At 49.6% G+C, this 143,249-nt stretch overlaps 2 protein-coding genes across 5 annotated transcripts; both read right to left on the minus strand.

Annotated features, from left to right (window-relative positions):
• Positions 1 to 33,661: 33,661 nt before the first annotated feature.
• Positions 33,662 to 41,481, minus strand: TM2D3 (TM2 domain containing 3). Of its 2 annotated transcripts, XM_040969373.1 has the most exons (6): positions 41,379 to 41,481; positions 41,057 to 41,134; positions 39,254 to 39,411; positions 36,955 to 37,129; positions 35,630 to 35,705; positions 33,662 to 34,350 (listed from the first exon to the last, which is right to left on the minus strand). In XM_040969373.1, exons 1-6 carry the CDS (start codon positions 41,467 to 41,469, stop codon positions 34,185 to 34,187), a joined length of 744 nt encoding a protein of 247 aa, XP_040825307.1. In that variant the 5' UTR covers positions 41,470 to 41,481; the 3' UTR covers positions 33,662 to 34,184. The 2 variants fall into 2 exon arrangements, with proteins under 2 accessions (XP_040825307.1, XP_040825308.1); XM_040969374.1 differs by lacking the exon at positions 41,057 to 41,134.
• Positions 41,482 to 46,827: 5,346 nt separating this feature from the next.
• TARS3 (threonyl-tRNA synthetase 3) lies at positions 46,828 to 86,132 on the minus strand. Of its 3 annotated transcripts, none has more exons than XM_040969509.1 (19): positions 85,839 to 86,132; positions 84,677 to 84,745; positions 84,141 to 84,316; positions 81,861 to 81,984; positions 79,439 to 79,560; positions 76,068 to 76,185; positions 74,663 to 74,727; positions 73,568 to 73,646; positions 72,758 to 72,904; positions 70,974 to 71,072; positions 67,356 to 67,522; positions 64,627 to 64,789; positions 60,477 to 60,614; positions 58,155 to 58,232; positions 57,970 to 58,070; positions 51,470 to 51,574; positions 49,237 to 49,309; positions 48,551 to 48,665; positions 46,828 to 47,465 (listed from the first exon to the last, which is right to left on the minus strand). In XM_040969509.1, exons 1-19 carry the CDS (start codon positions 86,121 to 86,123, stop codon positions 47,317 to 47,319), a joined length of 2,373 nt encoding a protein of 790 aa, XP_040825443.1. In that variant the 5' UTR covers positions 86,124 to 86,132; the 3' UTR covers positions 46,828 to 47,316. The 3 variants fall into 3 exon arrangements, 2 of the variants coding, with proteins under 2 accessions (XP_040825443.1, XP_040825441.1); XM_040969507.1 differs by having other exon boundaries at positions 85,821 to 86,132; XR_005882613.1 differs by lacking the exon at positions 49,237 to 49,309 and having other exon boundaries at positions 85,821 to 86,132.
• Between the last annotated feature and the right edge of the window lie 57,117 nt (positions 86,133 to 143,249).

Consider the following 143,249-nt stretch of genomic DNA (forward strand, 5'->3'; position numbering starts at 1 on the left):
AGGGGCTCAGGCTTGCCTAGAATCACCTGCTGGAAGCATCCTTGGGGAAGCTGGAGAGACGGTAGCCCTGGTGACACCTGCCACAGCCACTGCACAGCCCGCCCCTGCTGCGTCCTTGCTTGCATAGGTGCTGCCACATTTGCCACTGCCATTCACTCCTGGTATTGCATACACAACTTTGTGTCACAGCCTCCCCTTCCCAGGAGTGTGTATATGTGGTGTGTGTGACCATCAGGGAGAGTGAGAGAGGGCCCCATCTTGGAGACAAAGACAGGGTTGGGCTGGCTTTCTCTGTTCCAAGGGTGGGGCTTGGCTGCTCTTACTGAGTGCATGCGAATGACATGAAATCATGTCCTGGGGGAAACCCAAGGACATGAGAAGACCCCAAGCAGGCAAGGGAGCCGCGTCCCTACCTGATGGACAGCAGCAAGCCACTCATTTAAATGCAGTCAGTCTTGGGCCAGTGCCGAAAGCTGGGACTACCCTCGCTGCTCTGAGCTCTGTGAGGCTGAGAACTGCTGGCATGGCGGGCCAGTTTCTGGCTTCGCACTGGCTTCCAAGGCGGGACAGGGATGGAGGGTCGTGGAGTCATTCACTGTGTAGAAGAGAAATAGAGACCAGGCAGGAAGGATGAGCCTGGGATAAGCTGGGCAGGTTTGCCGAAGACCGAGCAACAAGAGGGCTGCTGAGCCCCTTCTGCTGCTGTCCAAAGAGACACAACCACAAGCCAGGGTCCACGCTGGTGGTCCAGAACTGCCCATGACACTGCCCAGTGTTAGAAAGATCCGTTTGTTTATTATGGATTGTTCACCTGGCAAGGATTAGAGCTGCAACTCTGTCCCTTTTTAAAGCCCCTCTGTGTTGCAAGCCGCATCTGTATGCACTGGCCACATGCTGTGCCTAAAATGGCGCCGGCCGGAGAAGCCACACCTTCGTGCGTGTCACGTAGCCTAGCGCATGCGCAGTGAGCTGCGGCGTGGCCGGCACGTGAACACTGGGGACTGACGAATCCAGTCGCCCAGGACCCTGCGTGATCATGACGCCGACCTATCATCGGCGGAGGCGGGGCCAGTCGGCACATAAGAGCAGAAAGACTGCCGGGGTCCGCCCCCTTCCTCTTCCTCATCTTTGTGCGCGCAATAAACTTTACCGCAGAAGGCTTCAATCGCGTCTGCCTCTTACTGCTGGGCGGTAAGACACGTGGGCGCGACAACTGGTGCCGGGAACCCGGGACCTGGAGGGGGCCTCCCGTTTCGAACGGGTGGAAGTCAGAACTGCGGCCAAAAGACAGGTAAGGAGCTCTGAGAGGGAGAACTTTCGGGTGACTAGGAGCATAAATCGGAGGTATAGGAACCACCGCTTCTGGTTATAGACATGGGCGCACGGTTCTCTCTGGTGAAATTTTTGCAGAGGGTTTATGCCCTCCGTAGGGGAGCGGTCAGAGAGAGTGACAAAGCCCTTCAGTCTGCCCAGGATAGTCTCTCAGAAACAGAGCGGGAGAGGAGAACGGTTTGAAGCAAAAAATAGAGGTGAAATTGAAAGCAGTATCTTCCTCATCAAGTTCGGAGACGTCCGACGCGGAGGAAGGGTACAAGCGGGATAGGCGGCATAGGCGCTTAGAACGCAAACCCGCAGGAGACAGAGGAGGATCAGAAAAGGAGAAGAAAGAGAATGGCGGTGCTACTGCGCCGGCCACGCTCGGCCCATGGCCTCAGGGCTCTGGAGCCATTTCACTAATGGCTCCTCCTGCTGTGATGCCATCTGCCCCGCAGGTAATCCAACACTGCTTGGAGGTATGGGCCGAGTGGGATAAACCTGAATGTATTAAGACTGATAATGGTCCCGCCTATACTTCAGCCAAATTTCGTGATTTTTGCATGAAGATGGGCGTCAAATTAGTGACTGGCATCCCTTATAATCCACAAGGTCAGGGGATAATCGAACGTGCTCATCGCTCTATTAAGGAATTGTTACAAAAACAAAAAACCACCTGGGAATCACTTGGCCTCGCCAGTCAGAGCCCTCGGGCCACTCTAGCCCTGGCTCTCTTCACTATCAATTTTTTACAGCTGGATGAGCAAGGCCTTAGTGCTGCAGATCGTCATTCCCTTAACACGGCGCAAGAGCAATCTTGGGTCAAGTGGAAGGATGTTCTGGAGTCCAAATGGAAGGGCCCAGACCCAGTTATTAGGCAGGCTCGAGGAGCCATTTGTGTGTTTCCACAGGACGCCCCAGTTCCGGTTTGGGTTCCAGCTCGATTGACTCGTTCGTGTCCATCACCGCCTTCTGACGTTTCTGCAACCGCTGGAGCGCTTGCACGAGGATCTGACTTGGGGAAGATTCATGCAACCCCGCAATCAGAAACTCCTCCTACAATCCCACAGGACAATGGTGCCCCGCCCAGTGCAAACACAGCTGATGGTGCAACTAATGGTCTGTATGGCGCTTGTGAGGACCGTGATTGCTGAGCCACGATGAGGAGTTTTGAGTGTTTTTCCACGACCCTTACCGGTCGCCCACTCAGCCCGAGTGTTTCCTTGATTTTTTCTTCTTTGGATTTGCCTTTTCTCCCTTATGATGATATTAAGGAGAATGTGAGTAATTTTTTATTCCCCCTACAAGACGCGCCTTGTTTTCAAGCATTTCCTGAGAATTTTAGTGTCAAGGTTTATGTGTTATTCCTTTTCAAAATGTTTCAATGGCTGCTAATCTTTCTTGCCAGCTTTCTTCTTATCTTTTAGGAAATTGGACGAGAGAATTTGATATTTTACAGTCGGAGTTGAGAATTGCCATTGTCCAGATTAATTCTACATGGGTGGATCCTGTTGTTGCTGAAACCCTGGCCACTTGGATTTGGAACATCACTTCCCATATTAAGGAATGGGTGGGAGTGGTTGTACTGATTCTGCTCTTGTGTGCAGGCTGTGCCTTATGCCTTTTTTGCCTGTGTCATCTGAGACACCGCGCTCAGCGAGATCGTGTGGTAATACATCAAGCCCTACTAGCCATGCAGTATGGTGACTCCCCCATGGTATGGTTGAGCATGCTTCTACGGGTTTAGTTAAGAGCATGGACATCATGGCTCCTGCACCTCAGGCCATTATGGCATTGCACTGAGTTCGAGCATGATGCACCCGACTAGCCCTTGCACCTCGCAGGACTTATCCATTGCACGCGAGAGGGTAGTCACTCTTATAACTGCCTTGTCGAGACATTGCTCTTTACAACCGCCGCGGTTGTAGCCCATGACGGGTAAGATAGACCCAGACAATTATCGGTCTAAGACAGGGACTACGTCAAGCTACGCAGCCTCCCTATGACGGATCGTGCACCTTGAGTCTACAACCTAAGACAGGCCCATACCAGCTTATTTTTTCTATTATGTAAGAAGGGGAGAGATGTTGCAAGCCGCATCTGTATGCACTGGCCACATGCTGTGCCTAAAATGGCGCCGGCCGGAGAAGCCACACCTTCGTGCGTGTCACGTAGCCTAGCGCATGCGCAGTGAGCTGCGGCGTGGCCGGCACGTGAACACTGGGGACTGACGAATCCAGTCGCCCAGGACCCTGCGTGATCATGACGCCGACCTATCATCGGCGGAGGCGGGGCCAGTCGGCACATAAGAGCAGAAAGACTGCCGGGGTCCGCCCCCTTCCTCTTCCTCATCTTTGTGCGCGCAATAAACTTTACCGCAGAAGGCTTCAATCGCGTCTGCCTCTTACTGCTGGGCGGTAAGACACGTGGGCGCGACACCTCTGAACTTTAAAAAAAAGTTCAAAATGACCAGCAGGTGGGAGACCCCCTGGCTCACGCAATAGGAACTTCCGGAGGGAGCGGCTGGCTTCTGGCAGAGGTTGGCAGCCTGTGGCCGAGCAGCGCCAATGAAGGCGATGACTGGCCTGGTGCAGGTGTTCCACCCCATTTCAAGAGTGGAGTTCTCTGACTGATGGGCTCTGAGCTACAAACTTCATAGCCAAAAGAGGGGAGAAGGGGTCATCTCCAGAGGTAGCTAGCCAAACAAAATGCATACATTCATCCAAGTCCTGCCTTGGTCTGTCACCCCAAAAAGGGAGGAGAGGACTCAGGCTGAGTATCCATCCTTGAGGGTGCAGAACTCTCCTCTCCCACCTATTTCTCCTCCATCTGAACTGCAGGCTCTGTGAAATCTACAGGGACAGATTAAAGCATAAAAGCCACAGGAACAAAATTGAAAATAAAATTTATGGCCCCTTTTCAAACCAATTTCCTGAAGTTGACCAAGGTGACCAACCAGATCTGGTCGCTCAACTGCAGGAGCGATTTCGCAGGCACGTGTAGTAAAGCACACACGTGTGAGGGAGTCTGTCATCGCCCAGCCCGCCCGGGGAGCAATGAAGAATGTCTCCAAGCTGGTGTTTGCAACTGAGAGGTAGGGCGTTCCAAAGCATAACCGGCTCATCTGGCCGCTGCTTCTACTCACCCTTTATTGGGTCTTCGGCCACGTCTGCAGGCTGCAGAGAAGTTCTGAGGAAGCCGGAGAACTCCTGTTGTCGGAGGTAGAGATGTAGGTGACAGAGAAAAATCCAGAGCCAGATGACCCATTCTGTCTCAGTGTAACTATTGTCATCGGGCTTGATGAGGCAGGGCCGCGGTCATGGCTGCCCACAAGACCTGGTAATGCCCAGGTGTGCGCGTGCGCACACACACACACACCATGGAGATGGAGACCCTCTCCAAGGCAGCCAAATGAAAGCCACCAGTAAGCCAAACCCATCAGCTGGCAGACTCAGAACATTCTAGGAGGCGGTAGCTGATTTTTCAGCATCGCAGGTCCCAGCGCTTCTCCATTCAACAGTTCTCCTTGCATCTTTGCTGACACAGTTGCAGCTGTGTCCGGGCAGCAAGGCATGAACCCGTGTCATGTCTATGAGTGAGGGTCGAGGTGAGCATGTGACCAGTCCCAACCACTGACACACAAGGATCCATTTGCTAGGCAGTGTGGGATCGTGTTTCTCTCCAATGGGAGGCTGAAAGGCCAACATTAAGCAGCCTCATCTGCTCAGCCTCCTGACAGCAGGTGTAGCAAGGATGAGGGCAGGTGCAGAGGAGATACCAGGATAAGCAGGAAGCCTGGCAGCTTTCATAAACCCCTCTCATGGGAACAAGCAGAGTGCTTCTAGAGGCAGTGCCCCGAGTGTCCCTTCCCGCTCTCATTGTCCCACCTCTCGAAGAGTGCACCCTTCACCCACAGTGGAGGCCATGCTTCCAACATGTAAACCCTTAGGAGGGAAACCACCGCCAAACTCCAGCGTGCTGCGTTCTGTGACTTGCTGCTTAAAGCACTCAACCACTACACTCACAGTTGCCACCTGAGCTGAGACACAGCTAGGATGAGATGCCAGGCCAGTGCCCATACTACTTACTTGGAACCCCAATTGTGAAAATTTTCCACAGCTGTTTAGAACATGCACCTCCAAGCATCCTTGGGTGCTTACACTGGGTCAATTTCCGCATCCCTCTAGATACAACAGGGAAAATTCTTAGTAAGTCGTTTTATTGTACTATTCTTTTTTTAAAGATTTTTTTTTTGTTATATTTGAAAGATAGAATTGCAGAGAGAAGCAAAAACAGGGGAGGGAGGAGGAGAAAGAGAGAATCTTCCATCTACTGGTTTACTCCCCAAGTGACCATGGCACCCGCACTAGGGCAGGCCAAGCCAGGAGCCAGGAGCAAGAACTCCTTCCAGATCTCCCAAGCAGCAGCAAAAAATCAAGCATTTGGGTCAGTTTTCTGCTGCTTTTCCAGGTGGATTAACAGTGAGCTGTATTGGGAACAGCTGGGACTTGAGTGCCCACAATGGATGCTTGCATCATCACAATGCCAACCCCTAAGTAATTTTCCTATTTCTTGATTTTAAATAATTAAATTTTAATTTCAGCATAATTATAGGTTCATCTGCAGTTGTAATACATAAAGAGATTAAATAAATACACAAAGATTATCACACACCCTTGCCCAGTTTCCCCCAGTGTGGCATCTTGCCAAACCGAAGCTCTACCAAGAAATTGACATGGATTCAAAACACTTCCAACTCCACAAGGATCCCTCCCGTTGTGCTTTCACAAACACACCTCCCCTTCTCATGCCCTCGCCTCTACCTTGAACTACTGCAAACTGCTCATCTATTGTATGTTCTCCATTTAAATACTTTGGTCATTTGAGAAATGCTATGTAAATGACCTGATGTAGTAGTTAACAATTTTTCCACTTAGCATAAATTTTCCTGAAAAACATCCCAGTTGTGACAAACATCAGACTTGGTTCTTTTTTCGGGCTGGAGGGGTAAGTTATATTCCATGATCTGGATTTACCATCAGTGCACTGAAGAACACCTGGATGATGTACAGGTGGGAGCTGTCATGAACAAGGCAGCAATGAGCAGCTGTGTACACGTCATCCAATGAGCCAGCAAGTCCTGGTTTCCCCAGAGCAGCATTCAGGAACTCATTTACTCAGTGGCCTGGCAGTAGCCTGTTGCAATTCTCAAGAAGCTGCCAAGTTCTCCAGGGTGGCTGGAGCATATCCCGTTCTTCCAGCAGCATGTTGGCATCTGGTGGCTCGGAATGCTTGCCAACGCTTGGTGTTGCCACTGGTTTTCCTGTTAGTCATCTGATAGGAATGTGGCCACATCTCCACGTGCTTCCAAGTCACTGTTGACTAATGGTGTTGACATCTTTTCAGCTGGTGGCTTGCCACAGCACAGCGTCCTGGTGAGCATCTGCTCGGGCCTGCTGCTCATTTTCTAATTAGGGTGTTTATTTTTTTACTGTCGATCTTCCAAAGTTCTTTATGTACTTTTGATACTAGTCTTTCATCACTTCTGTGGCTTGCAATATTTTCTCCCAGCCTGCAGCAATTTGCCTTTTTTTTAAAAAAAAAAAATCTTACCAGAGGGTTTTTTTTTTTAATAGAGCAAAGCCTCTAATTTTTTGTAGTCCAACTTATTATTTTTCCCTTTTATAGTTTGTGTTTCTGATATTAAGTCTGAGAACTCTTTGCTTAATTCCACCTCCCAAAGACTTTATCCTATGATTTTTCTCCCAAATTTTTGGGGTTTTTTTTTTGCTTTATAGTTTCTATTTGTACCTATAATCCATTTCATCTTATAGTTTTAAAAAAATATAAGCTGGAGGGTTAGGTCAAGATTGATTTTTTTTTCTGATTCCTGCTTTCTACGGCACCATTTCTAAAGTCATTATCCTTCTTGCATTGAGTTCTTTGTAATAAATTGGTTGGAAATGTTGGTGTTGGTCTCTTCCTGGGCGCTTTATTCTACACCATCGGACTGTATGCATGTCCACCAACACCATAGACACAGGTCACTGTTACTAAATAATGTCTTGAGATTGAGTAGGCCGATTCATTCCAATTTATCCTTCTTCAAATCATTTCAGCTCTTCTAATCACTTTTCCTTTCAACATAAACTAAAGGATATATATCTAAATCTTTCCATAGGAACTTCTCTATACCTGTCCAATTATATATTTTTAAGAATTTTCTGGGATTTTGCTAGAAATTGTACTGAAATGGTAAATTAATTTTGAGAGAATTGGTATCTTTCCTACATTGGGTCCTGCAGTTCATGAGCATGGCATGTCTCTCCTTTATTTGGGGGCATATCTAAATGCTGTCATCAGGGAGCACCCACAATTTTGTGAGTTTCACTTCCAGGAGACCCACCTTATTCTCAGTGTGAAAATGAGAGAATACTCCCCCAAATATCTGCATACTGAGCACCACACTTCTTAATAACATGTGGCCAATAAGGAAGTATCAAGAAGAATTTTAAGATATTTTGCACTAGCAAAAATTAAAATTCAAGTTATTAAAATTTGTAGAATATAGTGAAAGCAATGCTTAGAGGGGAAATGACAGCATTGAATGCAGAATGCTATAAATGAATATGAGAAGAGAAGATTTAAAAGCTATATTCTAAACTTTCACAATAGAAAGCTAGAAAAGGGAAAACAAATTAAATTCAAAGCAAAAATAAAACAATAACAAAAGTTAGAATAGAAAGCAAAGGAAATAAATGAAAAAAACAGAGAAAAAAAATCAACAAAATCAAAAGCTATTTCTTGGGAAAGATCAATAAAACTGATCAGTGTTTAACCAGGATAACAAAGAAAAACACAGAGAAGATATCAAATTACTAATATGGGCACCGGTTCTAATCCCAGCAGCCTGGGAAAGCAGTCAAGGACGGCCCAAAGCCTTGGGACCCTGCACCTGCGTGTGGGAGACCCGGAAGAGGCTCCTGGCTTCGGATCCGCATAGCATCAGCCGTTGCGCTCACTTGGGGAGTGAATCATCGGACGGAAGATCTTCCTCTCTGTCTCTCCTCTTCTATGTGTATCTGACTTTCCAATAAATAAATAAATCTTTAAAAATAAATAAATAAACAAAATCTTAAAAAAAAAAAGTGAAAGAGGAGGGGCTGTGTCGTGGCACAGTGTAAGTGGCAGTCTGAAAAGCTGGCATCTTCTATGGGTGTTGCCAGTTTGAGATTTGGATATCCACTTCCCACCCAGCTTTCTCCTAACACACTCAGAAAAGCAGCAGCAGGTGGCCAAAGTCCTGGGGTTCCCACACACTTGGGGGAGGTCCCGATGGAGTTCCAGGCCACTGGCTTTGGCCTGCCATAATCCCAGCTTCTGTGGCTATCTGCGGAGTGAACCAGCAGATGGAAGATTCTCTCTCTCTCTCTCTCTCTCTCTCTCTCTCTCCCCGCCTCACTCTGGAACTCTGCCTTTCAAAAAAATAAGCAAATACTTTTAAAAAGAGTGGAAGAGGGACCATCGCTAGGGGGCCTATGAACACGGAAAAGGTAATAAGGAAATATCACCAAAAACTGCTGTAAGGCCGCGCGGAGTGAGGACAGCCTTACCGACTCTCGAGAAAGTGAGTCTCCCCAATGATCAACGAAGGCGAGGCTTGATGCAAAAGCAGGAGGATTTATTCAGATGCCAGCGCGCTGGGACGGAGGCCAGTTCCTCACGCAGGAGGGTGGCACATCCGTACCAAGTTGCTACATCACCTGTCTTTTGTAGGCCAAAATCACTTACACAGCATTTTGAAAAATAGCTTACTAATAGGTACAAATAGAATCATAAAACAATAAAGTTAGGGGCTGTTTTTTCCTGACCATTACATCATAAGACTGCTGTTTCTTTTAGTTCTTTGTCACAATTTTCCTTGAGTTTGCTTCTTTTTCAGACCAAGTTTACTTTTCTCAGACCTTTGGAGCCTCCTCCAAGAAGTCAGGGACTTTTCGGCTCCTCACTGTTTTACCTTGATTCCTGCTGAGATACTTATCTCAGGGCCACTGTTGAATTTTGTATCCTGAATCCCAATTGAACCTAATCATTTACCAAAGACATCCTATTCAGCTATTCTCAGCAAGTAAGACAAGTAAAGTACAGAAGGCAAAGAAGCAAGTTAAATTTCTCTATTCTAAATCTTCCTTTTCTATGCTATGGCTACACATATGTTGATAAAATGGTTGGATAAAATGTTTCCTGAAAGACAATCTACTCGTACAAGGCAAAATATTATTAATAATGTCTTATCCACTGATGAAATTGAATTAATAGTTAAAAAGCCTCTGACCTGGAAATCACCAGGTCCATGCAATTAAATAGGGGAGTTCTACCAAGTTTTCAATCTCATAAAATAGCAACAGAGGAAGTTTTCTCCAACTCATTCCATGTGGCCAACAACACTCTCACACCAAAATGAGGACAGTTAACAAGAGGAAGGAAGCTTGTGGGCCGGAATCTCAGATAACCATAGATATTAAACATTCAATGAAACAACCCAACCACTTCAAAAGGAATTTTACATCGCATTGTGGTTTTTTTAAAACTCAGCAAAGTAGGAAAAGAGGGGGACTTTTTGAGCTGGATTAACAAAAAGGTCTGCTAAAAGCTCTACTGCTGATAGTGTACTTTAAGGTGACTGTCCAGATGTTTTTCATCCAAGGTCACAACAAGGCAAGGATGTCCCTAGCACAACCCTTATTTAACATACTTTCCCAAATCATAGATAACGCAGTAAGATTTTTCAAAGGAGATAAAATGTGTATGGATTGGTCAGAAAGACATACAATTCTGTTCACAGATGGCATGACTGTGAATGATGACATTGACAAAGAGGGCCCAGTGCGGTAGCCTGGTGGCTAAATCCTCAACTTGCATCTGCTGGGATCCCATATGGGCACTGGTTCATGTCCTGGCTGCTCCATTTCCCATCCAGCTGCCTGTCTATGACTCAGGAAAGCAGCAGAGGATGGTCCAAAGCCTTGGATCCTTCACCCATGTGAGAGATTCAGAAGACGCTCCTGGCTCCTGGCGTCAGATCAGCTTAGCTCCGATCGCTGCAGCCACTTGGGGAGTGAACCAGCAGATGGAACATCTTTCTGTCTCTCCTCTTTGTATAGCTGCCTTTTCAATAAAAAAAAAATTAAACCTTTTTTAAAAAAAAGAAATTGTCAAAGAATCAACAATAGTACTCCTGGAAATAATAAGCAAGATGACAGATTCAGATGTAAAATACAAACCATTCAGTTGTCTTCCACGCCAGCCATTGCCAATTGGAATGTAAAATTAGAAACATAAAACCACTCCCCCGGGGCAGGCCCGGAGCTGGTGGTTAACCTGCTGCTGAAGGTGCCACATACGGAGTGCCGGGTCAGTCCTCGCTCTGACAGCCTTGCTCTTGACAGCCGTGACGGTGATGGGCCCCTCACACGCAGACAGGAGCCTGGCTTGACCTTCCTGCTCCCGCCTTGGGTTTGACCTGATTCTGTCTCGTGCACATGTTTGGAGACATTCTGCTCTTCCACATCTCTTTCTCTGGCTTCCAAAATAAACACAGATTTTTTTAAAAAAAGATTATTGGGCCCAGTGCGGTGGCCTAGCAGCTAAAGTCCTCACCTTGAACGCACTGGGATCTCATATGGGTGCCAGTTCTAATCCCAGCAGCTCCACTTACCATCCAGCTCCCTGCTTGTGGCCTTGGAAAGCAGTCAAGGACAGCCCAAAGTCTTGGGACCCTGCACCCGTGTGGGAGACCTGGAGGAGGCTCCTGGCTCCTGACTTTGGATCAGCTCATCTCCAGCCGTTGTGGTTGCTTGGGGAGTACATTATCAGACAGATGATCTTCCTCTCTGTCTATCCTTCTCTCTGTATATCTGCCTTTGCAATAAAAATAATAAAAAGAAAAAAATCTTTTTTATCGCAAAGTCAGATATACAGAGAGGAAGATCTTCCGTCCAATAATTCACTCCCAACTGACCGCAACAGCTGGAGCTAAGCTGATCCAAAGCCAGGAGCCAGGAGCCTCCTCCGGGTCTTCCCGCGCGGGTGCGGGGTCCCAAGGCTTTGGGCTGTCCTCGACTACTTTCCCAGGCCACAAGCAGAGAGCTGGATGGGAATTGGAGCTGCTGGGATTAGAACTGGCACCCATATGGGATCCCAGTGCGTTCAAGGCAAAGACTTTAGCTGCTAGGCCACCGCGCTGGTCCCTAAACACGGATATTTTAAAAGCACTGCAACCTCTGTCACACCAGCAACATAAAAACCAAACAGCTGGGTATAAATCTAATCTAATATAAATAAGGTACATGTGAGGAAAACGACAGTTCTGGTGAAAGAAATGAAAAAAACTAAACCCACGAGGACAGGAAAGGTCGGCACTTCATTCCTTCTGACGATATCTATAAATTCCATGAAAATTGCAACAAGTGATTTTATGGAAATGGGCACACTGATTCTAAAACTGAAAAGTATCTGAATTCAAGATTTACTGTAGAAGTGTAACAGTCAGCTGGTGTGCTGCTGTTACAAGGTAAGGCCAATGGGTCAATGGGTGGAGCAGGTCACTCAAGGAGGACTCAGCTACTGATCAAAGATACTAGAAAAACATACCCTGCTTTTGCACTGAACATGCACAGACTTTTTTTTACATTATTCCCTGAACAACAGAGCCACTGTTCTCGCCGGGCAGGAGTTCCAATCCCCAGGAGGTGATCTAAAGACCACAGGTTTGTACGGCTGCACGCAAACACCGGGCCCTTTGTATCAGAGCCTTAAGCACCGGTGGGTGAGGGCGGGGTCCTGGATGACTGTACAGTAAGCTCATCTTTGTCCCCCAAGAAACAACAGAAGTAACAGAACCGTGCTTACACTAAACAGTGGTGTCTGGACACAGATGCTACACTGCTCACGGGCATCACCATCTAAAGGCATGCAGACCCAACAGGAAACGTCAAACCATAGAATTTCTAGAGTGTAAGAGAGGGTCAAATTCACGTGACTTGGGATGTGACTCTTGGGGAGAGAAAATATTGATCCAACAAATTGCCTTAAAATGAAGAACTTCTGCTGTAAGAGTGACACTGCTAAGGAAATGAAAAGATGAGCCATGAGCAGTGAGAAAAATATTTGCAAAACCTAACTGATCGAAGACTCGCACCCCAAATCCACAAGAAACTCTTGAAACTCCGCAATGGTATGAGAACAAACAACCCAATTGAAAAGCCTGCAAGGAATCCGAACGGATGCCTCACCAGAGAAGACCCACAGATGGCCAATATGCATATGAAAAGCTACTCCCCGTCATGTGTCATTGGGGAACTGCAAATTAAGACAACAGGGAAAGGCCAGGAGGCACTGGTGGGAATGGCCAGAGGCCAGAACACCAGCAGCTTCAAACACTGGCAAGGCTCAGAGACAGTGGGAACACACAAAGGTAGGACTTGAGAAGACGGACGCAGTTTCTTACCAAGCTAAGCACAGTCCCGCTGCAGAGAGCAACCCTGCCCTTTGGCGTTTATCCCGAGCAGTTGAAACATTTTGTCTGCACAAAAACCGGCGCAAGGAAATCTATAGTGATTTCAGTCATAATTGCCCAAATCTGTAGCCACTAAGAAGCAGGTGAGTGGGTAAGCAAACTACGCTGTAACTGTACCATGAGATCCATAGAGCTCTACCAATACATGAATTACCAAGCCTTGGGAAGACTCAGAGAAGCCTCAAGTGGGTGTTGGCCAATCTGAAAATGCTGAATGCCACCTAATTCCAACTACAACACATTGCAGAAAATCCAAAACTAAGTAAGTGTCCCAAAGAGGTTGCTGCCAGGGAGTTTTTAAAAAAGAGATGGGGTGCAAGGTGGAGCCCAGGATGGTTTGGGGTGGTGAACTGCTCTGTACCATGGCGGAAGGTGTCATTGTGTCCTTGACAAAGACCTTGCAGTGCACACTGAGCCCCACTCACTCTAGTGGCAGGGCGACCGCTGTGCAGGTTCCTGGCCAGTGACAACTGGAGTGGAGGAAAGCCTGTGGCAATGAGAGAGACCGCTTGCGCACTGCTTTCCATTCAACTTCACCTTGAACCTGAAACTGCTCTAAACAAGTAAACCCAGGCAGGCAGTGGGTGCAGCAGGTAAGCCACTGTTAGGGGTGTTTGTCCACAGCCCATGGGGGAGGGTCTGGTGTGAGTCCCGGCTCTGCTTCCAACTCCAGCTTCCTGCACATACGCATCCTGCGTCGGCCTGGGGAGGACAGCAGGTGATGTGGGAGAGCAGGACTGAAGCTCAGCCTCTTGGCTTCGGTCTGACCCGGCTCTGGCTGTTAAGGGCATTTGAGGAATGGACAAGCAAACAATGCCCTCCCCTTTCTCCCCTTTCCTCCCCTCCCCTCCCTTCCTCTCTTCCTCTCCTCTTCCTTTCCCTCCTGTCCCAAGGTACCTTCAAAAAGGCAAGACCCTCTTGGTCCCATCTGAGCCTCGCGCAGGCACCACAGCTTACAGGATGTGCAGGGACAATGGGTTTACATGTTAGCTGGCCTTGACCACACCCAGCTTCCACGAACATCGCCCCCTCAGATTGGCCATTGCACAAGAAAGCCTGGATGTCCTGAAGCCGTAACAGCTCGCACAGGACAGGAGCTGGGTCGAGATTTCTTCAAATGCAAGGTAATCCAAAACCTCCTGTGGCATTTTGCTGATGACATTTTGCTGAAGCTGAAAACAACTTTTCTAAACTATCCATAAGGTGGTATTATGGTAGCAGGTTAAGCTGCCACCTGCAGTGCTAGAATCCCATATGGATACCAATTTGAGTCCAATATAACTCCCCAAGCCTTCCTTGGGGCTCACCAGGCTGAGTTCCAAAGCTGGGCAGACCCACCAGACTGCGAGAATGAAGCGGATGGCAAAGCAAGATTGTAAGCATATCTGGAAGGCATTCCTGAAAAGCTCGCAGGTGTCCCTGGTGGCCAGTGTCCCCCAAATCTACCTCCTGAGCAGAGCCCGCTGGGTTCCAGGTACAGGCAGGTGAACAAGGCAGGGTCCCGACTTCCAGTGTTCCAGGGACGCAGGTCAGACAGGCAGATGCCCAGACACTCCCAGCAAGAACGTGTGGGTCTAGCGATGCGTGCACTGAAGACCACTGCCTTCTACTGAGTGCTAGGTGGCTCCTGGTGAGGAGCCCGGCCCAGGGCTGCCCCCACAGGCACCAGGCAGCCGACCTCCAGCTCGAGCAGGTGCTGTGGATGCTGTGATGGTCTCAAGGCCCCAGGTGCTGGTGAAGGTTCCATCTCTTTTCCAAAAGGGAAGGTACAATTAAAGCCCGATTATATTCTACATGTGCGGCTGCGTCAGTCCCCTCCTGCTCAGGCCACGGGGCAGAAAGGAAGGCTTGATTTCCCCAGGTCATAAATGTTCAGCTGGCTACATGATCAAAAACAGGAGGTCTCTGAGTGCTTGGGAAACACAGTCCATAAATGAGCTGGCAGCTGGCATCCCAAGTCTAGCCCGCCAGGCCTAGGTCAAGGTCCTCATCAGAAAAGGGCAATGTCATACATCTCAGGTGCTCTCCTCGCAGTCCTTTCCTAATCTCAAGGTGTCTTAAAGCGCACCTGTCAGTATTGTGTCAGCTAAGCAGGTGACAGATTGCTCTGGCATGGTTAGCTGCCCGGGGCACTCGCTGTTCTGTAGACAGGAAGTAAATGGCTGGTGACATCACCCACCAGACTCACCCCCTTTCATTGAGAAATGAATTGATATTTATTTATTTTTATCTTCTATTTTTCTGGGAATTTTTGAAGCCCCTTTCAATAAATAACCCCAGGGTCTGTGAGTTTGTGGAAAATTACGAAAATAACTGGTTTTAAAAAATTGGACAGATATACAGAGAGTAGGAGAAACAGAGAGGAAGATCTTCCATCTGTTGATTCAATCCCCAAGTGAACACAACAGCCTGAGCTGCACCAATCTGAAGCCAGGAGGCAGGAACTTCCTCCAGGTCTCCCAGGCGGGTACAGGGTCCCAAGGCTTTGGGCCATCCTCGACTGCTTTCCCAGACCACAAGCAGGGAGCTGGATGGGAAGTGGAGCTGCTGGGATATGATATGGCATCCAGAGGGGAATTGATATATGCAAGGCGAGGACTTCAGCTGCTAGGCTACTGCCCCGGGTCCACAACCGATCTTTTAATTCCATCGTTCATGAGCTTGCATGCACACATGCACACAGACACACAGACTTATACAGACACATACAAACAATACACACACACACACCTGCTGCCACTGCACAGACTCAAGTGCAAGCAGTGCTGCCCAGGAAGAGCATTCTGCCTTTCCCATCAGGGCTCCCAGCAGGTGCAATAGGAGCAGGTGAGGGCTGCACCAGGCCAGGAGGGAGGGTGACCCCAGTCTCAGGTACCCGCCATCCTTGGTGGTATCTCTGCTCTCGGCCCCTGCGCCTCCAGAAGACCCCGGAGGCAGAACCGCATCACCCTCGGCCGGTTTCTGTGTTACAATTGCTCAGCATAACAGGTATTCTGTGACTTTCGGGGGCAGTGAGGGAGGGATGAGAGGGGAAGAGGCAGGGCCCCCTTGCCTTCCACCCCCAGATCCCTGGGACACAGCGTGGCTCTCGGCTGCATGCCTGGCTTCCTGATCCCCCCAGGGCCGATCTTCAAAATGCTGCTGTGGGGCGTGAGAACGCACGGATGTCGTCAGGGGGCACTGCAAGGGTATGGTCCCTGGGTTAGCTACTTAGCTTCCTGCTCTGCATGTTTAGGGGGCAAACGAATGCCACCAAGGGAATCCCACTGGCCTCCTCGCCCACTGGCACCTGCACGCATGCCCTGTCCCAAGCAGCACAGATCCCAGCTGTGACTATAGCACTCATATGTGATATGGGAGCTGCAGGCAGCAGCTTTTCCTGCAGTGCCACAATGCCAGACCCATTCCTCCTGCTCTCATCACTTGTTTTGCACTGGGAGTCAGGAGGACGCCGCCATCCAAACAGTGCTTCACCGGGGCCAGCCTGTGTGACAGCAGCTCTTGCCGCATGCGCGTGGGTGCTGCCAACAGCGCCTACCTTCTGGGATGTGGGGGACAACACCCCCCACCAGGAGTCCCCCAGGCAGTCACCATGAAAGAAAGACATGGCTGTGGGCATCTGCCAGAGGGGGTAACCATGCTGCCCTGTCCACTGAGGGACTGGCAACGGCCTCACAAGTAGGGGAGGAAGAGGAAAGAGAGGCAGAGAGAAAGAGGAGGGAGGAAGAGAGGGAGGTGGAGATGAGTGATGTGAAGAGGAAGGGTACAGGGGTGCAGGGCTCGGGAAGTGAGAGTTGCAAGGGTGAGAGATTTCTAGGTGGAGGGGTGAGGTGGGAGGGCATGAATTCTGTTGGTCACAGAAATGCATGGGGAATGTGTAGGAGAAAGGCAGGCTGAGGACCAGGTCAGGTGCAGAGAGAGCGAGGTAGCTGTGTGAGTATGCAGGGGTGAGGCCTGCCCAGGTGAGGGGGGCAGGATGGAAGCTGGGAGATCCCAGGAGAGAAGAAGGATAAGGGCCAGAGGAATGAGGATGCAGCTCCCAAAATGCAGTTCCTATCACGAGTCTCCCAGTGCTTCCACACTGGCAGCAAGTTCAAGTTGGGGTAGTACGTAGTACTGGTTGAACAAACCATGCATCCCTCGTTCCCAGGCTGTGTGCCATCCCTTCTGTTGCTGCACAGACACCCGGGCAATGACTGGCTATCGTCCCCTGAATCCCCTTGTCACTGCAGCAGTGACAGTCCAGCTGGGAAGATGCTTTAGTATCTCCTGCACGTTTTCTGTGGCATGGACCTCATCTTGCAGGAGAAGGTTGGGGCCAAGAGGTCATGTGCAGGGCCATGCCATAGCTGCCTCCTGAGAACAGGTGCATGTGGCCTTAGCAGCAGCGGGGGGCCGGTGGGGGGAGCCACTCAGAGAACTCCCAGGAATAGCCACACAAGCAAGAAACAAGCAGATTTCTGCTCTGGTGATGGGCTATGGCTGGCTTCCCTGGGAGCCGCTCGGCTTGGGCAGCTCAGCCCTCATCCTCCCCTTAATGCCCTGAGCGGTCACAGCATAGCCCACACCATGCAAGACCTAAACACCATGGACATCAGAGCCCCGTTTAGAGCCTCACCTTCGGCCAGGGGCCATTTAATCGTTACCCTTTGGACCTTGTATTGCCTCCGCCAGGGCCCTCCAAACAGTGCTTCACCGGGGCCAGCTTGTGTGACAGCAGCTCTTGCCGCATGCACGTGGGTGCTGCCAACAGCACCTACCTTCTGTTTCCATTGTTCTAGAAATCCTTTTCCAGCTGCCTATTCTCCCACTTGGGCTGCTGCTGCAAGCCACCAACCCTGCGCCCACTAAGCCCCTGTGTGGACAGTTCTGGCCTTCCTTCCGCCCAGCTCTGACCCCTGTTGAGGCTGGATCTGCATGTGCCACCCTTTGTCAGAGTCCAGCTCCAGCCGAGTTCGGAACTCGAGAAGAGTGTGTGGAATAGGCATAGGGAAAATAAATGGACCACTACAATTTCAGCATCACAATGGACAATGCAAGAAAGCTGACCTCTTTATTTATACAGAAGCAGTCACAGACTCTGGCACAGACTTTTAATATCATGGTCAAGTGAGTGTTTCCAAGGATAGTTCTGCCAATTGTTTCCCCTTGAGGCAGGATATCAGCCGTCCTAACCCTGTGGTCAGGAAGTTCTCAATAGACGGCACATATCAATCAGCAGCATTCCTACCACAATCCTCATTCTACAACTTAGTCTTGAATCAGTTAAGGGAGGAAGTGCGACACAGAAGGAGGGACCCAAAGATCAAGGAAAGAGGGAAAGAATAGATTCCCACTACACCTGGGGACTTGACACCATTGATTAGTGTATGGTCAATGGGAGCAACATGAACAGCAAAAGGCCCTTATCAGCAACATCAACTTCCAAGATCACATTGATAGTAAAGACGAACTCTGCAGTGGCAGACAATGCCTAACTAGATTACAGAATTCTCAGCGGGGCTGTCCGGTGTCCACATAAAGGGAGGTGGAAATGCCTTCAGGTGGATGAAGAGACATCCACCAGGCCCTGCCATGCAGCGGGAAATTCCTTGCAGCCTTGCCTGCAAAGGAACAGTTCTCTTCACACCTTTGTGTCCTCCACACCCATCACACGGACCTCAGCAACCTTTGGAGTGGGGCCCTGTGGGGAGGAAGAACCCAGCACACAGAGGGCAGCATGGCGTGGCCCTGGAAGGCCCAGAAAGGGACCCCATGCCTGCCTAGCACCCTGGGGGCAAGCCACAGTGTGCTACGCCCAGTAAGGCTGAATGGGCAGAGTGTGGGGTGGGAGAGAGGCGTCCCCTGGAGAGGGATTGTTGAGCGTCCATTGTGGAATGCATGTGCCTTCAGCAGGGTGGCAGGCCAGAGGGCCAGGATGTGGGGTACACCTGCCCCAGCTCACACCCCACTCTGTCACTCCCAGGACAGGCAATTCAACTTATGCATCCTATGTTCATGGCTGGGACCACCTGACAAAAATCTGTATAGGGTGTTCAAGGGACAGAATAAAAGTCCTACCAAGAGATCATTAGTTACTTAAATTAATATGTTTACATTCTTTGGAAATTAGATATCCACAGTGTTAACAAGAATCCCCAACTCACTTCTTCGGTTTTTTGTTTTGTTTTTCATTTTTTATATGAAAGGCAGCAATAACAGAGACAGGGAGACAGACACACACATGCACAAACACGCACAGATCCGCCTTCCATTCACTGGCTCATTGCCCAAATGACTACAACAGTCAGGACTGGACCTGGCTGGAGCCAGGAGCCAGTTACTCCACCGTGGTCTCCCACACATGACTGGCAAGGACTCAAGTACTTGAACTGGCATCTGCAGCAGGAAGCCGGACTGGAAGCAGAGCAGCCAGGACTTGAAGCAGCCTCTCAGCTGCTATGGAATGCAGACATCCCAGCTTAACCCACTGCACAGCAATGCCTGCCCAGGGATCCAGAGGCTGAACTCATATGCACCGCGTGCGGCATAGCCATTTGGCATGTCCAGGGGCACACTGTGAAGCATGTGGCCATCTAATTGGTCCCCATTAGTCCCATGAAGTCTAACCTGGCTTGCCCGGTGTGTGTGTGTGTGTGTGTGTGTGTGTGTGTGTGTGTGTGTGTGTGTGTGTGTGATGATGTAGGGTAAGGTGACAGCCCCAATCGCGTGCCTGGGAAGCTGCCGGGTCTTTAGAAGCACAGACACATCTCTGACCTGCAGGGTTGACGCTTCCTATGGCTAGAGGGTTGATGAAAGGCTAGCTTCCTGTCATGCCATCTCCCTAACAACCCTGGCAGGAAAGAGTAAAATCTCATTTTTTTTCAGGGAATGAGAAGTACTCCTATAACCACTCAAATCAGCACTTTGCTGGAAACTTCTTTAAGCCTTCATCAGAGTACTCAAAGCACGATTTAATTTTCCTTAGGTGACTCCAGGTCCCTCCGTGGGGAGACAGGTCACGCCATGGAGCTAGGGATGAGAGTAGCTCCTCAGTCGCTTTGGCCACTTGGTCCCCACAGAGAAGGACTCTGGGTCACTCCTCTTGAGGTTACTCCCACGCACGGCCAAGTGGCCAAGGAGGACGCTGACATCATCAGCGGAGAAGCTCTGGCTTAGCAGACACAAAATCAATCGCATGGGGCTAGTTCGTAGAGGGACGCGCTGGGGCAGGGCAGCACCTGTGATCCAGTGTGGCAGCATCTCCAAGCTCTGGCTGACTTCATCTCCACATCCCCGCCCAAACCCCACCCAAATTCTGGAGTTACTGCTTGGCTCTTACCCTGTCCTGTTTTGAGGACTCCAGCTGGCAACCTGCTGATCACCCTGCTTGGAGCCCCTGCTCCCTTCCGCCAGCAGCCTTGCCAGTTGCACCTGTCAGCGGAGGGCACAGGGGTGTGCCAGCAGCAGGTGAGCCCTCCTCACCTGTGGAAACGCCAGTGTTAGCATGTGCTCTGTTTATGCAGCAGACTTCAAGAGTTGGAAATGACTTTGTCCCCAGCCCTTGATTCCTGCTTCGGGGTCTGTGGTGGCGAGGGGTGCTGCACGAGCCGGGCAGCTGGGCTGAATAAGCAGTGGGGCTTCGCCACATAGGAGCGAAGCCTGCATTGGCCTGTCTTCTGCGACCTGATAAAGAGAACATGCTCACCTAGTTTATGGCACAGGAGGCTCCAGGCTCAGCTCATGACAGATGGCAGCAAGTGGCAGTGAAGCGGAACCCCTATCATGTAACACCAGGACACAGCCTCCTATCTGTCACCTCTAACCTAACTCGTCCTTGTCTGCTCTTTATCAGAAGGAATTCACTGACTTCACAGTGACCCAGTTGACTGTATAAGGTTCTAATCGCTGCATTCAAGGAGTCATTTGCTTCTCCAAAACATAAGAACCCTTGTGGCTGGTGTTGTCCTAGGGGCGTTTGAGTAGGGGAAATTCAGGTCTGGGCAGAACATAACTGTTCATATTACCCCCCAAACCAACTGGAGCCCACCTGGCCATTGTGAATGACCAGCCAGGAACTTGGACGTGAGCTGATCATGCACCTCTCAGCCTGTTTCAATCTGTAAGAACCTGACCCCTAACTCCTCGGGGAGCCTGGGAGGAACTGCCCAGCCCCTTGCACCTGCTTCCTGTCACCACACTGATATCATCAATTAGCTTTCTGAGCAGATCGAGGTTAGGGGCTCTGCAGCAACACCAACTTACTTGGCAATAACAGGAGCTGGCATGGAGGGAGACAGAAAGCCGGAGAGCCACTCAGGGCTGGGCCTGGCCTGGTCCTCACCCCTCAGGGTGCCCCCAGTCAGAGCTGCTCCCCGAGGGCAGCGCCCCCATGACTTGACCAGCTGCTCTGGGCCCTCCGCTTCGCAGTCACTAGCCAGGGAGCCCAGCTTCCAACAGGTGAGCTCCTGGGGGACAAAGTCTGCCCAAACCAGAGCAAAACTCCAAAAAATGCCCACACAAGAGAGATCTCAGGATGTGTGAGGCTCATGAGCTTCCTGACAATTCCAGCCCCAGCCCTGAGTCCTCCCTCTGGCTGTGGTCTCAAGCAGTACCGAACTGATGTGCAATGCCCATCCAAATGGCTCCTGCATGTGACCCATGGAAATAAGTGACAGTAAAAAAAATATATTTTTTTCTTTAAAAAGCAGAGTTACAGAGAGAAGGAGAAAGGTCTTCCATCTGCTGATTCACTCCCCAAATGGCCTCAACAGCCAGAGCTGAGCGGATCCAAAGCCAGGAACCAGGAGACTTTTCCAGGTCTCCCACATGGGTGCAGGGTCTCAAGCCTTTGGGCCATCCTCTACTGCTTTCTCAGGCCACAAGCAGGGAAATGGATGGGAAGTGGGGCTGCCGGGACACAAATCGGCACCCATACGGGATGCTGGCACTGTAGGAAGAGGCTTAACCTTTACGCCACAGGGCCAGTCCTGTAACTGAATATTTTAAATCACTGAGCCTTGGGGTAATTTGTTACAGTCATGGAAATTGGAACATTAAGTAATCACCAAAACATTCTGTCATTATATGCACACTGCAGAACTAACTGGCCCAGATAAACAAATCCAACATAAAAGGAAAATAAAACACATTATAAGGACTCTTAGAATCCATAGGAGACACTATCCTAATTGGTTGCAGAGAGCTTCTACAAATTGAAAATAACTGAAGAATCTCCCAAGAATAGAGGGGAAAAAATTAGCCCTCTGATTATACGTTGGCTCTTAATATCTTTTTTTCAAGAGACAAATATTTAACTGTGACTCTCATTGATGATTTTGGTCACTAGGCTACAAAGTGTGATGAGAAGCAGACCATTCGAGATTTGAACCAGGGCTGGAAGAAACGGAAGGCTGGACTGACAGCAGGGTGGCACCAACGTGCCTGAGACGGCTCCCTAGACAATCAGAGGAGTTTGACATTTCCCGTTTGTTTCCATGGAGCATGTAGAACGCTGTGCAGGACAAGGAGACCCATCCACACTGTGCACCACAATGATCAACATATCTGGATCTTCCCCACACTGAGGGTGCTCCAGCGAGACAGCAGGTCTCTAGGGGCAGGAGGTGGCTCCATTGGTGAGGCAAAGGACAAGCATACACCACCTCCAGGTGTGGGACTATCAGCTACATGTTGGCAAGTCAGTAATGGCCGCCGACGGGGCTGGGGCACGGATCTGGGCTGATGAGTTAGCACAGACCGGGGAGAAGCTCCTGGCTCCTGGCTTTGGATCAGCTCAGCTCTGGCCGTTGTGGCTACTTGGGGAATGAACCAGCCAGATGGAAGATCTCTCCGTCTCTGTCTCTCCTTTTCTCTGTATATCTGCCATTCCAATTAAAAAAATAATAATAAATCTTTAACAAAAAGTTTTACAGTAATTTGCAGGTGTAAGTACCGATGAGTCCGTGCTGTTCTACTCAGAGCACTTGGTGGTTTTAACTGCAAGTTTTTACAAAGTGAACGAAAATGATGCAGAGAGGCAGCAGTCAACAGAAATCGCTGTGAGGATGTGCCACTGCACTGACCAGAGGTCACTCTGCGGGTAACTGACAGGTGTCTTCAGTGGGCACCAACACGGGGCGCACTCCACCAGCCACCTGAGAACAGTTCCGTAGGCACATGGGAGGAGTGAATGCAGCATTGGGAACACAGCGAGGTTGAAGTTTTCCCAACAGAAACAGAAAGTGCGGGCGGCATTAAGGTACATCTTGTATCACAGTGCCAGCTTTAGTCCAGGCTGCTCCACTTCCCATCCCGCCCCCTGCTGATGCTCCTGGGAAAGCAGGGAGGGTGACCCAAGTGCTTGGGCCTCTTGCACCTACCGGAGACCTGGATGGAGCCCCAGGTTCCTGAGTTTAGCCTGGCTCAGCCCCAGCTGTCGCAGCCATTTGGGGAGTGAACCAGAACTTCAATCTCTGTCTCTCCTCCTCTCTGTGACTATTTTTCTAATAATTAAAATGTTTAAATCTTTTTTAAAAATTGTAAGAAAAAGGGCCCGGCGCAGTGGCGCAGTGGTTAAGGTCCTCGCCTTGCACACCCGGGATCCCATATGGACGCCGGTTCTATCCCGGCAGCCCTGCTTCCCTTCCAGCTCCCTGCCTGTGGCCCTGGAAAGCAGTTGAGAACGGCCCAAGGCTTTGGGACCCTGCACCTGCATGGGAGACCCGGAAAAGGCTCCTGGCTTCGGATCGGCATAGTATCGGCCATTGCACTCACTTGGGGAGTGAATCATGGGACGGAAGATCTTCCTCTCTGTCTCTCCTCTCTGTATATCCACCTTTCCAATAAATAAATAATAAAAAACAAAAAACAAAACAAACAAAAAAATTGTAAGAAAAAAAGCAGCAAAATCAAGAGCTACAGTACTTCCCTGGGCAGTGCAATGTTCACAGAACTGGAGTGCCAGGGGAGGAAAGAGGGCAATAGGTGATTTGGAGCGGTAAAAGCCAAGATTTTTTCGAACGTATGGAAAAGCATCAAACCCCAAATCCAAGGACACCCAGACCCTAAAGCTAAAAGGAAGAAAACAGCCCCGCCACTGCTCACAGCAAGGAATGAAGATGCTGCCCAGCTGTGCGCAGTCACACTGCCCGGGGCTGCAGGGGAGGAGGAACGCTGGAGAGCAGAGGGAAGGCGCATCGCACGGGAGAGCGAAGCGAAGGCAGTGTCACACACGGACACTGGAGAAATAGCGCCCCAAACCCGGTACTCCACAACGGTGTCATTCAGGGGATGGAGATGCAGTGAAGGATTTCTGAGAGGGATCCGAGAAAGCGTGCTGCCTGCAGACCTGCTGCTAGGGGCACCCTGACAGCAGCAGAAAGTGGGGTGTCTGGGAGGAGGAGCAGCAGAGAGGGCCTGAGCAGCTCCCAGCAGGTGAGCACTCTGCCCTGGCCAGGGTCTGGCAGGATTCTCAGCTGCAACCTGCATCTTGACAGGGCTGTGCCCATGTCTGGATTAGGGGTCTTTCTCCAAGTTCATGTTCTTGTTCACAGTTCAGTTCCTTGCACTAACCCTGTCCCCTGACGGGTGGCCTGCTACTCATAGTTCCATCTAGACCTTCTGTGCCTTAAAGTGCTTGCCAGCACTGTGTGTGTATCAGTATGGTGTTAGTGGTCCAGTGGGCAGTGTAGCATCCACCCTGATCTACACCTGCACACTTCAGCAAGAGCAGTTTTCCAGAGAACAAATACAATTTAAGGTGCTTTACCACACAATAGCCAAAATGTTCAGGCTCTACTAACAATAATAATAAATCAGACAAGACATGATATCAAGCATCATGGCACTCACCACTTGAGTAAGATCTTCAGAAGGTACCGGTGCTGGAAGGACTTTGACAATGGAATCAGTGATGAGGGTTCCAATGCAGCAATTGTAAAACAGAGCACTCATGAGAATCGACTTGGTGGAATAAGGTAAGCACACGTTTACAGAGACAAAGAATCATGAGTGAGGGTGAAGCAGAGAGGGCACACTCTAACAGGAGGGCAGGCCAACAGCAGAGGGGCACCTGGGGACTAATGGACACGGGAAAGCAGTGGAGACAACGGTGTGGTGTGGCAATGACCAGACACTCCAGAGGCCATCAGCGAGCAGCCATCTGAACTCCACCGGTGGTCAGAGCTCCAGCAGCATCCAGGAGGGAGGGGAGTTGACTGGGAACTCGGGAGGTGAACTCAGACAAAGAACTGCCCGTCCTGCTGATTTGTTTGATTTGACCAGGAGCAGAGACAAAGCAGCAGATCCCAAACAGGCATGCAGGAACAGGGGGGATTTCACAACCCAGTCCTCTACCAGAACCACAAGGGGTGCCATTTTGTGCACAAAGGCAACAGTTGTGGGACAGGACTGCATATGCTCTAAGCTGGGAGCAAACTCATTTCTGGCTCAGTGCATTGCACTGACCTAGCAAACTAGAGGTTCCACCCAAGATAGGTCCAGGTAGCCCCCAGACTTATGGCCAGCATTTCCAGAACTCTACCAGTGGCACATTAGGTGCCATTTTGTTCAGTGTGGCAAAGGCTGTGTGATTAGAGGGGCAACAGTGAGCTGTGCATGTGCTGAGCTGGGAAACACTTGCTTCCAGCTCAGTGCATTGCACTGGTCCCACAGGGAAAATAAGACTGACTTTAACATCCTATGGGTCAAAATAGGTCCATGTGGCCTTCAAACCTAATGGCCAACAGGTTCCAGCAAGATCAGTATCACCAACAACTGAGCTATATAGGACACCTGGTCTTGGGACCTGCAGTTCCCAAGGTCTTGCGACCTGCTTTAACTGGAAGTGGGAGAAAGGTTGTACTGACAACGGTGCAGCCTCAGCATGGTATCACAGGAGGTGGAGAGTGGTGAGCCAAAAGCTGGGGCTACAGAGAGCATGGTGGAAATCAAACATAAGCACCCAGACCTGGAACTCGTTGGAGGGAGTGGCACAAGTGACTGCAAACAAAGAGCCATGTACCAACTGCAATAAATAAAATAGAACTGTAAATTGTGGGTGACAGAGCCTAGAAATCTGCCCCAAGAAGAATCTGCTAACCAGAAGTGCAATGACCAAGAGCAAAAGAAGAGAAAAAGGCACAATTAATATCGCTGAAGACTCCCCTGCAAAGGAGCAAAACCCTATGCCAACCTCAGAGTTCACTGAGGAAGACATTGAGAAAATGGGGGATACAGAATTCAAAACACTTGTTATAAAGCTTCTTATCAACAATGAGAAGCATGTAATACAGGAGTTCAAGAAATTCAAGGAACATGTCACACAGGAAATAGCAACACTGAAACAAAATCAAGTTGAATTATTATAAATGAAGAACACAATAGAGTATTAAAAATTCAGTGGAAAATCTCAATAATAGAATGAATGAAGCAGAAGAAAGAATCTCAGAATTGGAAGATTATTCTTGTCACCATGGGGAAACAATCAAAAAGCTGGAAGCAGAGCTGAAAAAAAGCATTAAAGAGTTAAAAGACGCTAGTAAAAGGCCAATATAAGAGTTACGGGAATTCCAGAAGATGCAGAAAGAGAAGTTGTGTTTAAGGTTGTATTCAGTGAAATAATAAAGACAAATTTCCCTAATCTAGAGAAGGAATTGGGAAACAACATCCAGGAGGGGCAGAGAACTCCCAACAGGACTGACCAAAAGTGATCTTCACCACAACACCTGATAATCAAGCTCTCTTCAGTCAAATATAAGGAAAAGATACTTAAATTTGCACATGAAAAAAAATCAATTGACATATAAAGGAATGGCAATCAGACTCAGAGCTGACACCTCACAGGAAACTCTACAGGCCAGAAGGGAACAGAGTTACATATTCCAGATTCTAAAAGTAAAATATTGTCAGCCGAGAATAACATACCCAGCAAAAAACTTGTCCTTTGTTTTTGAAAATGAAATAAAACTCTTCCGCGGTAAAGAAAAGCTGAAAGGATACACCTCTTCCAGATCTGCCCTACGGATGATACTTAAAGATGATAGAAAAAAGTAATAGCGCCCACCAAAACCAAAAGCTGATGTGAAGAACATTCCAGTAAAATAACAGAAGAATCAATCAAACAATGAACAACCCACTGCTAAAATGACAGGACCAAATTATCACTTCTTTATATTAACTCTGAATGTAAATGACTTAACACATCAAACAAATGTCATAGATTAGCAGACTGGGTAAAAAACAAAACCCATCTATTTGTTGCCTACAGGAGACACATCTCACCAACAAAGATCAGCAGAAGTTATATCTCACAGATTTTGATGTTTTTGTTTTTATTTTCACTTCTTCAAAATGCTTTTTTTTCTCATATTAAATTCTTCACTGACTCATAGGTCATATAGCAGCATCATTTTCTTCAAGAAGGCTCTTGATTTTCTTTTTCATTTCTTCAGCAACACATTAGTCATTCAGTATTATGTTGTTTAACTTCATGGCATTACAAATTTCTATTTTTTTCTTCCTGTTATTGATTTCTTCCTGTTTTCATTTAGTAGGCTTTTCATTTAAGAGGATATATAGTAGCTGTGTGATGGAGACTGTCATATCCAGATGTGAGGATACAATATAGTATGCATCCCTACTTCCAGCCCAAAGATGGACTCCCAATGAAACTGTTTACTCTATCTTGACAATAGGATGCTGGACTCTCTGCCATTGTCCATGCCCGCAGTGATGGACTTAGGACTGTTTGTGAAGATTTAAACTATTGTAATAACATAGGGGAAAGCAGTGTGTGGAGGAGGGGACTTGGGAAAGCGGTAAGAGATTTCGCTGCCTGTGGAACTGTATCATTAATAATAATAACAATGGAGAATTTTTAAAGTGCATGAAAATCACAAACAAAAAGCAATCATAAACATCCCTGAAAGAATAAGAAATGGCAAATCTCAGCAAATGAATGAAAGATATAAAACACTACTAGGAACAACTTATAACAAAAACTAGACAATTGAATTTTAAGTCATCACATAGGTCCATCGTGCAAGATTTAGTGAACTAGGGCCTGGCATGACGGCCTAATGGCTAAATCCTTACCTTGCAACCACTAGGATCCCCTATGAATGCCAGTTCATATCCCAGCTGCACCACTGCCCATACAGTTCCCTGTTGTGACCAGAGAAAGCAGTACAGGACGGCCCACCACCTTGGGATCCTGCAACCATGTGGGAGACCTGGAGGAGGCTCCTGGCTCCTGGCACCTGGCTTTGGCTCGGCTCTACTCTGGCCTTTGAGGCCCCTTGGGGAGTGAGCCAGCAGATGGATCTTTCTCTGCGTGTCTTCCTCTGTCTGCAAAACCTGATTTTACAATGAAAATTGAGAAATCTTAAATAAAAGAAAAAGATTTAATGAACTCTGATCAATGGAGATTTCCAATTTGAGCAAGAAGAAAATTTTATTTATTTATTTATTTATTTATATTTCACTCAAAAGTCAGAATTACAGAGAGAATTACAGCGAACCATCTGCTGGTCCACTCCCCAACCTGCTGCTATGGCCAGGGCTGGGGCTGGTCTGACACGTGTTACAATATGAAGGGACATTGCAGATGTTACAGCAAGGGGCACAGGAGGACAAACAGTACATGGCCTACTTCTGTGAGGTAACTAGAATGGTCAAATCGCTAGAGGCAGACACAGCATCGCAGCTGTAAGGATTTAAGGTAGGAATTATTGCTTCAGTCTCGGAAGACAAAACATTTCTGGAAACTGACAATGGTGACAGTCGTACAACACTATGAATGTGGTTAACGCCACTGAACTGTGTGCCTAAGAATGACCAACATGGTAAATGCTATGGACATTTTAACCCAACACAAATATCACAATCCTAGAAGTTATGACTAGCAAAAGATTTTCAAAATAAACAAAAACTTACAGAACTAAAAAGGCAAACACACAACACAAATCAGATTGGGAAGCTCTACATTCTCTCATTAGTTCCTCATAGAATAATTAGAATATTTGCAAGGTTGTAGAAAGCCTAAAATATACTTCCAACCAACTTAACCTGACATTTACAAAACATCACTTGGAGCTGTGAAAGCAGACAGAACTCTCATCCTAAGAGAGCATAACCACAATGCAGACCAGCGCTTTTGAAAGACTCGTAAGAATAAAAATTGTATTCTCTGACCATAATGAAATGCAACTACAAACTGATTATAAAAACAACTCTCCCATATATTTGTAAATAAAGTACAGTCTGGGACTTCACACAATGGCTCAGTGGCTAAACCCTCTGCTTGCAATTGCTGGGCGATGGTTCTAATCCCGGCTGCTCTGCTGCCCATCCAGCTCCCTGCCTGTGGCCTGGGAGAGCAATGGAGGATGGCGCAAAGCCTTGGGGTCCTGCACCTGCGTGGGAGACCCGGAAGAAGCTCCTGGTTTTGGATCACTTGGTTCTGGAAGCAGCGGATGGAAGGTCTGTCTCTGCTCTCTCTGTAAATCTGCCTTCCCAACAAAAAGAAATCAATCCTTTTTTTAAAAAATACATTCTAAACTAATTCTTGAATCATATAGGTAGTTACAAGTGGAACCTGTAACTAAAATAAATATTTGTAAAATATTTTACTTGTAAAATATTTGTAACTGTATACAACAGTTTGTGAAATTATTCGGGTTGGCGGAAAATCATAGCATCATTCATCCTAGATGAGAAATTGATCAGAGGATCAATCACCCAAGATTTTTATTGAGGAAACTGGGGGAGGGGAGGGAGTACTGCTTGTATCCTGCGAGGTTCTTTTTTAGGTTCTATATTTAGGGATTAAAATGAAAGCTTGGTCACTGGTGCTGTGGCTCAGTAGGTTGAGCTGTAGCCTGTGATTCCAGCATCCCACATGGGAGCTGGTCTGTGTCCCGGCGTTCCACTTCCAGTCCAGCTCCTGGGAATCCAGCGGCAGGGAAAGCAGCAGCAGGAGGCCCGAGTGCGTGGGCCCCTGTACCCTCAGGGCAGACCTGGAAGAAGCTGCAGCTTCCCACCCTGGTCACTGCAGCCCCTGCCTCCTCCTCTCCCTGTGTAACTCTGCCTTTCAAGTAAAGAAAATCTTTATTAAAAAAAAAAAGAAAAACAAAACGACAGCCTGGCTAGCAAAAGGCATTTCCCATTTTCTAGCCTGAATTCATACTTGGCACTACATTTCTTTTTTTTCTGTGAAAAATAAGTTATTGGAGCAGAAGCAACAAGCCAGGTTGGAAAGGGTCACCAGGACCACTGCGGTGAACGCAAGCCACATCTTCCTGGTTGATCCGTGGAACCGAGTCTGCTATTTCTGTGCACCAAACACGAGAGCTCCCCCAAAGAAGTTGTTTATTGCTACCTTTCCGAACTCCTAGGAGGACACTGGCCTCATAATGGAGGCTCAGTGACAGAGTGGGGACTTCCCTCCCGTTTCTTCAGTCACATCTTCAGAGGCGCGCTTCACTCCTGCTGGGCGCCTTTCCGTTCATGAGTTCCTTCATTCCCACTGCTGAATCCTTCTTAGAACAGCTAGAGATCCTGCATTTCTGTTTAGCATTGGTGTTGTCGCTTGTATCAGCACTTCATTTCCATGATGGAATACGATTCCATTACATGGATTCTTAGCATTACTCATTGGCCAGACATTTGGGTTGCTTGCTTATTTTTACTCTCAAACATGTTGCTACAAACAGCTTTTGGAATGCACATACACTCCGCTTTCTCTAGGTAGATGCCCAGGAGTGGGGTTGCTGAGTCAGCCACAGATCTGCACATTTACATTGGAGAACTGCAAGGTCGCTTTCCAAGGTGGCTTTCCAGTGCGCATGTGTACCTGCCCCATGTAAGGGCTCCAACTTCCCTACACCCTCTCAAACTTGCTGCCGTTTTATTATAACCCTGAGAGTCGGTATGAAGCATCGCTTTATTTCACTCCTATCTCATGTGGACAACTTCCTGGCCTCAAGGAAACGTTCTGGAAGTTTTGTGCTCAACATTCCGTCATGTGATAGCCGCATGAAGCGGGAAGTGCTCAGATAGCATTTTTGCTTCAGTATCTGGTCTACGAACTCTGACTTGAAAAAGTCCTGAACTAAGGTTTTCTTTCTTTCTTTTAAAAAAGATTTTTTTTCATTGGAAAGTCAGATTTACAGAGAGGACAGACAGAAAGATCTGGTGCCTGCCGGTTCACTCCCCAAGTGGCTGCAATGGCTGGAGCAGGGTCCATCCAAAGCCAGGAGCTTCTTCTGGGTCTCCCACATGGGTGCAGGGTCCCAAGGCTTTGCACCATCCTCCAGTGCTCTCCGAGGCCACAGGCAGGGAGCTGGACGGGAAGTGGAGCAGCTGTGAGGTTTTTCCTGCCCTGGATGGGGAGTGCCTTTCCTGCCCCAAGCGGGGGGTCACCTGGGACTTTTGACGGTCTTCTCTAGTTCCACTTGGGAACTCCGTGTGTTCATCTGGCTGCTCGGCAGCTCTTGTTAACCATCTCTTCCCAGCAGCCTTTGCAGCACCCCCAGCTGACACAGGGAAAAGACAGGACATCCTCCATCTTCCCGCCAACCTGCTTATCTGGTCAGTGGGGGTTCCTGCATCTCACCAGGGGCAGTCTCACACACCCGGGGCGTACATTTTTTTCTTCCCTAACTCATTTTTTGACATTTGGAGCATTCAGTTGCATCTTGTTTGCTGTTTGCTTTGCAGGAAGGAAATGCTGGTTTCTCTATGTCATTATTTGAAATGGTCTGTGTGATCCAGCTGCATTCCAACACTGCCCCACAGGTCTCCGCAGTGCCTTTCCTGGAGACTCCCCTTCATTCATTCACCATGTGAGTCCCACTCCATGCCAGGCGGGGCTCAGAGCTGCAGAACCCGAGCCCTGCCTGCAGGCCGCCTCTCACATTATGTGCCGACGTCTCAGGCAAAGCTGCCGCACTCTGCATAGAAACGAGGTGTTTATGGAAGACAAGTTCCAGACTCCACATCCAAGAATTCACACCCAATTCACTGAGGTTACAAAATCAAATTAGAAATCTACAGTGTAGCAGGAGGGCTGTGATTATGAAAACCTGCTAGAAGAGTGTATCTTAAATGTTCCTCCCAGAAAACAACGTGACCTATGCAGAATAAAATGTGTTCATCTGCTTGACTGTAGGAGCCATTTCACCATGTATGCAAAAAAAAAAAATCACATTACACTACACATGACAAAAAATACAATACATTCTAGTACCACTTCCCCAAGTGCTGCGGGGGCAAGCATGGGCCTGGTGACCAAGTTACCAGGGTCCACACCCCTCCCTGGAGTCCCTAGATTCAAAGGGGGTTCGGAGGTCACAAGTTCCTGCTAACGCATACTCCGGCAGGGAGCCTTCTGAGTAGCGGGCTCGCTGCCACCCACGCAGGTCGAGTTCTTGGCTCCTGGCTTTGGTCCAGCCCCGCAGATGGGAGTCCTATCTCTCTCTGCCCATCTTTCAAATAAGTCTCACAGCGTTTCTATCAAATATGGCCACGGAGAGAGCAGGAGGGAAGAGACTGATTCATGTTTCAATTCTCTGGATGCTGTGTGTGAAAAGGTCCATCAGATAACAGCTCATTTTCTACTCACTGCTTATGGGATAAAATCACTTGCAAATTCCATACCAAAAAAAAAAAAAATCCTGTTGCACCAAAAATAAGTGCAATCCTGGTGTATTTTTAAAAATTGAAATCAAGCTATGTGGCGGTAGAGGATATTTTTACATTTCAAATCGTCAAGCGTAAGAGCCCTGAAAAACCTCTTTTACAAGCACCATGGAGCACGGCCCTTCCTTGCTCGTCTGCAGAAATCTCAATATAATGCTACAGACATGTTTTCTCAAAGCCCATTTGTCTTTTCTCCCTGCAGCCACCAGCTCTGCCCGCTTCTGGAATTGCATGAACTCACCTGAAGCCTCCAGGACACTGCTGGCATGAACTCAGTCAGAGCCTGTGCATACAGCCCTCTCACAGAGCACACACCTTCCCACCACCTTCCCACCGCTGCAGTCACCAGGAGAGCGAACCAGCAGAGGGAAGAGCTCTCTGCCTCTCCTCCTCTTCCTTGAAAAAAAAAACTGCTCAGCCAATCCTGGTGGACAAGACAAAGCATGTGTTTACCCTAAAAGGAAAGGTTGTGCCAACCAGGGTGCCCCTTTCGGCTGCACTGCCTGTGCCCTGGAAGCATCTGCCAAGGTTAACTATGCGCCATCTACTGGCCTGCGCTGCAACCACAACTTGACTGAGCACAGAATCACAACCCATCAAGGGCCCTCATGGGCAAGTCATGACAGCGGCTACACTCCCCGAGGGGACCTGTGCGCTACGCAGCCTGCAGACCCAGCAGGTGTATGCAGGCAGGCCCAAAAGGCACTCAGCAGTTTCTCAATCTGACATGCTGGTCAGCACGTGCAGCTGACAATGCAGTACACAGTACACCCAGGCACCCAAGTCTGAAAGCTTAAGTTTTCCAATGTTTCAAAAACAACCAGGAATGATCCCATTTTGAATGAACAGCTGCTCTGCTTCCCAGTAAAGCAGGCTGCTCAGGCTGGAACAGCCTTTATCGTATGAAGCACATGGTTAGCACCGCCACCGTGGCAGTAACGCCTGCAACAGCCGAGAGGGACGCTGCCCACTGGGATGAAGCGCTGCCCACTGGGACGAAGCACTGCCCTGAGAAAGAGCATGTAACTTCTTAAAAGATGTAATGATTAGCAAAGACGACATCTTTGTACAGAAAACACAGGAAACCAGTTTAGAGTATTTCTTAAAATAGTAATTTTATTCATCTTTCAGCATTCTTGCAACCTTTTTAATAACAAGATCAGGCTATATGACACACCATTTCTGCAGTTCACAAAGTCACGTTCAAGCCCACACTGCATGGCTGTTACCCTAAGTGTACAGTACATGGCAGTTTGGAGGGGTCCCTTTGTGGGGATCACAGAATCCCCCTTTTTCCTGCAACCTCATCCCGGCGGGAGACAACAAGGGGTTAACGTAAACAACACAAACCCCAAAGTATAAACTAAGCGGGTGGTCGATCATGCAGAATTGGTTCTTCTGGTTTAAATAAGTGGATACTTTTTCACAGAAAAAAATGCACTTCAGGCAGATAAAAGCAAATTCCAGATTAGCATGGGTCGGCGTTTCATTTCACCTTTATTTTACCTTCATCAAGGCAAGCTAAGTACAGATGCTGTACATAAGAACGGACCCGCGCCCCTCCTGCCCCGCCGACTCCAGAGCGCGGCCCTGGGCGCGGCACACACTGCAGCTAGATGTAGAGCGAGCCGTCGGCGGGGCCCACGTAGCCCACTCCGATCAGCAGCACGTCGATGAGCGTCCATATGCCCAGGCCCCCGAAGCTGAAGAGCTTGCCGAGGCCCTCCCGCCACTGGCCCAGGTAGAAGCGATCTGCTCCAAAGCCGCCGAGGGTGATACTGCAACAGCAAGGTAACGAACACGTGACACGGGGGTCGCCACGGCCCAGACCACGCTCCTCCAAAGTCCAGAATTCCCATCAATGATTTTACAGTTCTTTCAAACGTCGATCTCTAACAATCAGGGCATAATATCACCACGAAAAACTTCAGATCCACGTAGAAGCAGAGAGCAGCTCCAACAGTGAGTCTGCCAAGGCCGGCCTATGGGAGCGCTAGCTGCCCTCCCCCACCCCAGGGTGCACCCAGCTCTCCGTGGCCTCAGGTGGTGAGTGTTTCAGAAGGAAATAGTGTGGGCACAGCTGCGGACTATGCCAACCTAAGGAATACTGTGTAACAAGTACAGGTAAAGCCGGGCGCTATAAACCACATGCAGAAGGAACTCCGTTATCTTGGTGATGGCAAGTTTTCCACAAATCTAACGGTCAGCACCACAGTAAGGGTTTTTAGAGGTCAGCTGTGGATGGACAGAGGCCAGCTGGCAAGCTCCCCCGCCCCAGGTCACTCCTGGCCGCGGAAGGAGGGGGCCCTGCCTGCCTCAGTGGTTCTCAACACGTGGAGGGTTCACTCCACCTGCCCGTGTCTAGAGATGCTCTCAGGGTCACAATCAGCAGTGGGGAACAGGCGACAGTGCCTGTGACAGCCAGCGAGTCACAGGCAGCAGCCGGAACTGGGGCTGCCTGACAGGACAACCCCACAATAAAGGGTGACTGCCCACACTGCCCGTGAAGAGGTCAGGAAGCTCAACGTGCCACCCCACAGGCCTCAGCCTGTCGGGCTCATCCCCGAAGACCCCAACTTCCCAGCTAACTGTGACCCGGACCCCACCTGCCCCAAACTTCTCAACCACCTGTACCGTTTAACACAAGCGTACCTTTATGGAGGAAGCATAACCCTGTGATCTCTGCAGGCTGAATTACAGCTTTTAATGTTTTTCTTACTTTGATTTATTCTAGTTTTCGACACTGAATGTGTATCCTTTTTTCCTAAGATGTTACTTAAAAATTGAATGCATTTATCATAAGCCGGTTTTAAAACTCTATGGTATGTCACATATTCCAGGTACACCGAGCACAGAAAACGATGACTGGTTTTGATCGCTAAAAAAGCCATCGTTCCATTAAACTCCAAGTGTTGGTCTGGTCCCCCAGATGCCTCTCCCAATGGCTGTGTCCTGGAGTCCATGCCCCAAGGGACAACTGTGGGAGTGAAGGAGGACACAGCCCGCCATCTAAGACCCTGCACTGAGACCCACCAGCTCGTTCCTCGGGAAGCTTACCTCAGAGCCAGAGCCGTGGACCACTTGTAGCCTCCAGTCCAATTGCAGTACAGCATTTTGGGAAATGTACGGTTCCCTTCAAGGAAAAAAAACCCACAGAGATAAAAACACTCCTAGGGTCACTCAACCAAGGACTTTGCAAGTTAGTTAAGTAACTGACTTGTACAGCAAATCAATTCCCCTAGCTGTAGCTAACGCTTAGCACAGTGATCAGCACGGAAAAGGGCCCTGCCCATCCAGGAGCACAGCCTGATGCCTCCATCAGCGAGGTGACAGCCAAGCCACGAGGGTGAGATGCCCCACCAGACAGCACGGCAGGGGAGCTTAGGAGAAGACACAGTGGTGCTGGGACAGGTCAGTCACCCCACAGGAACAATGAGCTGAGAGCAAAAACCAGCTCAGACACTCGGCAGACCCGAGGTCACCCGTGGAGGCACAGGGAACCCATGGCTGGCCATGTGGGAAGACCTGCAGTGCTGAAGTTCACCTCACCCCAAACCAACCTGGGCTCTATCTTGGGGGAAACGGAAGGGAATGAAACTGTCCTGGAGATGGAGACCTGCGAGTGTGTGTAGCAGCCAGGAGCTACTACGCCCAAGAAACGCCACAGCAGCTGCACCGCGAAACCCCGCCACGGAGCCAGCCCAGGAGATGGGAGAGCCAGACTTCGCTGCAGAAGAACCCCAACTGTACGCCGACAGGGAAAGCAAAGTACTGTAGCCACTACTAAAGACTTACTTCTTTGAAACTCAGAAGAGACATCCAGAGACCCACCCTCTGGACTCATTCCCCAAGTGGCTAGAACAGCCGTCACTGGGACAGCTAAACACAAGAAGCCAAGAGTCGGAACCCCACTGCTTCCCCAGGTGCTTAGCAAGGAGCTAGAGAAGTGGAGTGGTCAGGACTCAGGCTGGAGGCCACAGCAGGAGCCCAACCCACTACGCCCCAACACTGGCCCCTAGTATTCTGTTTTACTACATACAGAACAGAACTCTAGAAAAGCTTTCAAAAGGCAGAGGGATGATAAAAACAGTTCAATCACATGGTTATCTCGGAAAAGGCCAAAGAGGCAGTCGTCAAATGTTGCTGCAGCTCACCCGACTGAGATGCTGTGCCACAGGCTACGTCCTATACCCCACACACGCTCTCGTGATGAACAGTAAATTTAGAAAAAGTTCACTGAGCTTATGAGCAAGGCTAGGCACACCCAAAACTCCGCTGTTTCTAATTAAATTTTCATGTGTTTCTCGAATCTATGGCTCAAGTCCCTTGAGGAAAGGTATGGAGCACATTGCACGCCCCGCTCCCCCCAGGGGCTGACTCACCCAGGCAGTGGACATGGTCCCGCACCGTGCAGTTGGCGGTGTAGCGCTGCCGCGGACAGGACACCGCCATGCAGCTGGTGGAATTGGAGCATTCATAGTCTGTCTCGGGCAGCTGCCAGCAAAACCTGCAAGTCATGTTGATGACGAAGTTCTTCTGGGACCGCGAGTCCTGATCCTACACACCAGAGGACAGAGTCCGTCAGGCTGACACTTGTGCAATCACAAGGCACACAACTCTGGAAGCATCTAGACCAGGACCCCGCAGTCAGTGGCAGAGAGAAACAGGTTACCAAAACAACACACACGCACAGCACACGGACATGGCGTGAGTCTGTGACCAGCAGGTACCTGCTCAAGTATATGGCGCATAACTCAGCAAGACACAGCCACCTAGTGCCACATCAAAGTGCGAACGCCACTTCCGGGTGACGAGCTTATGGCATCACGCTCGACTAAACCCATCACAGTGCTTGCTGTCTGGCAGCAAGGGACTTGGTGCTCGAAGCCGATAATCACATGCGTGGACTGCCGACTGATGGTCAATAGCCAGAGTTTATTACGTTGGGCTCTTACAAGGGACACACAGGATAAGGGAGGAGGCATTGATGAGTTGACTTGAGATCATGGGAGTTCCCATAAGCCTGCCAATGGAACCCATCAACCACACCATTGCCTCCAGGTATCTCTCTGTTCCATGTATCCAATCCAGTGTCCTCCTACAGCTGGGTCTTTAAAGTCCCAGATAGCTGAAAAGGGCAGACAGCTCAGTCACTGAAGGTCACAGGCCCCGGGCCAGCCACTGCTTCCCACAACATCTCAGTGATTAGACACACCCAGTGTGGAGGCCCCAATCTCTCTGTGCCAGGGTTGCCCCCTCACTAGGCTGTCCCTGGGACACCCCAGGTGCCTGTACTGATGACAGCAGTAGCCCCAAGCTGCAGAGCCTGGCAGGAGGCGCTGACCCAGACCTACACCTCGGCCGCGGGCACAGGGGCTCAATGACAGCATTGGGTGGGGTCAGTGGACCTGGATCTGGCCGGACCCTGCAGCTAGGTGGTCCTCAGCAAACACACCACCTGTCCCTTACATGCGCTGCCAGAACTGGGACAAGACGGGCTCCTGGAAGCCACCCCAGCATTCATTGAATATCTGAGCATTCGTTCACATCTCGGGATATGAGTGATCCCTCCCAAGCTCCTCTCTGGTACAAACATTGCCACCCACTGCACACTAGCTCCTCTTCCAGCACAGAACCCAGCAGAGGGATCTGTGATGTCTGGGCACACCCACATCCAAGCCCTAAAGCCGCCTTCTCACCCACCCCAAACAACTAGATCAAAAGGCACAGGCACCACAATAGCCAGAACACTTGCGATGCGATACAGGAGGGAATGCAGAATATTAAAATGTATTCTATTTTGGAGTCTGGCACTTTGGTGTAGCATATTAAGCTACTGCCTGCAAGTCTGGGATCCCATGTGGGCACCGATTCAAGTCCAGGCTGTTGCACTTCTGATCCAGGTTCCTGCTAAAGCGCCCGGGAAGCAATAGTGGACAGCCCAAGCACATTGGCCCTGTGCCCACGTGGGAGACCCAGAAGCAGCTCCTGACCTGCCCAGCTCAGCACATCTGAGGAGTGAACCAGTGATGAAGATTTCTTCCCCACCCCCAATTGGTAAAAAACTAAATCTTGAAAAAATTTTTTATCTTTAACAAAGTAGTCATAAAATAGGGGGGGGAGAAGGGAGGCTGATGCTGTGGCTCAAGAGACTCAGACACCAGCACCCCATAAAGGCAGCAGTTTGTGGCCCAGCTGCTCCACTTCCCATCCAGCTCCACTGGCTTGTGGCCTGGGAAAGCAGCCGAGGATGGCACAAAGCCTTGGGACTCTGTACCCTCGTGGCAGACCTGGAAGAGGCTCAAGACTCCAAACTTGGGGAGTGAACCAACAGATGCAAGATCTTTCCCTCTGTAAAAATCTGCCTTTCCAATACATGTTAAAAACAAAACAAAAACAGGTGTAGGCACTGTGGCACAGCCAGTGACACCATCATCGGATGTCTATTTCACTCCCCATCCAGCTTCCACTAACTTACCAGGGGGCAGCAATGATGGCCAAGAATGTGGGATCCTGCCAGCCAGTCTTCCTAGCTGCTGACTTCAGCCGTGCCCAGCTCTGGCTGTGCTGGGCATTTGGGGAATGTGTCTCCTCTCTCCCCATGAAAGCCAAGGCTAAGCCACACTTGAGGCTGAGGCTTACAATGGATTTCTGCAGAACAAGCAAAGTGGCGGTACTTACGACACACGTCACAGAAGGCTTCACCGTACAGTCAAACGTGACGGGCTTGCCATAGACGCAGGAGAAGTTGGTCGCACAATCTATGCAGTCGGCAGGAAGTCTGCTGCACAAGCCGTTGCTTGGACACTTCATCACGTATGATGGGATTTCGGTGCTTTCTGTGAGAGGGAGAGGAGAGCTCACAGGGGCACAGGGCCATCATGGACACTGCACTGCCGGAACACAGGGCCATTACGGACACTGCACTGCCAGAACACAGGGCCAACACGGACACTGCACTGCCAGAACACAGGGGCAGGCGGCCATCATGGACACTGCACTGCCGGAACACAGGGGCATGGAGCAGGGATCCAAGATGTGGGCAGTGTGCAGCTGCGTGGCCACACTCCTGTCCCCCACAGGTACAAGAGGCTCTCATTGGCTGTCGCTGACTCACACACACTGTAGACAATGCTACGTACAGCTCAGGGGCTCAAAAATAACCACTGTCTTATAAGACAGAAAACAGATGCCGAGAGACGGTAACGCCAATGTTCATGAAAATTGCACACGAAGTCTGTGGCTCAAGTGGAGCCAGGCCTGAAGCTCTCCACGTCCAATCCAAGGGAGTTACAGGGAGGGAAGGAAAGGGGCGAGGAGTAGGGAGAGGGAGACAGAGAGCAAGTCCGGCATCTTCTTTCCCACTTCCCAAATGGCCATGTGGAAGCCAGGAGCTACAAGTCCCACCTGAGCCTCCTGTGTGGGTGCAGGGGCCCCATCTCTTGGGCCGCCCTCCACTGCTGTCCCAGGCCATAAGCAGCAAGCTAGACTGAAAGTGGAACAGGCGGGACCAGAACTGGTGCCCAAATGGGATGCCAGCAGCGAAGCAGCAGCTTAACCCGCGACACCACAGTGCCGGCCCCAATCCAAGGTGCGTCTCACCTGCACCCACTAACTCAGAAACGCAGCCACGGAGGTCCTTCAGACAGCCAGCTCTAGGAAGCACTGGGCCGCTGTCCCACAGGGGAACTATAACAGGCTGTATGTAAACTTTCACAGTTTCATTACCTCCAAGGTTCAAAGTGGCCTGTCTGCGAGCTGTTAACCTGCTTTTCTCCCAGCTAGCGCACCCAGGTGCCCAACATATACCCGCTAAGAGAGGCTCAGCATCGTAAGTATGCATGAGAAGAGGCACTGGAGGAAATCAAGAATTCGTCTTTTCTCTAGAAAATACCAAGCAATTTAAATTCAACGTAATTGTTGTTCACATTGTAAACATATCAGGACCAGTTTTATTTCATTGCAACAACAGAGATGAGCCCAGAATCAAAACATGTCCAGCTAAAACGCACCCCTGGGAAAGCTGGGTGTTAGGCGGCAGCTTTACCCAACACAGCACTTCCTTCCAGTGGTGCTATTCCAGGCGGCGGGAGTCAGACACTGCGCCCACAAAGGCGAGGCTACTTTGGGCAGCAGACAAACTTCACCCCTACCACCCCTGGGAGCAGAGGCCTGCAGGAACCAACAACCTGCTCCCCCTCCCCGTAACATGGCTTAGAGCCAGACTCCGGGTGCTTCTTCGCACTCGCACGGCCCTACCGGGAACCTAGACCATCCATGCTTAGCAAGAGGGTTCTGGAAGCCGTTGTCAGCACTGGCTACAGATGGAGCACACGAAGAAATGACACAAGGAGGGCGCGTCTGGGCACGGGAGCCATTGAACTGCGCAATGCAGCCGCAGCACCTACAGACGCGACCTCAGGGGCAGAGAGAGTGCCGACCCCATGCACCCCACTCACTCCACGCGTCCCACGCACACAGTACCTGCTGCCCCGGGGACGGTCGTGGCTGCACGCGTGGGGACTGCGTCCTTCACCGCCTGGGCCAGCGGCTGCGAATGCTCTAGAGGCAAGGAGACCGCAGTCAGACAGAACAGGTCCGGCGCGGGGGCCCCACCAGGTCACGAGTCCTCACGGCCCCGACGGCCGGTCCACTCGGGCTCCGCGGGCGGCCGGGGAACCAGGGGAGGCCCCAGGCCGGCGCTCCGGGCACCGAGCGGCGGGGCCCATGGGCGACCGAAGGCGCAGCACCCCGCCGCAGGCAGCCCTCCGGCCCGGCCCAGCGCGGACCCCGGCCTTGCACTCACCACCGCCACACTGAATGTAGAACTGAGAGAGGAGCAGCAGCAGGCGGCACAGACGGCCGAGGCCCCGCAGCCGCCTCTCCGCGGCCGCCATCCCGGCGCTGCGCACACACTTCCGCACTAGGAGCGTCGCCGAAGCGTGCGTCTTAAAGGCAGGCCCGGCGCGTGCGCCTGCGCGTAGGGATGCTGCAGGGCGGGCGCGCCTGCGCGGCAGGGCCGTCCGAGCGCCCCTCGTACTGGACCAAGGGTGACCCGCTGCGACACAAATCGTGGCTACTGTGCCAGGGCACCATCTCGTCTCCCACGGCTTGCAGAGGCCGTGCAGCGGCACCTGGACCCCGCGTCCACGGGAGGCCGTCCCTCACCTCCCACAGCCTGCAGAGACCCTGCAGGGGGCACCTGCACCCCGCTTCCACGGGAGGCCCACCCTCATCTCCCACAAACTGGGCCAGTGCTCTCTGCATGTGATTTCAGCCCCGTGTTCAGCTTCACCCTCCGCGTCCCTGAGAAGCTCAGACTTGAGGAGGTTTAAGAAATATAATTTCGTGGACCTGCTTTGAATCCTACCAAACTTAGCCAAAAAAATCTTTGGCGTGAGGAAAGTTTAATTCGGTTCTGAGCAATCATTTCCTTCACTTAAAATCTAAACTCTTGGGCCTGAGGGGATGGTTCAGCGCCTGAATCTTCCCATTGCAAGGACCAGGATCCCGTATGGGTGCTGGTTGGTATCCCGGCAGCTCCACTTCCCATCCAGCTCCCTGCTTGTGGCCTGGGAAAGCAGTCGAGGACAGCCCAAAGCCTTGAGGCCCTGCACCCATGTGGGAGACCCAGAAGAAGTTCCTGGCTCCTGCTTACAATTGGCTCAGCTCTGGCCATTGTAGCCACTTGAATGAACCAGTGAATGGAAGATTTTTTCTATCCTTCTCTGTAAATCTAGCTTTCCAATAAGTGAATAAATCTTAAAAAAAAAAAAAAAAAGGCTTCTGAATCTGTACCAACCCATGGAATGGCATCCCATCTAACAATCTAAGTGCTGCTGTAAGCCTGTAAGAGAAATGCTGGAGGTGTTGACACAGCTTACCTGCGAATTCGTCCTTCAACCATGACCTGCAACTGGTCACTTACAGTGTAAATAAATTCTGGAGTTCGACCTCAGGGCCTGGGTGCTGGGAGCTTCCAGCAGCCTATTGGCTTCTGGGAGTACCCAAGCCAGGTAGGACTCATGCTTGGGGCCCTGGCCAAAGCCACCACTGCCATGTGGTGAGTGAGTCCTGGGGTTTGGGTGGCCAGGTGGCCAATTGGCATGATGCTCCCCCAATTGGCCACCTGGCAGCAAGCTCTGGGGTCTTCAGGGTGCGGAATTGTTGGCTAGGTACGTCCATGAATGAGACCACTGTGCATGTTGGTGAGGAGTCAATCCTGAGGAACTCCCAATGACAGGGTCACCTTACTTGAAGGTAGGCGAGGGTACTGGGACCTGGTGGCTTGGAGGGGAGAGGCCGGATAATCTGTATGGACAGGACTGATACCCAAGTCAACATGTGAGTCCTGTATGGGACTTGTTACCACTGAACAATGCTGACCACCACACACCAGTCCATGCGAAAGCTAGGGCTGGAGGCCTGTCTAGCCTGCTAGATCCTAGTTCCTGACAGAATGACAGAACAGGGAATGGGTCACATTAGGCAGAACCATGACACTAATCAGCACACAAGAGAACCAAGTCCGCGAATAGATGTATGGGCCCAACTCTGGAAATACAAGTCCCGTTGGTTAGCTTGAGTTGGGGTGATGATGAGCTGAATTAGGTGTAACCATGGAACCTGCCATCACTGCGACAGCAGTCTGGGCAGGTCCAGGCTGCAGCACCTGCATGTGCATCCTAAAATAGGGTATGGGGTGGGCCAGGCTGCAATGTTCACCAGTTCGTACAAGGCCAAGATGGAAGGCCAGACTATGCCAGATACTGACCTAACACCCACTGGCATGTATGAGATTTGGGTCTGGGAGTGGGTCAAGTGGGGGAACTTGGAAGATTCCCTTAGTGGGTTATAACTATGACAATCACATAGACCAGGCCTGGGAGTTGGGCAAGCTGAGCAAAGTAGATCCAACTGTTGGCTAAAGTGTGGGTTGGTTATGGAAGGGGATGGACCAGGCAGGGCTGAGCAAACCTTAGCTCACCAGCAAGAACAGAAATCAGGCAGGAGCACAGGTCATGCTAAACTAGGCTCTTACACAGACTGGTCTGCATAAGCCAGGGATGCCAGGCTACAGCATCTAAGGCAAAGGCCAAGACAAGTGAGGGGCTATGCCAAGTTTGGTTGAGCAACTACTGGCACGTGCAAGATCTGTGGCTGGGAACAGACCTGGCTGGGGAGTTAAAGGGACACCCTGGCTGTGTTGGTGTTCCCACTGACGAGTGCGGGGGCCAGAGTGCGAGTTGCATTTTGGTCTGGATATGACTGCAGTGCCCCTTGGCACAAGTGTGGACAGGGGCTGGGTGCACTGAACTGGGCTAGACTCCAAAACCATCTAGTGCTCTGGAGAACCAATGTAGGTGTAGGACAGGTTAGAACAGGTCTCTGCCGCTACTGAGCCACGTGTGAGCTGTGTCTGGGTGTGGACCAGGCTTGGCTGGGCTGAAATATCCAACAGTACGAACTGGAATGGGTTGAAGGCAGGTCAGGAAAGGCCACTGTTACTGCCAGGACAGGAGGTGGACTAAGTAGGGCTGGCCTACGGACCCACCAATGTGTGTGAGATCTTGTACTGGGAGAGGTTCTGATGGAGGAGCTTGGGCAACTCCTCTGTTGGGACGCAGTCCCTGCAGCTGAGCATAAGAATCATGATAGGGAGCAGCCCAGACCAGGCCAGGAAATGGTACCCACTGGCATACATTTGGCACAGGTTGGGGCGAACCAGGCTGAACCAGTTCACATCACCCGCTGGCGAATCCAAGCACTGGAACAATGTGGGCCAGGCCAGATTGGGTTGCAACACATACCAGTACACATTAGGGCTGGGACTAGGTGCCAGCTGGACTGAGCTAAGCTGTAACCCCCACAAGCCTGAGCTGGAATTGGGGGTGGGCTGGGCTAAGACAGGCTATAGCACCTACTGGTAAATAATGAGACGAGGTGGGCCATCCAAGACTGGGCCGCAGTGCCCAACCAGCACACGTGAGACCAAGGGGGAGGAAGCAAAGCCAGTATGGGAGTTGCGAGGGGCTCCCCTGGTGGGCCACCATTCCCACTGGAGAGTGTGAGTTGGGATGGGGACAGACCAGAACAGGCAGTGTTACAACACCTGTGGACCTCATGTGAGTTGGATCAGGGAAAAGCCAGGCTGGGCTGACTTTCAACTGGTGCAAGCAAAAATTAGAGTGGGTGAGGGTTGGTGGGGCTTTGTCACAGCATCAGCTGGCAGACGCTGGCACAGAGGGTACTTCTATCAGGTTAAAGCTGCAGAATCACATGCATGATCCGGGAGTGGGACTGGCCCAGTAGGGAAATAGTGGGCACCTCCCTCTTGGTTTGCCACTCCCATTGGAGAGCATGAAAACCAGGACTAGGGCAGGCATGGCAGAACAAAAATGCACCCACCAGCATGTGTGTGGGCTGGATAGTGGAGGTGGTTGGGTTGAACTAGGTTTCAATGCTCACTGACATGTATGAGAGCTAAATGGGATGTGGGACAGACAGGAACAGTCTGCTGTAAATACTGGCAAGCAAAGGAACCAGGGTAGGGGGCAGGCCTGATGGGGGTCATGGGGAGTTGCTCCAACTAGGCTGCGGCTCCCACTGGTTTGCATGAGGGTTGAGTGTGTGGTGGGCAAAATCAGGCTGGACTGCGACACCCATTGGTTCCAGTGGAAGACTGGGCTGGAAAAAGAACTGACCCAACAATTGCAACCACCAGCATATGGATAAGCTGATTGGGGTGACGGACTGTGCCCAACCCTGTACTGGCAAGCACATACAAGAATCAGGTGGTCTGGGATCACCTCAGATTAAGTTTCTTTGGGATCCCTCCAACCGAACTGCTGATCTCAGAACCCCAATCATGAAGAGAAGTGCAGGTTCCATGGTCTCACCATGGAGTGCATATGTCAAAGCTGAGCTTCCTCAGTGGCTCAGAGCAGTGGACAGCATATCCAGGTGCACATGGAGGATATGGCAGTCCATTGGAACCTGCAGAGGACACCTATTACCACAAGAGAGGATGGAGGACAGAACAAATTGATCATGTGTTGGCAGTGAAAATCTGGGCAAACAGTGCTGGGGTCCGTGTGATGGGTGTGGAAGTCAGGAAGGTGTGAAGAGTATTGTTCTATTGCAGGCAGGGCCACAAGGAACTTCCCGCTGTGTGGCAGGGCCGGTCTCTACAACACCTGAATGCAGCTCCACCTCCCTTTGCATGGACACCGGACAACCCCATTGAGATTTCCGTAATCTATTTAGGCATTGCCTGCCTCTGCGGAGCTACTGTTAAATATCAATAGGAGCTTAGAAGCTGATGTTACCATTTTTTAGCCAAAAAGCTGTTATTGCTGTTACAGCTGCATCCTGTGGCAATTTGCTAATCAAGGGTGCTAACTCCCTCTTTGATCCTATGCTAATCAAGGGTGTTCTGTCTTCAGGTGTAGTGGAATCTATTCTTTCTCTCTTTCTTTGATCTTTTAGGTCCCTTCTGTGAAGTTCTTCCTTCCTTGACTGTCTCAAGACCAAGCTGTAGAATGAGAATTGTGGTAGGAATGTGTTACTGATTGATATGCACCATCTATTGAGAACTTTTTCCTAGCCAGGTGCCAGGTGCCAGGTGGATAACATCCTAGCCTTAGGTGAAACAAATGGCAGAGTTATCTTTAGAAACACCCACTTGACCATGACGTAAAAAGTCTGAGCCAGAGTTTGACTGATTTTGTATAAATAAAGCGGACAGCTTTTGTGCGTCGTCCATTATGATCATGAAGTCCTAGTGGTCCGTCTCTTTCTTTCCTCTTTGAGCCTCATCCACGCACCCTTCGCAAGTTCCGAACTCAGCTGGAGCTGGACTCCAGCAAAACAGAGACTCTATAAGGTGGACTATGTCAGCCAGTGGATTCTGGAGAGATTTCATCGTGCATGGAGTGCTGAGATTGGCAGCAATTCAGAACTGCTGAACTATCAAAACCACTTGAGCAATACCCTCGGAGCATGGCCCACATCGGGGACCCTGGGATGGATGGGAGGCTGGGTGGGGCTTCTCCCTTTATGTCCCTCTTTCTCTTTACTGCAGATACAGAAAAATAAATAAATAAATATGGAAATGGAATGGTCTTACCCACTTTCCTGTAGCCCTTGACTCTTTGTGCCCTAATCAACTATGTAAAGATTATTAAAATAATAACTTAAAAAAAAACAAGAAAGAAATTCCACAGTACTGATTTCCTTTGTTCAGAGCTCCTTGTCATTTATCGCAGTTAGCACTGGCTACTGCTTCTGTGGGTGCTTAAATAGATTAATGACTCAGTTATGGAGATAAGGTCTCAAGGCCACTTTCGTAATAAAATCATAAAAGTACCTGGAGACATGACACGGCTGGAATGTAAGATTTCTCCCCCAAATTCAAAAAACCCTTTGCAGGCTTTATTTAGTCTATTTTCAAAATCACAAAACTTAGCAACAACATTATCCTCATGTGCTAGTTCTGCTTCCTTCTGTGAATAATGTGCCTGCACTTAAGCCTTTCACATCAGTTGCTGGAACACTGCCCCAGTCTGCCCTCGGACTGTCATCCAGGCATGCCAGTGAGCGACAGGCTGATTGGCTGCTCTCTCCTGTCACCCACCCCAGCAGCCGGAGCAGAGGTCAAGGGCAGGCTACTAACGTGCTAACCGGTTAGCAAGACACATCTCGGGCCGAAACAAGTCTATGCAAAGCAAGCGCAAGCAGCATCTTCAGAACTCTTCCTCGGCATTCAGGACACGAGTTTCCTTAAGGTTCTTCAGTCTTTCAATGGCAGAGCTGACCGAAGTCTCTCCATGAATTTTGTTGTCTCTTGTTCGAATGTTGACAGCATTATTTGCTTTTTCCTTTTCTCCAACCACTATAGAAAAGGAAAAATAATTATTGTTTAAACCACCAATCTATTAAACAATAAGTCAACAGCCTTGAGTTTTTGTTCAGGTAGCTACAACTCTCCATGAGCATGGTGCTCCTGCTCGGACAGCAAGTTTCCCGAGGAGGGAAGGGTGTTTGAGTTGGCTGCTGTCCTCCAACAGAGGGCTCTGGGCTTGGCCCAAATGAAGCAGGGACTCCTAGACCCCGGCTCCAGCCTGAGTCCTAGTGTCTACCACACCCACTGCTAGCCAACGGGAAGCTTCGGGAGTGACAGTGAAAATCCCGTTCTCTCTAGTGGTCCACACTGTGTGATGGTGCAAGCATCAGGCATCATGTTTCTTGCTGTGTGAAGTAGGATAGAGCAGAAATTCACAGGACAGTGAAGCAGGAACCAGCAATGGGAGAAGGTTGGACACGGGTTATGTCCCCACTTGTTCTGATGGTTCAGCTGTTTATCAGGCATACGAGTCTGGGAACTTTCCAGCAGTTCCCTGGGAGCTAACCTGAGTTTTCCCTCACCAGACCAAGCCTGCCTGAAACACTGCAGCACTCCTGCAGAGGCCAGTACCACCAGCGGGACTGCCGGCCAGGCAGCCCTGTTCTCCGATTTGCCTGCAGACTTCCGCAGCTCACATATGCCACCCTACCATGCCTGTGGGCACGCGAGCATCCAGAATCATTTCGTAGGACAGAATTTGATTCTGCACCCAGATCATCCGTGAGCCTCGGGACGTTTCCCATCTGGATCATGTTCTCATCGATCATGTGAACTCTGGAATCTTCTCCCATCTGTGAAGTTAACCCTAAAGATTCCATTAAGCAGGAAGGTGAGGCAGGCGAGCTGAGGCCTGCCTCGTAACTGGTGTCGCTCCCCAATTGCTACAGGCACCTGGATGCCTGTCAGAGTGCAGCTCTCTGTCCAGGAAACAACAGGGCACCACGGACAGCACACCCTTCTGTGTGAACATGAAGCAGCCAAACCACGATCATCAGATTTTAACATATGCTCCACATTTTGAGGGGACTGAGGTGAGAAAACAACAGGGATTTGGATTTGCAAGCTTCAATTACCTAAAATAAAGTTATACTGAGCCAGCTGTGCATTTCGTATTTTCTTGTTCAGTGTGCAACTGTGATCTAAATCAACATCAGCCATGAACCCTTCTTCAAAAAACTCCTTACGCACCTAGGAGAAAAGGAGATGCTTTCAGTTTCAACATGCCAGCGAGATTCTGGGGGAAGCGTGTGTTCTCCGCCCATGCTCTGAACATCGCTGCGGTCTCTGTGACCCCAGAAAACAGCACACATAATGGCGCCCACTGCTGTGGCTGGCCTGCTGGACTGGCTTCCATGTCCCTCTGATCATGTGCTCACGGGCCAGCCTACTGACCAGCCCACCACTGTGTGGGAGAGCCCGGGCCTGCAGCCCTGGACACAGCTGCCCCGGAACCAGCCAGTGCCACTGCACCCAAGTCCTTGCTTGACAGAAACAGGGAGAACCCATGTTGCATTAAGCCGTCAGGTATATAATTAATAAGGATTTTTTTTTCTCCTAATAGAGCCACATGAAAAATAATGGTTTCTCAAAACACAAACACCTATAGGCACACAGATATAATTCATGCATTACTCCCAACTCTGTGACAGGTTGTTAGGAAACAATGTGTTCTGCAGAATCTTACAGCACAAATGACATTTCAAGGCCATGGCCTACACGGACCCCAACACCAGGCTATCACCTGTGTCTCTGACTGTACCTGAAGTGCATAGTTCTCACAAGTGGGCCCCACAGGGATGACCATGACCTGACGAGGAGACAGCCAGAAAGGCCTGAAAGATAAAACAGGCGTTCTCAACTTCACAATAATCAATTATGGGATTTAAAAATAACCAAAGATTTTTTTGAAAGACAAGGCTTTTAAGACTATAGTTTCAACAGAATGGTGCAGAAGTTAAAGTATGCAGAGTCAACAGCAGAGTAGACAAGGGGGCGATCTGGGATCCTGACAGAGGGAAGAACCGGGGTGGCAGATGGACAGATGGCAGAGGGGCAGGGCGTGCACTCCCCACAGGACCCAGAGAGAAGTCGACAGGTTCACACACAGTCTGGTACATGAATGCTGACGGCAGCTTCGTGTCTAACAGCGGCTGTGGTGTGAAAAGCAGCTGGCTCCCCAGTGTATGCCCTGCCTGGTGGTGCTAGCAGGGAAGACACTGCATCCGGTTACAGTGAGCCAGCAGAAGTCTTGAGGTCACTGGGGGCGTATCCTCCCTTGGAAGGGGCTTGGCCAGGCTGGACCTCCTGGCCTGCCAGGAGATCACTTCTCCCAACAAGCTCCACCACTGTCAACGCTGGCCTTGCCAGGGGCCGAATCCAGAGCGCTGACCAAGCCAAAATGAACCACCTTCATAAACAGCTAGTCTCAGGTAGTCACTGCAATACAAAGCTTTAAACACCCCAAATGTCCTTCAACAGGTGATGGTCAAATTGTGGATTCAGTAACATCAGTAATAAAAAGTAACCAACTGCTGATATGTAATGAAACAACAGAACCCCCCATTGAGTAAAAACAGCAGTTTCCAAAGGTCGAAGAACATGGTATGATTCCACTTGTGTGCACTCTTGAAATGAGAAACTCACGGAGATGGATAAGAGGCTTCACAGTTGCCGGATGGATGGACAGGAGCGGGCTAGGGCATGCAGGGGTGGGAACTGCCCTGTGAGTGGCCGGTGGTGGCTGTGTGATCCACTGATGTGATAAAATCTTACAGAGCATGTGCTAACACTCAAGTGCAGGTGAGCTGACTCTGAACACGGCAGGTGGAGCCCGTCAAGGCCTGCTTCTGGCTGTGATACTGCAAACAGCTTCACAAGAAGCTGTCAGTGGACAAGCTGGGTCATGGTCATGTTCAGACCCCTTTGTGGTGCTGCTTACAATTACATGCAAAGTCAATCTCACAACAAAAAGCTGCTTTAAAAAGGTGTGTGTGCAGTGCTTGATGGGGGCATGCTTCCAGGCTCCTGCTGCATCAGGACTCAAGGACAAGACAGCAATGCAGCAGAAGGCCCAGGTGGCACCTGAGGAACACCCAGACTTATCTACTCTTAAATAAAGAGTATATACAGAACCCACAACAATACATCTGACAGCAGTATTAATACATCTGTTAAAACTGAGACTCTATAACATGAGGGGAGGTGCTTCCTTTTGGCCCTGGCCTCATCCACTATCGCTAGACTTACTCTTCCAGAAGAGCCACGTTTCAACACTTTCTGCCTTCCAATCCTGGAAGACCCTCACCCCAAATGTGGCAAGCTTGGATTATGGGGTGACACGGAGGAAGTGCACCGATCACTACTGAAACGGTGAGGGCCCAGCCCCGTCTACACCGTTACCCACACAGCCCTCTGAACCTGTCGTGTTTTCCAATCTAACTGCTGTGAAGACTCTGGTCTTGTGGTTGAAGCAGTAGGCAGAGCCCAGCAACAGTGCGACCCCACACCTCTGACCACTTCCTTCCAGGCAGAAAGGACCCCAAAAGGCAGGATTCTGCAGGCTCCTGGGTGGGGCCGTGCCCCAGGCCATCCCCTCCAGGTAACAGCCATTTCTGGGGCAGGTCGGGTCTACCCGCTTTGCTTCTCATTGCACTGCCACAGTCCATGACACGGTTGAGGGGCTGACAACAGGGCAGGGGCATGCCCCAGCGCAGCAGTGTGTCCCGTGCTTTCCAGATGGGCACGGGATCCCTGGGGGCTAGAAGCCGGTGAAAGCCCTCAGTCCTACCGAGTTCCTTGAAAGGCAGATGGTGCAGTTTATGCCGCTCTGCTTTCTTGTTTTCTGATCTGGAAAACCGAAGAATTCTTTATTTGCTATTTGGATACTTGCGGTATCTAAAGCAGGAGCCCTCCACCTTTCCTTGCCCACTGCACACTGATGGACACACCCTTTAGGAACGGAGAGCCCGGGCTGCCCTCGCCCCGACACTCACCATTTCCCGCCGTAGTTTTCGCAGAGAATGGCGACCATTCTCTCCACGGAGCCCAGGATGGCGCGATGAATGATGACAGGTCTCTTCTTGTCATCTCCATCCTTACTGGAGAAAGAATCAATGCTGTGAGCACTTCACTGGCACGAGGCAATGCATTCATCCTCTCACTGCATTAACCTGCAGGCTCCAGGTCTGTGTTTTGGGTACCCCTCCATCAACACTTTTACTGTCCTATTTTCTCAAAAATACTGATTTGTTCATTTTCTCCTTCCAAGATATTTATTAAAATGACAACATGGAAAACATCCAAAACAAGAATCCTACATGGAGCTCCCATTCCGCCCGCTTCACACAGCATCAACCCAGAGCCAATGTGATGAACCCAAAAGCGCCCCCTACTGTTCCCACTGGGAACCCTGTTTGGCACAAGCTGCTCGCATTTGTTCTGGATGTTGCCGGATCACAATCCTCGTTACATTCCTTACATTTAAGGGTGCCCTCCCCCATCTGGAAAAACTAAAACAAACAAATATCTGCTAACTGCAATGAGGTGAGCTACTTCGAAGTCTCCATGCATGTATTTAGGAAAGACAAATTTCATTTTATTGCAACGAATGCAGTATGTGGCAGACAATTCTTAGGAGAAATCCCTATCTAAAAACGGTGCCGCTCCAGGTGCCAGCACACGTGACTCACATACCCTGAACACACACAGAGCCACATGGCAACCTGCTTCCAACGAGCTGTAGCTGGATGTCAGCCCCGCCCGTCACCTCTGCTAAGGGCCGTTACAGACCAACGGCAGGCACATCCTTGGATTTGAGCCCACTGGAAGCTCTGGGCAGTGGTGGGGTACCCAGTCCTTGGCAAACACAGAAGACTCATTCACCCATCCCACAAACTCTAACACCATCACAGAAAATTCCTGAACATTGCTTGGTTTTGAGTAGGGAACGTAAGGGAAGCAGGATGAGCTTCGTGGACCCCTGGGTCTACAGAAATTTCTGTTCCATCGTGTATTTAATCAGGCATTCCCTTACAAAGAGAACTGAGCTTCTGTGCTGACCAGACATTATAATCAACGTCAAGTTCCCCCAAAACATTCTCAGCAAATCTGATTACAACGGGAATATCTTCACCACAGTTTCTGCCAAGAGTGTGGTGTGAATCTTCACTCAAATCACCCCCCGCTCGTGGCTGCTGACAAGCCTCATGGTTGTACAAGTTTTATACAAACTTGTATGTTTGTGTTTCTTCTTTACTCCTAATGTGTATTTCGTTGTTGTTTCTGAAAGATTTTTTACCATCCATTTCCTACATTATTAATTAAATGAAAGCAAACTGATTTTTGTATTTCTATCTTTATTCCATTTTTTTCTCTATTTGGGTATTAGATATTCCAAGTATTTTAACACCTACACACGATAAATATTTTATCTCTTTCAAGTATTTGCACTCCTAGAATATGACTTTCAGCGAGCACAGTGGGCTCATTTGCCCTTCGAGTTCTGTGACAGAGCCCTGTCATTTCCCGATCATGTAAGTCCTGTGGCAAGGAGAGCTCTCCGTCACGACCCTGAGCCCTTCCACAGTCGACTGTAATGACGACACACACCTGCACGTGCAACCTCCCCTACTTAGGAAGGGTAGAGAGGAAGCAGGACACACCGAGACAGGGCTCTCCCAGCTGCTGGTTCATTCCCCAAACGCCTGCGACAGCCGGTGCTGGGCCAGCCGGTCCTGTCTCGGGCACGGGTGCTGGGGATCCAAGCAGCTGCTCGCTCCCTGGCCGCCTCCCAGGCTGCACGAAGTCAGCGGAAGTGCGGAGTGGAGCTGGGACTCAAACCCATGTACTCCAACATGCAGTGTGGGCACCGAACTCCCAGTACAAACACAGGGCTCCCTCACTTTCTTGGAAGAGAGCTTACTGGGTATGGTGACGGCCTTGACGCCTGGTCTGGCTCCTGGAACGGCGCTGTAACAGGCTCTGCCCTGGCTCTCCCTGAATGAGGCACACCCCACGCCCATGCATGGGGCAGCTGCCCGATGAGGACCTGGCAAACACCAGGCTGACCAGACGACCAGGACCTGAGGCCCACGGCACCAGCAGAGGACTTGGGTGGCTTTTATCTTCCAGCTCCTGTGGTCCGTACTCAAAGGTGGCTCCCACTCAGGAAGGGCACCCCAGGCACAGACAGGGCAAATGGTTCATGGCAACCCTTATTTCCTGGCCAAGGAATCAGGGAGATAACATTCTCTTCTCAGTTCTCACACCCCTCTCATGGCAGAAAATAGACAGGTCTCTAAAATACTGACAAAGATGGTACACCCAGAGGGGTTGTGATCCCCAGGACACGGGGTTTGTCTGGTCTCTGAGCCACAGTGGGTAGTCCTGGAAAGAACCTAGTGCAGCAAGGAAATCAAGTGCCAGAGATGCCTGTGAGACCCCAGGAAAATCAACAGGTGCAGGGAGCTGCAGACAGGCATCCTGCAACGGGCACTCACAGGGCCTCCCTGCTGACCTGCACACCTGTGACCACTGCACTTGGGTAACTGACCACGGGGTGGCGCACACACAGCTGCCCATTAGGATAAATACCTTGAAGACTGATCCCTCCTGGGAACCACAGCCCACAGAAAGTGGAACAGGGCCCGGTGTGGTGGCCTAGCAGCTAAAGTCCTCACCTTCAATGTGCCAGGATCCCATATGGACGCCAGTTCTAATCCTGGCAGCCCCACTTCCCATCTAGCTCTTTGCTTGTAGCCTGGGAAAGCAGTCGAGGATGGCCCAAGGCCTTGGGACCCTGCACCCGTGTGGGAGACCCAGAAGCTCCTGGCTTTGGATCAGCTTAGCTCCAGCTGTTGCACTCACTTGGGGAGTGAACCATTGGACGAAGATCTTCCTCTCTGTCTCTCTTCCTATCTGCATATCTGACTTTCTAATAAACATAAAAATAGGGTTCGGTGAGGTAGCCTAGTGGCTAAAGTCCTCGCCTTAAATGTGCCAGGATCCCATATGGGCACCAGCTCTAGCCTCAGCAGCCCAACTTCTCATCCAGTTTCCTGCTTGTGGTCCGAGAAAGCAGTCGAGGATGGCCCAAGGCCTTAGGACCCTGCACCCGTGTGGGAGACCTGGAGAAAGTTTCTGGCTTCTGGCTTCAGATCAGCGCAGCTTCAGCCACTGCAGCCACTTGGGGAGTGAATCATTGGAAAGAAGACCTTCCTCTCTGTTTCTCCTCCTCTGTGAATATCTGACTTGCCAATAAAAATAAATAATTTGTTTTAAAGATTTATTTTTATTACAAAGTCAGATATACAGAGAGGAGGAGAGACAGAGAGGAAGATCTTCCATCCGATGATTCACTCTGTGACCACAACCGCTGGTACTGTGCAGATCCAAAGCTGGGAACCAGGAACCTCCTCCAGATCTCCTACACGGGTGCAGGGTCCCAAGGCTTTGGGCCATCCTCGACTGCTTTACCAGGCCACAAGCAGGGAGCTGGATGGGAAGTGGAGCTGCCGGGATTAGAACCAGTGCCCATATGGGATTCCGGAGCGTTCAAGGCGAGGATTTTAGCCGCTAGGCCACAGTGCCGGGCCCAAAATAAATACATCTTAAAAAAAAAAAAAAAAAAGATCTGGGGCCCAACGCGATAGTGTAGCAGTTAAGGTCCTCACCTTGAACGCCCGGGATCCCATATGGGCGCTGGTTCTAATCCCGGCGGCCCTGCTACCCATCCAGCTCCCTGCCTGTGGCCTGGGAAAGCAGTTGAGGACGGCCCAACGCTTTGGGACCCTGCACCCACGTGGGAGACCCAGAGGAGGCTCCTGGCTTCGGATTGGCTCAGCGCCAACCGTTTTGCGGCCGCTTGGGGAGTGAACCATCGAGAAGATCTTCCTCTCTGTGTCTCCTCTCTGTATATCCGCCTTTCTAATACAAAATAAATAAATCTTTAAAAAATAGATCTTTTAAAAACATGAATAAAAAATTTTTTTTAAAGTGGGATGAAATTCGGACTTTGAACTAATCAGATTATATCTAGAAATAAACTTAATGAGAAATACAAAACTCTTAAGTTTACATGGAAAGTACCCATAAAACTTTATGAAAAGCCATAACAAATAGTGAGAGCAGTAACAATAATACACCATGGCAATGAGCTTCATCCCAGCCACGCGAGGCTGGTTTAACATTCAAATTAATACAACCCACTATATGAGCATGCTAAAGAAGAAAATCAATCATATCAACTAATACTGAGAAAGAACTGAACAAAACTCTCAAAAAACAGAAATACAGGGGGAACTTCTCCAACTGGATAAGGAGCATCCAGACAAGACCTTCAGCTAACACCACAGTTAACGGCAGCGAGGGTAAGGCACGGTGAGCCTGTCCCTCGCTTCCCATCGTCAGCACAGCACCGAGGGCCAGCCACCTGCACGGCGCTCCAGGCGGCAATCAACGGCAGAGAGAACGGAAACGAGGAGGCGAACTGCCCCCAGCTGTCGACGGTGGGACTGTCACAGGGAGCTCTCCCCAAATCAGAGAGCTTCTCTAGAGCACAATGAGAACACGGAGACAAAACCAAGAGCACAAGACCACCCAGGCACTCCCAAAGCAGGCACCACCAGCACAGCTGCCTGGCTCACGGGGTACCTCCAGGACAGCTGCCTGGCTCACGGGGTACCACCAGCACAGCTGCTTGGCTCATGGGGTACTTCCAGCACAGCTGCTTGGCTCACAGGGTACCTCCAGGACGTCTTCATGTACACCCAGGCAAACTGAGGGGCATCCCAAAGCCCATGGGCTACGATTTTCAATGTAGCAATCAAATCTACCCAAATTTCTCTCTAGATTTCATCCAATCTCAATCAAAATTCTCACCATTATTTTTGGATATCTACTCAAAACAAAAGTTACAAACAACTGTGACAAATACAAAGGGATTCACACTGCCTAACTTGAAGACTCCCTGTACAGCTATAACGACCAACACAGTATGGGACTGGTCAAAGCAGTTACGGATCAGAACTGAAAATCTGGAAGCAGACTCACACAACTGCATCAGATTGCAACAAGGGCACAGCACTCTGGCACATCAGGCAAAGCTGGCATCCCATATGGTGCCATTCACATCCTGGCTGCTCCACTTCAGATCCAGCTCCCTGCTAATGCTCCTGGGAAAGCAACGGAAAATGGTCCAAGCGCTTGGGCCCCTGTACCCATGCGGGAGAGCCAGAGAGGCCCGAGGCATTGACCTGGCCCAGCCCAGGCTGCTGGAAGCACTTCAGGAGTGCATCAGTAGATGCAAGATCTCTGTCTCCTTCTCTGTCTATAACTATGCCTTTAGAATAAATATATAAATCTTTTTCAAAAAGGACACACAAAACTAGTGGTGTAGTACTGCATGTCTACAGAAGGGCTCGATGAACCCGGCCCAAGGCTCTGGCATTCCTGGAGTCCTCATGTAGGAGCGTGCTGGGCAGTTCCTTACCAAGCAAGCACACCAACACGACCACTCCCAGGGATTTACAAAACGCAAACTCCACTCACATAAACATTTGCACACTGATGTTCACAGCAGCTTTACTGACCATCACTACACCTTGCAAACAACCCAGCCGCCCTTCAACACAACAGCACACCGCTCGGCCACTCACAGGGACAGATGACGGAGACACACAGAACACGGTGGGTCTTAGGGTACCACACCACATCAAAGCAGCCAGTGTGATCCCAGAAGAGACAAAACGATGACACTGAGGAGATTAACGGATGCCAGGAGTCAGAGGAAGAAACAGGGTGTGACTGCAAAGCAGCAGCTCAAGGGAGTGGAGCTGAAGGGGCTTAATCCTCATTGTGGAGGTGCACACGTCAGAACTCACACACACACACAGAGTGCCACGCTACTGTATGTTAAAGACGTCTTATAACCAAAGTCCCTGGTATGCAGGTCATCACCGCCTCTCCCTGCTGGGTTCTCAGGCAGGTACAGCATCCTCGAGACACAGCCGCAGGCCAGCTCCCTGAAAGGAGGTCCCCATGCTGCCAGGGAAGGCCACGGCCTGGCCACTGTCCCGGGGAATGCTGCTGGCGTGGCCGATCGCATGGGACCCTGTCCTCCCCTCCCCGACCTGACCATGTCCGCAGAAAACCCAAGCCGATCCCCAACTCGATCACAAACAGGTTACACAAAAACAGTGTGGGAAATGGGATGAAAAGATAATTTTCATGCAAAAAAAGCTAATGTGATACTTCTTATAATATGCATTTTCCATAGTTTTTGAAGACCCCTAATATGCATGAGTTCCAAAATTTCTGTACCTAAACGGCTTTTAATTTCTCCATGAATCTTATGATATTCTCTTACGTTACTGAACACACAGTGATAAAGTAGGACCCAACTGCTAACAGTTCGGTGTTTCTAACATCCAAATGTAAAGTAATTTGGGCATTAGACTGTATTATTTATCTGTATTATTTATATTCAATAACTCACCTGACATATGTAAGATTAAATCTGATTGGCAGTTGAAAATCCAGCTGGATGGTCGCACACTGATGGTATCTGCCAATTGCATCCTTGATTTTTATATCAATCTGTAAATGAAACAATGCTTGCTTAGGGACAGTTTCCATTTTTATGTAAATTATATCCATTTTCAAAGCAAATAGTCCACTTACTTTGGGGCCATAAAATGCTCCATCTCCTGGGTTTATTTTCCATGGTTTTCCAAATTCCATCAAGCTATTCTGCAGTTGCTATTGTTTTAGAAAGAAAAGAACATTAATAACTTCTGCATCTTTGTATATTTTACCTTTCTGTACTATAACTCGCAAGAGTGAACTAAACAGAATGTAACTGAGCTACTGTACGTCCTCATCCCACTCTGTTCAACTCAGCAGGCATTCAGAGTGTCTTCTACATTCAGCAAAGCCCGCTGAACAGACAACAGAGACTACGGAGACACCTGCAACAACAAACACGTACACGAGTCGAGGCAGAAATAATGTCCAGTGACTTCCAGGCCAGCGTTCAGGGACGGGATGCCAGGCCCTCCTTCCAAGGCCCCACTGCCCTACACACCGCCCAGCTTCCACTTCCTGCTGCGGGTCGAGAGCCTGGTTCTCACAGGTGGGGCCTTGACTGGGCTTCCTCTGCCAACCGTCCCCTCTCCTGTGCTGTCCTGTACTTCCGTTGGGATGACTATGGCAGCTCACAAGGGCTACACACTTTCATGGGGTGGGATCAGGGGACCTCGTTCCGGAGCACTCAGCTGAGCCCAAGGACAGGAAGCTGGCACAAAGGACAACGGTGTCCACACAGACGCCCCACACTCAAGGAGCAGTCTCCTGGCCATCCTGCGGATGCAGCTCTCTGAGGTGCACAGGGGTCAGCACCTGGGGCCTGGGCTGGCTGGCCCTGGAAGGGTGACACCTCATGGGGCTGTACAGGACTTTCCCCAGAGTGGACTCATGGAGCTGGAGCATGCTTGCCCCATCCCAGTGAGCTCAGCCTTGAGACGGAGTTCATTCCAGAGGTGTAGGTCTCCAGGGGCAGCTTTCTGCCCCCTTCAGACCAGACAGGGGAAGAACAGGCCCTGCTTCTGCAGGTCACTGGGGACCTGAAGCTTCTGCCAGGGACGTCTCAAAACAGGCCACAGCCTCCCTCCTTGACTCGCAGGTCAGTGGTCACTACTGTCTGAGAAACGGCCCTGAATAGAAGCAGGTCCATCCTTTAGGGCAGCAGTTCCGTCCTCAGTGAGCTGGCGCCTGGCTGCTGCGCTGTTGCAGCTGTGTCCGATTACCCGGTGCACATGCAGTGAGCTGTCCCGCTTCCTCTCTCCATGCCAGGCCCAGCCACCTTAGCGGCCCTCACCTAGCCAGTCCCAACTGAACACAACGATGGCGTACATGTGTGATGTCCTCCATGCAGTGGACAGCGAAGAAAAATCTAGGACAGAAGTGGAGCCATGGGCAGGAACAGGCCCTGTTTAGATCCCAACCCTAAATGGCTCTGGGCAGCCTGTGCAGGCCGTTGCAACCTCTTATAAACATGTAACAGCCGCCGATCATAGAGCACATCATGGGCCTGACACTATTAATGTAGCTCTTCTCAGAGTCTTACACCTGTGAGGACCAGAGGCCGAGCAGGACTAACGGCAGGGCGGGCAGCCTGGCCCTATCACCATTCTCTTCTCTACCCAGGGCTGAACAGGAGATATACGACCATCCAGCTCACACTGAGCACAGGGAAAGCAGCAGTGTGACATGCACCTTCCTCTCAAGTGCTCAAAGTGTCAAGAGGCGCTGAGTGGGAGGGAGGTCCTCGGAGGGCAGCCCTGGGGGGATGGGCCAGCGAGGGGACTCACATGCCAGGGGTGGGTGTGCCAGCCTGTGCCTTTAGAATGCATAACCCTGGGACTTCACAAGTCAGGCCAACATGATGCCACTGCCATGGATCTAAAGTATCTGCAGACACCAGGAGTTGGAGTTCTTTCTAAAGTCTCAGGTTGGTTAACAGTGCTTGATAGGAATTTGTGACGTGTGAAAGCAGTGTGAAGGATTCTTACTCCCATCAGTACGAATCACACTGGAAAGCCACATTCCAGCAGCACTCATGTGATCACTTCCAACGTCAGGCTCCCTATGACAGGCCTTGTCTTGCATCAGCTGGGATCCCTTATGGGCTCTGGTTCGTGTCCTGGCTGCTCCACTTACTTCCCATCCAGCTCCCTGCTTGTGGCCTGAGAAAGCAGTCAAGGACGGCCCAAAGCCTTGGGACCCTGCACTGCCATGCGAGGCCCGCAGGAAGCTCCTGGCTTTGGATTGGCTCAGCTTCGGCCACTGCAGCTACTTGGGGAGTGAACCAGTGCAAGGAAGATCCTTCTGTCTCTCCTCCTCTGTAAATCTGACTTTTCAAGAAAAATAAATCTTTCTTTAAAAATCCCCATGACGAGGCTGGGGAAGTGCAGCATGAGAGTCGAGTGCTGCGTCTGTCCTCACCTTCTCCGCTTCGGCCCACACTGAGGCTTCTCCCAGGAAGCTGTCAGGCCGTGTGGACAGGTTCAACTGGAAGGTGAAGCCGAACGTTGAGTAAACACACTGCAAAAACTGCAAGCATCCTTTGATCTCTCCTTCAATCTGAAATTAGAGCCAATGAGAGACTTAAAGGCGACACCAGGTTAAATTCATCATTGCATTCTACAGATAAAACACGTTTACACACTCAGAGACCAGACTGTTTTTCAGAGGTTCCCTCAGAGACTGCTGTGTCGGCTGCCGTGACTCACACCTTCCTGGGCACCCTGGCATGCACAGCTGCCCGAGGCTCGTGGCCAGTACAGCGGGGGCACAGAGCAGCATTGCCCATGGACAATGCTGTGCCGTGTGCACAGACGAACGGGGTACTTGTGGAGAGGAAGGGGAAAGGCCCAGGGGCCAGAGGGAGGAGGTCAGGAAGCTGAGGAGACGCAGAGGCCTGGGAAAGCCAGGACATGAAATAGCGCTAAGGACTGAGGGCCACGGCCAGCCAAGGAAGGGGACGAACATGACCCAGTCAGTTCGTCCCCAGCAAGGCTGGCAAGGCCTGGTGGGAGGCTGCGGGAGAGACTGAACCGAGAGCAGGCCCAACCCGCAACCACAAAGATCCCCCGACTTCTCCGCAAGCTGAACGTGTTAAGGTTTTCCAACTAGGTATGAGCTGCATCGTACATCCTTTTTATATGGTGTAAGGAGGCAGGTATCACCATTGCCTATGTACCTAATAAACACCAGTTACGCATGTAACTGGCTTCAGTAGAGCCCTGGACTCTACTCTGCCCTACGGGCCTTTGGTCTTGGTAGCAATCTCACTCTGCTGTTACAGCGTTTCTCAAACCAAGCAGTTATGACGTCATTGCTGTGATTTCTCCTTTTCATCTTTTCTAGTTAAGCTTGATTTCCACATTTTCAGAATCAGCTTGACAATTTCTACAAACAAGTCTGATGGAGTGCTGCTTGGGCTTGCACCGACCCCACAGCTCACTTTGGGGAGTTCAGTCCTGTAGCCCAAGAACAAGGTTTAATTCCTGCATCACTCAGACCTTCACTTAGCATGTAGTTTCCACCGTACAGGTCACCCACACAGGGCAGTTGGAGCCCAGTAAAGCACAGCTGACTCTGGCACTTAAACAACATGCACTTATTTCTGCTCGATCTGGGGGCGGGGAAGGCCAAGCTCGCAGTCCTGTCTGATTCAGCTTCCTGGCGAGGGCCCTCCGTGCAACCTCAAGCAGCTGCCTGCCGACCACCCTCGGGCGGCAGAGCAAGCACGGGGAAGGAGCAAGCTGGGTGTGTCTCTATGTCCAGGGGCCCAGCTGCATGACCCCATTCACCAAGGCCTCAACATCGGGGAGATGGCTTCAGCATGTGAATGTGGGGGAACAATCAGACCACAGCCCCACGTTGATGAGATGCACACCCAAGTTCTCATAGCACTGTTACACGATTATGTTTCACTTTCAATTTCCAATGGCTCATTGCTAGGAGACTGACATACCATTAGTTTTGCATACTGGTATTTCATATAACACATTTTTCTAAACTCACTAGTTCTAATAACATTTTTGTAGTTTCCATTTCTACAAAGCTGGCGATGTCATCTGTAACACAACTTCAGACCTGCCCTACTTCATCACACGTCTAAGTAGTGAGACTCTCCCATACAATTAAGAACAGAGGGCCCGGCAGCGTGGCCTAGCGGCTAAAGTCTGCACCTTGCACGTGCCAGGATCCCATATGGGCGCCGGTTCTAATCCTGGCTGCTCCACTTCCCATCCAGCTCCCTGCTTGTGGCCTGGGAAAGCAGTCGAGGATGGCTCAAAGCCTTGGGACCCTGAACCCATGTGGGAGACCCAGAGGAAGAAGTTCCTGGCTCCTTGGCTTCGGATCAGTGCAGCATCAGCCATTGCGCTCACTTAGGGAGTGAACCATCAGACGGAAGATCTTCCTCTCTGTCTCTCCTCCTCTCTGTATATCTAACTTTCCAATAAATAAATAAATCTTTAAAAAAAACAAGCAATTAAGAACAGAAATAACGAGATCTCTCCCTTGCTCCTGGCCTTAGGACAGAGCAGGCTGAGCAGGTGTCCCACAGGTGCTTTTTATTAAGTTGACAAAGTTCTCTCTAAGTTTCTTAGAGTTTTGTGAGAAAGATACTAAATGTCGCCCAATGCTTTCTCAACAATCTACTGAAATGAGTGGACTTTTGACTTTTCGGTTTACTAAACGGTGAATTGTCGTGATTTATTCTCTAACGTTAAACACATCTTTCCTTCCTGGGATACAGCCTGCCTGGTAAAGAGGCATTCGTGTGTTTTAAGTATTATTGAACATTGCTTGCTAACACTGTGGTTGGAATTTCGTTCTGACTTTATCTTACGGTGGTCTCTGCAGCCTTTTCTTCCTGGAATAGCTTTGTCCTTCTTGATAGCAGGGAATGCTAGCTGGTGAGGATTTCCTCAACTTCCTGGAAGTCTGTGGAACTCCATTTTCCTTAATCCAAGCAGAATTCAGAGAAGCCATGGGGTCTGCACTTTCTCTGCAAGGCTTTGAGCCACCAACTGAGTTCTGTGACACAAGCCCCAGCTTACCTACGTCCTCCGCAGTCGAGCTGCGCGCTCTGTGTTTTTCAACAATTTTTCCCCTTCACCTTCGCGATCTCAGGTTCACTGGCACGAAGCCGTTCATGATGCCGCTTTACTACTTCCTTACCATCTGCTGTCTGTAGTGACGGCATCGCTCACTTCCGGCACTCTAGACTTACACCCTTTGTTTCTCCTTAAGCCTAAATTAACACATCTATTTCAAAGAACAACATTCAAACAACAATTTTCAAAGAACAATTTTCATTTTCTAAATTTTTTTTCTATTTCAATAAACTCTACTGTTACGATTTCCTTTGGCTTACACTTGTAATTCTCTCTTCTAGTTCCCTAAGCAGGAACTGAGATGGTTTAATTGAAACCTTTCTTTTTTCCTAGCAGGTATTTGGTTCTATAAACATTCCATCTAAATGCCATGTTGATGGTATCCCACAACCTTGGATACTTCATTTTTATTCATTGTATAATATTTCTAATTTCCCTTTAGATTTCTTCATTGATCCATTAAAGTTTTATTTACGAGCCCAGCACAATAGCCTAGTGGATAAAACCCCCCAACCTGCACATGCTGGGGTCCCATATGGGCACCAGTTTTAGTTCTGGTGGCCCCGTTCCCAGCCAGCTCCCTGCTTGTGGCCTGGGAAAGCAATCAAGGATGGCCCAAAGTGTTGGGACCCTGCACCTGCATGGGACACCTGAAGGAAGCTCCTTTGTCCTGGCTTCAGATTGGCTCAGCTCTGGCTGTCCTGGCTATTTGGGAAGTGAACCAGCAGATGGAAGATCTTCTCTAGCACTCTAAAAATCTGTTTTTCAAATTAAAATAATTTTTTTTTTTAAAAAAAGAGATGTATTTATTGATTTGAAAGGCAGAAATTTCTTGTGTGGCCACAACCACTAAAAATGTGCCAGGCTGAAACTGGGAGCCTGGGACCACATCCGGTTTCTTACCTGGGTACAGGGGAAGCCTGGGACCACATCCAGTCTCCCACCTGGGTGCAGGGAGAGCCTGGGACCACATCCAGTCTCCCACCTGGGTGCAGGGGCCATGCCCTGAGACCAGCTTCCACTATCTCCCAGGCACACTGGTAGGGAGCGGGACTGAACTGGGCTAACTGGGACTCACCCTGCTGCTCACATGGGATACTGGCACTGCAGGTGGTAGCTTAACCTGCACCACCATGAGGCCAGCTCCCAGCAACAGGGACTCTCTGCATGACAATCTTTATCTGAACGGAGAAGAGAACTCTAAGTTCTAGACAACACTGAACAGAAGACACCTAATCCCTTGAAATAGTCCACTGAACGGAGTTAAACTAACAAAATAGAGGCAGCCAAGGAAAAAAATAACAGCTCCCCTGCCAGGAGATGAAGGCATCAGACTCACAGATTGTCAGATGATTTGCCCCTCAGACCTGAGACCACGTGGCTCATCCCACAGCAGCTCTAAAGCGCCACGCGCAGCCGGGTGGCACGAGGCCCCGTGGTTGCGCTTCGCCCGCGCTGCTGTTCACCTGTTCCAGCGTGCAGAAGATGTGAGCGTCATCCTGCTGGAAACGCCTCACACGGGTCAGCCCACTCAGCGTCCCCGACAGCTCGTTTCTGTGAAGAACTCCAAAATCAGCAAACCTAAGAGGCATCTCCCTCCAGGACCGTGGACGGTGGGCAAACATCAGACTAGAAAAGAGGAAGTAACACAGGTATTACGTAGCAGAGAGCGCTGCTCCAAGTATGAAAACATCACAGCCTGCACATGGTTACTGGCTCCGTGTGATGAAATTCAACCCCGTGGGGAGGGATTAAGAGAGTGGAACTTAATCCAACTATCATGCTTATAAGCAGGGCCTAGGGAAGGTGATTAGGATCAGATCCTGTCCTTAGGCCGGGCACCTGTGGCTTTAAGAGGCAGAGGCCCCAGACACACACAGGCATGCTCCCGGTCTCTGGCCACAGGGTACACCATGCTGTCTTCTGACTACGGAACAGACAGCCACGTGAACATCCCAGAACCATGAGCTGAAGGAACCTCTTTTCTAAGTGCAAGTGCCTGGGGCATTTTATTATGGTGAGGAAAACAGATTGCCTAGAGATTTATAAACCCCTTATTCTGGTTCCTCACCACCAGGTTAAACCTGCTCCATGAATTGTTGAGCTCACTAGAACCTGAAAAGCTCTGGCTTCTCGGGCTTCCAGAGTGCTATTCCCTGACAGCTGCTCAAGGAAGCGCTCTTGCCACCGACTGCTCTGCAAAGCTCCTCCTGCAGGGAGGCCCTGGCCATGCCCAGCCTGGACACGCCCGTCACAGCACCTGTGTCCCTCCTCTCTTTTTTTTAATAACCGATGGCATGAATAGTCCCAGCCTGCCCCTGCCCATGAGCTGCACTATGCCATGGACTGTGTCTCAACACCGCTATGCTCCAGCCTCAAGCTCAGGAGGCACTCCCCTCTGTGCTCCTGGTTAAGACTGCACTTGTGCAGAGTGCTCCTGGCTCTCGCCCCGTCACCACCACTCCTGGTTCTCACCCCATCAGCACCAAGCCCTGTCGTCCTGTGTCCTGTAAGGCCCGAGGACATAAAACTGCATTCTCTACTTCAGCAAGCTTTCCTTGCAGTTAAAATCATAGGCTACGACTTTAAATGGCGCCTAACAGAAATGTTGGCTGGGAACCTGTTAACACGGCTTGGGCTCCAACTGTCTACACAGGAAGATTATTTGCCTGTTGGTTTTCACAACGTTAAAGCTGTATGTACAGCATCTTAAAGTCGAAATTCCCTAAATGTTACTAAGAAGGACAAAGAGCTTTGTTCATTGTTCAGAGACTCAGTATTTAGTCTCTCGCAGCAGTTTACTGGATACGCTGCGTGCTGATGAATTAAGACTAGAACGGCTGGGACATCTATGTATGTGCAGAACTTTATCTATTCACTTCCAGTTGTAAAATGTACTGGTCTTCCAAGGTTTGCATGCCAACACTGTAATAATTATACTCTTTACCAGGCAGTCCTTCGGTTCACATAACACTAAGAGGAGGGGCCCACTGACCACCTTGTGACGTGATGCTAAGAGGCATCTCGGAGATGATGGATTGTGGGAGGAAATGCATCCTCAAATCAATGGAACCCCGTGACCCACTGATTATGACCTTACTGATCTCACTATAATCAACCCGAACGGTATTTAAGAACTGAATGTTCTGCAAATATGCACATCTGAAGCATATTACTGTTCGGAAGACAGATATTATAAGAAAATTGATACATAAAACTATCCTCTAAATAGCACAGAAAAAGTTTCCAGTTAAACATCCCAGGTCTGCCAAAGATCAAACATGTTTTAAAGAATAAAATCCCAGCGCAGTAGCCTAGCGGCTAAAGTCCTCGCCTTACAGGCACCGGGATCCCACATGGGCACCAGTTCATGTCCTGGCTGCTCCACTTCCCATCCAGCTCCCTGCTTGTGGCCTGGGAAAGCTGTTGAGGATGGCCCAAAGCCTTGGGACCCCGCACCCGTGTGGGAGACCCAGAAGAAGCTCCTGGTCTCTGGCTTTAGATCAGCTCAGCTCTGGCTGTTGCAGCCACTTGGGGAGTGAATCAGCTGATGGGAGATCTTTCTCTGTCTCTCCTTCTCTCTGTAAATCTGACTTCCCAGAAAAAAGAAATAAATCTTAAAAAAAAAGTACACATCTTTTCCAGAGTGAAATAAATTGGTAACAGTGATTGGCAAGCCCCACTTCAGATTAAAGAATCCTCCTCCCTGAAAAAAGCAAAATCATAATAGGACTTCCAAAACCTCATGAAAAATGTAATTATGTTAAAAAAATTAAGAGATTTTTCTTTTAAAGTTAGGCACTAAAATGTACTCTTAAAAAAAAAAAAAAGGTTTATTGTCAGCTTCATTAAAGGCACAGTGACAGAAAGCTCTCCAGGGCCAGCACGGGCCAGGCTGAAGCCATTCCAGTGTCCCAGGTGGCTGGCAGGATGGAACTCCTGGGCCACCATTCAAGGGTCCCAGGACTCATTAGCAGGAAACCACTGGGAGTAGGGCAGCTGGGACTTGCACCCACAATACAGCATGTGGGCATCCTAACTGGCAGACTTAACTTGCTGTGCCACAATACCCACCCCTAAACTTCTCTTGCAATCCATTTTCCCATTAACTCTGGAGCTCACTTACATTAAACCTAGTTATGATGAACACGCTACAGGCTGCTAGGCGAAGCCCTGTTTCTTCTGGAGCACTCACCAGTGTCCTGGGCAGTTCATGGGCTTCAGGGAAAAGCTGTCCTTCTCGACCTCGAAGGTGAACATGTTCTCATGGTAATACTGCCAGTGGCCCGAGGTCTCCCAGAGCCGGCTGTTGTACATGTTGGGGGAGAGCACTTCGGCGAAGTCCCGCTTGTGGTACTCCTCCTTGAAGACAAAGGCCTTCACAGTAAGCCCTGCTGCACACGTCCTGGCCGCGGGCAGAGCAACCACAGTAACGCTGGGGGCGACTAGTCTAACCCTGAGGTAACGCCCTGCATCCACTCAGGTGTCCACTTTCGGGGAGGTGGGTCCCGCGGTCTCAGACACGCTCAGGGTGTTGTCAGCACAGAGCCGCTGCATGCTCTGCAACGCCATGCCGCACACAAGGACCTAACCCTGTGAAAGTCAGCAACTGAAATGCAACACATGGAGAAGTGTGTTGTGCTCCAACTTCTCAAACCTTACATCCTACATAAACAGGAGGGTGTCCTTCCTACGACCTAAGAGGCCATTTTCTCACCAAGTAAGCCTCAATGTCACGCCGTATTTATAGTCTTAGTTTCCAAGTTGAAACCTAAACTTTGAGGCATGGTGCCACTACCATCTACAAAAGCCATGAGCCAGTGTCTCCCCTGCCTCCGTGAGCAGCTTCCCTGAGGCCCCGGGGATGACAAAACTCAAGTTTTTTCAGAGATAGTTCTTATTTTGTTTATATTTCCCTCCTTTTTTCTTCTTCAGTTTTCTGATACTGATCTTTGCCCACTGTTTCTTAGACGTTAACATGTTAAGTCAGTTAATGGGCATCTGGCACAAATCTGCACTTCAGAAAAGTTAAAAAGAAAAATGATTCCCAAGGATTAAAAAAAAAAAAAAAACAACCAAGCCCCACAAGCTCACGCCTCTATGCTCTCGTGCAGGGCGTGGCTTCACAGGCGACAGCGGACAGCCTGCGTCGGGACAGCCTGGGTCACGGACAGCCTGGGTCGGGACAGCCTGGGTCAGGACAGCCTGGGTCGTGGACAGCCTGGGTCACGGACAGCCTGGGTCACGGACAGCCTGGGTCGGGACAGCCTGGGTCGTGGACAGCCTGGGTCGTGGACAGCCTGGGTCACGGACAGCCTGGGTCAGGACAGCCTGGGTCACAGCCAGCCTGGGTCAGGACAGCCTGGGTCACGGACAGCCTCGGTCGTGGACAGCCTGGGTCAGGACAGCCTGGGTCACGGACAGCCTGGGTCACGGACAGCCTGGGTCGTGGACAGCCTGGGTCAGGACAGCCTGGGTCGTGGACAGCCTGGGTCACGGACGGTCTGGGTCACGGACAGCCTGGGTCACGGACAGCCTGGGTCGTGGACAGCCTGGGTCGGGACAGCCTGGGTTGTGGACAGCCTGGGTCACGGACAGCCTGGGTCACGGACAGCCTGGGTCGGGACAGCCTGGGTTGTGGACAGCCTGGGTTGTGGACAGCCTGGGTCACGGACAGCCTGGGTCGCGGACAGCCTGGGTCACGGACAGCCTGGGTCACAGCCAGCCTGGGTCGGGACAGCCTGGGTCACGGACAGCCTGGGTCGGGACAGCCTGGGTCAGGACAGCCTGGGTCGTGGACAGCCTGGGTCACGGACAGCCTGGGTCACGGACAGCCTGGGTCGGGACAGCCTGGGTCGGGACAGCCTGGGTCGTGGACAGCCTGGGTCAGGACAGCCTGGGTCGTGGACAGCCTGGGTCACGGACGGTCTGGGTCGCAGACAGCCTGGGTCACGGACAGCCTGGGTTGTGGACAGCCTGGGTCAGGACAGCCTGGGTCACGGACAGCCTGGGTCACGGACAGCCTGGGTCACGGACAGCCTGGGTCGGGACAGCCTGGGTTGTGGACAGCCTGGGTTGTGGACAGCCTGGGTCACGGACAGCCTGGGTCACGGACAGCCTGGGTCGGGACAGCCTGGGTTGGGACAGCCTGGGTCGGGACAGCCTGGGTCACGGACAGCCTGGGTCATGGACAGCCTGGGTCGCGGACAGCCTGGAGGCCCATCTCCTTGCTCTGTCTATAGCAGAACTACAGGACATTAGGAATGACTGTATTTTGAGGAGTTATGTTAGAGGGTGCTAGCAAAGCCCTGTGTGTGCATCTTTCACAGATGGCTCTCCAAGCCGACGCAGGCAACGCTGCTCAGTGGCTCTGAATGCACTCTGAACACAGCATTTAGGAACGGATGTTTTGTTGAGGTATTCAGAAATCACTTCAAACCTCCCCTGCCTCCCCCAGGGAGCAATGCCTCCCCCAGAGCTCACAGCTCAAGTCCTAACCCCAGGTGAGTTTTAGGAGGTTGGCAGTGGGCAGGTACAGCCCCCATGCAGGGGACAGTGCTCTCACATGAAGAGGATACATACAAGTTAGCACTCCACCACCTGGAAGAGGGTCCTCCCAGCACCCACCATCCCCAAGACCCAGAGCTCCGTCTGCAACTTGCAGAACAGTCCTGTGGTTCCCAAGCCACCCAGAGACTAGCGCTTACTACAGTGGCCCTTGGGAGTGCAGTGGCAACAACTGCTACATTTCTCTATCAAACATACACATATCGATGTGTGCTGCCTCAGCTCTGCACTGTAACACACACACACACACACACACGGGAGAGAGACGAAGCCAGATGGTTCAAGGTTACCAACTGCTGACTCCAGATACAGGGACTGTGGATGCTAACTGGCCGGTGACTTCTCTGCAGATTTGAACTTTTTGTAAGAAAAAGATGGAAGGAAGGTACTGACGGCCACCTTCCTTCTCTGGAGAGTGATGGAAACCAAGCCATGGGAGAGAAACTTCTCGCCCTGAGGCTGAGGAGTGTGTGGCTGTCTAGGCCCCCAAGAAAGCCTGAACCCCACCTGGACTCCAGGACAGCCCTGGCCCTGCAGGCAGAGTGCAGGGAGCTGCACCTAGTGACCGCTCCCCTTGAGAACTCCTAACCACTCCTTACCATCAGCTTCACAAGAAGACAACCATTTCTCATTACAAAAGCTGCAGCGACTCACAGGAGCAGCCCTTCTGCAAGCCGCACGCACAGAGCAGTAGACACTTTACAGAACTAGTGCTCCAGGAAGACGGAGAGAAGAGCAAGGCAGGCTGCACTTCAGAATGCGGGAGGGGGGTGAGGGAGTGTCAGTGACACCGGAGCCTGGCAGGGCTGTGGCTACGCTGGGCGGGCTCCTGCTCAACCCTGACTTTGCAGGTGTGGACCGTGGGGCCTGGCAGGGCTGCAGCTACGCTGGGGTGGTTTCCCAGCTCAACCCTGACTTTGCAGGTGTGGATTTGCAACCTTCTGCTCTTAAGGCATGGGGTCTGTCCTTCCAGTTTGTAGTTTCTCATTGAAAGTTTCAAGGCCATTTTGACCCCTAGTCCTACATTCACAGCTTGCTCGCTCTCTGGAAACTTGCAGGTACGCAAGGGAATGAGTGTTTTATTGGAGACTTCCTCTGTAACCCCTGCTGCCCAGGAGGACGGAACCCAAGTCTCCTGGGACTGGGGGAACCCGAGGGTAAGGAGGGCGAGGGAAATCCCTGACCAGTTTGTTAAGAGGGAAAACACAAACACGGGCTTGAGCAGGCATGTCACAAATGAACTTACGCGTAGGAAGTCCATGAGCGTGTTGTAGATGAAGGCCCCTCTGGGAAGGAAGAAACAGCTCCCAGGGCTGAGCTCGTGGAAGAAGAAAAGCTCCTGCTCCTGCGGTAAAAGAGTTGCTTTTCAAGCTCATCTGTTTTTGCTTCATATTTACTACGTACACACAAGTTATGCTAGAACATGACACATCATAATCAGACACAATGTCCTTTATTTGAAAGGCAGATTTACAGAGAGAAGGGGTAGAGACAGAAAGATCACCCGTGCGCTGGTCCACTCCCCAGATGGCTGCAACAGCCAAATCTGGGCCGGTCCAAAGCCAGGAGCTTCTTCCAGGTGTCCCATGTGGGTGTTGGGGTGCAAGGACTTGAGTCATCCTCTGCTGCTTTCCAGGCCATAAGCAGGGAGCTGGATCCTGTGTGGGACTAGAACCAGTGTCCGTACGGGATGTCAGTGCTGCAGGGCTATGATTACCCTGCTGAACCCAGCACTGGCCTCCATCCCTCCTCCTAACAGCAGGCATGCCACCTCCCTCAACACCTACCTGCTCCTAACTACCTGTAATAGGACGCCTGAGACCACAGCTTGCACTGCTGCTCTGAGCCTGGAGCTCAGCATCTACGACACCTTCGGTATTTTCTGGTTCCCATTCTTGGTTCGCATGGAACAAGGATGCTGTGAGCAGTCAGGAAAGACCCAGGACGTTCCCTGCAGTGTGGGTTGAAAGTGCGGTCCTGACTCGCACGCTTGCTATGTCCTGAGAACCACCCAGGCTGGCACCAGCACTGACACTTGTACTCATGCTAGCCCTGCAAGGACAGCCAGCAAGACACACATGGGCACGGGCCTTTGCAAGGCAATGCTCACACCTGCCACAGTTCCTAAGTGGCAGAGCTGAGTAAACCCAGGTCCACCTGCTTCTCAGTCTCCCTGCACACTGCTTTGCCGCTCCAACGCCCAGGCTGCTTTCAAAAACCAACCCTTACACCATGACAGGAAGACAGCAACAAGCAAAGAGGCAGGTACTTGGTGCAGTAGTTAAACTGCTGTTCAGGGTACCCACATCAGAGTGCCCGCTTAGACTTCTGGCCACTCCACTTCTCCAACTTCCTGCTACTGTATATACCCTGGGGACAACAAGGACTTGGGGAGGGGGGTCCTTGTCCCCCTACAGGGATGGAGTTACTGGTTCCTGGCTTCAGTTTAGCCTAATCCTGGCTATGTGGGGAGTGAACCAATGAATCAAAAACATCTTTGTGTCTATTTCTCTGTCTGCCTCTGCATAATGAAAATAAGAAAGCCTTTAGTAAAGAAGTGAGTGAAGTGGGGGCCCAGCTCAATGGCTCAGTGGCTAAATCCTTGCCTTACAACCGCTGGGATCCCAAATGGGTACAGGTTCTTGTCCCAGTTGCTTTTCTTCCAGCTCCCTGCTTGTGGCCTAGGAAAGCAGTTGAGGATGGTCCAAAGCCTTGATACCCGGCATCCGTGTGAGAGAAACAGAAGCAGCTCCTGGTAGCTCACCTCTGGCAGTTGCAGCCACTTGGGGAGTGAAGTAGCAGATGGAAACCTACCTTTTCAATTACAATAAACAAATCGTAAAAGAAAAAGTAAAGAAGGAAAGGAAGAAAGAGAGAGAGAGAGCAAGAGCTGAAGGGTACAAGTTTTAAAAGCTAATAAAAGCGATACGAGAGAAAAAGGTTAAGATGCTGGGATGTTGGCATGCAGAGCTCAGCAGCAGACATGAGAGCCAGCCCCAGGCACACTGCCGCAGTGAGCAGCACACACACCTTCCCGATCTTCCTGTGGTCTCGGCTCCTGGCTTCCTCCTGCAGCTGCTCCCACGTTTGCAGCATCTTGCCGTCGGGGAAGGAGATCCCATAGATCCTCTGCAGAGTTTCCATCGAAGGGTTGCCCTCCCAGTACGTTGAAGAATTCTAAGTGCCACACGAGATTTGGGTCAGCACACCAAGCGCTTGGCTCTCAGCCAGCACGCACGTGCACCTCTGTCACCATCGCAGCTCAATCAGGAAGGCGTCTTGTGGGGCCAGGGACACCCACATCCTGGCTCTAAGCAAACCTTCCCAGCCCAGGTCAGACCACTGCTCAGCATCTTGCACAAGTCAGTGGTAGACTCCAGAAGGAGAGGGAGAGAAAGGGCCATGGAGATGGAGTAGCACTGTGCCCACTTGGCAGTGAGCAAGGGGGCAGGAGGTGCAGGTACTTCGTGGTTGGCGCAGCCTTGCACTGCAACTGTCAGAAAACCACGCCCGGCAAGGCCAGGCCTGTGTTGACGCCCAGAGCCAGCGGCTCCCAGAGCCACACCCCCACACATCCTCTTCCTCCCTCCTGGAGCACGCCTTTCTCACACACAGGTCAGGCGGCCAAAAACAACAACAGTATATAGGGAAAGAAACGCATTTTAACCCTTGCAATAAGGTTAAATGATGGTACTTAAAATTCACAAATGCATTATTTTCAAATTGGGAAGAATTTCAAGTCATCATAATGCTCAGGTTATACAAGACATGACCCAAGAGTCTTATTTTCTAGTTTACTTAAGTTTGCTATGTAGATAAATAAAACAAATTAAGCCTCACCTTGAAAAGTTTCATGGCTTTAATCTTCCCAGTGTGTCTCACATGGGGCCCTTTACAAAGGTCAATGAGCGACCCGCACCTGTAAGGAAACCCGGACACTTTACGATAAACCACATTCTCACGCTGTCAGAGGCGGCTTGTGCTGGTTCGTATGACTTGGGGCACTTCTCAGGGACACGGAGTGAGGCTGTCTCCCAACCTCAGACCCTCCCCTGCTCCCCTCTGCTCAGACCCAAAAGCCCCGGAACACCCTTAGGCTGTTTCCTCCCACTGCTGTGAAACCAGACAAGTCTGTGCTCCCCTGCAGGAGCTGGCAGCGCCGAGCCCATCTGACACTCCCTCGCACATGGACTCCATGTTTAAAAGGGGAGGGCTGTGTGTGTGTACACTTCATGTTTAACAGGTGTGTGTGTGTGTGTGTGTGTGTGCGCGCATGCGCGTGCCCTTTCAGCCTCACGATGAAGTCAGGAACTACTTCTCAGTTTACTAAAATGCAGCAAGCACTGACCTGCAACGTGAATTCTAAGATGAAACTACAATTAAAGCTTCCAAGGCTTCTGCAGGGTGTTCACACACACAAAGAATGAGCAAGAATCCCACATGTAGCAAGCACACCTTTCTTGCTAAGTTTGGGCTCTTCATTCTGTGCGTGAGCAAGCCCAGCTACAGCCTCGGGTGTTTCGACCTGTGGGGAGGACTGTCCCCTTCCGTGCCATGGTGAGTTATCCTGCACATTTGGGTGGGGCGCTGTGGAGAGGGCCGTGTAAGGCAGACCCACAGCCACGAGGAGCGGCCGCCGCCTGAGCAACAGGGGTGCAGTGCATGGAGCAGAAGATTCACTCCCTCTCGGCTCCTGTAAAGGCAGTCATTGCGTGGCCACGGTGTCACCCACACCCACACAGTGCCCACCAGAGTCGATCCCAGAAATAAAGCTCCTGTCGGTGCTGAAGACAGCCCTTTCCCCAGGGTGGTGACTCTGCACTCCTCCCGGTGGCGTGCTGGCCACAGGACGTCACCCAGAGACTGCCCAGCATAAACCCAGCCCTGCCGCTGCCCTCACCCCGCCAGGAAGCAGTGCTCAGCTCATGCACAGACCTGTAAACCGTGGTAGTTGGAGTGTCAACCTTCTCATTCAGAATGCGGCATTTAAATTTATTGTACTACAAAACAAAACAAAACTTGCACGTTACCATCAAACTGGACGAGTGAATACGATGCTCCTTTTCTCATGACATGGTGCAAGAGAGCGTGTGCTGTGTACTCAGGAGCTGAGCCACAGGCCACTCGGACGGCTGCCCTTCCAGCCACCTGCCAGAGTCCCAGCTGCTCCACTTTCGATCCAGCTCTCTGTTAATGTGCCTGACAAAGCAGCAGCAAATGGTCCAAGTGGTTGGGTCCCTGAACCCAGATGAAGGCTTCTGGCTTTGGCCTGGCCCAGCCCCAGCCACTGTCACCATTTTGAGAGTGAGCCAGTGAATGAAAGACCTCTAACTCTGCCTTTCAAATGAATACATAAATACATTCTCTAAAACAAAAGGATTTTTTTTTTTTCTGGAATGAGGTGTGCTGGCTGTCAAGGCATGGGGTGAGAAAATAAGAACATAAAATAGTTTAAGAGGCTGCCTGAGACACCTGCCTCCCAGGAGCCCAACTGGACTTTCCCACGTGTGTAGCAGGGGCCCAAACACTTGGGTCATCTTTTTCTTTTTCTTAAGGTTTATTTAATTTTCTTGGAAAGGTAGATTGACAAACAGAATGGGAGATAAAAAATAAAGATTGACCAGAGCTGAGCCAATCCCAAGCCAGGGGCCAGGCGCCTCCTCCGGGCCTTCCATGCGGGTGCAGGGTGCCGAGGCTTTGGGCTGTCCTCTGTTTTCTCAGGCCACAAGCAGGGGTCGGATGGGAAGTGGACACCTGACTGGTGATGTTGGGCTTCACAGGGTTTAGGGGTTCTCTCTGGGAAGAGAAAAAGCCCTGGAGATGGCAGTGGGTATGTTCAGAAGCCATTGCACTACACACATCACAATGACAAATCTTATGTTTTACCACACAGAAAATTAAATAGCAATGATTTCCAAAACATAAACTATGTAGTTCCAGCCTACAAAAGTAATAAAACTATGCTTAATGATTTACAAAATAAAGCCAGGAATACATGAACATATTGATCATAACAACATAAAAAGCAAGCTAATTTTTTAACATACAATATTCTTGGCTAAAATAAAAACAGAAAATTCCAAAGAAAATACACCAGAATTTTATATGGGATCACACATTGCTGAATTGTGTTCAGCTGTGAACTGACCAGGGTTGCACACACACGAGAGCAGTACCTGGCCCTTGATCAACTCCTGCTGGCCTTACACGTGCTGGGCATCAGAGAAAGGAAGCACCATCATGGACACGGTGTGGCCAGCACCCTCACAAGAGACTCCAGCAAGTCAGTGCTGTGGGGTCAGAGGGACTATCTGTCACCCCGATGGTTTCTTCAACTTACCTTAAACATGTCCAGGAGCACGTCCTTGCTGACTTCCAGTCTTTCAAAAGGCTGCCTCTCTTTGATGATTTCTTTACACATGTCCTCCAGGGCCGGCAGATCCGAGCTGGACACCGCTCTGGAAAGGAGAGCCCTGACCCTCAGCCTGGGCCGCACAGAGCCCTGGCACACTCTGTGCTCCAGCAGCTGACACACTTCCTACATTCAGTGGGGTATTTCACTGGGCTAGGACGGCACAAAGTCAAACATTCCAATATTCCCTTGCTGCCCGAGGGCAGGACAAGGCCTTGGCCCATGCCAACCGGGACATCCAGCTCTCTGCTGAAGCTGCTAGGAGACACCTGTGGAAGACCCAAGTGTCTCTGAGGACCCTGTCTCCCGTGACCTTCCTTGTCCTCAACACACCTGGACTCTGCAGGCAGCAGCAGGTGAGTACCCACCACGTCCTGGCCCTCCCTGGCTGCGGGCTGGGAGCAGGGTCAGTGAGAAGTACGGTGGCATCCTGCCCCTCCTGTAGCCAGAAGCTGGTCCTCACAAGGCTGGCTGACCTCAGATTGGCCAGGCCCACTGAGTCCAAAAACATTCTCCACACATTCACAATTACGCCCACGATCCTCAGGGCTTGCTCCTTCCCCACGCTGGCCACTGCTTCAATGTCCCCTTTGCTGCCTTACCCTTCCTTGGCCACCTGCTGGGAGGTGGCTGTTTGTCACTGCCTGCTATCACTGATCTGTCCGTTAGAACCCTGAGGACAGGCCATCTATCTGTCCACTGTCCCATCACCCGCACCAGGCAGAGACAGCACTTCAGCAGACAGCCACAGTGGGAACCAAAGCTGGACTGCTACTGGGATAAAGAGCACGTACTGGAACGTCCAAGTTCCACACACAGGGTTTCTAAGGCCCTGGTCTCCAGAGCAGTGAGACCTGCTGGTATGCTGATGACCTGTGGCTCGGGGCCCCTGAGAGCCTGGGGGAGGGGCACTAGTACCACACGTGGCAGCAAGATGGAAACTTTCAGCCCTCATCCTGAACCCCAACCTCTGCAGAATGGGGAGCGGCTGGGGCTCAACAACACAGGCTAATGACTTCACCTACTGTTCCTACACAACAAAACCACCGTTAAAACTTCCTAGGCAACAGGGCCCAGAAGCCAGCTCCAGCTCAGGGACATGCCCTGGTGCTGGGAGCGTGGCACAGCTGGAGGCAAACAGCAGCCCTTTTCCCATGCCGCTCACCACACCTGTCCAGGTGGCTGCCCATCTCCCCTCTTACATCCTCTATGACCAACCAACAGGTGGAACTCCACTGAGCTCTGTGGGCCATTCTAAAAAACTGCTGAATCCAAGATGGGTGGTGTGGGTGATCTGTGGGGGTCTGGACAGGCGCCTGGCATCTGGAGGCAGCCTCTTGAAACCACACCCTGTGTGCAGTCTGTGTTAACTGTTCTGTGGAGAACAGAACTGAATTTCGGGAACCTAGGGGGCATACAGAGTTAGAGAATCTACTATTGATGTAGGGAAAAGAAAAAATCCACACTTGGGTCAGAAGCATTCTAGACTGGGCCTGGCACTGCAGCACAGTAGGTGAAGTCCCTGCCCATGATGCCAGCATCCCACATGGACACAGGTTAAGGGCCATCCCAGCTCTTTGCTGATAGCCTGAAACAAACAGAAGACTCAACTGCACCCACACATCTGGATGAAGCTCCTGGTGCCAGCCTTGTCTGGCGCTGGCCAGGGCAGCCACCTGGGAGTGAACCAGTGGATGGGAATCTTTCTTTGTAACTACGATTTTTAAATAAATATTTTTCTAAAAAAAGAAGTGCTGCAGACAAAAACGCTGCGCAGCTGTGAGTGCGACAGTTCGGACAGGACAAATCCATTCATAGGACACTTGGGCAGGGAGCTGCAATGCAGGAGTGGCAGCGACACAAAGGTGAGCTATGTATGAGCCAACACACAAGAGAGCAGGAGGGACAGGCGGGGAAGCTAAAGTCTGAAGCGGCAGGCGTGCGCAGAGCAGCACTGGCAGGCAGAGGCTCATGGGGTCCTGAGGTTTCAGCCTGTGGAGCTGGGGCCACAGGAAGTACAAGGCAGGGTGCACAAAGGCTGAGCCTCTGCAGGCTTCCCTGCCTGGCATCCCTCAGGGCAAGAACTCTGCCAAGGGCACCTTCACCCTCAACCGCCATGCAGAACTGAGCTAGTTCCCCTTGGGAGACACCCCGAGAGTCTGTGCTAGGTTCCGTGAACAGCGTACCACCTTCTGGGGAGAAGAAAACTGCCTGAGAAGTGATCCTGGAATCCAAACTCATCCAGGGGCACACCAGGTAAAAGAATGCCACTTCCCACCGAGCTCTGCTAACGGTCTGGGAAAGCAGTGAAGGATGACCCACGTCCTGCATCTACATGGGAGACTCAGAAGAAGCTCCTGGCTTCAGACAGGCTCATTCCTGACCACGGCAGCTGCTTGGGAGTGAACCAGCAGACAGAAACTAACTAGCTGGCTGGCTCGCTCACTCCTTTCTCTGTAACTGCCTTTCAAATAAATAAATCTTTTTGAAAAGAAACAATTTTTTAAAAATGAGTGACTAAAAACAATTTTTGCAGTTGCACTCCATGGTTAGACCATGGAACCTGTACTTCTCTTCATGGTTGGGGTTCTGAGATCAGCAGTTCAGTTGGAGGGATCCCCAAAGAAACTTCGTCTGAGGTGATTCCAGACCTGATTCTTGTGTGTGCCAACACAGGGTTGGCACAGTCCGTCACCCCATTGGAGTGCAAGTGTCAAAGCTGAGCCTCCATAGAGGCTCAGACACAGCAGTGGACAGCATATCCAGGTGCACATGGAGGATATGGCAGTCCATCAGAACCTGCAGAGGACACTTGATACTACAACAGAGGATGGAAGACAGAACAAATTAATCAGCTACCCCAGCCGTGTTGGCAGTAAAAATCTGGGCAAATGGAGACTCTAAGGTGGACTATGTCAGCCAGTGGATTCTGGAGAGATTTCATCGTGCATGGAGTGCTGAGATTGGCAGCAATTCAGAACTGTTGAACTATCAAAACCACTTGGGCAATACCCTCGAAGCATGGCCCACATCGGGGACCCTGGGATGGATGGGAGGCTGGGTGGGGCTTCTCCCTTTATGTGCCTCTTTACCCCAGATAAAGAAAAAAATATGTGGAAACAATGGTCTTACCCACTTTCCTGTAGCCCTTGACTCTTTGTGCCCTAATCAACTATGTAAAGATTATCAAAATTAAATAATTTTTAAAAATTTTAACTATATAGTGATTAAGTTAATATGTAACCATCACAAAAACAATCATGAACACACGCATTCATGAGTCAGCTTCGTGGAGCTACCTGTCTTCAATGAACATGTCGTAGTAAAATCCGTCTTCGACAGGGGGCCCGTAGCACAGGTGGCCTCCATAGTACAGCTCCATGGCCTCTCCCAGCACATGAGCACTGGAGTGCCAGTATACCTGCATGGCAGAGGACAGGTCGGCCGTCAGCTATCACACTGTGTCATGGAACATAGAAGGTAAGTGCTGTGAGAGGACAAGGGGCAGTGTTAGTCCACGGGGCAACATGGATTTAAGTGGACAACCTTCTGAGCCCTTCCTGCAGCTCCAGGGCTTCCTGCTTCACTAGAGTGCAGCCACAGCTCAGCTCCCTCATCATCTCCAGCCACGGGCACTGAGCCCAGAGTGTGAGACCTGCCACCTGGGACACCAGGAGAGCTGCTGCCCAGAGTGGGCAGACAGCAGAGGGGTGCCAGACCCCACGGCCCTTCCTGTTAGCCCAGCAGCAACATCCGAGCTGGAAGCCAGGAACTGCAGGTGGTACTGATATCAGATTTTTACATCTCCATCACAGAAAAAGGGGTTGCCAGGGAACCCCTGCTGCACCTGAGGCAGTGTGCACCTGGTTACTAATTCTACATGCTCAGGAAGTACTTTTGGTTTGAATTCCTGAAGAAGCGTCATCTTAGGGCCTGGCATGATGGCCTGGTGGCTAATTCCTGCACATGCCGGAATCCCATATGGGTTCTGGTTTGTGTCCTGACTTCTCCACTTCCCATCCAGCTCCCTGCCTGTGGCCTTGGAGAGCAGTGGAGGACGGCCCACTAAGTCTTGAGATCCTGCACCCCCACAGGATGCCCAGAAGACGCTCCTGGCTTAAGATTGGCTCAGCTCTGGCCGTTGTGGCCGCTTGGGGAGTGAATCTTTCTGTGTCTCCTCTCTATAAATCTGCCCTTCCAATAAAAATGTCTTAAAAAAAAAGGAGTTGCAATAGAAATCCACATTAACCAAGCACATAGAAAAACAGGAAGGTACTTCAAAAAGTTAAGGACAAATGGAATTACAAGATTAACTTTATTTGGGTACAAAACCATTTTGTAATCCGTGCATAGTTATTTTTCAAAGTACCTGTTTTCTGCAAGCTTTCTGAGGTATCCTTGTTTGGGGCAAGATAACCAAATCCTCTGCCACCTGCACTCTTTATCCACAAGACCACAGTCCCCATTACCAAGCCACCTGCAGACTCATTCGGAGCAGAGGCAGCTAGCCGACTCTGGGCACACAGACCCAAGGGCTGGCCCTGCAGGGAGACACCGCACCTAGGAGGCAGCTGGCCGCCAATGACCACCCAGAGCTCCTCAGGGCCACAGCTCACAGCTTGGTATTTCTAAGCAGACACTGCCGCGTGCTGGAGGTGTGAGGGTGAACAGCGCCCTCCTGTGGGGAGAGGCGGTGAGAAGGCTACCAGACTTGAGCATCAGGAGGTGAAGGTGGGGGGCGCAGTGAGTTCTGCAGTGAAGACCCCCACCCCCAGACAGCCAAGGAAGACCGTCATGGCTCACACGTGGGCAAAGGTTACGGCTAAGGAAGGGCCAAAGACCACGCAGATTATGGGAGGAGGCCAAGTCTGTTCCAAATACTACAGGACACATTCAAAGATTCCATTTCCGTCTACAAAGTATTTCACAGCAAGCAGGTGGTCCCTTGGGTGGAGCAGCGGTCTGCGTGAGACCCACGTGGAAGGTGTGGCCAGCTGGCTCACCCACACACCAGCAGCCGTGGCTTGGGAGGGGGCAGACAGCCAGGGCAGCACACGGAGGTGGGCACAACAAGAGTGACGCACTGGGGTTAACAACGCGTCTCGGGACAGGCCTGAAGGCTCCTGGTCCTTGTGTTGACAGGCAGAGCAGTCCCCGGGAACTTAGGCAGCCCAGGCGGAGGGCATTCAGCATCGCCCTTCAAACCTGGCTTATTCACACTGCTCCAGTACTCGGTGGTTCTACCACCAGTATTTTCAACAGAAACTGTAAAGGGCAGGGCAGACACTTGGCTCGCATCTAAGAGGCCAGCAGATCCCTCACTCCCAGTCCCTGCTCCCCGCTGACGTGGCCCTGGGTGGCAGCAGCGAAGCCTGAGGCCGCCAGCCTCATAGGGGACTTGCTTTCAGCTCCTGGGGAACGCGCGAGTGGGAGTTTACTACTCTCTTAATGCCTCTCATAGTTTTTAATTTCAGAAATTAATAAGCATTTAAGTTTAAATGTCTATTTAAAAGCATTTCAAATACACCATCAACTCAAAAGCTAAACTCTAAAAAACAGTTTTAAGACATGATAAACAGATTATCTAAACACACGGATGGATTTTTGTGTGCATTCCTCCCAAGTGTGCACTCCATGTTTATCAGGCGCTGCGATTCCAATTCTAAGTCTCAGAAGGCCCCATACACCCTGTGTCCCCCCACCCCGCAGCTTCGAACTCACGGCCCGCGCCTCCTCGCTGTCGAAGGTGAGCAGCTCCAGGGAGCAGTCCTCCAGCAGGGGGCGCTCCAGGTCCCACAGCTCCCCGTTCACCTTGGCCACCACTGCGCTCTCCGCCAGCTCCGGGCTAGGGAAGACAAAAGCACTTCCAGGGTTTTCAAAGCAGATTTACAGCACAAATATAAACCCAGAGGACACTTAGAACTGTCTATAGCATTCATCTTTACTGTAAACACTTGGAAAACAAATAAGGCATAAATAAAAAATAAGTCACATGCACACCTTTGTATCCAGCCCGCTCCCGCCCATGCTTTTACACACCCACAGACTGTGCGCATGGCCTGCTCGCTCTCCACTGCGGCCCACGCACGTCCAAGGCAGCCTACACCACACCAAGGCCACCCTCACGTTCACACTGCACAGACATCACACGTCGCTGTCTTCCCATCCCCCCGGAACAGGGCCAGGAGGTGGCTCTGCTGGGGCAAGGGCACACCTGACACCTGCTGTAATTATTAAGGAAGTATCTACCAGCTACTTTTACTTTTTAAAAGGTATTTCCTTTGCCTATTTGTATGAAGATGTTAGCTGTTTTATTCTTACTGTGGTTTCATGGTCTTTAAAAGATATTTATCTCAAAGAGTTACAGAGAAAGGGAGAGCCGGAAGCAGACAGGGAAAGAGGGAGGAGAAAAGGGGAGGGAGATTGGGGGAGGGCGAGAGGGGGAGGGAGCAATCTTCCACCTGCTGGTTCACTCCTGCGATGGCCCCCCAGCCAGGCGGGCCAAGGCCAGGAGCCAGGGCTTCTCTGAGACCCCCACGCGGGTACAGGGGCCAAGCACTTGGCACACCAGCTGGATCAGACAGAGCAGCTGTGACATGAACAGGTGCTCACACTGGAGGCTGGCGCTGCCAGTAGCAGCTTGACCCGGTGCCCCACACATGCCAACCCCTGGTTAACCTGAAACTCAACAAGGGATCTGCATTCTCCCCAAGACACAGATGTTGCTAAGAAGTTGCTGAAGCGCCACAGCAGAACCGAGACTACTAGGCATTTTATTTATTCGTTTTATTTTGACAATGATCACGCTACAGTCCTGATCCATTTGGGCATGGAATTACTTTTCGGGGGAAGAGCTGGTTTGGAGGGACCCGGCTTCCACTCCTAGACCTGGCACAGTCTGCCTGTGGGAGGGCAGGGCACCAAGGCTGAAGGAAGCTGGACCCGTGACAGAGGCACCGAGCATGCCAACCAGCAGCCTGGACTGTCGCTTCTAGACCCCGACCGGAGGCTCTGAGCTCTCAGATGTACCCCGCTGTCTGCAGGCGTGCCCGTGGTGTAGTCACCTGCTGAGCGGGTCTGGGGCATCGGAAGCCCAGAGGCCTCCTGGCCCCACGGCCAGCTGACTGGTCCGGCACACTGGAGGACAGGCCTCCAGACCTGGTTTCCTAACAAGTTTCCGGGTGGGGCTGACCCTGCTGACCTGGGGACTGCACTTGAAGAAACACTGACTTAACAAGCAACGCACAACCTGTTTCTCCAGGAGAAAACAGGGACTGATTTTGCCTTGACATCTGTCTCCCAGCACAGCAGCACCTCTGGGAGACACCAGAACAGGTGGGGGGGCCGGAGGGCGCCCCGTGGGCAGGACTACACTGAGCAGCCAGGACTGGCCTGCGGATCTCAACCGCTGCCCGCCTTCCAAGGTAGAGAGTTCACCCAGATGGGAATTCTGTGCCTCAGCATCCACTCCGTTCTGCCGAACGCGCAAACACGCCTTCACAGACACCTCATCTCCAGAAGGCTCACAGCACATCATGCATGTGCTTTCACTCACGGGGCACCTGTGGCCTGGCACCAAGGATGCCAGTCCAGGGAGGCCCCTGGTAGGGCTCGCAGTCAGCACCCGCCCCCACATGGGGGGATCTGAATCCCGTTCCTGGCTCCTGCTGCAGCCGGCATGCCTGGGAGGGAACCAGCAGAGGGAAGCCCGCTCTCCCCGCCTCTCACAGTGTGACTTTCAGGCTGATGGGTACGGCCTGATGGAGTAAGTCAGCACAGAGTGACCCACCAGGGCTCACAGACCCTTCTACACGCCTCACACGGATTTGAAATTCAGATTTCGGCTTTCTAAAGACAAGAGCCTGTGTTCTGACATTCAAGTGGCCCTGTCAGCAGACAGACAATAAAAACAGATTCTCAGTAACGTCTTCAGCTACCGCCAAAGACCCCGAGGAAACGGTGCCCCAGGCGCTGGCGCAGCGACTCAGCTCCGAGGCTTACCTCATTCCAGCAGCCACCTCATACGGCGTTGTCTGCCCAGCGTGCCCTGGCACCGTGCTCCCACCAGCCACTCTCACGGTGATCCCACGGCCCTCCTCCTGCTGCCCCAGCGTGTCCTCCTGCAGCCGTGTGAAGAGCTTCAGGCGTTCTTGTATGTAGCGTGGCTGAGGGGTCCCCTGGAGCATGAGAACACCACGAGGTCAGCGCCCACGGCCTGCCCACGCACCCACGCTGCTTCGGCCCCCTCCCGTGCCCGCCTTCTCAGCACACCCAGGTCCCGCTCTGTCCCTCCTACTCAGCTCCAGCCAACTCCACTCCACCGACCAAAATCCTACTAATGTGGGCTCCACCATGGACATGGCCCCCACCAGGGATGTGGGCATGGACGTGGCCCCACGGTGGACGTGAGCTCCACTGTGGACACGCCCCCCCCATGGACGTGGCCCCCACCGTGGACGTGGGCCCCACTGTGGCATCGAACCCTGCGTGTCCTGCCCAGGGTAGCAGTTCACAGGGTTCCCCCAGCAGCGACTCACCTGGCGGTCAGGCCCACTGCCCCTCGTGTCCTTCTCATCGCTGTCTTTTCCTTGGCTCTGACTGGGAGGCTGAGAGAGACAACGAAGTGCTCACTGGGAAGGCCGGGGAGGGTGGCCTGGGCCGGGGCCCTTCCCCCCATGTGGGAGACCCGGATGAAGCGCCTGGCTCCCACTAACGTGGCTGGCTCTGTGGCCATCTGGATGGGAGAGCACTGTCCCCTCCTCCATAACTACTTTTCAAAGTCAGTCATAAAAGGCCACGTGAAACCCAGTTCCTTCTCACCCCATGCGACAGACTCCATCAGGCCCCAAAGGCCATCTGCACGCGCGTTCACGGTTGTCAACTCCTTCCTCAACTCCATGGGGGAGCAGCACAGGGGTACCCCCAGACCCAGAGAGGCTCGGGATTCAGCCATCACCCCACCAGGGAGCATTATAATGATGAGTCTGTCCAGCGAGCCTGCCTCGTTTTAGCTAACCACCACCAAGGCTGGCCTAGCCTCCGTGGACATGTCGTGCTGTGCCAGGGACTGGCATGCTGCGATGGGGTGAGGAAACAGGGACAGGGCACACGACCCTGCTTTTCTGGGTTAAAGACACGGACCTCATCCCAACACAGCCCACCTCTCAAACCACCAGTCCCCAACAGCCCTGAACCAGTCATCACAGGAGACGGAAGGGTCCTGCACGCAGACAGACGGTCTCCTAACAGCCAGCAGGGCTCTGCCCCCAGCAACGGAACACGCTGCTCATTGTTTTGTTACTGAAAACCACCGAAATATCTGTGGTAGACAATTTCACACCCATCAGGCAAGCGCCACTGAGGGCCGCAGGAGTCACGGGGACCAAGGGTGCAGGGGCCCAGGAGGTGAGGGGCCCAGGAGGTGAGGGGCTCAGGGGTTCCCGGGGGTGAGGAGTCCAGGGACAAGGGGTGCAGGGGCCCATGAGGTGAGGGGGTCCCGGGACGAGGGATGCAGGGACCCAGGAGGTGAGGAGCTCAGGGGTCCCGGAGTGAGGGGTCCAGGGACGAAGGGTGCAGGGGCTCCGGATCCAGGGACTCCAAGGACGAGGGGTGCAGGGGCTCCGGGGTGAGGGGTGCAGGGTCCCACAAGTTAGGGGTGCAAGGCCCGCCTGCCCCCGTTACCTGCACGCCGGCCCCGGCCGTCAGCGCCGCACTCTGCTCGGCCTGGCGCCTCTGCACCTCGGCGAGGCTCAGCCGCAGGCGGTACGCCTGCTGCCGCAGCTGGTAGTTCTCGGCCCGCAGCTGCGCCACCTCCCGCGACAGGTTCGGCCTGCCGGTCACGCAGCGCTCGGGCGCGCTCAGCGGCGCGGTCCTGATGCGCCGGACCTCCCCCCACAGCCAGCGGAGGTCGTCCTCCTGTCGCTCCAGGCGCAGAGTCAAGGCCTCCACGGCCCGGGCCTCCGCCTCCAGGGCCTCTGCCGCCATGGCACCCGCCTCCCTCAGACACCGCGGCCGCCGCCCGTCGTGAGAGTCGCAGCGGCGCGGAGCTCGGTGACCCTGCGGGGCCGCGGGGCTGGGCGGGGCCACGGGGCTGGGCGGGGCCGCGGGGCTGGGCGGGGCCACGGGCTGTGCACGCTTCGGGACAGGGCTATGGAGGTGGGCGGGACCTCTGGGTTGGGTGGGACCGAGATTGGGCACGCTGCGGGACGAGGCACGGGAATGGGTGTGGCCACTTCGGGGCGGAACCCAGCGGATGGGCGGGTCCAAAGCCGGACACGCTGCAGTAAGTACACGGGGATGGGCGGGGCAGGCTTTGGGGCGTGACCGTGGGGGTGGGAGGGACCAAGACTGGGCACGCTGTAATGAGTTCCATGGGGATGGGTGGGGCCGAGGCTGGGCACGCCGAGGGACGGAGACACGGGACTGGGCAGTGTCATTTGGTGGGCGGGGCCAAGGCTAGGCACGCTACGGAGAGCGCCCCGGGGTGGGCGGGGCCATGGGCTGTGGTCGTGGGGTGGCCGGTGTAGCCGAAGCTGGAGTGGTACAGGTGAGGGCCCGTGGGGTTGGGGCAGAGCACAGAGGGGTGAGCCGAATGGCAGCCTAGTGAGTAGGCTGGGCCGTTGGCAGGGCCTTAGGCTGCGGCGAGGCTGGCTGCAGGGGTGTGGCCACGAAGGGCAAGGCGACCTGCAGGATGAAGGCGTCCAGGTGGGGGCCCTGAACCGGCTCCACTTGCCTCAGAAGCTTGCCCGGAAGCCGGTGGCATCGATGTTAATCTTTGTATAGCTGAAGAAATGGAGGCACATTCCCCAAATGAACCATCTTTTCCAAAAGGGACAGACACGTCTCCTGCCCTGATTCACTCCCCCAAATGCCCACAGCAGCCCTGGCTCAGCCAGGCTGAAGAACTCGGTCCGAGTCACTCACGTGGATGGCAGAGACCCAAGAGCTGGTGCCAGCACTGCTAAAATCCCAGGGTGTGGATTGATTATCAGGAACAGCTGCAGGGCTGGAATTCAGAGGAGCCCTCTGGTGTGGGATGCCGGCACCCCAGGCAGGTGACCCTACAGCTCTGATGGTCCTTGAAGGGCATGTGGCAGAGAACGCTGTCTGGAAGCTGTGACAGGTGCATCCCAACCCGATCTTTTAGGATCAGTGAGAAGAGCGTGCCACACTAGGGCTCTCATTGTCGAAGGGAGATAGCAACACGGAATGCGGGGAGGCAGATGGGGGGGAGCGGCATCAACTCCTAAGGAATTAACAGATTGGGAGCTGCGCTTTTATGTCTGCATAGTGTCCGGGTGCGTGTCTCCTAGTCCTGCTGCTGATAAAGCCAGGAAGCCGACCCGGGGTCAGCGAGGACACTGAGCATGAGGCTCTTCTAACTTCCTACCTCCTGCGAGAAGAGGCCAGAGCACCTCGTGTGTTGGAGATGGAGCACGTGTGCCCCACAGCGTGACCGCAGCATGGCTCTAGGACCCAGGGACTGGCTTGAAGGGCACCCCTTGGCCCAGGCAGAACCACTCAAGTCAGCAAACGCAAACCATTAAAAAAAAAAAGATGAGAATGTGTAAGTCATATGCCAGCGTACCACCCTGAATTCCTAAGTATACCAAGGGTGAGTTAAACAACATAGGAGCAAGAGCTGAGGCAGACACTGGCAAAGGACGGGGTCCGTGTCGAGTTAGAAAACCACCCAGTGGGTGGGCTTCCTGCCTCCACGTGGGACATTGTGGAGGTGGTGGGAACATCCCTACTGCAGAACCCATTCCTGCCACACACGGGGAACAAACAGTAAGTGAGGAATGTATTTTCAATGCGGACAGAGGAAGCAAGGAGCTGTGTTCTTAAAGACCGTTGACACCCGAAGAACAAGACCTGCTCCAGAGTTCCTGTTTAAAGCGTGGCACTGACGGCCAGGAGGGTTCCGTGCTGTGCAGAACCCGGGGCGGCCCAGATGAGGTGAACTTTCCAGAAAGGACTTTACGAGATGGGTGGCATCATGGACCAAGGGGGCGCGTGAATGTAAGTTAGGAGAATGCGTCCTTTTGTCATGATGTACACAGTTCAGGTACAAAGGATTCTGGAGAAGGCGCGTGGAAGAAGAGAGAATGCATGTCCAGCAGAGGGTGAAAGGTCAGCTTCAAAGGTCAGCACCTCCAACATCTGTCGGTGTGTAATCCCCCGGCGAGGTTTGCACATGTTTCTACTGCAAAGGGTGAAGTGCCTTACCCAGATGCCCGAGCCCCTGACCCACACCTGCTCCATGGCACCCCTCACACTAGTTCATGGGGGCTCTCCGAGGCTCCTGTGCACCCCACTCCTTCCTGCCTCTGGGATTTGACATCTCCGGAGTCTTCCTGTTACTACCCTCCCCTCTGTGCATTCGACTTCCTGTCATTGGGGAGGTTTTCACTTCCACAGCTCCCTGTTTGAGGGAAGGGGCTCTGTCCCATGGCTCTCTCTCATTTGTTTCAGCTGCATTACAATTATTTGCACATTTGACTTTCTTTTCCTACCACCCAGGGAGGCTGGATGAGCCTTCTTCCTCACGATGACTTTGTGCTGTGCACACCACCTTGGCACGCAGTGGGCATGCAGACAGGCAGAAGGGCAGGAGCTGCTGGAGGCTGGGGAGAAAGCAAGGCCCCGAGGTCTTTAGGGGCAGTGACTGTGCTCTAAAGGGCCACTGTCACGGCACAATTCTGCTGGGTTTTGACGCGACAGAGGACCAGGGGGTAAGTGCCTAAAATATAGCCTCTTGTTTAATTTTAGGAAATAGGGTCTTCGTATGGACACGCTGCCACGAGATGGCGCTGCTTCCCGGCGTGGAGGCGGCCGCGCGCAGCAGGGCGGCAGGAAGTGCTGGCGGGAATGGTGCAAGGCCCGCCCTGCGTCTGTGCTTCCCACACGCAGTTAAGGCTTTTCTTCAGGCCAACAGGGCACAGGTGCGTCAGGAGGCAGGCGCGGCCCGCTCGAGGCGCTCAGAACGGGGGTGGGTGGGCGCAGGGGCTGCTCCTGGTGGTCCTGCACCCGATGGGCCTGGGCCAGGGTGTGAAGGCAGGATGGGAGCGGTGAGGGCCCGCTCGAGGCGAAGGCAGGGCATCGGTTGGTTTGCACAGCGTTCTCAGGCCAGGTTCTGGAACTGGCTGACTGTCCGTCCTTCCTTGGTGAGACCAGGCCCTGGGCCCCTGAAGTGGCAGCCTCGTGGTCAGGGGCAGATGGTGACAGGAGGCTGCTGTCAAGGTCACACGCTTGGCCAGGCAGACTCTTGTGGTCGCCACACTCAAGGTCCCACCACTCAAGGCAGTTGATCTGGGCAGGAAATCTTGCATCCAGACTCTCATGAGAGCATCTCATGTCTTTCATAACCAGAGCAGGACTGTTAGGACAACCGTGTCTCTTTCCGCCAATCCCCTAACTGGAAAAAGAAACACTTGAACTCTGTTAGTTCCTGAGGTGACTACCCGCGCCCCATTAATACTAAAAATAGAATTCCTCCCTGTTGGTTCCCTCCCCCACCCCCTCGACTGCCAGAAATGGGCCTGAGCAGTCCGAAACTCAATCCAGTCTCCCTGAGAGTCAAGAACCCGGGCGCCTAGGATGACACACAGCTGAGAGCCAGGAACCCGGGCACCTGGGATGACGCAGAGCTGAGAGTCAGGAACCCGGGCACCTGGGATGACGCAGAGCTGAGAGCCTTGAGCCCGGGCGCCTAGGATGACGTAGAGCTGAGAATCATGAACCCTGGGCTCCTGGGATGACGTTCAGAGAGCTAACTGGCTGTGAGAGGGACTCCACTCTGTAACCCGACTTGTGTGCATGCGCAGAGAAACCAGAGAAAGGAGCACATTTGAGAACCTGTGGCCAGCAGGCCCTGGCAAGGGGACAGAAGTGGGGAGTGTCCCGAGGTGACACCAGGGACTGCGAGCTTCCGAGCAGGTATAAACAAGAGGCCTGGCTAGGAACAATCGTATTATATCTGGCCAATCTGCTATGAAGCATCATTAATGGCAGTGCCCCCTCCCCCGCCCCCGGGGAAGCCATAATCCCGCCTTCTAATCTGGTTTCACTAAGGCCAGGCTCGGAGGAGAGGGGTCAGTTGATGGGATTGCATTATTTAACTAAATAGTCAATCATCGCAGTGTTTTCATTGTTTCCAACCAAAGAAGGAACGAAGGGCCCATACAATGGGGGCCGTGGGCCGTTGGCGAAACCAGACATCTCTGACCCCAACTCCTTTGCTTTCCCTCGGCCAGTTTTACCACGGCACCCTGTAACCCCAAACTTGCAGTGGAGGGGGGTTCAGGGAGAGACTGCGTTTCTGATCCCATTTCTTGCCTTGGGACGAGACTGCGGGTCAGTGACCACTGTCTACTCAAAATATTGGGAATCGTTGCTTAGCTGTGTGTGTGTGTGTGTGTGTGTGTGGTTTCGGGGCAGGTGGTGGGAAGGGACTGGGAGTCCCAGGAAATGAGTGTTTGGGGGATGAAAGGAAGATTTTCAGTTGCACAAAGATGGATCGACTGCATCTGTTACCTGCCTGGTGAAGTTTTTGACTGTGAGGGGTTAACTGGCACAGGGCAATCCTCCTGAGCCGCCAGCCAGCGAGGAGGGAGGGCCCCCTGGCCTGTAGTCATCCAGGACGGGCTGCGTGTTTGCGTCTGGGGCTTCCCTGGAGGCCGGCAGGGCGGCCGTTCCCAGGATGTGTGAGCGGGGTGGCCAGTCTTGGTTTTATGCCGGTGAGACAAGGGCACGCAGCGAGAAGGCGGCGAGGAGCGCCTGGCTCTCGGAGGTCCGGGAGAGCTACAGAGAGCAGCTCCTGACTCAGGGCTTGGACGTGAGCCGGGTGCTCCCGTGCCTGGTGTATGACGGCGTGTTCTCCCTCAAGGAGTGCCGGGAGGTCCTCGCTCAGGACTGCGAGGCCACCCGAGCCGAGCTGTTTCTCCTGATGCTTTTCTCCAAAGGCCCGCACGCCTTCTGCGCCTTCTGCTCCCACCTGGAGGAGCTCTGCCCTTACCTGCTCACCTGCTTTTTCCTCTACTACCAAGGTAAGCACGGCCGGGAGCTTGTGGTGGTCAGAAGCGCAGGTATGCCAGGTGAGGGTGTCGGTGCAGTCCCGCCTTCTCACGCGAACATCAAGTGATCTGAATCTCGGGCTGTGGAGGTGCCTGTCTGTGCGGTCAGACAGGCTCCACCTTGACCTGTGCAGAGAGCTGTGCCGTCCTGGTGGGGATTTAAAGTGTAAAGCATTAAGGCAATGAAGACTAAGGACGCTGGGCTTTGGCTCTGTGCATGGAGGCAGGAAGATGACCCTGGCTCCCGACGGCATCGGAGTTGCCATGGAGCCAGCAGTCTGTCTCCCAGAGGCGTGAAGATGTGTGTCCCCGCCAAACACTCCGCACGAGAGTATTCACAATCGCCTTAGGCGTAACAGCCAGAACATGGACACCACCCGCCAGCCGGCAACTGCATGGAGACAACAACTGTGGTGTGTGCCTGTTCACCCAGCAGGATGTGATTGCACCAAGGACTGAAGCAATGACACCTGCTAAACGGAAAGGGCACCAGGCACGAAAGGCCACGCACTTTGTGAGATGTCTGGGATGGGCATGACCATAGAGACAGAAAACAAGACCCCTGGTGGCCGGGCGGGGGGCAGAGCTGGAGGGAGCAGAAGGGGAATGGCTGCTGGGGGGGCAGTGTTTCTGAGATGATGAACACGGGGTTGCATGATTGTACCCTAAAAGCCAGTGAGCTGTGTGCGTCACAAGGGTGAAGTGTAATCCTTTGTTTTTGCATTCTCAAGTCATTTGTTGCTATTAAATATATATCACACGTTTTAAAAATTGATGGGTATTTTAATGGCATAACCTAAAATATGTAAATGAATAATAGCCTGAATATCTATTGCAGGAACTGTTTAACTTTTTACATAGGGGACAATTACAGAGTGAGTTTTATGTTAGTCTTTAAAAAATGTTCCTTATTTGGCTTTACAAAGAGGGGAAAGAAGAAAAGGAAATTGGTTGAAGTCTTTACTACATCTTTAATGTTTAACTTTTTTTTGTTAAAAAATTTTTTTTTGTTTGTTTTAAAAGGCAGGGTTACAGAGAGGCACACTTATACCTGCGTGGCTGCAACCGCTGCGGCTGGACTCATTATTTGAAAATGTTCTCAAGTAAAGACGAAAAGATGTGATTTGCAAACAAAATAATCTGGTTGGAGTACTTGGTATGCAAATCCATATATGATAGAATTTTTTAGCAGCATACAACCTGTATAAAGAATGAGGGCATATAGAAACTAGCGCGCGCCCAGTTGTGTCCATGATTTCCTGATTTCGATCATTGTGTGGGGCTGTGCAAATGCTGTCATGGGCAAAGCTGTGAGAACAGTCTGGAAGCTTCCTGTACCACTTGTTCAACTTCTGTCTGAATCTATAACAACTCCTAGCACATGAAAAGTTATATGAAAAATGATACAACAGTGATAGGCTCATGGAGCTGAGCGGTCCTCACCAGGCGCCGAGGGCCAGCAGCCATCGTTGCAAAGGCACCTTAGCCAACAGCAGGGAGAGGTGCCAGTGAGGCAGAGTTCTGTGCAGCATCCCGAGGGAGCCAGTTAGCCGCTCAGTATGAAAGGGGAGATGGGAGGTGGCAGCATTTCTCTCAGTGTCACCAGAGGGTGGAGCACCGCACTGTCCCCTGCTTTATGTCTGTGGACAGCACTGGTTGTCAAAACAGGTCACTTGGTGTGTGGGGATGGCTAGAGTCCGTGACAGTCCTGATTCTGGGGACTCATCTCTGTGGCCATTCCCACACCTGCAGCAGCCATTACGGTTCCTCTCATTTCCATCCCTGTCTCTTGGGGAGAAGGCAGGGCTAGGATGGGGCGGAAAGTGAGCTTAGAAGGAGCACCAGGGAGAGCTGTGGTTCCTCTCCTCTCGGTAGAGGCCTGGTTCACTGTGGCTAAAGGGATGTGTGGCTGCCCTGGGCACGTGCAGAGCGGAGGATGGGGACTGCTTTTCAGGAACTCAAAGAGGGTCAGAACATGAAGGCAGGGGAGGAACGGCAGGCTTTGAACGTGGAAGTGACCCCCAAAGGGGGTTCTGGGCCTCTTTATCTTTTTGTTTCCGTGAAACTCGTCTTGGAAGTATTGCAAAGGAAGTCCTTCTTCCCTAGCCTTCACAACCAGAGAAATCTCAGTGTGCGCTTAAAAAAAAAAAACAAAACATTTGTTTATTTTTATTGCAAAGTCAGATATACAGAGAGGAGGAGGAGAAGAGAGGAAGATCTTCCATCCACTGATTCACTCCCCAAGTGGCAGCAGTGGATGGAGCAGAGCCAATCTGAAGCCAGGAGCCTCGAGCCTCCTCCAGGCCTCCCATGCAGGTGTAGAGTCCTGAGGCTTTGGGCCATCCTCAAGTGCTTTCCCAGGCCACAGGCAAGGAGCTGGATGGGAAGTGGGCTGCCAGGATTAGAACTGGCAGCCATGTGGGCTCCTGGCACATTCAGGGTGAGGACTTTAGCCACTAGGCCACTGTGCCAGGCCCAAGCAAGCATGCACTTTTAAAAAATGCCTACTGTATTCCTGGCCAAGGAAAGCCAGGATTTATTCTGAAGAACCGGTCATGATTCTGTTTGCAATGAACTGATGGATGCTTACTCAGAAAAACACCAAGTGGATAATGCTCATGTTTTACAGATAATTTGAAATAGCCCAGTCCCCAGCCACATGTCGCTGTCATTTTAGGGGAGAGAAGAAAGCACCTGGTGGGTGAGCTCACCCTGTTGCCAGAAATGTGACGTCATTTCTCTTACCTTGCAGAGTGGACACAGGGGCTCCTACAGGATGCGTGCGCTGCAGAAGGACCAGTGAGGGTCGGATCTCCGTGGGAGCCAGGCTCTCTCCATGATGCTGACGGCCAAGGGCGAAGTGTCAGATTCCTTAACAAGTAGGGTAACAGTCTCAGTGTTTCTTTGCTCATTTCCCTCCTTCCTTGGTAGTTCCTGTTTCACTTTCTCTGACGCCCGTACTTGTAGAGCTGTGCCAGGCCGCTGCGATGGCCTGGTCGCTGCACCATGTAAGAAGTGTGGTCCTCACGCACTCCCACTGGACGGTGAGGAGTTAATTCTGCTGACATGTGTGGCTGGTCGTGGTTCTTAGTTCTTGTTCTTTGTTCGCACCCAAAGGAGGCTGATGCTGTTCCCTGAAGCTTTAGATGTGAAATGGGGTGTTAGTTGGCGTTATGAAACTGTCAGTTCGCTTTAATTTGCCTTTGGCTTATAGATGCTTGAGATGTGAAATCAGTCAATATAGTATAGCAAATTGCATTTGTCAAAATCCCGATGTTTAAGTAGCATTTATAATTAGCCTGAAATAGGTAAGCTCTCTTTCCCTTTGGGGGCTTGCTTTTGTTTCGTGTGTCCCAGAGGCCCCGTTACCACAGCCGGTGCACTCTGAGCCAACACATCCTGCTTTCTGAGACCAGGCGGTATCAGGGGCTGCTGGGCCTGCAGGAGCTGAGGCCTGGCCCCTCTGTCACTGCCTTCCTAGTGCAGAATCTGGACTGCAGATGCCTGCTGCGACGGCCCAGGAGGTGACTTCTGTTCCCTTTCTCCTCCTACTTCTGGCTTTCAAGAGAAAGGGAAAGAGTTGCACTGATGTAAGACGTAACACATGCACAGAGACTTGGAGAAAGCAAGTGAAGCGGTCTGTGGGCAGGCCAGGGGCTGGAGATCTAGAGAAGAGATGGCATCGCACTCTCGTGTCTGAATTCCGCAGGCTGCATGGGCTACGTTTCTGTGTGGCCCCGTTGAAGAGAACCCGCCCCCCCCCTCCCAGGACCTCGCTGAAGTTCCCCTCATGTGCATGTCCATTGGTTCTGCTTCGATACGGGGGTGGGACAAGCAGCAGCTCTCTGTGGGACCTCAGGAAAACTCGAGCTTGGGTACTGAGCTGCCCCTTCTGGTGCCAGTGTCCGTCTCGGCGCGTGCGGGGCTTTTGGTTTTCTGATACCTGCGGTCAGTGGTACCTGCTCTCTTCCTACCCCTTAGGCCTGTATCTTCAGGCAGTCTTTCCTTCAGACTCCGCGTTGATACAGGAGTTAGCCAGCGGTGGAGACCTGGCTTCCCCTGTCCCCACCCTAGCCCATGTTACAGAGTTGTTTCCCTGAGTTTAAAACTAAGTTAACAATATTTTATATTTCTAGTTCCAAAACATGTTGTAGCCAGTCCTTCTTGCCACCCCTCTCCCAAGCTGCGGCCTATGCTCTCATGTTTGCTCTGGTCCATTCTCTGTCTGTCTTGACTCTCTAATATCATCGTTCTTCTGTGGCCTGTACATTCTAAGGAGAAGACCCCCAGCACCACCAGAACATCCTGTCTGTATTGATTCGTCATCCCATCCACTTTCTCTGAGTTCACTGCTTGTGCTAACAGTCACTTCATATTTCTTGGCATCCTCGCTGTGGAATCCTGTGACACTGAAAGAATAAAGTTAGACTTTTCCTCCTGAATACATTCTAGAAGAACATTTAAATCCTTCAGCTTAATCCATAAAGTACATTATGTAAATCTTGTTTTGTTCATGTGAAAGTCACTAAAGCATGTCTGTTTTTCTGCAGTAGTAAAACTTTGGTCTAGAAGTATAGTTACCACAATCTTTTTCAAAGATTTATTTTATCTGAAAGGCAGAGTGACAAAGAGAGGGAGGGAAGCAGAAAGAGGAGGAGGAGGAGGAGGAGGAAGATGGAGGGCGGAGGAGAGAGAGAGCTGCCATTCACTTCCTCAAATAGCAACACCCGTAGCTGTGCAGGCTGAAGCTGAGAGCCTGAGCGCTGGTCTACCACACAGGTGAGTGCACTTGGCCGTCCTCCACTGCTTTCCCAGGCCGTTAGCAGGGAGCTAGGGAAGCAGAGTAGCTGGGACTTGAACCGGCAACTCCAAGGACAGCGCGTTGCAGGCTGCCAGTTAGCTCAGTGTGCATAATGCTAATTGTGCTGCCAACCATTTAATGCCTTGAGAAGGAGTAAGCCATGTGAAATAAGCAGAAAGAAATGGTTTCATTTCCTGTGGCATCTATAATTCAGGGTGAGTCTAGATGCTTCCGTGGGGCACTGGGGTAGCAGCTTGCATACACCTTGCCTTGTTGGCGCCGTCAAGTACAATGCTCCCAGCGTGGCAGGTGTAAAAGCTGAGACTTGGAGACAAAGCGACTCGTTCCGGGGCCTCCGCTCTCCCTTCCAGATCCTCGGGGCTGCCCGATCTGCTGCATCTCATCCTGATGTCCCCCTGAGAGGTGACCCGCAGGGTCAAGGCCTGAGGGTGGGAAGGCCAGCTTCAATGACACCCCGACCTGGGCGGTGGAGAGTAAAGAGCCACACCTGCCCCAGCGTGGTGGTCAGGCGGGTGTGGCCATCACAGCCACGGCACATGTGGGACCCGGGACTTCTGCTCACATAAAGCCTGCACTGACAGACCGCCCGGAACTTTCTCTGTCCTCATACAGCCTCCCACTGATGCGTTTTCTCATACCTGGTATCTGCTTCATTCTCTACCCTCTGCCCTCACCTCCGGAGCCCCTTCCTCACACCACATACACACATAGGGGAAGGTGCCTTTGGGACTCATTCTTTAGCTGGCATAGCCTGGGTTGTGGCGGGGGTCGGGGGGTCTGCTTTAAGCAGAGGTCAGAGGCACACTGGCCTGGGGCCACTGTTCCTTGGGGCCCAACTCACTGTCCCAGAGCACGTTCCTTCGTTCTCTGGACTCAGCTGCTCACTTGCCTCTGGTTCAGGAAGCTACACCGCACCCCTCTGTCCTGTTGGGGATGCTCTTGAGAGCCTCTTGCCTGTTGTCTTGGCCAGCCTTCCTGCTCCTCATTCCATGATAGAAGGTAGAAGGACGAAGCAGTTGGGGCAGGACCCCACCGCGTTCTTTTATAACAGTGCTAATCTCACCATATGAATGCAGCCCGCAGGGCCTGACCACCTCTTAAAGGTCTCACCTCTGCGTAGTATTGAAATGGCAATGAGCACTTTAGGAAGTACTCTTGCAGATCTGTGAAAACAGTGAGTAAAAATGAACACCGACTTTACATACTGAGAGATAGGGCTGCATATTGCCAACACATTCTAGCTGCTCCAACTAGCACTGGCTCCTCCTGCCTAATCCCCAAGTATTCGACGCTAAATAATTATTATTAGTCTAATATTTAATAGTGTCATTTTTAATAGCTCATTGTTTCATCAACTAGAATTTCTATGGATGTCGGGTATAAGAATTGATTTGAACATTTTTCAACCTTTCCATTATATATATTATATATTATATTATAAATTATAATCCCCCCTCCAAGTCCTACCCCCCTTACTGATTTTCCCCATGTTGTTATAATAGAATTAAACTTACATTGTTTAGTTCCCCAGATGGCCACAATGACGAGAGCTGCGCAGGTCTGCAGCTGGCAGCCAGGAGCTTCCTTCTGAGTCTCCTACATGGATCTGGGGCCCAAGTACTTAGGCCGTTTTCCACTGCTTTCCCAGGCACATTAACAGGGAACTGAATCAGAAGTGAAGTAGCCGAGACTCGAACTGATGCCATTATGAGATGCTAGCAACTCGAGTGGAAGCTTAGCCTACACCACCACTCCAACTGCTATAAGCATTATTTTTTAAAAAGATTTATTTATTTTTATTGCAAAGTCAGATACATTGAGAGGAGGAGGAGAGACAGAGAAGAAGATCTTCCATCCGATGATTCACTCCCCAAGTGACCGCAATGGCTGGTGTTGCGCCAATCCAAAGCCAGCAGCCAGGAACTTCCTCCAGGTCTCCCATGTGGGTGCAGGGTCCCAAGGCTTTGGGCCGTCCTTGACTGCTTTACCAGGCCACAAGGAGGGAGCTGGCTGGGAAGTGGAGCTGCTGGGATTATAGCCGGCGCCCTATGGGATCCTGGTGCGTTCAAGGCGGAGACTTTAGCCACTAGGCCACCACACTGAGCCCCACTGTAAGCATTATTAACACACACACTTGATACCATTTTAGTCTCAAATCATGCTTTCTGTGAATGCAGGTCTCTACATTTCCTTTGTGTTCCTCAGGAGTGTTCTCACCTTCCCTGACATGAATTACCATCCAATTTACATTGCATTTGGGAAAAGGTGTAGAAACCCTGACACCTGATTAGGACCTGGTGACAGCAACTGCTCAGTGTGCTAGCAGAGGCAGGTGACAGGTGCTGCTCCCAGGCTGTGATTGGGGGATCCAGCTCTTTCCGTCCTGAGCTGTGCCATGCAAACACTCTCCTCCCTTCAGAGTTCTCACGGCAGGAGCACCTCAGCTCGACTTCGTCTGGGCCTGGAGGAGAGACTAGGCCACCATCACGTCATTGACTGAACACATGACAGGCCACCTGAGTGCAAGGGACTTGGAAGGATGGCCCCTGTGGGACCTAGAAAAGTGAGTAGGTCCAGATAGTTGAGTAACAATGAGAGGTGCTGCCCCACCAGCGTGGGGTAAACCATAGAAACCTTTGGGCATGCAGAGTCCCCAGGCATTTCATTTCCAGGATCTGATGGAGGGTATCCGATCAGAGTGAACCAGTACACAGAGCAAGAGGAAGTCCTGGGGTAAACAAAGACCACAGGCCAAGGGGGTCCCCAGCAGGATGGTGCAGACCCCACTGGAACTGAGTGTAGACTAAACCTACTTCTATCAGATTGGAAGCCAGCCACTCACGAGGAGCCTGGCCTACCTGCACCTGACCTTGACTGTCCTTAGATGTCAACTGTGATGATCCTTGGCACTTTAGCACAAGGGTTTTCTGTCACTTGTAACAACACCAAACCCCAGACTGACATCAGAAAAGCAAAGTCAAAGAAGGAGTTAGCTGTCTGCCAGGAGTTTTTGAGCCCGTGGGAAGGAGTTGGCATGGCGTCGGTCTTCACGCATTGCCTCTGTTTGTGATGACTCGCTGCCCAAGGGCCACAGTGGTTTAGCTGATTCCTCAGTGGCCTTGGAAGCTGGCAGTTTCAGAAAGGGAAATAGCCATGCTCAGGGCCTTTGCTCGTTCAACAGCGACATTTCCTCATTGTCTTCTTTCTAAGGAAATTAACATTGGAATTTGAGAATTTATCACAAGGGACTAAACCTGAACATTTCCAAAAATTGAGCTACGAGGGCATTCGCCAGAGCATGGTTGATTACAGGTGGAAAGGCAGGAAGCAATCTAAGAGCCCAACGTTATAGGAACGGCTAAGAAATTGTTACATACTTGTCCAGGGAAAACTGATTTTGTAAAATCATTTTTTTTCTAGCATGCAAAGTTCTTAATAGTTTATGATGAAGTGAAGGAAGTCAAATGGTAGATGAGTTTGCTAGATTTGAGAAATATATTCAGGGACTGGTATTATGGCATTGCAGGTAAAGCTGCTACCTGCAGTGCCAGAATCCCATAGGGGCCCCAGGTCTTGTCCTGGCTGCTCCTCTTCTGATCTAATTCCATGCTAATGGCTTAGGAGCGTAGCAGAAGACAGGCCCAGTGTTTGGGCCCCTGCAACCTCATGAGAGACCAGCATGAGGCTCCTGGCTTCAGGCTGGCCCAGTCCTGGCCTGTGTGGCCACTTGGAGAGAGAGCCTGTAGGGATAGTCTTTCTCTGTCTCTCTGTAACTCTTTCAAATTAAAAAAAAAAATTATAAATGTGTCCACTTGGGAAAAATACTTTAAATGGTGTTTTAACTGCTGGGATTTCAGATGACATTCCCCTCTTTTTCTTGTTTTTCTGTTTTCCTTATTTTCTTAAAAGAACAGGCATTAGTTTTATGACAGAGATGCTTATAAAACCTAGGATGTGAGGTCAAGCTATGGTATTTTGTGTGCATTGAGGGTGAAAGTAAAAAAAGAGAGAGATGTTTTGGCCTTGATCTTGTTGCTTTTTTGCAAAACTATTCCCTGTGTAAAGACTGTTACATTTCTGTCTTTTTTTTTTTTTGTAAGGAAATTGAATGAATGTGAGAACATTTCACATTCAATAAATTCTATCACCTTATGGGATAAATCATGTCAGTATTGTACACATGAAGGTTTTCTTTTAACAGTTGTTAATTGTTAATTCAGTGAGCAAAATAGAATAGATTCATTATGAAATGTCAAGAACAATTTTGCCCTAAACGTTAACATTTATTCTTCAGACCTTTTATGGTTTAGATGTAACATTTAATACTTCAAGTTGTGAGGTTTACAGAAGTCACACGAATTGTTGCCACTTTTATGAAACAATACTTGAGGCAAGCAAAAGAGTATAAATTCACACTGGATCTCTTTGTGCTTAAATTAGAGTTAGACACATAAATCTGGAAATGTGCTTTTAACTGTAAACATAAGTGAGCCAAATGTAAGTGTCTTTTGGTCTCTTAAATGTGTCCACCTGACCTTTGATGCTGTTGTTGCATCCTCCAGCTGCCACAGCAACAACTCTCCCTTTAGAAAAGTTATTTTCCGGGGCCAGTGTCATCGTGGTTCAGGCTGAATCTCAGCCTCTAGTGTGGGCATCTCATGTGGGCGCCAGTTCGTGTCCTTGCTGCTCTAGTTCTGATGCAGCTCTCTGCTGATGGCCTGGGAAGGCAGTGAAGGTGGGTCCGAGGCTTTGGGCCCCTGCACCCACTTGGGAGTCCTGGAAGAAGCTTCTGCTTCCTGGCTTCAAGATTGGCTCCACTCCGGCCATTGTGGCCATTTGGGGAGCTCCTTCTATCTGTAAATTTGCTTTTCAAATAAGAATAAGTAAATAAATGTGTTCTTTTCTTAACTCTCTATAAGTCTCGTTAAAAACAATTGTCGGGGCCGGCTGTTAACCTGAGAGTTAAGATGCCCATTCCCCATATCGGGGTGCCTGGAATCCATTCCCAGTCCTAGCTCCCGACTCCAGCTCCTGATTATGCAACCCTGGGAGGCAGCAGGGTCTCCCAGGTCTCCCGTGCAGGTGCAGGGTCCCAAGGCTTTGGACCATCCTCTACCACTTTCCTAGGCCATAAGCAGAGAGCTGGATAGGAATTGGAGTATCCAGGATATGGACTGGCACCCACATGGGATCCCAGTGCGCGTGAGGCAAGGGTTTAGCCACAGGCTATTACGCTGGGCCCTAGATTGTGTCTCTGACTCCCAGCCATAACTCAGCTTAGACCTAGCTGATGACAGCAGTTGGGGAGTGACCTGGAAGACATGATTTCTTTGCAGCACCTGTCATATCAGAAGTTTTTGTTTTTACTGCACCTTTGCTAAAAGACATGCACGAACTACAGTTCTTCAAAGGAAGAAAAAACAAAGTATTCTACATTCTATCGTAGTACCCAAGACAAGATAAAACATTACTGTAGTTATTGTGAAAAATCAATTACAGTATATGTTCAATATTTAAAAATATATAGAGTCTATATTGAATAAGTCCTGGGAACACTTTAGAACATAATATTGTGTCATGTGGAATACTTAACACTTTGTTTTACCTTTTCTATGACAACTGACATCTTGTTAAATAAATTATGGAGCTAGAAAATCTTTTTCCTTTCCATGACAGTTCACAGTGCCGGGGTGTCTAAGAGACTGACCTGGATTTGTTGGTTTCAGTCTAAAACCAACTTCAGTTCTCCCGTAACGCAAGCGTGGAGAGAGATCCCCACTAGATGGCAGTATGGAGCGGTGATTAAATTCTACCTTGTTTCAACTTGGCAAAGCCAGTGATTTTTCTGCATTGAACAAATCAATCTTCATACAGTTTTGCTATTCCTATTAGCAGTATCTACTCTTCGCCTACCTTTAATTTGCTAAATCACCTCATTATGAAGGAATGACAGCTTCTGATTCATGAGGCGATCCCTTTACATCAATTTCTTCAGGTTAAGTCGAATGTGGGCTTTGGAGAGTGAAGGCTCATTCTCAATCTTCCCCAATTACCTTCAAGCTATGCAATATTGTAAAGGAATGCAAACAACAGTTATCAAAGCCAGCTAAGCAGTGAGATGACAAAATGGTATTAACAAAAAGCCAACCCGCCTTTTCATAGTGTATGTTATTGAGGGCCAAGTCTTTTGTGTGTTTTCACTGCTGCATCTGGCATGGAAAGAATGTTTTTGGCAGATAGGGTGTACTCAGTCTTAATCAGTGGGTTCAAGCAGCCAGCCTGTGGCTAATCCCCTGTTTAATCAAAGCATGAAAGTTCCTGCGGTTTCTCTGACAGACATCAATACTGGGTTCATTCACCTGGGAAAGTACAGTGGTTTTAGTCCAGGGAGCATTTGAACCCGACGTTGTTCTGCATTGCTAAATGTTGACATTTTCTGGGGACAAAGTTCCTGCTTATTTGCACGTGAAAGCTGTTCCAGCTGAGCTGTGCACTGTGTAGGCGCAGCAGCTATCTGATTGTGTATTAGGTAGACGCGGTTGCCGTCGAATTGAGCTGCGGCTTCTGCTGACATACTTCCTCTCTAAGAACGCCAAGCACAAGTGGCTTCCAACAGGCCACAGACTGGCAGTCAGCAGGGCCTAGGGGCTGGGTGAACTGGCACGGAGGGCAAGCTTCCCAGCAGGCCATGACGAAGGCAGCTCCTCAATGCTGTGGTCTTGCCCTGGCTGAAAGTAGGATTGTGTCCAGGATGCCAAAATGCCTCCAGGGATTCTGGTGCCATTGGTTTGGGTGCCCCCTGCGATGAGTCCTGATAAACCATTGTCTTGGTGTTGGCTGCCAGTCCAAGAGTCAAGCTTGATGCCCGCATCACCAAGTACCATGTCCAGGTCCTGTTCAGGGCACCCCGTTCTCCAAGAGAGAAGCAGCTTCTGCTGTAAGGCCCTCGTGCTCTGGAGCCATGCTGCCAGTGCAGCCCCTCCACATGGGCTGTGAGGAGCAGCTGGAGCTAATCCAGGGAACTGCATGCGTGGGGGCAGGGAAAAGGGAAAAACAAAATATTTCTGGTGGATCTGATGATTGTATCACTCACATTCTGTCCTTTGAATATATCCACTGTAACCCACAGACATTTACTCAAGGAGTAAACTGTAGCATGCAAACATGCCTAGCATTTCTTCTCATCTGCTCTGTATTTTCCCCTTTGCAATGCATTGGATATTTGTAAAAAAAAAAAAAAACAAACCATCTTTATATCTCTGTATTCCGCAGCCCATGTGGTGTCATTTAGCACACAGTTCACAAAATGGATGTTCAATGAAAATATTTTCAGTCTTTTATTGTGGGGAATTTTAAAGACATACAAAGTAAGCAGAAGGTCTAATGATGGTGGCAGTTACACAGCGTCGGCAGCCACCACAGGCTGCCGTGTTCACTTCTGTCCCTTACTCAACAGTCAATGCTTTGATATTCTTCTTGGAGGTAAACGTGACATCTCTCAGAGTGCCACGATGACAAAGAAATCCAGCCTTGCAATTCTGACAGACACACGGCTCTGTAAGCCACAGCTTCATCCTGTACACCAGGAAGTCCCGCATGTGCTTGTGGAGGGAGCCTTGCCCAGTGCGCCCGCATGTGCTTGTGGAGGGAGCCTTGCCCAGTGAGCCCGCATGTGCTTGTGTAGGGAGCCTTGCCCAGTGAGCCCGCATGTGCTTGTGGAGGGAGCCTTGCCCAGTGAGCCCGCATGTGCTTGTGTAGGGAGCCTTGCCCAGTGAGCCCGCATGTGCTTGTGTAGGGAGCCTTGCCCAGTGAGCCCGCATGTGCTTGTGTAGGGAGCCTTGCCCAGTGCGCCCGCATGTGCTTGTGGAGGGAGCCTTGCCCAGTGCGCCCTGGTTAGCATGAGCTCCTTCTCACCTTCGGGAGGTTCTGTCCATTCTCAGTGGTCGTCTGAAATAGACAAGGGTACTTGCTTTTTTATCTCCTGATGCTTTCACCCCGTAGAATAACTGTGAGGTTCATGCATTCAGTATTTTTTTTTACAGTAAAATTTTCTGGATCAGAGAGTGGCAGTGAAAGCGGAGGGCTCGGGGTAAGGAACAGATTGGGCAAGGAGGTTGGCATGAGTCTGTGGACACCCTGGGAAGCCAGGAAGAGGCACTTTTACTCTGACTTCCTGGCTCCGGGTCAACAGCCTGCTTGGTAATTGTTGAGGAGGGGCCAGGAACTTGTGCTGTATCCCACTCCACACTGTTTTTGTGAGTGACTGCTGTGCCACTGCATGGCGGTGCCTGCTGCCAACTCTGCTTGGAGCTGGTGCAGCCACATCTCTCCCTGAAGGCCTGGCACATCTGCAAGGCCCATCCCACAATCCCTGGAAAGAGAGGAGGAAGTTCAGAGCTTGGCACATGTCCTTGAAAGCTCATGCCTGCCCCCTGCAGGTCGGGGGAGCTGGAAGTACAAAGACCAGGAAGCGCATAGTCAGGGAGCCTTGAGCCAGGGCAGGGCACCAGGAGCTGGTTGGATCCCAAACTTGGCAACTCAGGACTGGCTTTCTATTGCTGGTGGAGGACAGAATTGGATCGTCTACCAGACAGCTGTGACTGTTTTGCTTGTGTCAATTGATGCAACCCAAGGTCAAGAGTGCTACAAACCAACCATTAAATGCAATGGCGATAAAAAAAACTTGCTGACTGGACCAGCTAAGACGGGCAACAGTCGGGCTTTGGGATAGGAAGGAGCTGGTGTGGACCCAAGGTAAGCCTGGGAACATGGTCCGTCCAAGGCAGGAATGGCGGGAGCTCTCTCTGACATTGAGTAGCAGGGGCTGCTGTCCACTGCAGAAGTCGCTGTCCAGCAGGGGAGAGGGTGTGTGTAGTGGTGGCTTTGCCCCAAACAGCCCATTTCCTCTGCTTTGCTCCCAGAAAAGTACAAATTTAGGGATCTCACAAAAAGTAGGAGACCTTCTTTGTGCCCTACAGTAATTTATAGGCTCCTGGCATTGCATAACAAATGACACCAATACTTGGTTGTCTAAAAAACATATGTCTCATCCCAGAATTTTTGTGGATTCTTGCCAGGGCATAACTCAGATGGGACGTTCAGCTGAGCATTTCTCACTGGGTGGAAGTTGAGACGGCAGACAGGACTGGGGTCTCATCTGAAGATTCAACAGAAGGACCCACATCCCAGCTCACACACATGGTTGTTGGCAGCATTCAGCTCCCTGTGAGATGTTAGTATTAAGGTATTTTAAAAAATATGTATTTGTATTTGAAAAGCATAGGAAAAGAGGAGAAAAAATTTGTTTCTTTAATACCCTCAATAGCCAGGTTTGAGCCAGGATAAAACCAGGAGCTAGGCATTCCATCCAGTCCTCTCATGTAGATGGTAGGGACCCAAGTACTGGGGCCTTGGTCTTCTCCCTTCCGGAACGTTAACAAAGGAGCTGGAGCAGAGGCAGAGCATGGGCTGGGAGCCCTGGCATAGTAGGCTAAGTCTCTGCCTGCAGCCTTGACATCCCATGTGGATGCCGATTCATGTCCCAACTATTCCACTTCTGATCAGCTCCCTGCTTATGGCTTGGGAATGCATGGAGGATGGCTCAAGACCTTGGACCCCTGCACCCACGTGGCAGACCAAAAAAGGCTCCTGGCTTCAGATGAGCTCAGCTCTGGTGGATGAGGCTATTTGAGGAGCAAACCAGCAGATGAAAGATCTTTCTCTCTTCCTCTCTCTCTTCTCTGTCTTTGTGATTCTTCCTTTCAAATACAAAGAAAATGATTTTTTTAAAAGTAGAGCAGCTGGGACTTGAACCACCACTCCAATGTGGGATGCCAGCTTTGCAAGGGGCAACTTAACTCGCAATGCTAACTTCCTTCTCAGTCTTGATTCTTAACAATTGACCAAGATGTTTTTTCCCAAGGACAGAAAATAAAATCTATGGGTGAAAACTTGTGATTTTATATAAATGTATGTGTATATATTATATTACATATGTGATATGCATTAATACATTATATATACACCATAATGTATTAATTGTTAAAAATGTATGATAAAAAGGATTAACTTGGATTTTGCAAGAATATTACCAAACATGTCCCATTTCTGGTACTAATGCACATCCATATCAAATATAAATGCTAAACATTCCCCATTTCTGGCCAGTGAGGTCTGACTGCTCCATCAGACATCTACATTAAGCAAAGTACCAAAGTGTCTTAAGATTTATGCTTTTGCATGGACCGACTCCAGGGTGTAGCACTTTAATCTATAAAAAGTACTAACTAAAAGGAACTGTTTCCATGGCAACTCCCTGCCTGCATTAGTGGCTTCTAAAGGCGAAGCACTTTGGAAATGAACATTTACCGATGCTCCAGACCAGTTGAAGCTCCACAGACTGCATTTTAAATCACTGCTAACACTTGGAGTTTTCTTCCTAGGTTCAAAGTAGATCATAGAGCTTGCCTCATACATATACATTTTTTGAGTTAGTGGAGAGTGTTTCTTTAGTGAGTGCGAGCTGATTTTATATATAGACACAAGAAAGTTGATTTAAAATGCAGCCAGATGAGCAAAGTCCAGACAAAGAACTGTGGCAACTTGTGAAAAGGAGAGTAAGGGAGAGTGACGTCACAGCACAGAACACAGCAGTGGGTGGCCTGGTTCAAGCTGAGGAACACAAGGAGGTGGATGCAACCAGGAAGAGAGGCCAGGAGCTGCCCCACACAGACCCGGGGTGCGCATGGCGGAGTGGCCGCATCCCAGACCAAGGTGGGGAAGGCAGCAGGTGTGAGCCACAATGAAACTGCTTACATCGTTCCATTTTCTGCCGTGATGTGGGCGACTAGGCAACTTACACGGAGCAGAAATTGATTTCTTCTAGTTGCAGAGGATGGAAGTCCTGGACCAACGTGTGGCAAGAGAGCTCAGATGTTTCTTCTGATAAAACCATTGCTGAAAACCCCACTCTCATGACTTCCCAAAGATCCCACTTGCAAATACCAGCAGCACATGGATTTCAAGACTAAGTCTCTGGCACCTGAATCCTTGCGGGCTCTTTTCTATGAAGAGCATGGTGGTGGGTCCCTGTGTCACAGGGGTGTTTAATAGCCAAGTCCCATGGGATTCACTGTGTAAGAGTGAAAGCACAGAGCACGTACAGAAAGGTGAGAGGAGATGTCACTGAGCCCTCCTGGAAAGTTCGTATGGAAGTCCTTGGAGCACACATTACAGGGTAAACCAGGATCAATATGACAAGGTGGAAACAAACCATCTCTGATCAGCAAAGCTGTCATACTCAAAGGCAGCAGAAAGCCATGTTGGGAAAGAAGGCATTTGCCATGGATTAAGTGGACGGGATGGTGTACAGTGCAACATGGCTCAAGAGGAATGGCTGCACGGATGCAAATGCTAAACACCATGTGTGGTTACTGAGCCCTCGACATGTGGCTGGTGTGACAGAAGAGCTAACTTTTAAATTCCATCTCACTCTTATTTTATCTTGAAGACTTATTTATTTGAGAGGCAAAGTCACAGAGAAAAACAGAAAAAGAGACATACCTTCCATGTGCTGGTTCATTGCCCATATGGCACAACAGTCAGAGCTGGGCTCAAGCCAGGAGCCAGGAATTTCTTTCCATTTTCACATGTGCATGCAGGGGCCCAAGCACCTGGAACATTGTCTGCTGTCCTCCCAGGCACATTAGCAGGAAGCTGGATTGGAAATGAAGCAACCTGGACTTGAACAAGCATCCAAACAAGATGTCAGTGCTTATCCACTACGCCATAGTCAGCATAGGCTCCTGAAGTCTGATTTAAGCTTAGTAGCCACAGGGCACTGTTGGCTAATGTATTGCAGAACACAGATCTACAATAGATAAATCAGGAAGAAAGGACAGAAGCCTGAAACATAAATAGGGGAAAAGAAAAATCAACTTCAGTTATGCTTCTTTGTTTTAATTCTTCTAGTCCCATTGCTTTTATTTTATTTTATTCCTTCTTTGTTGTACATGTGCATTTCTCTGACCCTCACATTCTCTAGAATTCTTCAGAGGAACGAGGCTAGCAGGGTATGTGTGCTCCCAGAGGGGATGGGATTATGGTGGGAATTGACCCACGCCTCTGTGGGGGCTGGGATGTCCCAGGCTGTGTTTCACAGCATTCTCTGCTGCTCTGGCTGAGTCAGGGTGGCCACTGCCCTGTGCTTTATGATGGCTAAGGCTGAGGAGGTCAAGACAGGGCAGCCACCCTGGTGAGGTGAGGATTCTGTGAGGGACACAGGGTGCTAGCTCAGGTCTGATTTCTGCCAAGGCCACCGTCTCATAGAGGTAACACGCAACCCTTACGGCTTGTTTACCCATAATGCACTCCCAAAGGCACTAACTGCACAACCGTAGTGGGAGAAATTCCGACCATCTTACTACTTTTCTAAAGATTTATTTATTTCTTTGAAAGACAGAGTTATATATAGAGAGGAGGAGACAAACACACACACACACACACACACACACGAGAGTGGGAGAGAGAAAGATTGAAAGATTCCGTTGGCTGATTCACTCCCCAGTTGGCAGCAATGACTAGGCCAAGCCAAAGCCAGAAGCCGGGATCCAGCAGCTTCATCTAGGTCTCACATGGGAGAGGCAGGGAACCAGGCACTTGAATCATCCTCTGCTGCTTTCCAAGCTGTATTAACTGGGAGCTGGACTGGAAGAGGAGCAGCTGGACTTGAACCAGTGCCAAGTGGGGGTGCTGGAGTTGCAGGTGGCTTAATGTGTTATGTTATAACAGCTTTCTGCTCTCTTAGTTGTAATGGAGATTAAATGTCAGCCTGAATTTTGGTGGGCACATTGAAACTACAGGACCCTCGGATGTTGATAGTATGAGCTCAAATCTAAAGATTTCAGACCAGGGAAATGGTATAACATTGTCCAAGGCCAAAGCCTCAGATGTGCGTGTGTATGCAGGAAGGCAGGGGGAGTGTGACTGAATCTCTGAGTCTAAAGGCCAGCAGGCTGAAAGATGCTTCCCCAGCTTTCCAAGTATTTCCCAATCCAATCAAGGTGACACTGAAATGTCACCCACCCAAGTCTAGTGCCTCCCTGTCCTTGGGAAGAAGCACAAATGGGCATGTGGGCTCTTACCAGTTGTGCCAGAACTGGTTGGGATGGAAGCGCCACACACTCAGAGATTGTGCACAGCCCAGTGTCTGTGGCACACTGCTTACTGGAGCTTATGATAAACAATTACAGTCACCAGTGTAAATCCACACAACTTCTAATACAGTTAACAACGTTGGTCTTTCCAACTCCAGACAAGCTGACTTTTAGAGGACATGGGGCATTGTTTTAGTGATTTTTTTTTCATAACCAGAAAAAAATTCTAACTTTATGTACAGCTAATGCATCTGTTAGTCAAAGAGAACATGGAAGAAATGGTAATTTATTGCATAACTGGACAGGAACATATTTCATTGCACACTCTGAGCAACCCAAGTAAAGCAGAGAAATCCAGAGGTGGCAGCAAGCACAAATAGGATGAGGGCAGGCTTGTCATGGGATGACAGGGGGAGTGTTCAGTCCGCCATGCAAGGAAGATGGAACTGGAGCCATGTCTGACACCCAGCCATGCCTGTGACTATCATGCTTGACACTGAGCCATGCCTGTAACTGTCACACATGACACTGAGCCATGCCTGTAACTGCCACACATGACACTGAGCCGTGCCTGTGACTGCCACACATGACACTGAGCCGTGCCTGTGACTGCCACACATGACACTGAGCCGTGCCTGTGACTGCCACACATGACACTGAGCCGTGCCTGTGACTGCCACACATGACACTGAGCCGTGCCTGTGACTGCCACACATGACACTGAGCCGTGCCTGTGACTGCCACACATGATGCTGAGATGTACCTCTGACCTCATTACATATGACATTGAACCATGTGTGTCAGTGAACAGCCCATGTTACTGAACCATACATATTACTGTGTCACATGTTTCACTGAAGCGTGCACGTCATTTGACTTGTGCATGTGACAGTCATGTTTGTTTCTGAATGATGTGTGTGAATGGAGAAGGAAGACATTGGTTTGCTCAGGAAGATGTGCTTGGAGGAAAGAATGATTTCCTCTACCTGTTGGGCTGAAAGGCAGGCAGTGTCTTCCAGTATTGGACTAGAAGATATGAAATGGCCATTTTTGCAGGCTGAAAATGAATGCAGAAATGACAACTTCCTGTGGCTCAATCCACCCCACATCCTTCAATTAGTTAAGGCATCAGAAACTTCCTGAGAAATGAGGGAGCCACAGAAGTGCAGTGGATCCTCGGGGGGAGGGGTCTGAGTGGTTCTAGACCCAGAGGCCACGGTCAAGGGATTGATGATGTGTGCAGAAGAGTGCAGAAAACGTCAGAACATCATCAACACAGGGGTACTCCAAGTGGACAGCCCTGATGTCCACGGCATCCAGTGATCCTAAAACGGAACTGTAAAATGTCCAACCCCATGCAGACCACTGACACTGTAGCTCTTCAAGCTCCGAGGCCAGGCCTAGGTTTAAGTGTACCGTCAAAAGCCACAATTACAGCAGTTTAGTTTATAAATACATTTTCTTTTTGTGTCTAGAACCAGACAACAACTTTGTCCCATAAAATAGAACAAACGTCCCTGTGGCTGAGCAGAGGGCTTTGGTTTTATAGATAGAACAGGGCTGAAGGAAGCAGACGCTCCAAAGTGAAAACCAGATGGGCCATCTCAATGTTTCTTGATTTGTACACTAGGCAAAACAATAGGAAAATGACTGATTGGTACTGCCAGCTTACTTCCGGTTACCATTTTTATGAAACGGTCCCATGTGACACATTTGGCTACTAACATCTCTAATCTTGATTCCCCAAGAGGTCAGATAAATAGCTTAGTTCCAGTTTAGTAACATAACACTTGAGTGTAGGCAACTCCATTTTCACTTCAAGCCATGGCTGTTGGGGTCTGGTACGAGATCTTAATCCAAAAAAATGGCCTCCCGTTGTTTAATTTTATCACTGCTCTTGTTGAATTCATGTATCTTTCCAATAAAGAAAGGCAGTTATGGGAACATTCAATAACTCTATGGAAGACCAGGCCTCTTCCCAGGGTAGTCCTGACCTGGTTGTTCAGGCAGTGCCACCCAGCTGGTGGTTATCAGTGCTTGGCGCTGAGGTAGATGCCTTGCTTAGGAAAACCAACCAATGCTAAACTCTGGTTTGATATACAACTGGCTAGTGAGCAGAGGTAGAGATACTCAGGATCACTGGCCAAAGGAGAAGTGGAATTCAAAGCCACAGTGACATACCATGCCCATGCATGTGGATAGTCACTCTCAAAAACAAACAAAATTGCAAGGGTTGGTGAGAGTAGAGAGATAGTGAGACAGTTCTGTCCTACTGGGATGTAAAACGGCATCAGTTCCACTTCTGAATCACTATCCAAAAGATTTAAAAGCAGGGTCTCAAAAAGACATTTGTGCCCCAAGGTTCATGGCAGTATTTCTCACGATTGCTGAAAAGTGGAAGCAACCCAAGTGCGTGTCAGTGAATGATATATGGCACACTGGCATGTTCTTGTGGAATATACACATGTAACATTTGAAAGAGTTCTTACACCTGCTCCAATGTGGTTGACCCTTTAGGACACGAGGACACAAGAAGCCAGTTAGAAAAGGACAAACCCTGGGTGATTGCCCTTCTATTGAGTTTCTAGAATAGTCAAACATAGAGAAACAAAAAGCCGAGTTGTGTTTGCTAGGGGCTAGGCAGAGGGAGACATAAAGGGTAATGGCTTTGTAAATCTAGTTTAGTTTTGTGAGATAAGATGCAAATTTAAAATGGTTAAGATGATAAATTAGTGTGGTATATATTTTGCCACAATAAAAATTTTCAAAGAAAGCATCGCACAGAAATATCTCATTCAGCTCTGACATTCCTTTAAGTGATTGAATAGTTGCTTATCGTAAGCTGTGTCTTAGGAATTCAGAAGGAGCCTAGGTGAATATCCAACTTGTTGGGCAGTCGTTTTCTGGAAGCTTCTATCAGGGCTGTCCATTTCCCTTGTAGACACTGCAGGGATGAACACTTTGGCTTAGACTGCGTTGCGGTGTCCTGTGGACCTCGGAGTTGAACAGGGCTGGATTCTGACGGGCAGCAGCCAGTGACTGAAGCATGGCCTTCCCTGTGCCTATACTCTCCTGAGTTTTGAGTTTGAGTGAGAGAAAATAACAATGTCTGTCATCATCTTCTCGTCCCCCATGTTCACGTCCCTTTCTCACGCTGGTGCAGGAGAGAGGATTCTGTGTGCTGACCCCCTCTGCAAACAGTGGGAAAATCTGCCCAGGATCACCCTTGCAGAACCTATCTTTGTCAGGCACAATGCACGTCTGACTGAGCCTTCTGGAAGAGGGACAAAGAAGTCAGCCAAGGACCGGCATTGTGGGAATCAAATCCAAGCATTTCTTACGCTGCAGCCCAAACAGTTCTGGCTGTGGCAAATGGCTACAGCAAGCTTGCGGCTCGTGGCCTGGGCTTGAAAGTGCTGGAAATTGAGCAGCAAGAACGGAAGAACTTTATTCTGCAATTCAAGAAAAGAATTACACTTTAAAGTTGCTGCAGAACAATGGTTTTCATCTGCTTAGTCTTTTTGCCAGTGGAAAGAACATTTCTTCTAAAAAATCTGAAAGCGGTTTTGCTCACTTTGTAGCTTTGGATAATGATTTTCTTTAGTACACAAAGTGATCTCATGACACAGAAGTCACTGGAGCCCAGAGATTCAATAACTACCCATAATGTAGTAACTTTCCCTGCAGTCTCTTATGTGCTTGGGGATAAAAATAGAGATTTCCACCTCGGAGCCAAGAGCCTCTTATTGTATTTATTGCGTGTGTTATAATTAAAACTGTTGTGAATTCTGCAGCTTCGCCTTGCAGAGATTGAGAAAACCTTTTTTCAGTTTGGTTTAAGTAAATTCACACTTCGTGAGTTCCACTTGGTGTCTTAGGATCTAAAAAGGAACCCAAGATGAAAGCAAAACACAGCCACGGCAGTCATGCTCAGCCCAGTCCTCAGTGGGAACGAAGGGTGTGTGCGTGCCCAGCACATGCGCAAAGGACACGTTCATAAAGGTCACTGAAGCTTGCCCACTGCAGTTTTAACCAAAGATGCTACTGTTCACATCTCTATTTTCCCCCCTCAACCTTTGAGGTCAGCTCCTGACCCAAACATCAAAACCACACTCACCTTTACAACTAAAAAAAGCTGTTTGAAGCACTATAAGGAAAATGAGACAGAAAATATTGCTAGGGAGGAGAGGTCACTCGTGGATGTTCGGTTCACTCTTAGTTTTCAGACTAAGAGTGTGTGTCCCAGAAGGTCACGTGTTGGTACCTGCATCTCCAAATTCCTATGCTGGTGGCATGTAGAGATGAGGCCTTTGGGAGGGAGCTGTGTTGGATGATGTCACTAGGCTGGGCCCATAACTGAGATGGTGACTTTGTAAGAGCTAGCACCCTTGCTCTGTCTCACTCACCATGGGAGGCCCTTGCCAGATGGGGGCATCACACTTCTGGGCTTCCCAGACTGCAGACCCCAGAGGTAGATGAATGACCCACTCTGTGGGGTTTGGCGAGAGCAGCTGGAAGTTGACTAAGGCATATCTTGATCTCCATCTTGAGGAATCTTCCCTCTGTCAAGGTGGGGCATCCTTGTCTTCTGGTCCCAGCATTGTTCCCAGGCTGGCCAGTTGGTCACAGGAGATAGATTGATGATTGAGTCGGTGGGCCAGAGAGGAAGGGTGGGCGCCATGCCCTTGGGAACTGAGGGTGGAGGGAGTAGTGAATAAACAGAGCCAAAATGTAGAACAAGGGGTTGCCATTTTCCCTCCTGGAGTTGGGGTGTACTCCTCTTCCAGGCCCATAGACATTGGAGCTCCCAGATCTCTCTGGCTTTTGGACTCCAGGGCTTCCAATACCAGTGGTCCTCTGGGTTCTTGGCTTCTCAGACTTGGACCAAGACAAGCTCCCAGCATTCCAGGATCTCCAACTTGAAGAAAATGGGGACTTTTTGACCTCTTCCATAATCGTGAGCCAAAACCCTAACAAATCCTATCTAGGCAAATGTGTCCTGTTTGCTGTGTCTCTCCAGGGACAGAGAAGTGGAGAGAATCTGACCCTACTGGGAGCAACAGCTTCAGCAGGAGGAGGCAGCTAATAGGAGAACTGAGAGTAACTGCCTGATTGAGAGATTTGTAAAAGCTCCTTGCTACTCAGCCTTAAAAAGAGCCTGTGCTTCCTGCATTCTACCCCCAGGAGCCCCAGAATGTCTCAGCGTGAAGATATGAGACTGATTTTCTCATGCTTCTGGCAAAGGGAAGGGAAATGTGACCACCCCAAAACACACTGAGAGCAAACCATTGCCCTTCACAAAGGGCTTATCTCAAGGGAAACTAATGCAGCAGGACTTGACCAGTGTGGGTTTGATCAGAGCCACTGCTGATATAGGAGAAAAACCCAGTTCCAGCCCAACTCCAGTCTTCCTGTTTCACCAAAGGGAGGGAGGGAGGGAGAGAGAGAGAAACAGACAAACAGACAACCACACTGAGCCGGACTTGTTTTCCTGGTCAGCCTAGGAAAATAGGTTTACTAAAAGGCTTAATCTTGGGATAACCATGAGAATGAATGCTTCCCCTGCCCAAACACAGTGTCACCACAGTCGCAGGGCCCCTAAGAGCACAGGGAACTGCAGGACTCCGATCCTACCTGTGAAGGCATCTCCCAGACCGCCCAGACAACAGAGGAAAGACTAGAAAAAATATAGTGTCTCTTAACTACAGTTACTACAAACAAACAGGAAGCACCACCTAGGTCTTAGATAAACATGAAACTCACAACTCCAATTTCTTTTGCCTGATATATAACATTCAGCTTTTGCCAAAAGCTATAAGGCATATTAACAGATAAAAATAACAGTATTGCAAGACAATGCGAGCATCAGAATTAGACTCTGATATCATGGAAATGTTGGCTTTATCACTCTGGGACTTAAAACTGTGACTGATAAATTAAGGGCTGCCTCAGATCTCTTTTAACCTGAATTATCTCTGTAAAGATCCTGTAATTAAATAGTCTCACATTAGGAGTTGGGGCTTCAACATATAAATTTTAGCAGTACACATTCATTCAGTCCACAGAATTCCGTGAAACTCAAAGAGAAATAAATAAGAGAAAGATAGTTGTAAAACCCCAAGATATTTGTAGATTAACACCAAAATTTAAGGAAAAATTTTCTGGAAAATGCCAATAGATAGATAAAATTTCAAGTTCCAATATTTTGAACTAAATGAAAATAAAAATGCACTAATTGATATTTGAGGAAATGTATAAACTTGAATACATTTTTAGAAAAGAAGCAAGATCAAAAACTAATAATCTGATATCCCACCTTTTAGAGGTAGAAAATGAAGGCTAAATCAATCGCAACGTAACTCAGAGAAAAGATATGACTATATAGTCAGTGAAATTAAGAACATGAGTTTAATAAAGAAAATCAAGAAAACCAAAAGCTGTTTTTAAAAGAACAGTGAAATTTATAGATCTATAGCCATACCAACCAATAAAATAAGGATACAAGACAGAAATTACTAATAGCATAAGTAAAAGAGGAAGAAATTGGATACGTGTATACTACTGGTGGGAATGTAAATTGGTGCAGTCACTATGGAAAACAAGGTGGAGATTGCTTTAAAAATTAAAAATAGAGCCACCATATGTACCAGTAATTCTACTTCTGGGAATTGAACAGTGATTCCAAAGAGACATAGGCTCTCTCAGGTTTCCAGGAGCATGTTGACACCAGCCAAGATGTGGAACCAATCCTGAAGTCCCTGGGCAGAGGAGGGACAAGTACCACCAGTGAAAGATGACTCGCCCTTCAAAGGCAGGAAATCCTGTCACCTGTGAAAACGTGGCAGAACCTGAATGGTGTATGCTAAATGACATGACCCAGAAGTAGAAGGACAAAGACCATCTGAAATAAGCTAAGGTGATGGAGGAGACGATAGATGGTGATGGGAGGTGGGCGACCAGGGATCGTTGGTCCGTGCGTGTGTAGACCAGGACTCTTCAGAAGGCTTGTGGAAAGTGACAGGGATGGGAGGAAGTCGTAGAGCCAGGGCACTTAGCAGGTGGTTTCTGGAGGTGTTGCAATGGTGGGTTCACGATCCTTCGTTACATTTAGGTGTAGATCCACACCACCGTACAACACAGAAAGTGATTCCCTAATCCAAATTATGCATTTAAATTTCTTGGAAAAATTTGTCTCAAATACTTTTTGTCATATACTTGACAATATGTGTCTTATATATATTATAGTTCTTTTATTTCTAATCTCTTTGCATCTAAAATGTCTCTTTTGTAAACAGTATATAGCAAGTTGGAGCTGGTATCTTTTTTTTTTTTAAAGAATACTTATTTGGAGGGCCCGGCGTGATAGCTTAGTGGTTAAAGTCCTCGCCTTGAAGGCACCAGGATCCCATATGGGCGCCAGTTCTAATCCCAGCAGCCCTGCTTCTCATCCAGCTCCCTGCTTGTGGCCTGGGAAAGCAGTGGAGGATGGCCCAAAGCCTTGGGACCCTGCACCTGAGTGGGAGACCCAGAGGAGCTCCTGGGTCAGTTCGGATTGGCTTCGGATTGGCTCAGTTCCAGGTGTTGCAGCCGCTTAGGGAGTGAACCATTAGATGGAAGATCTTCCTCTCTGTCTCTCCTCCTCTGTACATCTGCCTTTCCAATAAAAATAGATAAATCTTTTTTTTTTTAAAGAATATTTGGAAAGGCAGATTCACAGAGGAAAAAGATCTTCCATCTGCTGATTGACTCCCCAAATGGCCACAACATCTAGAGTTGGAGTGGATCTGAAGCCAGAGCCTCCTACAGGTCTCCCACATGGGTGCAGGGTTCCAAGGATTTTGGCCATCCTCCTCTTCCTGCCCAGGTCACAAGTAGAGAGCTAGCTCAAAAGTGGAGCGTCTGGGACACGAACTACCGCCCTGACGGGATATTGGCACTCGAAGGTGGAGGATTAGCTCATCCAGCCACAGCACTGCCCCTGGGGCTTATATCTGAAATCGAGTCTGATAACAACTGCTTTTAGCCTCCCATTTCATGGTTTCATTTATGAGGTTGCCATTCTGTCTGTCATGTTATTTCCTCCATGTTTCATGATAGTGTGTTTCATCATTCGCTTGGTACTGCCAGAATCCCCGGCACTTTGGGGGGCAAAGCTGGTGTCAGTCACTGTGTGGATGAGAGTTGCTGGCTGGACCCTCAAGGGTCTCCTGGAGCCACTGGCTTCTGGAAGTTGAGTTGCCTGAGTCTTCCCATTTGGCAGTGATGCTGCCTAGAGGAACCCCTAAACCCCAACTGACCTCTTGTCCAGGTTCTTGACTTCAACCTGGGACCACCAGACCCACATCTTCTGACCTGGGAGCCTTTGTTATCTCCAGCCATGACCCCAAAGCTTCCTGGGCTTTGAGAAGTCCTGCACATCTGCTAGAAGTCGATGAGTAAGCCTTGTTTCTAGACATGGAAAGCACTGGCCTAAATCAGATAGATTGGAAAGGCTCTTTCACATTCTATTACATTTTGATTGCCTTGAAATAGAACTGGGGGAAAAAACCGCTTGCTTCTAATGTTCCCATGCATCATTTCCTGAAATCTCTTCAAAGTATCAGTTGCATGCTTAACCTACCTTTTTTGTGTCTAACTTCAGAATTATTACTGAAATTGTAACTGTTCTATGAGGTCATTATTTAGTGTTAGATTTATGTGTATGTGTGCTGTAGAATTAGACTGTCTTACATATGTTTTCTGAGAGATCTAGGGCAGTGAATCCCTTCTGGATATTTTTCTCTGAAATTACCCTGAAAGAAATAAACAGCTGTCAGGAGTATAAAGGCTAAACGATGCAACTGCTGACTCAGTGCTCCGGACCTCACACTCTGTCCTAGAATGCAGGTCACATGCCCTGACAGTCAAGTGCTCATTTGCTTTTTGTGAGGGTCAACATCAGTTAGTCGTATGAGGCTGAAAACGAGGTCAGGAACACAAGTGGCAGATGCAAAGTCGTGAGCAGGTGATAGCCAGCATCCTGGCTATGCAGGCATAGTCCAGCGTGTGGTTAGTTCTCAAAGTCCCATCAATACTTGAGCCGCAGTCTAGGAAAGCCACTTCTCGTAATTGTTCTCTTTATCCATTACAGCTATTGAAGTATCAACAGTGATTGCTGGTTGCTTTCTCTTGCTTTTCCTCCTAAGAGTCTGAAAAACATTTGTAACAAACGCAAGAATTTGCAGATATAAAGACAATGCACTTGTCCCTCAAGCTGCATCTCATGCCAGCCTCTCTCGAAGTGGAGTCAGAAGACATTTTCTGGTTCCAGACCAGGTGCATGCCTCTGCAGGAGCTTGTGACTGCACCATCCTGGTGCATTGGGTGGATGCTCTGAGCTACCCTTCAAAAGGTGGTCTCCCAGCCAACACCATCCCCCAGGTGGAGACAGAAAGCCCTTCCGTCTGTCTCAGCTGAGCATCTGGGTTTTCTTCACAGGGATAGGAGGAGGGTGTCATAGAGGAATTGGGAAGAAAAGGCTGGCACTAAGAGAAAAGCTGGGAAAATCTGGCACACAGCACCTGCAGATGGTCAGGGTCCCAATGTGGAAGACTCAAGAGCCTTGGGCTGGGTCAGCATCCTGGGTGGGGGACAAGCCAGGCTGGAGCAGTGTCAGAGCACCACAAATGGAGGACCAGCTGGTCAGATGGGCCTATCAGGAGCCTGGTTGCACCAGACTGGTCCCCAAGCCTGCAGGCATCACCATGAATCAAGCGCCAGGCACAGGCCTCAGCTCAGAGGCATTAGGAAGTTCGGCAGTGGACAGCATTAGAAGACTCAAAGGAAACCGCCTTGCACAAGGATGGCTGCATGGTATCAGGTGCAGTAAAGCTCCCACCAAATGGGCCACTTGGGTTCTGTTGGTTGGTTTTATTTTCCTGTTAGCAATAGGAGGTACTTGAGGAAGGCAAGACATTACATGAACAGAATAAGAAATGCCATTTACTCTGCACATCCAGATTTTGCAAGTACCGTTGCAGATAAATCATAGATAAATTATTCAGAAAGACACACGCATACATGGGTGCGTACACCTACACACACACCTGCTCTGGGCCCCCCATTTGTATATCCGAGACACAGACCTTAGTGGAAGTAAGCGTCCAAGTGGGTGCTAGAACATTCACAAATTCCAGCCAGATCCTGGCTGTTAGTCACGAGCAGCACCAGTGCAGCTAGCTGTCACCCAGGGAAGAAAGTGTTGCTGCTCCTGGGGCCCCAGTGCCACCTCCTGGCCTCCAGCTTCCAGGAAGCTCCACCTTCCCCAAGCTGGCAGTTCTTGTCTACGTGTGATGATGAGTCTTACATACACAGTATTTTACTTACATAATTCTTCAAAAATCAGATTGCCCTTCAGCCTGTCTTTGGAGTTGGCATGTCTGAGTGGGTGGGGCAGGGGCAGCCTCTCCTGGGAGACCCTGGAGACTTGGCCCAGTATAACTGCTCTCCCATGGTGCCGGAGGCCCTTTCTCAGCTTCCTGGCAGTCCTCGAGGCCAAACCAGCATGAACAAATCTTTTCCAGAAGAAATCACAGTGACCTTGCCAATCCTTGCAGAAGCTTCCTCTCTTAATATGGGGACTCAAAGAAGCCAAATCATGTTTTCTCCTTATTGCATTAGATATGTTTATTGCAATATCTGTTATTCTTTCGTGAATTTATCCAACAGCAGTAGTGAAGACTTCTTTCCTACCACTTTAACTTGAATTGCATCTCTCCTTTTCTTCAAAAATCTAACTGCATTGACCTCTAACACCGACCTAAAGTCACTTCTTTCCTCCCTATTTTATTTCTCTTGTCTCGTCCCTGTGTTTATCTCAGCTCCATTTCCCTAAGAGTTCCCAGTATGCTCATTGTGTGTTTGACACTGTGTGTTGGGACTAGCGATCAATCTGACATCATGGCCCATAGATTTAGGAATATGGGAGTCTTCCCTTTGAGAAAAGCAATGGGGTTGGAAGTGTGTGGGCCTGGAAGCCTTGGAGGGGACAGCTTTGGCACTGGGCATGCAGACCACAGCCCTGCTGAGGAGTGAGGTAAGCACCAGCAACACTCCTGGGTGACATCTCAAGTGGGCTCTGGACATGAACTTGGCTTGGTTCTCACTCAGAGTCAGCCTGAGTGTGTGCACTTCCTGACACCTTTCTGCTGCACTCTGCCCCTGTTGAGAGAAGCCAGCATCAGGCCACGGGACCATGTGTGCTGCCACTGCTGCCCACCGGAAAGTTCCAAAGGCAGTCAAGATTCTGAAGTGATGACTACACACACAGACAGGGCCTGTGGTTCCAGACTGCCCACTCAGAGAGATGCTTAAAGGAATGGAAAGCTGAGGTTCTGGGTGGAGGTATTAGGGGACACCACAGGAGAGGCTCAGCATCTTTACAGAGGTTCTCCTGGCATGTGGGATATGACCACGCTTACTTCAGTACCCACCCACATGTTCTCAGACATTAATCATCCTGAGTCCCCAGGTGTCCACTAGCAGCAGCATCTCCCAGTGATCATGCCAGCAAGAACACCATCTGCATCTCCAGATACCCATTGGAGGTGGAACCTCCTCCAATTGAAAGCCACTACTCCAGCACACACGTGACCCACCCATCTCAGAGCACTCTCTCTGGTTAGGACTTCACGTTTGATCCTAGAGCAGACATTATATGCGAGAGCCTCCAGTGCAATGAAGTGGTAGAAGTCCTGGGCCCACCTTGAATGGCTCACTAATGCCCCTAATGCCAGTTGGCGTGGTCCTTGGAATGGTAGCCCCAGCACACCCTGAAAGGGTGTTAGGAATACAGAACCTAATAAATCAGAAGCTGTGCTGGCCCAAGAACCATATTTCTGCCAAGCACACATGAAGCTATAAGGTACACTGCTGCGTCCCTTCTACAACCCTGATTGTTAGGCATCTTGCCCTGCCTTCCTTGGCACAAATTCTCCATATCTCAGGGCCCGTTGGTACAACCCTTCCAACTTGTTCTTTCCTGCTGTGATGAGACAGAGACTTCTCTACTAAGGAGCCTTATGTTCCTTCCCAACTCCGTCAACTGGGCTTTGGGACCGAGGAGACTGTAGGAGTGCCTACTGATTCCTGTTAGAGTCCGGAATGATGCTTTGTGTTTTCGGGCGTAAGTGGAAGAGCTGCTCAGGAGCTATTCTGCATGGTTTGGTTTGCCTTTCCCATTTGTTGCTGTTATTTCTAACCAAGGATTTTTTCCTAGTTTGTACAAGGCTCTACTTAGAACATCCTCTGCACCCTACTTCCTGTCATCTGCAGCAGCAAAGCTCTAGGTCCTAGGGGAACAAATAAAGAGGGATTGTGCCTGGTTGCTGCCAGCAGGCTCCAGAAGCACAAAGAACTACTTGTGCCCGTCCCATTCACAGTCAGCTGGCTCAGCAGGACACTGGGAGCATCAGTAGCCCTTGAACCTGCCTGCTCCAGCCTGCAGCTGGCTCAGCAGTGAAGTCAGCTCGGGTAAGCATCCAAAGGCTGCCTGCAAAGAGGCCTTGCCTGATCCAAGCAACTGCTGCTTCTCTGTCGTTGGTACCCACTGAACTGCTTTCTGCCCAGAAATGAGCAAACAGCTTGCAAACTGCCAACCCAGAAAAGGGGTGGGGGCAGTCCCAGTAAATTCAATATAGGCATATCCTTTCTTCCTTCAAATCCGACGTTTGAAGTTCCTAGCAAGGTGGGCTTTTCAGGTACATGGAGATGAATTATGACTGGTTTGTGTGGCCAAACACCTACAGACATGAAATGTATGGTTTTGACTACAAGCATGCACTTCAGAGGCCAGCTGTGCATGCACCTTACTGTGCCAGCATCACCACCACCCAGCTTGAGAACAGCTCCAAACATTGTTCTAGCCTTCATTGTGTATTTGGGAAGATCACCCTAGTCCTTTCTACAGTGAATCAGGATACAGCTGGTCTAGGGTTTCTAGCTTTGAAGACCTTCCCTCATTTGTGCACTCAAGACGAAAGGCCAGCTGTGGAGAAAAATCTGAAAATATCTTCAAACTGGGTGTCTATGGAGAACTATTTTCAATTTGCTAAACACTCCCCATTCTTTTTTGTTACTATATACACACATTATTGTCTCCTGCCTCGAGCCTCTTTACTAATGCTGAAACATCTAAGCAAGTGCAGTACAAACAGAGGAAGAAAGACCTTAATTATATGTGTGTTATTCTTCAAAAATTCAAAGCAGCCATCCCACTTATTTTAATGTTTTCAAATTGCTATACAACATCCTGCAATAATGAATATTTTTAAGGTCCTTAACTGCATAGTGAGATAAATACTTTGCTCTTTTCATATATCCTCAAGCGTGTTGCTATTTTTAGGACATAAGCACACATGCACACTGGAGAGCCGTCTGACTTTATCAGGGACCCAGAACTTAGGGGCAAGTGACAGAAAAAAAAAAAGGCTCTGAAAAATCGTTGTCAGGAAAATTTGGGGCTGTTGTCTTCCTGACATAAGATGCGTTTAAGGCTTCTTATGACCCCTTGAAGTGGGTTAATAAGGCTATGATTAAATTCTCGGTTCTTTTTAAGGGGTCATAGCTTTTCATTATTCTTACCTTTTTATAACTGCCTTCCCTAACCAGTAAGTCTCTCCCTAAGTTTGGGTCAGAGACACTTCCTTACAAAATACCACCCATGGGAGAATGGTCTCCAGCAGGTGCTCCCTGCCTCTCATTTTGGTACACAGAGCATCGGCGTTCACTGTTTTGTGTCTGGACATTTTTTTAGTTGATCATCCTAGAATGAACTTTGCCTTCAGTTTTTCTCCAACGTGTATTATGGATGCCCGCTTCCACCATGCATGGAAGTCCAACCACAGAGGACACTGCATTTAGATAACCATTTGGATAAATGATGAATCAGTTATCAAAAAGTTGGGCCACGAGAAAGTCCAGGTGCTGAATTTCTGCAGGATCAAAATGTATGGTGAAGCCGGGTAAATGTTTAGTAACTTTAGATGATGTATTGATTTGCAGGATCAGAAATTCTTAAAATTTTGGTAATCAATTCCATATATATAGCTCTTCTTAATCACACTGTACCAGGCCTAATTTGTTCTATGGATTAAGTGTTGTATAATTATGGTTTTTTTTAAACATGTGTTTCTGGTTATCAGTGCTTTACATCAGGAAAAGTGAAAATGTTGGGATGCTTTGAGCTTTGAGTCAAGAAGACAGTCTTAAGATGTCAAACGAATGCTACACTCAAAAGGGGGCAGCTTTCCTTTTAGTGGTTCCACAGGGCAGGTGACTGCTGGGGGAGTCACAGGAGGGCAGAAGACTTCTAGACCTTGTATTACTATACTATAGTTCTTCATACACAGTCATATGTCCATCATTGTGGGCATGGACAATGGCACAGAGTCCAACATCCTAGTGTCAGGATATAATAAACAGTTTCATTAGGAATCCATCTTTGGTCTGGAAATAGAGATGCATACTGCATTATATCCTCACATGTGGATATGATAGTCTCCATTACACAGTTACTATACATCCCCTTAAATTAAAAATCACAATACAAAATCAGCAACAGGAAGGAAAATAGAAATTTACAATGCCATGAAGTTAAATAACGTGCTACTAGATATAGTGTACATTACACAGTTACTATACATTCCCATAAATGAAAAGCCACAATACAAAATCAACAACAGGAAGAGAAAAGAAAGTAACAATGCCATGAAGTTAAATAGCGTGCTGCTGAATGACTAATGTGTCACCGAAGAAATGAAAAGAAAATCAAGAACCTTATTGAAGAAAATGATGCTACTGTATGATCTATCTGAAGAGATGAAACTTTAAAAAACTCGAAGTCCAAGAGATACAGTTTCCACAGATCTTTTTTTTTTTTTGGTGAGCTATGTCTCCTGTAGGCAACAAATAGATGGATTTTGTTTTTTTTTTTTAATCCAGTTCACTAATCTATGACATTCGATTGATGAATTTAAGCCATTTATATTCAGGGTAAATATGAATGGATAGTAATTTGGTCCTGTCATTTTAGCAGTGGGTTGTTCAGTGATTTATTCTTCTGTTGTCATTTTACTGGGATGTTCTTCACATTTACCTTTGGTTTTGGTGGGTGCTATTCCTCTTCTCTGTCAAGAGAATATCTTGAAATATCATTTCTAGGGCAAGTTTGAAAGAGACATATTCTTTTAACTTTTCTGTACTGTGGGAGAATTTTATTTCATTTTCAAAGACAAAGGAAAGCTTTGCTGTGTATGTTATCTTAGGCCAACAATTTTTTTCTTTTAGAATCTTGAAAATGTCACTCCATTCTCTTCTGGCCTGTAGAGTTTCCTGTGAGAAGTCTCCTGTGAGTTTAATTGGCAATCCTTTATATGTCAATTGATTTTTTTCATGTGCACATTTAAGGATCTTTTCCTTATGTTCGATTGAAGAGAGCTTGATAATCATGTGTCTTGGTGAAGATCACTTTTAGTCAAGCCTGTTGGGAGTTCTGTGCCCCTCCTGGATCTTGTTTCCCAGTTCTTTCTCTAGACTAGGGAAATTTTCCCTTATTATTTCATTAAATACGTTTGTAAAACCAGTTTATCTTTCTGCACCTTCTGGGACTCCCATAACTCTTATATTAGGCCTCTTAATAGTGTCTTTCAATTCTTGAATACTTTTTTGACCTGATCCAGCTCTGCTTCCAGCTTTTTGTTTGCTTCCCCCTGATGACAGGAAATATCTTCCAATTCTGAGATTCTTTCTTCTGCTTGCTTCATTTTATTTTGAAGACTCTCCACTGTACTTTTAATTTGCTCCACTGTATTCTTCATTTTTGATATATCAGCTTTCCTTTGATTCACTGCTGTTATTTGCTGTGTAACAGATTCATTAAATTCCTTGAATGCCTGCTCTATGCACTTCTGGTCATTGAGAAGAAACTTTATAACAAGTGTTTTAAATTCTATTTTCTCAATGTCTGCCTCAGTTAACTCTGAGGTTTTCAAAGGGTTTTGCTCCTTTGCAGGGGAGTCTTCAGTAATATTCATTGTGTCACTGTCTCTTCTTTTGCTCTTGGTCATTGTACTTCTGGTTATCAGATTCTTCACCTTGTGGTAGATTTCCAAGCTGTGTCACCCACAGGTCTACAATTCGATTTTACTTATTGCAGTTGGTACATGGCTCTTTGTTTGCAGTCACTTGTGCCATTCCCTCTAGTGAGTTCCAGGTCTGGGTGCTTATGTTAGACTTCCGTCATAATCTCCACAGCCCCAACTCCTTACTCACCACTTTCCACCTTCTGTGAGCTCATGCTGAGGCTGCACCATAGTCTATACAACCTTTCTCCCACTTCCGGTTGGAGCAGGTCCCAGGATTAGGGAGATACCAGGTGTCCTATACAGCTAAGTTGTTGGTGATACTGATCTTGCTGGAACCTGTTGGCCATTAGGTCTGAGAGCCACACGAACCAAAGTCAGTATTATTTTCCTGTGGGACCACTGCAATGCACTGAGCTCAGTGAGTTCACTCCCAGCTCAGCACATATGTAGTTCACTGTTGTCCCTGCAGTCTTAAAGTTTTTCACACCATACAAAATGGCGCCCAATTCGGCTCTAGGGGACAAACTGTGTTGTGAAATTCACCCTGATCCCATATTGCCCATCTGGGACCTGCTGCTCTGTCTCTGCTCCTGGTCAAATCAAACAGATCAGCAGGACAGACAGTTCTTTGTCTGAGTGCAGCTGCTGAGCTCCCAGTAAACATCCCTCCCCACCTTGTTGCTGGTGGAGTTCTGGCTGCCACTGCAATTCAGATCACCGTTCGCTGGATTCTGCTGGGGTATCAGTCACTGCACTGCCACAACAGTGAGTCTGTTGCTTTCCTGTGTCTGTCACAGTGAATATGTTCAAAGATACATGATCATAAGGATGTGGGTATGGTCATCTTAGGATGCTGCTTAAAGTTAACCATGAGCTTTCTGTCCTGGGAAAGCCGAGAGTCAGAGTGCCAGAGCGATGGAAGCACGCCACCAAGAGTGGCCTTTCTAACTGTAATGGACCCATGACCGCTGTGTTGCCTCCTCGTCTTCATCTTGCTCTGTGTAACTTAGCCATCAGGCTAGTCCCACGTGGTTTCCTGAGGCCTTTACTGTGGGTGGTGACAGGCACACGCTCTTCCCAGGGCCTAGGGCGCATGAGGTGTCTGCCGCTGTTCTCTTAGCTTGATGGCAGGGCTAGCTCACTGTGCCTGTGTGTGGTTCTAATTGCACAGAAGACATCAGTTTCCTTTTCACGCAGCATTGTTCATCTGGGGCATGTGCTCCAGAGAACAAGTTGCAAGAAAGGTGTGTGCTAACAGTACGGGGGAAGGGCGGCAGGGATGTTGTCCCCTGAGACCTGGAGCCTTTGCTCTTAGAGTTCTTGACCAGCTCTGAAACCTTCTCTTCCAGGAATTCTCTTCTTCCTTGCCTGAATCCCCGCCTGCTCCTTGGGTGAATTCAGCTCTGGGAGTCCTTGTGAATATACATGTGTTTTGGGGAATCTCAAATCCTACTCTCTCTTCTCTGTTAGGTGGAAAAGTCCTACAGAGAGAGGTTTCCTCCCAGCCACCAATGAGAATGCTGGAGCCGGACTCACAGGAAGATAGAGGTGTGGTCACATGGGCTCCCCTCTTTCCTTTACTTGTAGATAGTGTGAAGTGGAGAGGGCAGTTTCAGCAGGAGTGAGAGCCACACCACCAGGAGCTGTGGCAGTGATCACCAAGAGAGGGAATCTGCAGGGCCACTCAAGTCTCCTAATTTGGTGCTATTTTAAGTCTTCTGTAAGATTATCATTATGCAGAACATTTTTTTAAATCCAAAATTGCGACAAATATCTGCTATGAAGCACAAAATCAGGATGGGATCGAAGAGAAGGCTGAGCTTTTCCAAGGTCACCACCCACAAGCATCAGAAAATTGTTGGCTCTGGCCATGGAGCACAGGAGCTGCAGAGCTAAATAAGTACCAAATGGGCAGTAACCATTGGCTTGCATGCTTACTTTAATTGTACAATCTTAATTATAATGTTTAAAGCACCTGACAGCTTAGTAATCTAGGCATATTTATAATTTTGACACATTTGTGTAGGTATATATAAAATGGATTGTACCATATAGGCAGAGCTGTTGAAAAATTGCCAAAACGATTCCTAATATTTCAAGACTGAAGCACCGACCACGACCAGGGAGGCTTCATAAATGGAACTACATGCAAGTGTAAAAACTCTTCCTGATCCAAAGACACAAATAAAAATGTGAAAAATCAGTATGAAACAGGAGAAAACATTTGTAATAAGCATAACTCATGGACTCATCCAGAGATTTATGTTGACATAGGTCTATCAACAAGAAAAAGGCAACAGTAGAAAAATACGTTAAGCAACAAGCAGGCAGTGCACAGTAAACGGAGAGGTTCAATCCTACTAACATGTAAGGAACACATAAAGCAAAGCTACCATGAGCTGTCATTTCGTCATTATCTATTTGGTGACAAACAGGGCACCACACCACCCAGTGTCTGTCGACAGTGAAAGGGCACACAGGAGGACTCGCTCTGGACTCATCTTCAGAACACTGGAACTTCTGGTCTTAGTGGCAGGTGTGTACCCTCACAAGTCAGCAATCATCATCCTGAAAAAGGTGTGCTTTCATGAGTGAGGGCAGAGGGAGGAGCCCCTTGCAATCACCAGCCTATTTTATGAAATTTGGACACATTATGGAATCCTGCATAACCCCAGTGGGAACTTGAGCGGTTTCTACCAGGGTTTGTCTGGCTTCAGATGCATGCCCACATGTGAGGAAACACCTCTTTCAGAAGTCTCTTTCCTCTCCCTAGAAGCTAAGATGTCACTCCACTAACACAAGCTGAAGTCTGGCCGAGGGGCATCTCTGAGATTGGGCTTCCTGATGTCCACCCCTGAGTACAGGGTTCCCATCTGCATGATCGTCAGTGATCTTCAATCCCCTGCCCACGAGTTGCAGGCTCTTCTGGCTCCTTGACAAGAGGATGTGGTGTTTCCCAGCCGTCCCACTACAGGAAGTGACATCAGCTGTGACCAGTGTGGAGCCTGCAGGTGCCCTGGGAGAAGCCCAGCTCCACCGCTGACACCAGGGGATGATTTCTGCTGAGTAGGAACCAGGTAATTACATCAAACCTCCCAGTGATCAAAATACTGCAACTCACAATAACCCTCAGGCCACAGATGTGCAAAGTTAGGCCCAAACCCCTATTAGCAGAAGGAATGTTCTATTAGTGAGACCCTACATTTTGTCTTTTTTTTTTTTTCAAAAAAAGACTTACTCATCAATTTTTATTGAAATGGCATATTTTTATAGAGAGAAGAGATACAGAGAGAGGTCTTTCAGTCACTGGTTCACTCCCCAAATGACTGCAGCAGCCAGAATTGAGCTGATCCAAAGCTGAGAGTCAGGGGCTTCCTCCCAGCCTCCCATGTGGGTACAGGGTCCCAAGACCTTGGGCCATCCACCACTGTTTTCCCACACCACAAGCAGGGAGCTGGAAGGCAAGTGGAGCAGCCAGAACTCAAACCAGTGGCCACATGGGATGTTGGCACTTGCAGATGGGGGATTAGTGTGCTGTGCCACTTCACCAGCTCCCCACATCTAGTCTTAAAAAGGACAACTGCTCTCCCAACTTCCAGCAGTGGTGGAGCCAGGCTTTTGGCTCACTCCTCTCTTCCTAGGAAGCTTCAGTAACCCAAGGTCGTTTTGAGGACTATTATCCAAACCACAAGTATCATCATTCTTTCTACTCAGTAAGACTTCTTTCATACTTTTTAAAAGATTGATTGATTTGAAAGAATTACAGAGAAAGATGAAAAGGGAGCGGGAGAGAGGCTGATCTCTCATTTACTGATCAGCCCTAAAGCTGCCATGGCCAAGGCTGGATCAGGCCAAACACAGCAGCTTGCAACTCCATCACGCCTCCCATTTGTGGGCTGTCTTCTACTACTCCCCCAGATGCATAGGCAGGAAGCTGGATTGGAAGTGGAGCTGTTGGTATTCCAATCAGCACTCCAATGGGATAAGTGCATTGTAGGCAGTAGCTTAACAGCTGTGCCACAAGTCCTTAGTTAGTGTTGTCATTTTTGTTCCATGAGCCGCTCTTTTCTCTGTACCTTATATTTTTTGGAATCAAACTCATTGATCTCTGAGATCTGAGGGAAAGCTTTCGTGAAGGAGATAACTGAGATAAAGGAAGGGCCATGGAAATGGTGACCCAGGCTCCGGATCTGGCAACACCTTTTCCTTTTCACAATTAACCTGCTCATGGACCTCCCCAGCCAAATTGTATTCCTGAAAAGACTCCTCAGCCTTTTTTCTCAGCATTGGCCCATCCTCCTGAACCATGCTAAGAGCCACTTTTTTAAATTAAAAAAAATTTTTTTTATTATGTTTTTGACAATCTTTACATAGTTAATTAGGGTAAAGGGGTTCAAGGGCTATAGGAAAGTGGGTAAGACTATTATTTCCATATTATTTTCTTCATGTTTAAAGGGGGGTATTAAGGGAGAAGGCCCACCCAATTTCCCACCCTTCCCAAGTCCCGGATATAGGGTATGCTCCGAGGTTCTTGCTCAAGTGGTTTTGATAATTCACCAGTTATGAATCGCTGCCAATCTTGCTACTCCAAACACTATAAGGTCTTTGAAGAATCCACTGGTTGACATAGTCCATCATAGAGTCTCTGTTTGCCCAGTATTTCACTGCCAACATATAGCTGAGATGGTTGATTGACCTGTTGTTCTCTTTTCTTGGTTAGGGTTCTGAGTCCAGCATTTTGATTGGGGAGATCTCCAAAGAATCTTTGTCTGAGGTGTTCTCAGACCAGATTCTTGTATGTACTAGCAAGTACAGGGCCCAGCACAGCCCATCGCCCTGATCAGCTGGTGGATGTGATTGCTGGGTTGGTTCTGTTTTTAGCCCTGACTTCCACTGGAACCAACGGGTGTTGCAGTCCAGCCTGGTTCTGCTGCCCAGCACATACTCAGCCCTCGCATAAACCAGTGGGAGCTGCAGCCTAGTTGGAGTGACCCGCAATAACCCCCACCAGGCCCACCCCCTACCCTGGTTTGCCAGTATGTGTAGCAGTAGTCCAGTTTGTCCCACACCCCATTCCACCCCAGCCCCTGTCCTGGTTTTCGTGCCCTCCCGTGGAAGTGGTAACCCAAGAGGAATGAGCCCACTATTTCCCTCCCAGGCCTCTCCCACTCCCAGATTATGCACTCTCCAGGTAGTTCTGTGGTTTGACTTGACAGAACTAGCCCCTAGTGCCAGCTTCTGCCAGCTGATGCTGCGTCTAAGCCCAAACAACCCTCACGCACTCTAATTTTGTTTGCACCAGTCTGAATAATCAGCCCAGCCTGGCTTTTCCCTGATCTAGTCCACCTGAGGCGTACAGGTGTTGTAGCCCTGTCTGGTCTGGTCTGCCCCCATCCCAGCTCACGCTCTCCAGTGGGAGTCGCTGTCCAGCAAAGGAACCCTCCCTTATTCCCCTGCCAGCTCCGCCCCCTCCCTTCCTGGTTCTCACACTTGCTGGTTGGGTACTGCGGTCACTTCTGGTACAGGCAACCTCACCTTGGCATTCCATATTGTGCACTAGTCTTTGTTGCAACCGAACCCGGCTCAACCCACACTGTTCTGGTGCTTGGATTTGCCAGTGGATGACGTGAACAGATCCAGCCTGGTCTTCCCCTGAGTATGTATGCCAAATGTACGCCAGTGGGTAACTTTCCATGGCCTGTTCTGGGCTGTTTCCTATCATGTTGCTTGCGCTTACCTGCAGGGACTGTGTCCTGCCAGAGGAGTTGCCCAGGCTCCTCCATCAGAACCTCTCCCAATGCCAGATTTCGCGCATACCAGGGGGGTCCATGAGCTAGCCCTACTCAGTTCACCTCCTGTCCTAGCAGGAACAGTGGCTTTTCCTGACTGGCCTTTAACCCAAACTGGTCCTTGCTGTTGGATGTTTCAGCCCAGCCATGGCTGGTCCATACCCACATATGGCTCACACATGAGAACCACTTTACAGTGCCCAAATGGGCTAAAAATCTATCAGCACCTTTTTTCCTTATTTTAATGCCTTCTCCATATTTTGTTTAACTCTAGTCCATGTTTCCAAAACTAATGATCCCTCTTCTGGAAACCAAGGATTAAATTCATCAACAACCTTTAGATAGAGATCTAGCTGGCCCTGAGACTCATGCCCCATTTTTCTTAAGAATATGATGCAGGATGGGCCCGGCGGCATGGCCTAGTGGCTGAAGTCCTCGCCTTGAAGGCACCGGGATCCCATATGGGCACCGGTTCTTATCCCAGCAGCTCCACTTCCCATCCAGCTCCCTGCTTGTGGCCCGGGAAAGCAGTCGAGGACAGCCCAAATCCTTGGGAACCTGCACCCACGTGGGATACCTGGAAGAAGTTCCTGGATCCTGGCTTCGGATCAGCATAGCACCGGCCATTGTGGCCACTTGGGGAGTGAATCATTGGATGGAAGATCTTCCTCTCTGTCTCTCCTCTCTGTATATCTGACTTTCCAATAAATAAACAAATCTTTAAAAAAAAAAGAATATGATGCAGGAGAATAGCAAAGGAAGTGGACTGAGCTTGTCACATTACCCTGTGATATCTTAGCTCAGTAGGTCTTTTGGCATCACCCATGGCCACCTCTGGGTTTCTCTTCGGGTCCCTGTTCAGGGGCCACTTCTTGGAGGGTCCCTCTAGAGGGGACCGAGACTCAAGGTATTACAACCTCACCAAGAAGAATTGGGACAAAGCAAATGCCAAGGCAAAATAAACCAATACATAATTTATTGAGTTTTTCTGGAAATTTTTATACTCAGATTTTTGCAGAGCAGGCAGTCAGGTAAAAGTTACTAGTTAACTAAACAATAGCATACAAGCACTCTAAAGATAGATCATAAGGAATTTGGGAAATCAGCAGGTTTCAGGCAACAGTATAATCTAACATGAATTACAGAAACGTAATAGACCTTTGTACTCGGTTACATTTAGGCCACAATCACTAAAAGAAGAGTAAGAGATAGTGAAATGCCACACACCTCCCCAGGCAAGGTTCGCCAGCATGGCTGCTGGCAATCCCAGCAGGAAGTCTGCTTCCCGCAGCATTCTCATCTGGTGGTCTGGTTTAGGGGGCAAATCCCAACAGTACACTTCCCAGCCAACTCCCCGCTTGTGACCTGGGAAAGCAGTAGAGGATGGGTCAAAGCCTTGGGACCCGGCATCTGCATGGGAGACCCAGAGGAAGCTCCTTACTTCAGATTGGCTCAGTTCTGGCTATTGTGACCACTTGAGGAGTGGACCAGTGAATGGAAGCTCTTTTGCTCTTTCTCTCTTCCCTTTGTAAATATACCTTTCCAATTAAAAATAAATAAATGTAGAAGAGGGAAGCCGGGCTGTGCCTCTGGGAACAGGAAGCGCCTCGCATCCATCTCCCAACACACCCCTCACCAAAGCAAGACTCTCAGTAAATACTTAATTTAAAAATAGGCAGTGCACTGTACTATTTCCAGTTCTCTTTTATTATTTTATTTCTAAAAATACTAGTGAGGATCCCTCCATTAATTGCAAAACCTATGAATAGGTCATGACCTGTCATGTGAAAAGCACTGCTGGAAATTCTATTTCCATAGTTTGATTAATCTGCCCTGTACTGTGTCTATGAAAGATGAGCACATTCATACACTGTTCCCACCTCCCCTCCCTGGAACTGCTGATTTATCGTTATTTTAAGGTTCTTAAGCTGTCAGTGTGTGTTACATTTTCATTCTGTTGTGTAGCCCTAATTAAGTCTATAGATTGTTATTTTAATGTTCTTAAGCTGTCAGTGCGTATTATATTTTCATTCTGTTCTATAGCCCTAATTATCTATGGACTACTAAAATTAAAGTTAATAAAAGAGTATTTATGGTATGATTATTCATTATTGTAGAGATAAGTAGTGTGATTACACCCAAATAAAAGGAGATGGAATTTTCAGTCTGCAAACTTCTACCTACCAGAGGAAAGCGCTCCCAGGGCCCAGGTTCCACTCTGATTTTTCCTCGGCTTTCTCCATTTCCTCCCAGGCATATTCTGTCACTGGTGTGTCCCTTCTCTCATGTTCCTCTTTTCTGATTTCCCTTTTCCCCCCCATGTGCTACCTCAAATCCCATAAGCTGGCGACTAGAAGCTCTCCAAGGCCTTGGGGACCCTGCAGGACTGGTTCCTGTCATGCCAGCATCCTGAGACATGGCTCTGTTGTCTTTGAGCAGCAGGTGCACGGAGGCGAGTTCTGGTGTCAGCTGATGGATCCTCATGGAAGGCAAGCTCCTTTTTGGACTCTTTTCTCTGGACTCATGGAATTTCCCCAGGATGAGGCTCTGCCTTCTTTCTGGTCGTACAGAGTGGGCCCTGGCCGTCCGAATGCTGCCTTCTGCTCGGGGATCTGCTCACTGTTTAATCTGCTTGCTTCTTCCTTCTTTGTCTCTCTGCCCTGCTTCCAGAAGTTTCTATTTTCACATCTCTTAATGTCTGTCTCACATCCTCCTTGGCGTTCCACATTCTACAGGTTTCTTCTGGCTTGATTTTAGTGGCAGACCTCTCAATTCATCCAGTGAACATTTCATTTGGCAACTAAGTTTTCATTTACAGGAAGCCTTTCTGATGTTCTCTTGGGCTTTGTTACAAATCAAGTAGTCTTATTTTTGTGGATAGGATATTCTAATTTTCTAGGGATTTTTAATTAGAATGTTGACATTGTTATCTCTTGAAATTATTTTTTTCTCTGAAACTAACTTTTTGGTTAAAATGCCTTAATCTTATATTTGGTTTTAGTAAAACTTCTAGCATAAAATTTACCATTTTGAAAATTTTTAAGCATATAATGCAGTGACACGAAGTATGTTGATCATTGTTTTTTTAAAAAAAGTATTTGAGGCACAGACATAGGAGGAAGGAGAGAGACAGAGAGACAGAACTCTGTTGACTGGCTCACTTCTCTAACGCCTGCTATGGCCAGGATATGGCCTGGCCAAAGCTGGGGACTGGAAACTCCACCTTCATCTCCCACACAGGTAGCAGGAGCCCAGTCATAGAGTCATCGCTACTGCCTCCAGGATCTGTACTACCAGGAAATTGGAAACATAAGTTGGAACTAGCTAGCTGTCAAAACCAGGTACTCCTATGTGGGACAATGGGCCTCTTACCCAGCATGTTTTTTTTTTTTCAAACACTTTTACAATAAAATAAATTTGTATTTTAATTTCTAACTAGCCTCATATTTGTGTAGTTCACATCAATAGTCCTCATGTTATTGTTTTTTTAACTTTCACATCTATCTTTTAAAAATAATTTTATTTTTTATTTTTGATATTGTTTACATCGTTGACCAGGGTGGGAAGAGTTGAGGATTAGGGGAAAGTGGGTGAGACCATTGTTTCCACATTTTCTTTTTCTTCTTCCTATATCTGGGGGAAGGGAAATACAAGGGGCAAAGTCACACCCAGCCTCCCAACTGTTTCAGTACCAGGGATGGGAAATGTCCACCTGATGTTAGCCCAGGGTCCCCAGTGTGGAGCTTCTCGGAGGGTTCTGCTCAAATGGATTTGATAGTTCGAAATGCTGTCGATCTTGCTGATGTAAGGATGAGGAGATCCGTCCAAGTTCCGTTGGCTGATATAGTCTACCTAAGAGTCTCCATTTGCCCAGATATTTGCTGTCAACATTTGGTTGGGGTAGTTGTCCAACTTGTTCTGCCCTCCTTCCTCTGTTGTGGTACCAGATGTCCTCTGTAGGCCCCAATGGACTGCCATATCCGCCATATGCATCTGGATACGCTGGCCACTGCTCCATCCTTTCCAGCGAGGAAGCCCAGTTCTGACACATGCACTCCATGGGCAGACCACAGATCCTACAATTCTCCCCATAGTTGGAGTTCTGAGGATCCCCACAGAAGCTTTGTCTGAAGTTATCCCTGACGTGACTTGTGTATGCTTGCAGTGTGGGGTCTGGTGCCATCTGTCACCCACATCAACCTGCACACACAGTAGTAGTTGCAATTGTGGGTCAGTTCTATCTCCAGCCCCGTGTTTTACACAAACCAGTGGCTGCTGTGGCCCAGCCCAATCCTGCCCACCACACATTCAGCACTCACATACAACACGGGAATTGCAGCCTAGTCAAAGCAGTCTCAACAACCTCCACTAGGCCCGCCCCCAGCCCTGGTTGCTTTGCTTGGCAGTTTGTGCCGCAGACTGGTCCAGTCTGTGCCGCATCCCATTCAGCTCTTATACGTGTCAATGGGCATTGAAGCCTAACTCAACTCAGCTGACCCCACCGTCCAGCCCACAACCCAACGGGTACTGCTGCCTATCTGGCCAGGCCTGTCCGCAGCCCTGGTTCTCATGCACACCAGTAGGAGTTGCAGCCCATTTGAGAGATGCCCACCATTTCTTTACTGGGCCCCTTCATCAGGTGGTTCTACAGTCTAGCCTGATAGCATTTGCCCTAGTTCCAGCGTTTGCCAGCTGATAATACAGCAAAGTGCACAACCGTCCTACACTTACTCTGCCTCATGCATGCCCCAGTGTTGCTTAGCCCAGTCTGGTTCTCCCCTGACCCAGCCCACATGCAGGCCAACAGTTCTTGTAACCTGGCCTGGCCTTGTCTGCCTCCAGTTACAGCTCTCACACTCACCAGTGGGAAGAGTGGCCCAGCTGGGGAGCCCCTGCAGCCCCTCTGCTGGGTCTGACCACCCCCCCACCAACTGCTGGGTCTCATGTGTGCTGGTGGTTGGTACAGCCCACCTCACCTCAGTATTTCCCTTGGGTGCTATAGACTGGCCTGGCCCAGTCTGCCCCCAGTTTCAGCTCATACTGGCTGGTGCTATAGCCTAGCCCAGGCCAACCAGCCCCCCCCAGTCCTGGCCCTAAGGTGAACTGGCTAGTGTTGTGGCCCAACCTGGCCTATCTTGTATTCTATCCTAGTTCTCAGATTTGCCAGTGGATGCTATGGACTGGCCCAGCCTGGCCTAACCCCGAACTTGACCCACATGTATGCTGCCGGGTAGTATAACCTGGCCTCATCTGCTCCTAGCCTTGGTTCTTTTGCTCACGTGCAGGAACTGCATCCTGACAAAGGAGTTCCTCTATCAGGTCTCCTCCCAGTGGCAGCTCTCCCACACAGCTCTCCTTGGGCCAGCCTGACTTAGTCTACCTCCTGTCCTGACAGGAACAGTGGCCTTGCCCAACTGGCCCTCACCCATTCTGGTTCCTGCTTTTGGGTGCTACAGCCCAGTGACACCTGGTCCACACCTAGTAACACCTGGTCCACAACTAGACACATGGTTCATCAGGTACCTAGACCTAGCCTAGCCATCCTACACCCACCCTGGTTCTCATGAGCATTAGTGGTTCTGGCATACTCCAGACCCAGTCCACACCCACGTCAAGGGACACTGCAGTCATGTCCAGCCCAGATCATTGCCCCCAATCTGGCTCTCGTGCTCACAGGTGGGAACCATAACCCAGCTGGGGCATCTGCTTAGCTCCCCACTCAGGTCCATTCCCAGCCATAGATCTTGCACATGCCAGTGGTTGCTCTGAACCAGCACACCATAGCCCATCCTTCATCCTGACCTTTGCCATTGGACATTGCAACCTGGGCTGTCCTGGTTGCAATAAATTTACCCCATTTCCAAGTCTTGCTGGCGGGTACTGCAGCCTAACCCTGTCCAGTCTACTCCCATTCCTGGCTCATGCAAACTAGTAAGTGTGATAGCCTTGCCTAACATTACCCACACTCCATCCTGGCTCCTGCACAAGCCAGTGGGCTAAGGTTGGCACAGCCCTGCCTGATCTACCCCTATCCAGATCCAACCCACACATTTGCCAGCAGGTGAAACTACCTTTCCCGGCCTGACAACACCCAGGCCTGAATCACGTGCTCACCTGCTACTGTCCACCAGGGGAGCTACTGTCCACCAGGGGAGTTTCCCAAGTTTCCCCACCAGGTCCACTCCAAGACTGAGATCTCACATGTGCCAGCAGGTGATAGGCACTTACCCAGCATAGTTTGCCCCCTCCATCCTGGGCTTTGTATGAGCTGGTTAATGTTGTAGCCCACTCCACACTCTATTCTTGACTTACCCAATATCTTATGTACTTGGCCAAACACTCACCCCATTCATGCTCTATAGCCATCACCAAAACCCTTCTCCAGAACTTTGTCATCTTCCCTGGCTGAACCTCTACTCCCATTAACACAAACTCCTTTTTTTCCCTGCTCAACTCCTTGTAGTTACTTTCTGCCTCTGAGTTGGACTCTTCTGGGTGCATCTTCAAGTGGAGTGTCATATTATCAAGCTTGCTCATGAGTAGCTTAGCCCGCTCAACAACATCCTCACTCCCCTTGACTTTTTTTTTTTTAAAGATTTGTTTGCTTATAAATAAATAACAAAAAAAAGAAACATAGAGAGATCTTTTGTTTGCTGGTACACTCCCAAGATTGCTGCCACTACTGGAGTTGGGATAGTCCAAAACCAGGAACCAGCAGCTTGTCTGGGTATTCCATGTGGGTCCAGGGGCTTCTTCCACTGCTTTCCCAGGTGCATTGGCTGGGAGCTGCATCAGAAGTGGAGCAGCTAGGTCTTGAACCATTGGGGGATTGAACTTGTGCCCATAAGGGATGCCAGTGCAATAGGTAGGGGCTTTCCTTGCTATACCATAGCACCAAACCCACTTTGCTGGTGGTTTCAAGCACTGTCTGGTGGTCTTGAGCGGTCACCTTTTGGGAAGAACAATCAGGACAATTAGAAAAGGGACTTCCCATTGTCCCACAACCTCCCTGTTAACAAGAGAGCTGAGTGTGGCCTCCCATCCAGGGGACAGATAATACTAGCCAGCAGGTGGACCTGGGAATGGCAGGCAGCCAGGGATTCCTCATTTCTCAGTCTATGGTTTAGACTTGGAGATGATGTCATTCAGTCACTCATTGTTTTTACTCCTCTTGGTGTTGGATGTGAATGTTTTTAAAGTTATCCCTGCTTGGCTTCTTGCTAGAATCACAAATCCACCCTCGCTTGCTGCCCCTCCAGACTTCCCATAGCATCCTCCACAGGATGGCAGAGCATGAACCCCACCGACTTTGATTATAAAAACATCAGAATTGCTTCCGTGTGTGTGTGTGGAGACTGTCTCCATCACTTTGGCTTGATGGTCACTTGATGGTGATTTCATAACGTGACTATTGAGAATAGTGTTATAATGAACACAGGCATGCCAATATCTCTTCATCACACAGATTTCAAATCTTCTAGGTAATTACCCCCCCAAAAATGGGGTTGTTGAATTATACGGCAATTCTATTTTTAATTTTTTTCTAGAACTTCTATCCCGGTTTTCCATAACAGTTGTCCTAATTTACGATCCTACCAACAGTATATAAATGTTCCCTTTCCTCCACCTAAACTTGCTCTCATCCTTTTGGGAATGACCGCTGCAGTAAGTATGACGAGAGAGCACTTGGTCATTTTAGTTTTTGTCTCTCTAATGATTAGTGATACTGAGCAGTTTTGATGTATCCGTTGTTAGCCATTTGTATGTTTTCTTTGGGGGAAATGCCTATTCAGGTTTGTTTCCCACTTTTTCATCTTGTCACTTGGGGTTTTTTTTCCTAGTTTATTGAATTCATTTTGGATATTAATCCATTATCAGATGTGTGATATAAATATTTCTCCCACTCTACAGGCTATTTTTTGGCTCTGCTAATTGTTCCTTTGTTAGGCAGAAGGTTTTAATTTTGATGTCATCCCATTTCCTTTTTTTTTTTTTTTTGTGGCCTGCAAGTTTGGAGTGAAATCTAAATGATACTGCACAGATCAGTGTCATGCCAATTTTTTTCTGATGTTTTCTTCTGTAATTTTACAATGGAGGTGAAATACTACACTAAGTAAATTAAGCCAAACATAGAAAATCAAATTACATATGGAATCTAAAAACAACTGGGTACAAAGAAGCAGAGAGAACAGTAATTACTGGATGTTGTTGGTTGGGAATAACATGGACATGAAGTCCAGAGGGCACAAATCAAACTTTAGGCAGGAGGAGGAATTTATTTTTTGAGATCTGTACAGGGCTAATAATCGAGCCTTATACAGGGTAGTGTCACCAGAAGGGTGAATCTCCAATGCACTTATCATAGCACATGTCAAGTGCTTGAGGTGGTAGATGGGTTGGTTGGCGTGGTTTTGTAATTCTACATTGTAATCACAATCCTAGCATCTGTGTATACCCCAGAAATATGGACAGCTGTGATTCCTCATGTATAATAAGCGTGGATGTTTTGATAGCTCCCAAGTGACAGGTCTGCAACCGCCCCCCCACTTTTGCTGTAATGACTGACCTTGAACTTGGAGCCCTCCATGGGGCTTTTACTGTCTTGGGTGGGCTTTTGTGTCCAGAGGGAAATCCTTATGAACACTTGTTTCAACCCACAGTCTATTACTATAGCTGCGAATGGTAAAATTTTCTTTCCTTTGAATATTTAAGCTAAATAGCTCTTTACTTTTACAATTTTTATCATTTTAATGAAAATAAGAACAATGCTTTTCACTTACCCTCTTTAATTATGCCATATATTTGATGTTAATAATCATTTACATATTTAGCAAATATTCCCTTGACTACCTCAAAGTCAAGTTGTAACACAATTGACCCTCTGAAACATTTCAAATACCGCAAGGGAGGGCTATCTTCGTAAGCATTCAAGTCACACTTGTCAATGCACAGAATCAGCCTTATAATTTTCCTCCAGCCATCCTTTATAGCCTTTCAAAATCATTTAAAACATTAATAGAATATGCATAGGACACCATAATGGTTGTATTTACATAGAATGCATAAAAGAAATTTGAGTCTTTATACTTTCTGAAGATTATAAATTTTTCATCCAGAGGAAAAAAGTAAACATGTTAAACCAATTACTATTACGAGGTCAGAAGCCTAGGAGGACACCCTGGAGACCCCCGGGGTACTGAGCCCCTGCAGCTCTGGGTCAGGCAGCTTCTCAGGGACACGCTTTGACTGCCAGTGTAGGAAGTTGCCAAATTCACTTTTCAATGAACCAATTTCAATTCCTGATAATGTAATGATTCTTTCTCCTGCAAATGACCTACCTTTAATGTACTGAGTGCTTTCCAGGCCTGGTTTTAAATTTCATTTCCTGTAATTCTGTGTAAATTCCTGCATTAAAGCTTAAAATATTCTAATGGAATTTTAAGCCATTTACTCAGCTATAATTGCACTTTTTTTTTTTACCTTATCCAGAAGCGCTGGACATCCTTCCCTTACTTCTATGTTATGACATATAAGAGACTTATTTTTAAATTTCCATTTATATCTCTGACCTCTAGCAATGCCTGACCGATAGTGTATGTTCCACAATTACTGACTGAATGGCAGAGTGATCACGTCGGTCTGCTCTCATCTTTAGTCACTTGTATCTCAGTCATCGAAAAAACTTCCAGGAGGAAATGAACATGTCTAAAAGGTAGTCTCATTATGAGCCACTCACAATAACTGCCCCTTCAACTGCCTTTCCCTCTGTCTTATTGGAATTTAATATTTCATATCAAATACATCCATCGGACAATTAGACTCACATGCTGAGCCGATGAATGCGACAGGATTTTATCAAAACCCTGCAATGGATATGTTACTGCATGGGAAGCAAATGGTCTCAAGCAAGAACTATTTTAATTACCAAGTGTTTTGTGCCACTCACAAGTGCTCCACCTCTGGTTAGTCTGATGATGCCAGTTGTGGCTTTGAGTCAAAGGCAGAAAACACAAGATGGTGCCTTTCACTTAGACAGAAAAGAAAAACAGCCATAGCTCATTTGTTGGGGGTTAGTATTGGGCAGATGAGATTACATTAAAATCCTTCTATGTCAAGGCTGGACAACTGTCAATCAGTTACCTGCAGACTTTGAAGACAAATCTGGAAGAAGCGTGATTTTTTTTTTTTTAAGGAAACAAACACTGATGAACGGTTATGACCTTTTATGGCAAAGAGTTGAGCCGGCATGCTCAATGTCAGATCTCCCTTTCTTCCTTAGAAACATAGTTCAGATCTTATTCAGGGTTGGGACTGTGCCAAGCCAAACAGCTTTACTTCCCAGCTACCCTTGTGGATAAGGGGCTATTCAATGGAATTTTAAAAAAAGATGTATTTGTTTTTATTTGCAAGAGTTACAGAAAGAGAAGGAGGGGCAGAGAGAAGAACATCTTCCATCCACTGGCTTACTCCCCAAATGGCCACAGTGGCTAGAGTTGAGCCGATATGAAGTCAGAAGCCAAGAACCAGGGGCCACATGGATACAGGAGCCCAAGGCTTTGTCATTATCCACTGTTTTCCCAGGTGATAAGCAGGGAGCTGAATAAGAAGGGAAGACACCAGGACTCAAACCAGCATCCATATGGAATGCTGGTGTCACTGGCAGAGGCTTAGTATGGCATGCCACAGTGCTAGCCCCTATTCAGTGGAACTCAGTTGAACTCTGATGGCCATTTCCTCCAACTTGTTTTATTATTTTTTAAAGATTTATTCGTTGTTATTGCAAAGGCATATCCGCAGAGAGGAGGAGAGACAGAGAGAAAGATCCTGCATCAGCTGATCCACTCCCCAAATGGCCACAGTGGCCAGACTGAGCCAATCCGAAGCCAAGAGCCAGGAGGTTCCCCTGGGTCTCCCACGTGGGTGCAAGATCCTAAAGCTTCAGGCCATCCTCCACTGCTTTCCCAGGCCACAAGCAGAAAGTTAGATGGAAAGGGAGGCAACCAGGACAAGAACCAATACCCCTATGGTATCCTGGTGCATGCAAGGTGAGCCATCACGTCAGTCCCTTCAATCATTTCTTTTTATAAGAGAAGTCTTTAATATGTTTAGACCACTATATCAGGTTCCACGTAATTAGCACCAACAGGTACATGCTGATTCTGCGTGTTTATTACATAAGAGATAAAAGGTCTATTCACTCTTAAAACAAACATCTTAGTTAGCACCAGCTGTGTCAGGAGAACTAGGAAAGATGTTGTTGGGACCCTGAAGTGCGTCAGAAAAGAACCCTCTATCTTCCAAGAAGTTACTGTGTCCTGAAAGAGATAAGATATGTAGTGGGTGTGCAAAGATAGGAAGGAGAAGGGTCTTGGGACAGCCAACAACATAACATCAGTGGAGGAGCTTTCCTGAGAAGCTCAGATCTGCAGATGGTAAATGAAGCAAACATGAAAAAAAAAAAACTGCCATCACACAGTAAGGAAGAAAATGATACATTTTCTTGATAGGCAGCCAGTTGTTTTCCACATAATTCTTTTAAGATTCTTTTAAGAGCCACTAGAGACCAAAAGTCAAGGATGCCATTGGGAGTTTGACTAATACTTGGCAGTGTCGGCCTATTCCCATGGAAGAAATTTCTCATTCTGTGTCCATGGGAGGAAACTATGGGAACCCGAGTACTCTTGTCTCCCCTGAGTGGTCCAGACAGGAGCCAGTGTGAACTGCCCTGAGTGGTCCAGACAGGAGCCAGTGTGAGCTGCCCTGAGTGGTCCAGACAGGAGCCAGTGTGAGCTGCCCTGAGTGGTCCAGACAGGAGCCAGTGTGAGCTGCCCTGAGTGGTCCAGACAGGAGCCAGTGTGAGCTGCCCTGAGTGGTCCAGACAGGAGCCAGTGTGAGCTGCCCTGAGTGGTCCAGACAGGAGCCAGTGTGAGCTGCCCTGAGTGGTCCAGACAGGAGCCAGTGTGAGCTGCCCTGAGTGGTCCAGACAGGAGCCAGTGTGAGCTGCCCTGAGTGGTCCAGACAGGAGCCAGTGTGAACTGCCCTGAGTGTCTAGCAAACTGCCCCTTGCAGGAGGGAAGTGAGTGTGCATGCCAGCATGCCCCGGAACTCTAGGCTGATTTCACCAGATCCAGTTCCAGTTTCTGCAACATG

The sequence above is a fragment of the Ochotona curzoniae genome, unplaced genomic scaffold (assembly GCF_017591425.1).
Source record: "Ochotona curzoniae isolate NIBS_2020 unplaced genomic scaffold, NIBS_Ocur_1.0 scaffold_4701, whole genome shotgun sequence".
NCBI classification, from domain to species: Eukaryota; Metazoa; Chordata; class Mammalia; order Lagomorpha; family Ochotonidae; genus Ochotona; species Ochotona curzoniae.

Bases quoted from the DNA above. Each gene is read 5' to 3' on its own strand.
- TM2D3 (XM_040969373.1), bottom strand. From the start codon at position 41,469: ATGGCGGCCGCGGAGAGGCGGCTGCGGGGCCTCGGCCGTCTGTGCCGC. The intron at 35,706-36,954 runs GTGAGTCAGCCC...TTTTCCTTGAAG, and splicing joins GGACCATGTCCACTGCCTGG to GGAACCGTACATTTCCCAAA. The intron at 34,351-35,629 runs GTAAGCTTCCCG...TTGCTGTTGCAG, and splicing joins TCCACGGCTCTGGCTCTGAG to TATCACCCTCGGCGGCTTTG.
- TARS3 (XM_040969507.1), bottom strand. From the start codon at position 86,123: ATGGCGGCAGAGGCCCTGGAGGCGGAGGCCCGGGCCGTGGAGGCCTTG. The intron at 64,790-67,355 runs GTGAGTGCTCCA...CCTCTTTTCTAG, and splicing joins ATGAACTGCCCAGGACACTG to TCTGATGTTTGCCCACCGTC. The intron at 51,575-57,969 runs GTGAGTTATTGA...TTCTTTCTCCAG, and splicing joins TTTAATCTTACATATGTCAG to TAAGGATGGAGATGACAAGA.